At 45.4% G+C, this 117,468-nt stretch overlaps 7 protein-coding genes and 2 pseudogenes across 26 annotated transcripts; 1 reads left to right on the top strand and 8 right to left on the bottom strand.

Annotated features, from left to right (window-relative positions):
* Positions 1–5,296: 5,296 nt before the first annotated feature.
* C8h3orf62 (similar to human chromosome 3 open reading frame 62) lies at positions 5,297–11,018 on the bottom strand. 2 transcript variants are annotated; one of them, NM_001109113.2, is made up of 4 exons: positions 9,845–9,870; positions 9,072–9,473; positions 7,434–7,525; positions 5,297–5,737 (listed from the first exon to the last, which is right to left on the bottom strand). In NM_001109113.2, exons 2-4 carry the CDS (start codon positions 9,467–9,469, stop codon positions 5,472–5,474), a joined length of 756 nt encoding a protein of 251 aa, NP_001102583.1. In that variant the 5' UTR covers positions 9,470–9,473; positions 9,845–9,870; the 3' UTR covers positions 5,297–5,471. The 2 variants fall into 2 exon arrangements, with proteins under 2 accessions (NP_001102583.1, XP_087419394.1); XM_087563268.1 differs by having other exon boundaries at positions 9,072–11,018.
* On the bottom strand, positions 10,518–54,024 carry Usp4 (ubiquitin specific peptidase 4). 2 transcript variants are annotated; one of them, NM_001135012.3, is given in 22 exon segments: positions 10,518–11,111; positions 11,674–11,762; positions 14,359–14,462; positions 17,085–17,234; positions 17,571–17,689; positions 17,918–17,988; positions 21,254–21,475; positions 23,196–23,284; positions 23,949–24,140; positions 28,879–28,973; positions 29,494–29,577; positions 30,407–30,631; positions 32,231–32,389; positions 35,011–35,184; positions 36,183–36,300; positions 37,137–37,277; positions 40,009–40,070; positions 40,196–40,341; positions 41,286–41,412; positions 43,601–43,731; positions 50,704–50,831; positions 53,895–54,019. In NM_001135012.3, coding segments are annotated over 22 exon segments (2,886 nt in total). In that variant the 5' UTR covers positions 53,996–54,019; the 3' UTR covers positions 10,518–10,952.
* A 7,922-nt stretch (positions 54,025–61,946) lies between these two features.
* Gpx1 (glutathione peroxidase 1) lies at positions 61,947–63,073 on the bottom strand. The gene is made up of 2 exons (NM_030826.4): positions 62,735–63,073; positions 61,947–62,517 (listed from the first exon to the last, which is right to left on the bottom strand). Exons 1-2 carry the CDS (start codon positions 62,978–62,980, stop codon positions 62,158–62,160), a joined length of 606 nt encoding a protein of 201 aa, NP_110453.3. The 5' UTR covers positions 62,981–63,073; the 3' UTR covers positions 61,947–62,157.
* Positions 63,074–64,231: 1,158 nt separating this feature from the next.
* Rhoa (ras homolog family member A) lies at positions 64,232–98,078 on the bottom strand. 14 transcript variants are annotated; one of them, XM_087560175.1, is made up of 7 exons: positions 97,920–98,078; positions 87,614–87,946; positions 86,529–86,612; positions 73,730–73,887; positions 70,772–70,892; positions 66,415–66,545; positions 64,232–65,483 (listed from the first exon to the last, which is right to left on the bottom strand). In XM_087560175.1, exons 4-7 carry the CDS (start codon positions 73,883–73,885, stop codon positions 65,310–65,312), a joined length of 582 nt encoding a protein of 193 aa, XP_087416301.1. In that variant the 5' UTR covers positions 73,886–73,887; positions 86,529–86,612; positions 87,614–87,946; positions 97,920–98,078; the 3' UTR covers positions 64,232–65,309.
* Rps15a-ps7 (ribosomal protein S15a, pseudogene 7) lies at positions 70,009–70,596 on the bottom strand (annotated as a pseudogene).
* Positions 88,479–97,361, bottom strand: LOC134479964 (U6 snRNA-associated Sm-like protein LSm3; annotated as a pseudogene).
* Positions 98,079–98,496: 418 nt separating the features above from the next.
* Positions 98,497–101,457, top strand: Tcta (T-cell leukemia translocation altered). Of its 2 annotated transcripts, none has more exons than NM_001014005.2 (3): positions 98,497–98,750; positions 99,078–99,132; positions 100,182–101,457. In NM_001014005.2, the coding sequence occupies exons 1-3, from the start codon at positions 98,528–98,530 to the stop codon at positions 100,222–100,224; spliced, it is 321 nt and encodes a 106-aa protein (NP_001014027.1). In that variant the 5' UTR covers positions 98,497–98,527; the 3' UTR covers positions 100,225–101,457. The 2 variants fall into 2 exon arrangements, with proteins under 2 accessions (NP_001014027.1, NP_001388163.1); NM_001401234.1 differs by having other exon boundaries at positions 99,030–99,132.
* Positions 101,458–101,917: 460 nt separating this feature from the next.
* Positions 101,918–109,371, bottom strand: Amt (aminomethyltransferase). Of its 3 annotated transcripts, none has more exons than XM_087561624.1 (9): positions 108,777–109,371; positions 107,625–107,792; positions 107,110–107,190; positions 105,924–106,055; positions 104,423–104,501; positions 104,008–104,153; positions 103,424–103,604; positions 102,914–103,069; positions 101,918–102,815 (listed from the first exon to the last, which is right to left on the bottom strand). In XM_087561624.1, exons 2-9 carry the CDS (start codon positions 107,736–107,738, stop codon positions 102,637–102,639), a joined length of 1,068 nt encoding a protein of 355 aa, XP_087417750.1. In that variant the 5' UTR covers positions 107,739–107,792; positions 108,777–109,371; the 3' UTR covers positions 101,918–102,636.
* Nicn1 (nicolin 1, tubulin polyglutamylase complex subunit) lies at positions 108,430–113,597 on the bottom strand. Of its 2 annotated transcripts, XM_087563558.1 has the most exons (7): positions 113,383–113,597; positions 111,488–111,664; positions 110,941–111,054; positions 110,464–110,535; positions 109,957–110,061; positions 109,845–109,882; positions 108,430–109,010 (listed from the first exon to the last, which is right to left on the bottom strand). In XM_087563558.1, exons 1-7 carry the CDS (start codon positions 113,512–113,514, stop codon positions 108,983–108,985), a joined length of 666 nt encoding a protein of 221 aa, XP_087419684.1. In that variant the 5' UTR covers positions 113,515–113,597; the 3' UTR covers positions 108,430–108,982. The 2 variants fall into 2 exon arrangements, with proteins under 2 accessions (XP_087419684.1, NP_001030171.1); NM_001034999.1 differs by having other exon boundaries at positions 108,432–109,882; positions 113,383–113,589.
* Positions 113,598–117,468: the final 3,871 nt, after the last annotated feature.

Below are 117,468 nucleotides of genomic sequence, written 5' to 3'. Positions count from 1 at the left end.
CTGGGTAGGGCATTCAATTACAGGGCCTTGAAATTGATGTAGGTAGCCAGGGTGGCAGCATGCTTGGGAGTGTGGGGAACACTCATGCATTTGGCCTGAGGGCAGTGCCGATTTCAAGCTCTTGACAGCAGTTGCTCTGCCCTTGCCTGGTCTACCTTCCCACTGCTATTTAACTCTCTCTGCAGCAGCCCTTCCTAAGTCTCCTTCAGCCACACAGTCTTCTGTTCTAGAAACATCTGTAGGTTATCTCTTGCCTTCTTGTCTCAGTCAACCAGTCTCCGTGTAAAGCTTTGAATTTAGTGCAGAGGGAGAATGCAGCGTTGAACCTGAAATCACAGGGGCGGATGGGCCCAGCTCCTCATCTGCCGTGTGCTGTGATCTGAATCTGCAGTTTGCAGCCAGCAGGTTCCACTGTGCCTACTTATTCTTGAATTTGCCTTGTTTCTATTTTGATCCCGGTAATCCAAATTGCACTCTGGTGTTTCCACGGAAACAATTCAGTGATTGTTTGGTGTGCCAGGATGAACTGCGGGGGAGGGAAGCTGAATGACGTCAAACGTTTTCAAGTTTTCTAGACGTGACCAGGGTCAACTGTCATACATCATGAGTGCTTTGGACTCTTGAAAACCTTTAGTCGTATTAAATACTATGTTCTAGGATTCTATATTCTCTTCAGCAAATTCCTGAAAAACCATTCCTCTTCCTCCCCACTGAGCAGATGACAAAGGCAGGAAGGGACTTAGAGGCCCACTAGTGAGCTAGGGGATGTAAATCGGTGAGGAGGAGGTCCTAGGCCCACTTAAGTAATCTGGGGCTGCTGTGTCTGAGACTTAATACTCACTAACTTTGCCAAGAATCTGTTTCCACGGTGAGGAGAAATATTCCCCATTTGAATGATATTTAAAATGAATTCCTGGGGCTGGGGATTTAGCTCAGTGGTAGAGCGCTTACCTAGAAAGCGCAAGGTCCTGGGTTCAGTCCCCAGCTCCAGAAAAAAAAAAAAAAAAAAAAAAAAAAAGAAGAACAACATAAAATGAATTCCTTATTACCTAAATCTAGTTTTCATATAAAGCCTTTACTAAAGGAAAACTTACCTTCTGGCAAGAGGGAGCCTGGATTACCTTCCTTAATTTGCATTGGGCCCACATTCCCCAGGGCCAGTAACTCCACCATAAACAAAAACAAAACCTGTCCCTTCAAAAGGTTCCATGGTTAGGGTTCTGTCTTCATCCTTCAAAGCCTTGACGGAGGCTAGACCTTGACTCATGAACTCAACTAGGACTTGGTTTTGTGAGACCTTCGACATCCAGCCTGAGGACGTCCTGCAGGCATCTTGTGTGGACAGTTGATGGCGGATAGGAACCTAGTGACAGTGTCCATGGGTGACTGATGGTGATGAGGATTAGGGTTGGGGTGAAGCTCAGTGAGAAGTGCTCGCCAGGCCTGAGCTCTGGGACTGACCTGCAGACACACACGACTTTATACTGAAATGAGGTATGTCTAGTGTAGATAAAAATAGAAAATATTCGAAAGGCCCTGGGTTCGGTCCCCAGCTCCAAAAAAAATAGAAAAAAAAATAGAAAATATTTTTTTAAACCACTGTAATTTCCTTTGATGCTATCCTACAAATATTTCACTTAAATTTTTAATAGGTGGGAATTGATTGCATTTTTAAATGTTAAGTTTTGGAATAACTTTAGAATTATAGAAAACTTAAACTATAGTGAGCAGGAGTATACTCTGCCTGGCTTTTTCTTTTTCCTCCAGAAGCCAGCAGTGCAGCTATGGTGGACCAGAAAAGACCTGTTCCCCAGAGGTAGGAGCAGGGAAGGGAGACAGAAACTGAGATACCCTAAGCCCCAGAAAACAAAAAAACCAGGAGAGAGATCATGAAGTTTAGAAACCCACAATATCACAGAGATAGATTCACAGCGCTAGAGAAACAGAAGCTTCCAGTACCCTAGAGACAGTGGCCTAAGAGACAGAGACAGAAAACTAAAAGTCTCATGATGGCATAGAAACTGCAAAGGTAAGGGATAGGACAGAATGTGGACAGGGAAGACACCCTGGCTCCTACCAGGAACTCTGGGGCCGTGATGTGGACCTGGGCAGGGCACAGCCTCGTCTGCCTGGCTTCTTCAGTGTGGACGTAAACTGGTATATTTGTCAAAACCAGGAAACTGTCACTACAGTAACCAGCCTCCACGTAGGTCTCACTCATTGTACTGATACCCTTCACCATTTTAGCTGCACTTCAGGATACAAGTGCTGTGCTGTTGTCTTCCTAGTCCCTGGAGGCCGGCAGTTTTGAATTTTTTCCATGACCTTGGAAAATCCTGAAGTTCTAAAAATCCTAGAATGTCCTCTTGTCTGGGTTTGTCTAACATTTGCCTCATGGTTCTAGACTGAGGACTGTGGGTTTTGTAGGCATATCACAGGTAAGCAGCATTCTTTCTCAGCTTTGTCCTGTACACTGTGGTTCCTAAGCTTCCCAGCGCTATGACCCTCTAATACAGTTCGTGTTGTGCTGACCCCTGCCGTAGCATTTCCATTACGTCATAACTGGTTTGTTTGAAATGGAAATGTCGGGACTGGAGAGATGGCTCAGTGGTTAGAGCACTGACTGCTCTTCCAAAGGTCCTGAGTTCAATTCCCAGCACCCACATGGTGGCTCACAGCCATCTGTGATGGGATCCAGCGCCCTCTTCTGGTGCGTCTGAGGAGAGCATCAGTGCACTCACATAAAGTCTTTAAAAAAACGAAATGGGAATGACTGATAAGCAGGATACCTGGTATGTGAACCCGTAAGAGGCTCTTTCAACTCCAAGGGAATCAAGACCCAGAGAGTGAGACCCACACACGATGATGTAGTCAAGGATGATTGTGGACTCCTTAGCGCTTAATCTCCCCAGTGCTGGAATTCGAGGCATTTAGCCACCATACCTACATCCTTTAGGATTTTTTTTTAATTTGATTTGTCCCGGTCTGTCCTCTCCATACCTGATGTGACTGGTCTCTGTGTTCCTGTCCTGGAACTCATTCTGTATATCAGGTTGGTATTGAACTCAGATCTGTCTGCCTCTGACTGCTGGGATGCACCACCCCCACCCCAGTGAAATGCTTGTATCTGTTAGTGTGTCACATGTGTCACATGAATACAAGTGCTAGAGGAGACCAGGAGGCCTCTGGAGTCCCTGGGGTTGCAGTGGCAAATACTCTTAGCTGCTCGGACATCTTGCCAGCCCTCTTTTTTGAGAAAGGGCCTCACTACATAAACCATTCTGAACATGCTATTTTCCTGCCTTAGACTTCTATGATTACCAGTGTGCACCACACCAGTCTGCTTATTTGCTGACAGCTTCGTGACATCACTGGGGATAAGTTTCAGGATTGGTTGGGTCTTCTTTCCTTTAGTCTTTGGAGGAAGAGTAATCAGATCTAATTCAGTCTTCAGAGCAATGATGGGGTAAGAAGGGCAGGAATTCAACCTCCACACTGGCTAGTGTACACCTTTGGCAGGCCAAGGCAGATCGTCGTGAGTCCGAAGCCAGCCTAGAGAGTGCTAGGACACTCTCAAAAAACAAAAGCAAAACAAAGTCCACATCTACTTAAGCCAGGCAGTGGCTTATGAATATGAATCTCATGTAGGCTGACACCCCTCCATCTAGAACTGAAAAGAAAATTATACGAATTCTAGGTTTAAAAATATAAAATTAAAAGAGTTAGCCCCAAAAGCCACAAACTCAGGGCTAAGCCCTGCCGCCAGGAATAGCAGGCCATAAAGATAAAGAAAAGGAATGCAAAAACCAGCTCAGGCTATCGAGGACTGAGCCATAAACCATCCAAAGACATCCCCCCAGCTTACTCAGAGTCATACTTTAACCAGATGTCCTCCAGACCCTGATAAGCCCCTACTTGTGCTTTTCAGCCATTGTGTCCTACAGAGAGCACTCCAAGAAACCGGGCAGCCCAAGCCTAACCAGAGGTGTTTCAAATACAAATGCTCCATCAATTTTGACAAACTTTTAAAAATAATGAGGACCTGAAGACCCTACCCTTCTCCTGATTTAGTAGCTCTGTTCCAGGAACCAGGGGGCCATAAAACCTTCTGGCGTCCCCTTATCTCCTGGAGCCATAAAACAATCCTGTAACTTGTGGTGCATTCCCCTTTGACATCCCCCATCCCCTGGTGCTCACAGCCTCTGCCTTTAAATACTCTTTTTCCCAGCCTCTCGGGGCCGACACCTCTGTCTCCTGCGCGGGATACGTGTCGGCCTGGAGATCTCTGTAATAGGTCTCTGTAATAAACCTCGCCTTTGCTTATTACATCCAAAATGGTCTCTCTGTGTCTGGGGTCCGCGATTTCCCAAGACTTGAGTAAGGGTCTCTCTGCGTGGGATCTTTCAGAACAACCTGAGCAGAGCAGTCTAGGACGCTGTGAGCATTCAGTGCCACCTCTCACCCCACAGGCTGGGAGTGTTTGACTACGATACCTCCTGCAGGGATTAAATGGCAGTTAGTCAACAAAAGCCACTGGTTCCACTTGTCCTTTTCTCTTGCCTCAGGCAGGCAGTACCAATGAACATCTCTGGTTGGAATCTGGTTAGCACTCCCCTGGGAGGCTGGTCCATGTGACAAAGTGGCTACGTGTGCTGAGAGACTGCCAGGTGAGGGCGTGACTGCTGAAGTGGTAGCTGCCTCATCATGCGAGGACCACTGAGCCAAACTGCCGTTAAAAATAACTGCATGGGACACGCTGAGTCATCTCGCTACCACCACTTCTTTCTATGGTAACCTTGGGGCCATAACCTGGTTCTCCACACTCCTCTCGGCTCAGCAAAGTCAGTGCTGTAGAACTACTCATGGTGGGATGAGGTGGTCAAGTGTGAGGGAACAGGTAAACCTCTGCTTACCTGCCCCTTCCTGTCCCCCTCAGCTGGGCCCACATGTCTGGGGGATTGCTTAGGGACAGGCCTCATGGGACTGTCCTAAAGGAGGCAGCCTGGCTGGATCCTACCAGAACTGATCCCAGCAGACCTGTGCAGAGAGGCATTGCTCTGTGTAGGGTAGGGCTGGGGACTTGAGGCAAGCATGGGCACAAGCAGAAGACAGGGAACCATGTGTGCGGTGTGTGTAGAGAACAGGGCCCAAGTCAAACTTCGGTTTGAGCCTGGCTCTTGTGTGATGCTTACCTGTGATGGGTTAGTCCCAGGTAACAAACCCATCCTTTTTATGGTCCCTGTATTTTTCCAGGGTTTCATTTAAAAGAATACAAGGACAAAGGGCAGAGCAGAGGTAGAGCCTCTAACACACTTTAAAAAATGTCAAGTCCAAAACACTCCAAACATTTCAAAATAACAATATTAAAACCTGGGCTCTCAGCTCAAAATGGGATTCAGCAGAAATTAAGACAGGGGTGGCTTCAGGCTCTGCCAACCCCTTGTGAGAACCACTGTGGCTGCTGACTCTCCTCACTCTATTTGGTATTTGAAAGAGGTCATCAAGTTGTAGTCTTCCTCCAAGTCCAGAACAGTCTCCACAATGTTCTGATCATCCAAAGCCTGCTTGAGGCTACCGGGGTCAGAATCCAAAGCCTTCTGCGGACTCTCATCCACAAGCAGGGCCCAGGCTTCCTCCTTGAAGGGTGAATCCTGGCAGCGTCCACACACACGGTTCAACTCGTTTTCAAATTCTAGTTTTCCAGCCAGTTCTTCAATAGTTCGGATACTTGTATGGTCTTAAAACAACAAGGAGACAAGGACACACCGCTTTACCGGTCTACTTAGAAGTTTCTGAGGATATTCCAGACATAAAATAAAAACCACGTAACTCATGAAAGAACCTGTCTAGCCTGATACCCACAAGCTAGCGGGCACACACACACACCGTGAATAGAGAATGGCTGCCTGCCCTCTGTAACTGCAGACTGAGCACTCCTATCCCAGGGAGACAAGCACGCACCAGGGTAAGGTGGGCTGAGACCTCTTTACCCCGGAATTCATCTGCCCCAATTATTGGTATGAATTGAACACACAGGCTTGATTGCACAGAACTCCTGACCTATGGAGAGTGACAAGATGGTCTGAAAAGCAGGGTCCTTCAGGTAACACGAGTGTGGACTGGTGCTGGTGAGGTCTAAGGAGATTGTCGATCATCCAAAGTCACAAAGGTTCTGGGGTCTCCCTCTGGGCCCTTTCTAACCTGGTCATTTTTCCATGTGTGTAGCTTCTGGCAATGCCTGAGGGTCTGTAACCACCCCAGTACCACCATCAGGAGCTGCTGGTCCACTGTGTGACAGAGTCATTTAGAAACAGGGCACACAGGTACAGAGCACACAGATAACCAATGTTTGTAGAATAAATGTCCAACTGCTGGGTGTGGCAGTGCACACCGATAATCCCAATATTCAGAGGAATCAACAGGAAAATTTTAACTTAGCCTGGCTATGCAGCCAGGCCTGTTTGAAATAGAAAAGCTCAGCACAGCCTTAGGGAGCTCTGAACAAAACAGTGACAAAGAGTGAGGGTGGGGAACAGAGAGATGGCTCTCTGTGAAGAGGACTTGCTGTTCTTGCAGAAGACATGGGTTCAGTTCCCAGCACCCGCATTGGCTCACAACTCTGAAATTCTAGTCCCAGGGAATCCCAGCACCCCTTTTGGCCTCTATGGACACAGGCACGCCTTAGCTGTAAATACATACAAGCCGGCAAAATGCTCATATACATAAAATGATCTTCAAATCATGCCTAGATTAATAGTGAATTTTTTTTTTTTGGTTCTTTTTTTTTTTTCCGGAGCTGGGGACCGAACCCAGGGCCTTGCGCTTCCTAGGCAAGCGCTCTACCACTGAGCTAAATCCCCAGCCGATAGTGAATTTTTTAAAAGAGAAAACTGGGGCTCGAGAGACCTCATCAGCAAGTAACCCTTGCTGCTCTGCAAAGGACCTCGTTTATCCCCACCCATGCGTGGTGGCTCACGAGCCCCGGAAGGATGCAATAATTCCAGCCTCTGGGAACATCTACACTCACATGCACACACCCACACTTAAGACACATGGACATACAATTAAATATTAATAAAATTAACATTCAAAAACAGGACATAGAGTATGCTAACTGTCTACCTCTAAGGGAGATATGAAGTTTTATTTTTTTTCTAACAGTATCTCAGTCTGAAACCTTGGCTGATCTGAAACAATTTGGAGACCAGGCTGGCCTCAAATTCCTACAGATCTGTCTGCCTCTGCCTTCTGAGTGCTGGAATGAAAGGCAAGTGCCACTTCCCACAGCTACAAGGAAGGTTTCTTCCACAATTGTTTTACACCCCAGATAGGCCTATAGCCCACTTTTTTGCAGCTGTCAAGGACTAAAACCTGGAGGCTGCTCTTTGTTCCTTCAGGGACCCCACATCATTATGAGACAGGGTAATACTTACCAATCATGTCTAGCAGATCCTGTGTGACCTCTTGGCTAGAACTGCTGAGCGGCATATGTGGGTCAGCTTTTAACTCTCTCTCCATACCCTTCCTGCAGACCAGATCCGGGTCGGGGTTCGGGGGAGAAGATGGGGAATTAGATATTCTTTCAGGAAAATATTGAAAAACTTCAGAAAATCCAGACTACAACTGGTTTGTTTTTGAAACAAGGTCCTCACGTGTATGTAAGTTCTGGCTGGCCTGGAACTTACTGTGTTAAACCTGCCTCTGCCTCCTGAGTGCTTGGGATTCAAGACATTCGCTGTCATGTCAGCTAAGACTAAAAATGTACTGGTGACCACTATTCATGCTATGACAATATCAGAAACTGCTAACTAAGTCAGTGGAGAAACTGAGAACTACATCGTAATGACCCATCTCCATTACACTGTGTTCATCTTTATGAAACCCACACACATACTTGCAGTTAAATGGCTTCTCAATTCCTTCAGACATTTAAGTCATAGCACATGGTCAAGAGGCCTGGGATGAAGCAGTTTGTAGCTACTTAATAGGCCTAAAGGAGACAGTCCAAGGGCCAGGATTAAAGGTCTTTGCCACCACCACCCAGCTGCCAAAAAGTTAAGACAGGAGCGAAACAAAAACAAAGGTAAGTCCAGGAAGCAGGGCTTAGGCATGGCCTTAAGTGCGGCAAAGGCAGGCGGAGGCTAGTTAGTGCCCTGGCTCTCAACGTGTAAGACAGTGCACGCCATTTTTGTTTCTACAGCCTAAGTTGTTTTTGTGTTTAAATCAGGTTTCTGCAGGACTGATAGTTCACGCCTGCATTTCTTGCACTTGGGTTTTAGAGAAAAAGGTCACCTTCAGTTACACAGGAGCTGAAACCAGCTGGTCTACACGAGACTGTCTTAAAAAAGCAACATGTTGGCAAAATGACTCAGCGATGCCAGGGTGACAACCTGAGTTGGCTTCCTGAACCCACAGAACAGAGAGTCCACTCCTGCAAGGCTCCCTTTGACTTCTGTAAGCACACGGCGGCAGGCTGTGGCCGTGTGCATGCACACACACACACACACACACACACACACACACACACACACACACACACACACACGCACTAATCATGGCAGCTGCAGATGGCTGGCTCAGCGGTTGAGTGGTACCGGCTGCTCTTGTACATCTGAGGTGCCCACACGGCAGCTAACAAATGTCCTAACTCTAGTTCCAGGGGATGCCATAGCCTTCTGGCCTCTGCAGGTGAAACATCCTCATGTACAAAATACAAACATTAAAAAACTTAGGGAAAAATCCTCAAAGTATAAAACCAGACAAAACATGGCTAAGCCGTGGATCACTGGTACGGTGTTTGGCCTTTGATTCAATCCTTGGCACCACCCACAAATTTAAAAATAGTCAAACATCGATTACCCCTTAGTACAGTAGTCTCCAGGACAGGATAATAACCAGGCTTTCAGCCTAAACAAAAATTGTTTGCTGGCCCACATTCTAAAAAACATGAATTTCTTGTGTACACTCAGCACTCCCAAGAGGAGGCTAGCTTAGTCATGAATCAGTCTGGGATTTTCAACTTTGTTTTTAAACAAACGACTGTTTCAGGTAAGTTATCAAACGAGAATCACCTTAAACTCTCTTTTCTCCAGTTTTCCCCATCTCCCGCAGCTCTCCAAAACTGTCTTTCACGTGCCAGAATGGAGGAGTGCATCAAGACATTTTCTTTGCTGGTCAGAGGCTTTCTTTTGGGGTATAGAGGCTGGGGTTTTGCATTAACTGGAATATGGTGTGGCCCAAAGGCAGGGTTCTCATTCTCGGGAGCACATGAGGTGCCAGGGCATGGGGCAGCAGAGGGGCAAGCTGCCAGTGGGTTTCTGCAGAGGAGCCTGTGTACCGGTAGGGAGGTGAGCGACGGGACGTCCAGCCTCTGCTGGGCAGTGCACTCCTGAGAATGCCTGACTCCTTCAAAGGCTCGGTCTATGGCAGCAGTCAGCTCCTTTCTGCATCTTCGTAGTTTTTCAGACATTTCCCTAAAAGTGACCATGCCTTTTTTTATTAAGTAATAATTTCACATGCACGGAGCAACGTGAGAATGATGCTTCTATACAAGAGGCTGAGATCCAACCCCGATTTCGAGTTTCAGCTACAGTTATACAACATCATCCTTCGTTTTTTTCCTCTGAGAGGGGAGTATCACCCGCCATTCTCAGGGGACCCTAGGTCACGGGGGGGGGGGGGGGGGGGGAGGCGGGCGGGTCCGAGATGCCCCGCCTCGGCCCCAGAGCTTCCTTAGCCGGTTGGCCGCTAAGCCTTTCCCTCCGCCCATTTCTGCGCCCAGTTGCTGTCTGGATTCCCAAACTATGGCCAGCCTAGGCTGGAAGGGGCCCCGTTGAGTCCTCACCCAGCCGTTGCCGCACACGAGTGCCCAACGGTCACTGAGTCCACGTTCGAAGACCAGTGACTCCCAACCCCCACCTACTAGGTTAAAGGTCGGTCAAGGCTCACATGACCACAAAGGGAAACAAAGGCTCCAGGGCTGGCCTGTTAGTAGGCCAGCGAGTAAGGCGGAAGAGAATCCGGTCTTGAGGGGGTCTAAATATTTTCTTAAACCTCATTAACTAAAATGTCTGGAAATCTGAAAAACATCCATCGTGTTGTTCTGAAGCTAACATGGAGAAACAATCCACACACTGCACCCAGTTTTATGAATAAACTTTGAAGGGAGAGCTAATGAAAGTTCTACATAGAATCACTTTATCACGGGCAGTGGGGGACAGAACTTCTAGGGTTCTGTGAGAAACTGAAAACAATACCCCAATAGTAACTTCAATTCATAACCGGGAAGAAGGCTGGAAATTCTGAGAACAAGAGAATAGAAACGGTTTCAGTGACTGTTTAAAAAACTTTAAGCCCTGGGGTTGGGGATTTAGCTCAGTGGTAGAGCGCTTGCCTAGCAAGCACAAGGCCCTGGGTTCGGTCCCCAGCTCCGGGGGGGGGGGGGGGGGGGGGACAAACAAAAAAAAACCTGTAAGCCCATCTCAATGAACAGTAAAGAACTTGAGGACAACATCGAATTTACTGGAGGCTTGGTTTACTGTGGCCAGACTACTGGGGTGAGCAGTGTGGGCACCAGAATCCCAAACCCAGGAGTTCAGAGCAGCCCTGCAGGTGGGTCTTCATGGCTGCACTACTCCTCACAGGATGTTCCTCTCCAGTCTTTGTAGTCTGCGAGACATGCGCCACTGTGCACCAAATCCACCCCACATTTCAGCTCCACAGGTTTTTATCTCACCACCCGTTTAAAAGAAAAAAATAATTCAGCCTCTGAACCCTTCAGAGAAAGCAGGGTTGTTTTTTTTTTTTTTTGTTTGTTTGTTTTTTGTTTTTCCTTCCTCTTCTCATAAAAGAAGGTAATTTCTTCATCTGGTTTAGATTGATACGAGTGGTCTTCAGAGTGCCAAAGGTATTCTGGGGAGGACACTGGTGCTGTGGGGTGGCAGGTCACAGAGTCAGTTGGTGTCCATGGTGTAAGCCTCCTCTTCCCCCAAGTCCTGCTGTGAGCTGCTGAGCTTCGCCCCTCCATCAGAACCCGGGAAGCTGACAGGTGAGGAGGTGCTGGGACACTCATCATCCCGACGCTGGTAAAACAACACGTAGGCGGCCTTCGTCTAAAACACAAGGAATGGGGTCCATTCACTGATAATAAAACATTCCACCCTTTCCCCACAGCCTGTAATCCCAGCAAAGAGAGGGAGAGGCCAGTCTGGGCTTCAGAATGGCACCCTATCTCAGAAAACCAACCTTAAACTGAATGTGGTGATACACACCTGTAATACCAGCACCCAAGAAGCAGAGGCAGGAGAATTACCCTAAGTTTGAGCCTAAAAGAGATAGAGAGATACTATCTCGATAAGCAAGAGCCCTGACTGAGTGACGGAGTTGACAGTTGTCCTCTCAGGAATCTGCCACCTTGCCATGCAGATCCTGTCCAGGGGCAGCCCTAAAGACAGTTTATTAGCTGCCTCCTGATGCCACTGCCACAGCTGTGTGGAAATGCAGGTGCACTGTGGTACCTCAAGGAACACTGAGCTTCTGCACTGGAAGATCCAGAAGTCTACTCTCCTCCACTCAGATCCCTGGCACATGACGAGGTAAGGACCTGGCTTGAGGGAACCTTTGGTTTATTTGTTGAGGTACCAGGGAAGAGCAGGCGTCTGGGAAGGTACTCACCACTATCTGATCCTCAGAGGCCAGGGACACGCTGCTATCATCAAAGTAATACCATTTCCCATTCAGTCTGTTCTTCGCATATGCAGTATCTGCCAAGGCACAAACAATGCTCTAAAGGCCATCGAAAACAATGAATCTGGTTACTTTACTAGGCTAGCACTAAATACATGCACATGTTCATACCCCAAATATTAACACTACAATTAAGAATAATGTGTAACCAGTGTGTATCTACTCAGGAAGCAGACAGGAGCGCTGCCTCCAAGTTCAAGGCCATCCTGGCCAAGTCTGGGTAGGGTTGCACAGTGAAACCATGTCAGAAACAGAAAACCACCACCACCAAATTATAGAACTAATTTAAAAAATATGCACATACATATAAGTAACTATAATTTAGTTCTTTTTATTTCCTCCCTGGAGATTAGGGCACCAAACGCAGGGCCTTGTGCTTGCTTGGCAAGAGCTCAACGACCGAGCTAAATAAACCCTCAGCCCCTGCGGCTCATGGTTTTGTGTTGTTTTTGTTTTTTTTCAAAACACAGTTTCTCTGTGTACCCTTGGCTGTCCCGGAACTCAGAGATCCTCCTGCCTCTGCCCCCCACTGGGATTAAAGGCGTATGCCACAACAGCCCAGTGGAAATAATTCATCATTTTTCCCACCTGAATCTTTCGGAAAAGCTTGAAAGGTAAGCGCAGCGCAGTCAGAGACCAAGGTCGCCTATAATTTTGGGACACTAATCAACAAAACAGACCTACTTAGTGTTAATTTTTAAAGCTGTGTGTGTACACACATGTGCCATGACATTTGTGTGTGGGCGTCAGAGGTTAACTCTGTGGGGTCAGTTCTCTACTTTTTTAGGGTTCTTGGACTTGAACTCGGGTCACCAGGCTTGTGTGCCAGTGTCTTTGCCTGCTGAGGCACCTTGTTACCCTAGTGTATATTTCTGAAACTCACTCTGTGGCCAGGACTGGTCTTGAACTCAGATCTATCTGCTTCTGCCTCCCAAGTGCTAACAAGGTGTGCCACCACACTTAGTTTTGTCTATTTTTTTTTTTTCTTTTTTTTCGGAGCTGGGGACCGAACCCAGGGCCTTGCGCTCGCTAGGCAAGCGCTCTACCGCTGAGCTAAATCCCCAACCCCAGTTTTGTCTATTTTTAAATAAAAATTTATTATTTGATTACATGGAGGGACCCACAGATGCCACAGGTGGTGGTAGACCCCTGCAGCTCGAGGTACAGGCACCTGTGAGCCACCTGACATGGGTCCTGGGACTTAACTCAGGTCCTCTGAGTTCTCCACTACTGAGCTATCTCCCCAGCTGCCCTGGTGTCCACTCGACAGCTGTGACAGGGCTGGAGACACAATACAGTGCTAGGGCATTTGCCTGAGATTTTCACCAGTACCCCATACAAAGAAATATGGCCACGAATATAATTCAGAGCCCCAGAAGGGCTTAGAGAAAAAGCTGATGCTGCTAAGATTTAAAAAAAACAAAACAGGAGCAGATGGCTGTGCCACCTTCAGCAGAGCACTGCGCCTCTGGAGCCAGCAGGGGGCTTTGCTTAGGAAACAGTGCTCACTGGGTCAGCAGAGCAGGGATGTGCACGAGTGGGTACACTAGTGGCTTTAAATGCTCTTCTCTGTGGCTGAAACTCTGGGGTGGGTGGGCTGCAGACGAAGCTTGGCCCAGCACTACTTATCTAGGACTCAAAAGGCTCCAAATTTCATCCCAGCACTGGGGTGAAACAATTCCCTCTTAAAGCAGGTTCAGTTGTAACTAAAACACAGTCTTAGTGAACCTAAGTGTTATAGAAATTCTGGGAAATAGAGCAAAAGAAAAAAAGTACTATTTTGCCAGGTTTGGTGATGCGGGCCTGTATCTTAGCACTTAAGTGTCTAGGGTGAAAAGAACATGAGTTAGAGGCCATCAAGGCCTACCTGGCAAGTTACAAGCCAGCCTGGCCTGGATGGTGAGATCCTGTCTCAAAACCAAACCAAAAATAAACTCATTTTGGCATCTCTCCTTCAGGGCTCTGCATCATTGCATTTTCTCCACGTTTTGGTTTTGTAGGGCTGAGATACTTCGGTAATTACAGGCACTAATTTTGTGTAGATTTTTTTTTTCTTCTTTTTTTCGGAGCTGAGGACTGAACTCAGGGCCTTGCGGTTGCTAGGCAAGCGCTCTACCACTGAGCCAAATCCCCAACCCCTTGTAGATGTTTTAAATTATTAGGGACACTTCTCTGTAATAACTTTATTTGGAAATGGCTAAGAATTCTTTGATCATGCACCTAAACCACAGTGTTCTGCTCTGAAACACAGAGTTAGTTCCATGACACCTAGGGCTACACAAAGAAACTCTAACTTGAAAAACTAAAATGAACAAAGAGTTCAATGTTTTGTCACGCCCTTCCTTAGCAGAGCTCCCTGAGTAGTCACAGCGTGGTGGTGCACATCTGTGATTTCCTCCAAGGAAGCCAAGGCTATCCTGGCTGAGCTCCACGATGAGCCCGGGGCCAGCACAGTAACAGTTAAATGCATGGGAATCTACAATGGAGGAGATGGGGGGCAGGGAGGACAGAGTGGCTGGGAGACTAAAAACCAAGCCAGGAGCTTCTAGGAAGAGTCTGAGGACACTCGTGGGCCTTTCCGTACCTCAGAAGGAAGCGGATGCCAATACTTACAGTGACCGACCCCCATAGCGCCATAGTGATTGGACACAGCAATCAGGTCATAGACATAAGGCCTTGCTGCCCGGTCACACACAAACTCGGACATGTTCAGAGCTCTGCGTAAAGACATAACAGCCCGTAAATATGGCAAACTCGAAGTCAGTGTAACCCAGCAACCCTCTCACCCACACAACACTCAAAGTCTGCACCAAGGCAGGGTGACTGTCTGTCAGAGCAGAAACTAGAAACTAGGAGACGGTCATGGCGCTATCATACCCCATGGGGTTGCAACAGGGGAAGGAGATGCCAAAGAGCCTGCGTGAGGAGACTGTGACTGACTAAGGCGCACAAGGCCGCAGTGAGTGAAATGTCAGAGGCTGTGGGCTGTGGGAAGTGCTGTTGGGTGTTGAAATTTTCTGTTATTATTGTGTATTTAAGTTTGAGGGAAGCCGCTGACAGGACTGGAGCCTGTTAACTTGTCATAGTCAATGAGGGCCTCTAGGCCCCTTCAGTCCCTTCTCAAGGTCTCATTTACCCTGGAAATCCCATGGCAGTCTGAGGTAAACTTTGCCTTTCTCACCACAGATGTCTATCCTGGCCTCTTTATTGAGTCTATTTTTAGGATCAGTGAGGTTTCTAGCCTCCCTATGGACCTTATCTATGATTCAAAGTCTTATATAGAGCTTCAATTAAAAAACTGTAATTTTTTAAGGCTCAAACTAAACAGGGATAAAGCTGTAAAGTCCTAACCTTATATAAGCTAACTGTAAATAATTAAGACATGCAAGTTAATGGTCAGTCACCTTATAAATGATCAAATTCTTTAATGTGTTCAGAAACATAATCATACTAAGTACTGATATAATAAATACCAGAAATAAGCTTCCAGCATATGTTTTCAAAGTTAAGCAGAATACAAGTAACTAGAGACAAGCAGAATTTGTTTAGATACAGTTAATTGATGGTCCTCTAACACTTCAGAGATCTGCAACAAAAGATGGTATTTAAAATGTCTAATAAAAATGTTTTCATGACAGAGAGACCAGTCAGCTCCTAGCAGCATCTAATCTCCTCCCAAGAAGATGGCGGGCACATAAGACCACCACCCGGGTGGCTTTAAATGCAGCAATGTGGGCCACTGGGTTAAACACTTCACTTTACCTTTACTGTTCATAGTACGCATCCCAAATTGTGGAAAAGCAGGTCCTGGGGAGTTGATTGCCCCTCTTTGCCAAGCCGAGGCAGGCCGGTCCCCCTAAGTTCCTACCCCACATGGTAGTCAGTCTGTCAGATCTAATAAGCCTGGCGGCTAAAAACTCATGATGCCCTCCACCGATCATGGAGGAACCTAGGGTGACAGTCCACATAGCCTGGACCTCTGTCGTTTTTAAATAGATTTGGATGCAGCTTGGTCTGCACTTCCTGCTTACTCAGAAATTCACCATCTCAGGTCTCCAGCACTGACCACTAGGTGGCTTGATCAGTGTTAACAGCAGAAGCCAAGGATTCAGCCACATCTCAGTTCTCTTCTAAAAATGAGGCCTCAGGCCTTACTCCCTAAGCCTCTAGTTGAGAAAGTCAGTTTACCTTGCTACCATACTCTAAAAAGAATAGGTTTCACCTAAGCTTTTACTATCCTATTATTAAATAGGATAATAAATCCTATAATAATAATATAATAAATAATATCCTATCCTATTATGTAAAGAAACCTGCTTTAGAGTGACAGCTGTCAGTGACCAATCACCCGTGGTTCAAAGTTATCAGGTAAAAAGAGTCATTTCGGGGTTCTCAAACTTTTACTATGACTCAAGTGTGAACCTACCGCTCTTCCTACCATGTGGATTCAGTACAGAGTCCAACACTGGCAACATTAACATCTCCGTTCATAAACTTAAAAAGATCATTCTTGGACGCTTCAGGCAATTGACACGGAATTGCACACTGCAGGAAGAGCTAGGACAAATTTTAGGCGTTGATTCTCTCCCTCTACCCTGAGTCTGGGAACAAATCCAGGTCAGCAGTCTTGTGTGTCAAGAATTCTCACTCAATGAGCTGTCTAATCTCACCAGCCCATTATGAAATTTTAAAAAATACAGAAAAAGTAAAAAATAAAAAAGCCAGGCACTGCAGCACAGGTTTCAATCCCAGCACTCAGGAGGCAAAGAATGAATTTCAGGACAGCCAGGGCTGCGAAGAGAAACTCTGTCTCGAAAAACCAAAACACCAAAACACAAAACAAAAAAAAAGGGTAAATAAATTTTTTTTTTTTTTTTGGTTCTTTTTTTCGGAGCTGGGGATCGAACCCAGGGCCTTGCGCTTCCTAGGTAAGCGCTCTACCACTGAGCTAAATCCCCAGCCCCATAAATTTTTAACTGCAGCAGTGGCCTTGAGCTCAATCAATGATCCTCCTGCCTCAGCAAGGGATTACAAGCATTGGAAACCACAGCCAGCATTAGTTCCCTTGGGTAGGCTAATGAGAAACAGGACAGCCTGTGCTGCCCTGGCTGAAGCCAGGTTCCCTGACAGGAACAATGGACCAGAAAAGCTGGCCAGACTGGTGTGAGAGGCTCCAAGCGGATCCGCAGGGACGCAGTCAGCAGGACTCTTCTAGGAGTGATTTTTTCCTACTAGTAGGGGAGGGCAGGATTTCTCCGTAAGTCAACCTCCCAGAGCCAAGTAATATACAACCTAATTCAATATCCTCTCGCCTTATCAGCACCCGTGTAGACACCCACCTTACTGGGAATTCCACAACTGTGTCCAGTTTATCCCGCCAGTATCTGTTATAGGAGAAACGTTTGAGATGAACCACCAGGATCTTGGGCAAAGACCACAAATCAAACTTTTTTGTTGCCTGTTGGTGCTTCTTACAGGTGGGACAGTACCTAAAAACAAAAGAGGCTGACTCAGCCAGGGCAGCAGGAAGCCACCTGGGTACCTGTTTGGGGACATAGTCCAGACAGGACTCAGCACCAGTACTTATGAACAAAACCCCTGCTTTCTCATCAGAGCAGTGGCTTTTTTTTCAGTCCAGTAAACAGCCTTGACACACACAAAATATATTACAGCCTTCATACCCACAAATACTTATTACAGGTCCGGCTAAGAAAAAGATGACCTGTCCAGGTACAGTAAGAGGTTTCTGTGCACACAGATGGTCCCAGCAAACCTTAGACCCTGGGGTCCACAGCCCCCTGCTCAGAGCCTAGGGACTTGCATACCAGGGGTCATGCTCCCCAAGGGTCTCCATGGTAGTAAAGAGCTCGATGCACTCCCGCAGGGCTATTGCAGCCTTCTTCTTCTTCTGAGGCTGGGACATGCTCGTGTGCTTCTCACAGGCCTATGGGAAAGAAGCATTGAGTCCTGGCAGAGAGGTGCAGAGGCTCTCAGCCTGGAATAGACCACGTTTCCTACAGTCTCTGGACATAAAGCAACAGTCTTAGGAGCTTCTCATTTCAAGTCATAAGGAAAATTTGTTTAACTGTTGTCCAATCAATGAGAGGAATATCAATATATTTCCACAGCAGAAACCAGAACAGAGCACTGACCACAAACCCAGATGACATACCTCAGATTCTTGCTCATCAAAGTAAAGGCTTCGGGTCTCACTGTCCCAGTCAATGGCCAGTGTGGATCGAGCTGTGGAGGGACCATAGTGTCACTCATTATGGAATGATCAACACCAAGAGAGGCTCTCCAAGTGACCAGAGTGAGGACGGTCACACTCAGGCAGCAGTGCCACACCTGCTCACCCACCACCAGCCACTGAGGAGAGCAATGCTACAACTTGGGGGTAGCCTTTCTGAATCTCAACCTCCCAAAGCTTCAAGGTCTCCCATAATACTACAGATAAACCCCAACCCCCAGAATCTGGCAGGCCAAACAGAGTCACGATGAAGTACCCGGGAGCAGATTCAGCCTCTCGCCTGAACCCCAAGAACATCTGACCCAATGGATAAAGTAGCTGTTTTCAAACACTGGACAGACACCAAGCAGGACAACAATGAAATCCCTGAAAGATGAAGTTTGCTACCGGCAAGCGTCCTATGGCACTGAGTGGTAGACAAAGGAGCAAGGGAGACTGGATTAAGGAAGCAAAGTTAAAATTGAGAGCATGGTGAGGTGGTTTATGCTTGTGATCTCAGTGTTTAGGAAGTAGAAGTACAACCAGGAGTTCAGGACCAGCAATACAGTATCATACAAGACCAGTCAGTATGGACCACATAAAACCCAGTCTCCAAAACCCAAAGGAACTGGGAACAGTGGCATACACTTTTAGTCTCAGTGCTTGGGAGGCAGGGGCAAGCAGAGCTCTGTGGGTTTGAGGCTAGCCTTGTCTACAGACTGAGTTACAGGACATCCAGGGCTGTTACACTGAATAATTTTTGTCTGGAAAAACAAAACAAAACCACCACCCCCACCCTCCCAACAGAGCCGAACCGTAAAGGTGGATGGTTTGCTGGTCCAGGGCCTGCTACGCAAGCCTAAGAACTCAAGTTCAATCTGAGCAAAAGAAGCCGGAGAGGGAGACAGAGGTAGATCTCTGCAGATGGCGGATCAGCCAGTGCCCCATTTGGTGAGTCCCAGGCCTGGGGAAAACCTTGTCTGAAAACTGAGGACTCAGGAGACCGCTCAGCAGCTGCTGCACTTCCAGAGGATCTGAGGTCAGATCCCTATACCCATGTCTGGTAGCTCACAACTGCCTGTAATTCTTGGCTCTAGGGGTCAGGTACACACGGTGCAGCCCCCCCCCCCCCCCCACTAAGTTGTTGGGTCATTTAACAGGATAACCTCTGTGAAAACAGAAAAGCCCACATGCTTGGGAGCAGAGGAAAGATACCACGGCTGACCTCTGGAGGACAAAGCACACAAATGCTACATTTGAAGAGCTCACAAGAATTGAACAGACCCTAAACTAAAAAGAAGGAACTCTCAAAACAATGCTGTGGCTGGACAGATTTATTTATTTATTTATTTATTTATTTATTTATTTATTTATTTATTTATTTATTCTTTTCTATTTTTCGGAGCTGGGGACCGAACCCAGGGCCTTGCACTTCCTAGGCAAGCGCTCTACCACTGAGCTAAATCCCCAACCCCGGCTGGACAGATTTATATAAACTATCTCGACTATGCTGTTATTAAAAGCATGTAACGGGAGTCTAGACACGGCTCAGGGATTGAGCGCTCCTTCTGCTCTTGTAGAGGACCCAGGTTCAGCTCCCGACACCCACACAGTGGCTCACAATAGTCTGTAACTCTAGTTTCTGGGGCTCTGACAGCTCTTCTGGCCTGTGTGAACACAAGGCATGCATGTAGTAAGCACACAGAGAGGCGGGCAGCGAAAGCCCAGAAACGACTGACTGTGGAAGGGAAGAGGAGGATAGGGAGGTGCAGTGCAGGGCTAGAACCTCTGCCTCTCACGTACGAGTCCCCCAGGTTAGTCCCTAGTACTGGGACATAAATATGTGACACATGTGAAAGGCTGAAGGAGGCTGGAAGGGCTTAACAGCTAAGTGCCCTGTCTGTCTGTCTGTCTGCTCTCCCTGAAGACCCAGATTCTATAGCAGCACCCAGTGGCTCTCGACTGCGAAATTCCAGTCCCAGGGGATCTGATTCCCTTTTCTGGCCTTTGCAGGAACTCGCACGGTGCATGGTAAAACATACAGGTAAAACACCCATTCACATACAAGTTTTCTGGAAAGGGTTGGGAGGAGCTGGAAAGGTGGCTCAGTGGTTAAGATCATTCACAAGCTCGCTTCGGGCACACACAACTGGAGCAACACACAGATCACGTGGTCCCTAAGCAAAGATGGCATGCAAATTCATGAAGCCTTCCAGATTTTTAAAAGACTATGTGATAACCCCCCCAAAAAAGATCATTTACTACTCTTATAGAATACTGGGGTTCAGTCCCTAACACCCAAATTGGGAGGCTCATATCATCTTACAGCTCCAGTTCCTCTGCAAGCCCCAGGCACACACATAGCACACATACGTACATGCAGGAAAACACTCAAACACATAGAATACATTTTAAAATTAAAGCTGGGCAGCAGTGAGAAGCGCCTCTGATCCCAGCACTTAGAGAGCAGAGGCAGGGGGATCTCAGTGAATTTGAGGCCAGGGCTACAGAGAAACCCTGACTTGAAAAAAAAACAAAACAACAACAAAAAAATTTTTTTAATTAAAATGGAGGGAAGGAGGGAAGGAGAGAGGGTAGCCGAGAGAGAAAGAGAGCGTAGAATGGTTGTTAACCAGTAATTTCTTTCCTAACAGCAATGCTCCTAACGTGACCATAGGATCACTGAGGCAAAGGAAAGCTCTTGCAGAGCAATGGAAGCCTGTTTGCCTCTGAGGTCATGATATCAAGGATTAGGGTGACAGCGGGGCATGGTGGCACATGCCTGAAATCTAAGGACTCAAGAGATATATAGGAAGACCAGAAGTTCAAGGCCAGCATCAGCTACATAACAGGTCTGAGGCCAGCTGACATTTAGGGTTAGGATCTCCTGGGGTTAGAGATGGTGAAGAACACTTGGTGCTCTTGTAGAGTTCAGGTCCCAGCATCCACTGGGTGGTTCACAGTGGTAATTTCCATTGTAGGAGATTCAGTGTTATCTTCCGGTCTCCATGGAGCGAGAATTACAAGTAGGTAAAATGTCAACACATAAAAATGAGAGAGAGAGAAGGCTTGTCTTAAACTTGCCACTCCACTACCAAAGGGAACAGGGTAAAAATCCTTTGAAAGATGTGTGTGTCCTCAGTCATTCTCCAAGGACTCTAATGTTTAGTCCTAGAGCTACACAAAGAGTTAACACCTGATATAGTTAATACCAAGTAACGTGATTTTGAAGCCATCTTACGTGCCCGAGTCTAGCTGGAAGGCAGAGCTAGCACTTACAGTTGAGCTTGAGGAGTTTTCCGTCAGTGGCCAGCGAGTTGATATCAGCAGTTCCACAGGAGTTCACGAGGCTGAAGGTGAAAAGCCTCTTGTGGCGGGGCGGGCCTTTCGCCTTTTGGGTGGTCTCAGTAGGGTCCCCTCCCTGACTGTCCTCACCACTTTCTTCCACTTCAGAAAGCTGTTCTTTCCCTTCCTCTTGATGATCCATTTCTTCTTCATCTCCTGATACACATGAAAAGTGATCTGTGTAAGCCCCATATTTAAATGTGAGGAATCTTTAGCCGGGAATGGTGATAGCTATCTATAACCCGAGCACTCAGGAGGCTGAGGCAGGACGTGAGTTCAAGGCCAGCCACAACCACATGACAAGTTTGTGGCTGGCCTGGGCTACAGGAGATCCTATGTCAAAGCGACATAACCCACAAAGAAATCATAAAACATTTATTTAATTCTAAAGTGCATTATTATTTCCTTATAGATTTTGTTTTATATATTAGAGTGTATTCACCCCTATACATCTCTACAGTTATTAGTTACCTGATTTAACACGTGACTGACCCCAAGGGGCAGACAAGGCATCTAATTCCATGATGAGGAAACAGACACTCAGAGAATAAATGCAATTATTTATTTTGTTTTATCAAGTGTATGTGTATGTGTGTGCTGTGTTTGTGTGTATGTTGTGTGTGTGGTGTGTGTGTGTGTGTGTGTGTGTGTGTATGTCTGTGTATGTGTGTGTGTCTCTGTGATCAGCCTGTCTCTGCCTCCCAGTGCCTTGACTGAGAATCTGAGTGAGTCTTTTGGCAGGAGCTCCTCATATCACATGGTCCTGCTCTTGACGTCACCATTAGCTTCACAGAGAGAAATGCACTAAAATGAAACACTCAATATCCAAGAGCAGTTTTTCAAGAAAGAGAATTTTAAAATCAAATTTAAAATCTTGCAATCCTAGTACTTGGGAGGACTGGGAAATAAAGGTAGACATAATCTACAGAGTGAGTTCTAGCCCAGCCGGGGATAGAGGGGATGCCAGTGGATACAGGCATGTGCTGCATGAGTGTGGTGATCTGAGTTTGCTCCCCAGAACCTGCATAAAGGCAGATGGAGAGCACTAACTCCAAAACGTAATCCTCAGCCTCCACACATACCCACGCATAGACAAGGCACATGGATACAAGAATAATAAATCCTCAGCCTCCACACATACCCACGCATAGACAAGGCACATGGATACAAGAATAATACATAAAAAAATTAAAAAACTCAAAGAACTTAGAGACCATTTATGGATTCACAGGAATAAGGGCACACGATCACCTACACTTCCAAAAAGAGTAACAACTACAGCACAGATCAGGCACTCCGGTGTGAAGATGGCGTCTTCGGCGCCTGGCCACAGTAAGGGAAGGAAGCCTTGGGGCTTGCAATGAACACACTGCACTGTTTTCAACCGTGACTTTCTTCTCTCCTACGACCTAAAGTCAGTTATTTCCTAGGAAGATACTCAGCCTCAGCCTTCTGATTAGCTAGCCAGGAAACGAAACCTGTCCCTTAGGGGCAGTAAAGGCTCACCAGCCATGCTAGACGGTGTGTACAAGTTCATGCTAGGAAAGTAAATGCTAAGAGATGAGAAATAAATTCCGACTCTGGAAGCCTGGGAGAAGAGCACAGTGGTCAGTGATCATGCAAGACTCTGGCCTTTATCCCTAGCTGTAAAACCAAACCAACCTTGGCCGTGCTTCCTAACTTTAGTAACCAGTCCTTCCAGGCTCATGTGTATCAGCAGGAATCTTAGACAACTCTGTAAGGTCCAAAGGTTGACGGTGACTGAGACCCCCACCCTCAACCAGTCCAGACAAATACACCCTGGTGTTTAGCGCCTTCCCAGAAGATGACAATCAGGAGCAACGAGGCATCACCGCCCCACAGCAGGAATGCTCACCTTCATAGCTACCCCTAGAGCCATTGCAGGCCCCAGGCTCTAAGGGAGAGCTGAGAAACTCCTCAGGCAAAGGCTGCTTTATATAGCGGCTTAAAAGGAAACAGAAGATTATTAGTATTAGCATTAACTCTTCTACTCTACAGCCATGAAGCAGTGCATAATTCACAGACTCAGTTATCCACAAGCACAATGCAATGGCTCAAGAAATTAAGAAGAACCTAAGAGATCACATGTTAACTTACTAAGTCAATAAAGATATCAAGAAGGGCTAGTCTCAGGTCTTCTAGGAATGTCAAGAGCATTATTTGATTTGATTGCAAACAGGGTGGCCTCAAATTTGCTATATACCTAAAGATAACTTTCTGCTCCTGCCCCACCTGCCCCCGCATCTCAAGTACGAAGGTTACAGGTGTGCACTGTGACCACGCCTGGTTTACAGGGCTGTGGAGACTGAACACGGGGCTTTGTGCGTGCTGGGCAAGCCCTCTTTTCTTCCAACTAAATGCCATCCAGTACTTTCCATCCTAGATAAGATTCTAGGAATCAGCGCTTGAACAAATCCTGGCTCATGTTATTTAGTGTGCCAGCCACTCCAGCCCATTAGCTCCCCCGACCCTCCCTCCCAGCAGAAGCTGGCACAGTTCCTTGTTTTCACAGAAGTGAGACCCTGGGATCTACAGAAAAACTACAGCGACTCAAGCTGCTGGACCCATTAATCTCAGATAACAATCAAATTACATTTCCGGTACCAACCTGATACGTTCACAAACAGCCTGGTATAAGGACTCGAGGGTTAGTCTGTGCTTAGGGACAGAAACAAGAAGTGGCTGTCCATAGAGCACGGCCCCAGAGGAAGTACTCGATGGCCTGGACTTCTTTTCTCTGAAGTAGACTGGGAGAGTGATATATTCTGAGCCATCCATGGGAGTGGTGCAGATCTCATACCTGCATGAGTCACAGAGAGGGAACCTTTAGCAGTAGGTCCCTGTCAGCAAAACAGATATAAGCTGCAAGCTGGTGAGGTTGTGATGATAAAAGATAGAGTAACTTTTAGAAGAAAAGGAAGATTAGCCATTTCCTAGGTGAGTACAGGCTGAGTGAATAATCTCACCGAGGATCACTGTCAACGCGTGTGACCTACAGAACTCAAAGACACTGGGCTACATTAGTCCCCAAAGACGGAAACCACAGGCAATTCTCTGATCATCAAAGGAAATGAGGGCCAGCAACGGTGCCATCACAGAAAATTCACCTTCCAACTTCACTTTTCCTCACCAAAAAGCTCAACTTTTAAAAATTACTATTTTAGCCTCTGTCTCTGTTCCTCTTTCCTTCCATATCCCAGGCAAGCCTCAAACACACTACATAACTGAGGAGGACCTTAAACCTCTAATCCTTCCACCTCTGCCTTCCAAGTGCTGGGATTACAGACGAGCGGGTTTATCTGAGTTAGGGATGAAACCCAGTGCTCTGTATACACAAGCGAGCACCCAGGAGCTGCATTCACAGGCTCCCTCCCCGCAGGCTTGTTTCTGAGAGTTCTACAGAGTATGTAGCCCAAGCTGGCCTTGAACTCACAGAAAACTTTCTGCTTAACCTCCCAAACACTGGCATTATATTGTTTAGCATAGCTGTGGACCTCACAGGTTCAGCTGGTCAGCTGTCTTGCCTTAGTCCTCAGGTTTAAAAACTGGCAATCTGACACCAGGCCTTGCCAAGAGCTCAACTGCTGTGTGCTGCTGTCGGTGTTCTTTTCATTCCCTTTTTGCTTTTTCAAGACAGAGCTTTTTGTGTAGTCATAGCTGTGCTGGAACTCACTTTATAGGCCAGGCTGGCCCTGAACTCACAGAAATCTATCCACCTGCCTCTGCCTCCTGATGCTGGGACTAAAGGTGTTCGATACTACTGCCCAGCTAAAAGCTCAACTTTTTTTTTTTTTTTTTTCCCCAGAGCTGGGGACCTAACCCAAGGCCTTGCGCTTCCTAGGCAAGCGCTCTACCACTGAGCTAAATCCCCAACCCCTAAAAGCTCAACTTTTAAAACTGTGTTCTTAGTGCCCTGCTGTGGAATAAAGCCAAATGTAACACAGGAATATACACTGAGACTACCAGCCAAAGACTTACCAAGTGGGGAAACTAAAAACCAGTTACCGTCAATGTTCAAAATCACTGAGGCAAAAAGAGTATAATTATACCCTCCCCACTTCTTAGTTTTAAAAAAGTTTACTATGTAGTCCGGGCTTGTCAGGAACTCGTTATGTTGGCCAGGGTGGTGTAAAACTCACCACAAATCCACCTGTCTCTGCCTCCCCAATGCTGGACAGAGACACACACCAGCACATCCAATCACATCCAATTTTATAAAAATCCAGAGAAAGCCAAGCAAACTACCAAATACAAATAAATTATTTTGAAATCTGGTCTACAGTGAACAAACAGTGCCAGCCTTACATGGTCAGGGAGGAGGACATTCCCTGTAGGGAACACTGTTATTCTGGAGATGTTACTAAAATTATTGACAACTGACTGCAGTCTTCCCCTCTCCCAATAAACGCACACGCAAGCTCACTGAGTCCGGTTCTGAAAAGTGCACACCAGCCCTCTTCCCCAAGGCCTGGCCAACAGTCCTCATTAGGAGTTATGCAGGGAAAACAAAAATCCCTTAAAGATTCACTTTTATTGACATTTGTGTATATGCCTTCACGGGTCATATGTACCATACACATGCACATGATGCTGTCAAAAGGCTGAAGACATGAGATTCCCTGAAACTGCTGTCGAAGCTACCTGATAGGTGCTAGACGCTGGTGCAAGCTCCAGAAGTTTTTTCTGAAAAATAGTTTATGTGGGTGCGTGTGTGTGTGTGTGTGTGTGTGTGTGTGTGTGTGTGTGTATGCGCACGTACATGTCATGTATGGCACAGGTAGGGAGATCAGAAGACAACTAGAGTGGAGCTGATTCTCTTCTTTCCTGTGGATTGGAGGGATTAAATTCTAGCAGTTAGGATTGTCAGCCAGTAGCCATTCCTACTGAACGGCCTTGCTGGCTGGTGCAGCAGGGAGTTTTAGAAACAATGCTCTAACTTGTCATCGTGAAGGAAGACCGAAGTTAGTCATGGTCAGCAGCTGGGCTTGAGTGAGGCTGCTCCAAGTTCCAGGTTCACCGTGTCTTTCTCAGGTTGGAGTGACCCAGTGAAACACTCTAACTTCAGGTCTGTGTACTTAGTAGCATTACTCACCTACCAGGGTTGTGGTGAGCATGTGACATAGCTAAAAATACTATCTGTTCCCAGAGGTAAAGTCTCACATCTACATCCAGCACTCAGGAGGCAGAAGAACATGATTCACTGAGTTTGAGGCCAGTCTGGTCTACATGGTAAGCTCCAAGACAACCCTGTCTCAAAACAAAAATCAATGTACCAACCAACCAAGACAAAACACTATGCCACTATTCTCATGTTCTCATGTTGTGTGTGTATGGTGTGTGTGTGTATGTTGTATGTGTATGGTGATGTGGTATGTAGAGGTCAGAGGTCAACACTGGCCTTTTCTGCAGTCAATTATTTTCCGAGTCAGTGTCTCTCACTGAAGCTGGCACTCACCATTTCAGATAAGCCCCTTGGCTAGCAAGATCACCTCAACTTCACAGCACCGGGGATACAGGCAGGGACCGCCATGTCTAGCTTTACACACGTGCTGGAAATATGAGCTCAAGCCCGTGTGTGTGTGTGTGTGTGTATGTGTGTGTGTGTGTATGTGTGTGTATGTGTGTGCGCGTGCGCGCGCGTGGGTGTTATATGTGTGGAGATCAGTTCTCTCCTTTCACTATGTGGATTGGAGTGGCCAAACTCAGGTCTCCGGCCTTGGGCAGGAAGCACTTTCCCTACTAAGCTATCCCACTGGTGTCTCTTGGCACCCTTCCCACGGCTCTCTGAAATCAACTCACTTTTAAAGTAATTTTAATTTCCCAAAGATTGGTCCAAGTCCTGTATACCTTCTCAGCTCATGGTAGTTTGCAGGAACTGTTAGGGAGGTGCTTTACCGCTCCTCAGTTAGGCATGTGTGCACACTAGTTTGCACAATGGAGAAAGCCCATGTTCAGGGATTAGGGTTAAAACACAGGGAACAGGGGTTGGGGATTTAGCTCAGTGGTAAAGCGCTTGCCTAGCAAGCGCAAGGCCCTGGGTTCGGTCCCCAGCTCCGAAAAAAAAGAAAATACAAAAAACAAACAAACAAAAACAAACAAAAAAAAAAAAAAAAAAAAAACCACAGGGAACATGGCAGCACATATCTGCAATTTCAGCGGTCAGGCGACGGGCGGTGTGACGCACACCTTTGGTCCCAGTGATCTGGAGGCAGGGGCAGGTGAAACCGAGCTCTCGGGCTGCCAGGGCTGTTACTCAGAGAAAACTGCCTCAAAAAAAAAAATAAAGAAAGAAAGAAATAGATAAAAGAAAGAGGAGGTGGGAGATAGCTGAGTGTGTAAAGGCCATCTGTTGACCAGCCTGATGACCTGAGGTCTCTCCCAGGACTTGTACGGTTGGCAGCAGGGAACGAACTCCCTTATCTTGTCCTCAGACCTCAGCTGTGGCACCTGTACAATTTCTGTCTTCTGTCACCCACATTCTCATACATGGAAAGACAAATGTGTTCAAAGCAAAACAAAACAAAAAAGAATGAATGAAAGAAAGAAAAGGGAAAAAAAAAAGTTTTGTTTTGATTGTTGTTGCCCTGTACTGGAACTTGCTCTGTAGACCAGGCTGGCCTTGAACATGGAGTTCTCCCTGCCTCTTCCTCCTAAGTGCTGGGATTAAAGGTGTGAGCCAACACCTCATGGTGAGAAAAGAGATTATTAAAGTCATCTGGGAGGTTGGGAGATGGCTCAGCAGTTAAGAGCACTGGCTATTCTTCTAGCCTAGACTGGTCTCAAGTTCAGAGAGATCTGATCTGCCTGGCTCTGCTGAGACTACACAACTGAACAAACCAACTGCCTGTCTTTCTGAGTGAGAAGTAAGAAGAGCGTAAGTAAGAAGCTGCAGTTCTGCACCTAGGAGGACACACCATTATTTCCCAAAGAGTTGCCACAAAGCAGCACTTCGTAGTGTTCCCTTGGGAGTGAGAAACTTCAAAAGCTGAATCTCAGAACTTTGCAGAATGCCTGAGATGCCCATGGCTACTCATTTCTGAAATAAGAGTGTGTCACCATGGCACCTGGGGCACAGAAACCCCAAATTCCTCTATACAACAGCCCTTTGATTGCCCTGGCCTTTCTTACAGCTGTGACTCTGTTTTGTCCAAGACAGGGTTTCTCTGTGTAGTCCTGGAACTCACACTGTAGACCAGGTTGGCCTAGAACTCAAGAGATCTTCCTGCCTCTGCCTCCTGAGGGCTAGGATCAAAGGTGTGTGCAACCGTCGACTGGCCAGCTGTGACTCTTAATGAGCAAAAAACCTTTGACAGCAGAACTGCTAAATTAGTCCTCTTAGCAAACAGAATCTATTGACCAGAACTGTGTTTGTGCAGGGCTGTGTGCGGCCAAAAGGTTCTTGATACTAAGAGAGGCCAAGTTTCCTGAACATGCATCTCTGGTGGCCAGGCACCAGGATATACACACATGAGCACCTAGGTCAGAGCAGTCTCCACAGTGCTCCTCTGCTCGTGTATCAGAAACTGCTAAGTACTTACACAAAAATGTCATCTCGAGGCGTGATGTGGCTTAAACCTTCATCCATTTGGAAAATTTTGTGGAAGCGGTGATTATACACATCAGTGACCACCATCTGAGAATCAAGAGTACAAGAAGATGACAGGATGACTCACAGAGCTCTGCTCACTGACTAAAACCCAGAAACAACGGACAGAAATGCCTTGCTCAAGTGTTGCCTACAGAGAACCACCAAAGCTGCGACCAGGACGGGAAGGGAGCAGCACGGCTGTCAGTCAGCATGGCTCTTTGATGACGTCTGCCCTCAAGTAGGAGGACTAGTGAGAAGTGAGTGCTGAGCAGACACTGGTCAGGGCCTAGAAACCTCAGTGGCTTTCCAGAGCCAGTCTCCACACCCACACCATGATGAAGGTGAGCCCTACTCTTGTCCTTCTGACAATGGGTGGCCCCATCACAGTGGAAGAAAGACAGTGCTTCCCTGTACTGGAAGGGATCATGAGCAAGGTCGGGAGGTATGAGGTATCCAAGACATTTGTGCTGTCCAGTAACAACAACCTCCCAAAAGTTTGAGAGTAAATTCAAAGGACCATAAAGTGACTTAACGGTGATAAGGGCTACTAATGACTCCCTCTTACATTTTCTGCAGCAATGCCAGACAGCTTGGAGAGTGCTTCACACAGGTCAGAAATGGCCCCCATTAATGGCACAGTCACACGGTACTGCAAAGGAGAAACAGTCAAGGTGACAGGAGACAGGAAATGACCTGAGGGGGAACATGCATCCTGGGGACATGGGATTCTTCCAGAGGCAGTGCATGGCCCAGATGAGTCACACAGCCAGCTGACAGAGCCAAGCCTCTGGTGTTAGCATAGCTACAACATTCAGGCAGTGCCTCCTTCCTGCCTAGACACTGTTCTATCCTTTACCTTTGGACTGGGTCAGTGCTTCCTTTGAGAAGCACTAAGAGCATATGAACTGCCATTTGATATGTGTATCACCTTTCTCCTCTCCCGCCCCCCTTTTTGTTTTTTGGAGATAGAGCCTCACTCTGTAGCTTTGGATGGCCTGGAAGTCATTACAAACACCAAGCTGGCTTCAACTTCAGATGTGCTCTAGCTGCTTTTGCCTCCCTTGAGCACCAGGAGAAAAGGTGTGCACAATCACACCCAGCAGATATCACCTTGCCCCTTGCCACTAGCAGAATTACACATGAAGACCCACTGACCATACCTCTCATCTGGCTTGCTCTCCTACCTGATTTGAAGACAAACTTAAGGAAACTCTACTGCATCCCCCCCCAACATTCAAGAACCGTTAGCCGGAAGAACAGCTACAGGAATTTACATGGTGGGAGAGTGACAGAGGACCCAATATCTATTCCAAGGATCTTTGCAACAGGTCCTACATAATGCTCACACAGAGGTCTGAGAGAGGCCAGGGCGCACACAGACGAAGCCCAGTGGGACCCATGCAACAGACAGAGAGTAGCCCCACCTGGGACCAGAGTCCAAACAGTGAGGGGTGCTATGAAGGTGAGGATTCTGTTACCTGGATAGGTCTGCAATGAGGGTCAGCAGGAACCAGGAAGACCTCCATAATTCGATCTTTCTTCAAAGGCAGTGGGAGAGTTAGATAGCAAAATGGGTCAAAGGTCACAGAAACTTTAGCACATTCTGGGCAAACCAAAGTAGATTTGAAAAGGCCATGGAAAGTATCCACAATCACAGAGTCATTCCTCAGCCTGTGATTTTCCCAGGCTTCCTTTGCTACCACCTAGATGAAAGAACAAGGATTCAGTAGGAGATTCTCAACAGCTGTCCTTCCCCTGGAATCCAAAACGCCAGGAGACAAGGAACAGCCGAGAGCATTCAGTGCACCATGGTCTCACCACAGGCTAGCTCTATACATACATTTACTCTATAACTACATTTACTAAGACATCAACAAAGAATCTGTGGAGAATAAGGGATCCTGAGAGCACTGTAGGCACATAGGTCCCATGGGGGATAGACCAATCCTTTTGTGTTTAATGATCTAAAGCCCTTAGGGGATATTATGGTTTTGGGTTTCTTGAGACAGGGTTTCTCTGTATAGCCCTGGTTGTTCTGGAAGCTGCTCTATAGACCAAGCTGGCTTGGAACTCAGAAATCCACTTGGTTCTGCCTCCAAAATGCTGGGATTAAAGGCATGGAATGTCACTGCCTAGCCTTAGGAGAGATTGATTGAGTATTTATTTATCTATTATATATAGGTACACTGTAGCTGTCTTCAGACACACCAGAAGAGGGCATCAGATCTCATTACAGATGGTTGTGAGCCACCAGGTGGTTGCTGGGAATTGAACGCAGGACCTCTGGAAGCTAACTGTTGTTTAAGATTTAAAAGCTACCTTAAAGCATTCATGTCAATTATTTCAATGCAACAAGGTACCGAAAATAAATTCCATTATCAAGTCCTAGAAAAATCAAGGCATCCAGTATATATATCTTAAATTTCCCTTTTTTTTTTTTTTTTGGTTCTTTTTTTCGGAGCTGGGGACCGAACCCAGGGCCTTGCGCTTCCTAGGCAAGCGCTCTACCACTGAGCTAAATCCCCAACCCCTTAAATTTCCTTTTAACTAGATATTTTACTAATCAAGGGAAGAAGAGGGTACAAAAGATTCAAAATTTCTAGGAACTCTCAAATATATAGTCAGATGCAAGCCCAGACTACTAATGAGATCCTGTCTCACAAAAAAATGGGCCTGTAACCCTGGCTACTTGGGAGTTGAGGCAGAAAGACGCCAATTTCAAGGTCTTCCTGGACTAGAGACTGAGGTCAAGACCATTCTGAACAATTAGTAAGACTGCATTTCAAACTAAACAATACAAGGAGGTCATAACAACAGCCCAATGGTACAGCACTTGCCCAATAGGAAGGAGGTTGGAGGTTTTATGGCCAGTACCACAAATAAACACCAATGAACTGGAGAGAGCAGTAAGAGCGCTGAGAAGACCCTGTCAGCATGTTGAAGTCTTCAGTGCTCACTCGTTCCTGGCTTGCCAATGCAATACTAAACAAACTGACTCACTTGAAGAAACCTGAAAAAGTACTAGGAGTAACTACAGTTGGCCTGGGATGGAGCTCACAGGTGGCGTGACTGTCTAATATTCAAAAGGCTCTGGGAGTTCGATCTGGAACACTGTGGGGTGAGTGGGGGGACGGCAACTATAGTTATCCTCCTTTCTGACTAGGAACAAATGCATCCATGTCACTGATAACACTGAGAGGCAACGGGGCCCTCGCACTAACCCCAACACCAGAAGACTGTTCCCATGCTGCCAACAGAAGGAAGTCTCTTTGGACACTGTGCAGACAGCTTCAATATCATACCGCATCTGGTCGCCCATTGGCATCCTTTGGCTCCAGGTAAGGCTTCTTCTTTACTCGGTTCAGGTCTTCATGCAATCCATCTAGAATAAAGGCTAACAGCTCTTGAGAGTCTTGTTGTTGGTAGCCAGAAAACTGAGGGGCGAAACGTCCCACTTGCGTCTACAACAAAAGCAACTCCATTAGGAGACGTAATAAAGTAGTAGAGGAGAAAAAAAGCAAACAAGTCAGTCAGGGGCAGGGCCCACAACAGCAGCTTAACAGCCAGGTGGGACACGAGAAACCTCACCTGAGCAACAGACAGTCCCACTAACCCCTTACAAGTCATACTGAGGCCAATGAGACCACCAGAGAAATGGCTCAGGTCAGAGATGCAAGTAAAACACAGGCCTGACTAACCTAACTAACTCTCAGCTGATAGATCCAAGTAGTGATGTGAACCCCACTCCAATGTCTTTTTGTGGTTCACAGAGTTAAATTATAGAGCCTTAGAAATGATACCTACATCAAATCCAGAGTCATACATGAAACAGCCCTAATGCTCCAGATCTGCGTGTCCAGTGATGCCCTTGAGGGCAGTCTCCAGTCAGCAACAACAGCACACTCTAAAGCACCACTCAGACTCAACCAGAAACTCCAGGGACAGCCCACAGTCTCTTGTAATATGCCTCCCTGAGACTATGATGCAGCCTAAGACTGAACAAGCAGTGTTCTACATCTGTGTTGTATATTATCTTAGTTCCTAATTGAGAGATTGTTTATATTTAAGTTGAGAAGAAAGAAAAGAGGTGGATGGGGTAGAGCCCACCCCCTTTTTCTAAGCACAAAGCCTTGAGCTAAATCCCTAACAGCAAGGATTTCTTTCTTTTTTTGCCATCTGCCTCTATGGTACTCATGAAAGGCAGAATATGAATGTGGATTTCCTGGGACTGGACTTATACACGATTGTGAACCACCATGTGGGTGCTGGGAATGAAATCTGGATCCTCTAGAAGGATAGCCAGTTCTCTTCTTAACTTGAGCCATCTCTCCAACCCTTCCAGCCCCCAGTTCAGACTCTTGGTCACATTAACCACATTACAAGTGTTCAGTAGCACCTAGGCTAATGGATACCACAAGACAGAGCTAACTCAGCTAACAACTGGGTCCATCAGAATACCACTCCAAAATGCTATCTGTAAGTTGTTTACACTGGAGCCAAACCAGGGTGCTGCCGTCCAATCCTAGTATTTTTTATGATTTAGAGTTCTCAGTATTAAACAACCACATGAGATTTTTTTTTTTCACTGAGAGAAAAGACCTAAGTAAGGATGGAGGTACCTTTCACACACCTTTAATCCCAGCACTCACAAGACAGAGGCAGGTGGATCTCTGAACTGGAGGCCAGGACTTAGAGCCAAGGCTATGCAGAAAAACCCTGTCTTAAAAAAACCAAAAAGGGGCTGGGGATTTGGCTCAGTGGTTAAGAGCACTGATTGCTCTTCCTAAGGTCCTGAGTTCAAATCCCAGCAACCACATGGTGGCTCGCAACCATCTGTAATGGGATCTGATGCCCTCTTCTGGTGTGTCTGAAGACAGTGACAGTGTACTCATATAATAAATAAATAAATCTTATTTAAAAAAAAAAAAAAAAAAAAAACCAAAAAGGGGTTGGGGATTTGGCTCAGTGGCAGAGCGCTTGCCTAGGAAGCGCAAGGCCCTGGGTTCAGTCCCCAGCTCCGAAAAAAAGAACCAAAAAAAAACAAAAAACAAAAAAAAAAAACCGGGCTGGAGAGATGGCTCAGTGGTTAAGAGCACCGACTGCTCTTCCAGAGGTCCTGAGTTCAATTCCCAACAACCACATGGTGGCTCACAACCATCTGTAATGGGGTCTGATGCCCTCTTCTGGTGTGTCTGATGGCAGCTACAGTGTACTTATATAGAATAAATCTTAAAAAAAAAAAAAAAAAAAAAAAAAAAAAACCAAAAAAAAAAAAAAAAAAACAAAACAAAACAAAAAAAAAAACAAGAATTGCTTTTCACATCACCTTCTGAGAGTGGTGTGAGTCTATCCCTACCTTCTGAGGTCCTGACTGAGAGCACAGGGACACAGGGACAACACTCACATCACTCTAGTTTAAAACATAGGGGCCATGTAGTGCTAGCACATACCTTTGATTCCAGTACTTGGGAGGCAAAGGCAGCTGAGTCTGTCTGAGTCTGAGGCCAGCCTGGTCTAGAGAGTGGGCTACATAGTGAGTCCTATGTAGTCAGTGCTACACACAAAAAAACAAAAACAACCAAAAAAACTCCTACACCACCAAAACAACAACAACAACAAAAACCCAAAGCAAAACAAAGCAAAAATCACCCCTCCCCCCAGAAAAATCAAGTTCCCCAGCACTGAAAGGAATAGGAAGGTCGGAAGACATCAACCTAAGTCTTAAATTAGACCTTTTAAAAAAAAAAAACCAACAAAATAAAACAAAACAGTCTGAGTTCTGAGTGCCACTGTACAGAACAAGACAAGAGGTCAGAGAATAACTGTAGATTATTTCATTCCGCCTTAACATGGGTTCTGGGGACTGCGCTCGGGCCAGTAGGCTTGCCTTTACCCACTGAGCCATCTTGCTGGCCCCTCAGTCTACCTTCACCTTAGGCCAAAATGCAAGCAAAGGGATGCCTTAGTACAATATGAAGCCACTCCCCTCTAAAACAAATATGAGTGACTGCACATGAGTGTGCACACACACAAACATAAATGTAAAACAATCTTTTCTTTTCAGAAAGACTTCTCAACCTACTTTGAACATCCGTGGTGCTACGTGGGTGTCCCTTCCAGACCACATCTGCTTGATGAGCTCTGCATAGGCCTCTGCAATCTCCCCTTTCATCCCCAGAGGGTTGTCTCTGTTGATCTCGGCCTCATACTCATCTTTGAGAAAGTACTCAGTCAGTGGACCAGTGTTGCTCAGGCACTGAAACAGAACAGAACCAGAGTTTGCAACCCTTCCAGACAGCATGAAAACAAGAAATACAAACCAAGTTCTTTTGTCTGGCACACTTATAAACTAGGCTGGTTTCAAACTCTTGGCCACCCTCTTACCACAGCTGTCCAACCCTGGGATTGCAGATATATATAACCGTCCTAGAGTTCTGCATTTGGAACCTCCTGGACACTCGATTTGCACTTTCTTTTGACTAACCTTATCTGTATCCTTTCCTTATCATGAATTAAGTATGATAGCTTTAAGTAAATCCTAAATCCTTCTAGCAACTTACCAAAATTGAGAGTGCTCTTAGGAAACCCTGAACTTCAAAAGCGAGGATATTTTTAGAGACGATGACCTCGTAATTTTGGAGCTGGACTCTTAACTCCTTGCAGCCATGTCTATCATGATGTTATTACATAGTATCTACCCAATAAATACCTGATGAATGAATAAAGAGATTTCTACGGTAAGATCTCCCTCTGTAGCCTAGACCATGATCCTTGAACTTAAGATCTTCCTAACTCCCATCCTGAGATTTTAGTCAGGAAGTACCATGTTAACACTGGTTTTTGTTTGGTTTTGTAGCACTAGTACTGGGAATTGAATCCACTGAGAATGCCTGACATGCTTGAGAAAGGCAAGACCTCTATCACCCCTGAGTCTTTCTCGCCCCCCCCCCTTTTTTTTTATTTTTTTCGGCAAGTGCTCTACCACTGAGCTAAATCCCCAACCCCCTTTCTTGCCTTTTGAAGAGAAAGCAAGAGTCTGTGTCTCAAAAAATATCAACCAACTAAGCAAACAACAGATGTTCTAGGACCACAAACACAGATGATGCTGTTCTGAACTAGCCAGTAGGAGACACCCTGGCAGAGACTTCTGAAACACTAAAGGGAGGTGAAGTGGGGTGGGGGGACCCCAAGACTAATTTTTCAATTAATGAACTCCAACCACAGTTTTATTTCGTTAGCAACTCTCCCGTCTACCTGCAAAGCAGAATTCATAAAACAGGTGTTTCCCAGGTTTCCGAGTCCACAGAGGCCAGGCTGGATATGAGGTGATGGGGGCTCCTGGCAATTATACGAGGCAGAGAAGCCAGCTCCACTGAAAGACACAATGCACATCAGCGATAAAACCAAGTGCTGCACATGTTCCCTCAGGGAGGCTTGCCGAGCTCTGCGTCAGCATCTAGAGTTTGTGGCTGGTTGTCTCATCTCATAATGTACATGACCCCTACCATTTCTGGTCCTCTACCTTTACCTGACACGTCAGCAGATATAAGTATAGCCTTAAAGAGAGAAATGCTATTTGAATTTTCTCCTTTTAGACTTTGGCGACTGATTTGATATCATTCTAGGCTAACTATCAGGTGATAACAGGAAAGAATATTTTAGGTACCAAGGTCAAGAGCTGATGTGTGCCACCATCCACAAGGCCACAATACCCTTGACTGGACCTGAGTGTTCGTCTATTCTTTCTCTGCTCACTCTCTTCCATCTCGTCTATGCCTCGAGGCAGACACTCCTAATATTCATGAAGAAAGAAACACAGCTACTAAGAGGAGAAACAGGGTTCTACCAGAACTGAGAACTGTCCCCTTACAGCTGCCATCTGACCAGCCCATCCCTTCACAAAGTTGTGATCTCCCTACACCAGCTACTCTGCCCTCAAGATTATCAATGGCTTAGACTGGAAAAAACACCAGACAGCAAAAGGACAAGTGACCAGAGTCAGAGCGAGGAGGCAGGAACAGTTAGGAAATGGAGTGAGAAGGAAGCCACATGCAGCATGCTCTCGCCACGTGCAGCATGCTCTTGCCGCTGCGGCATGCTCTCATGGGCAACTCTAACCCCACAAGCTTGATCTCAGGCACAGACGAGCTGCCCAGGTACTCCTGAGAAAGCGCGCAGAGGAAGGAGCAGTTAAAGGCCTGTTCTTACCCCCTGCTGACACCGGAGTTGTGCATCCCAGAGCTGTTAGTGCTATCACCATTTGCAATGAGAGAGGCAGACATTGAGGAATAGGGACTTGCGGATGGTTTTGAAGAGGTAGTAAAATTTCTGCTAGGTGCAGTGCTTGATCTGGAAGAGGGAAGCAAAAACAATACCACTGACTTTTTTAAAAGTACAGGCCCCATTCATTGCTTTAGGTCTTCTCAATAAACATTCCTAAGTTTATACGAGGCTCATGCTTGAATCCCCAGAACTCAGAAGGCTTGAGGTCAATCTGGTCTACATAGAAAGACGAGGAAGAGGGAAGAAACATTCTCCATTCTCAGGTCCTTAAACTGCAAAAGCACTGCCTTCACACTTAGCAGGAGCTATGAAGTAGAAAGGAGAGACCTTCTGAAGTTTGTGGGCCAGGCTCTGGTCACTTGGGTTGGACTAGGCAGCAGCAAACAAGAGAGAGATCCCCATCTAGGTGGACGGCAAGGACTGACATTTGAAGTCAACCTCTGACTCCACAAGCATACTTTGGCAAGTATGTGTCTACATTTACACACATAAACACACATATTCATTCATTCATTCATTCATTCATTCATTCACTCTGTGTGTGTGTGTGTGTGTGTGTGTGTGTGTGTATCCCGTGTGATGGCTCAGCAGGTTAAATCCTTCCCATTCTAAATCCTAGAGCTTGATAATTCTCTCCCTCAATTTTGTCTATACTGCTTATAAATCAGAGGGCACAAGTGCTTTTCTTATCGATCTTTCCTGACCCAACAACCTGTTTACTTTATGGCTGTATCCTCATGCACCACAGTATCTGACACTGCACCGGCCTGAGGAATTCTACTCCATGTTCACTCTTGATTCCTCTCCCAAGAGACTCTAGCCTTCATGGAGTCTCAAGGGGGCACTGCAACTTTTCCAAAAGCTGTCTCCCATAGTAAAAATTCTTAGGTTTCAGAGTGTGGGGCAGACAGGGAGAAGGAAAGCCAAGAAGACAGAGGTCCAAGGCCAGGACAGCCAACCTGCCTCTGCCCTCCCTGAGTTACCACCTCACAGGCTACAAGCCAACCACCCAATGTGTTCCCTAGAGCAGTGGTCCTCGACATTCCCAATGCTGACACTCTGTAGCATAGTTTCTCAGGTTGTACAGATCCCCAACCATAAAATTATTTTCACTGTACTTCATAGCTGTAATTTTGCTACTGTTATGAATCATAATGTAAATGCCTGTGTTTTCTGACGTCATAGGTGATGTTCGCAGTTTGGGGTTACTGTCTGTGTTTTGTGCACATCTGGTTAGGAAGGGAGCAGTCCAGTCTGTACTTTACTATTTGTTTCCCTACTGCTGTGGTCACAAGGTCCTACTTACTCAGGGGCTTCAAGACAACACAAAGGAATTACCATAAATTACTGATGCAAAAGTCTGAAGGAGGGGTTGGAGAGAAGGCTCACAGGACCAAGAACACTTGTTGCTTTTGCAGAGGACTCAGGTTCTCAGCATCCATACGTTTACACCTGTACTCCAGTCCAGGGAATCCAGTACCCTTTTCTAGTATACACAGGCACTAAGCACACACGCAATGCTCAGACAGACAGACATACAAGCAAAACACCCACACATTAAAGAAAAAATATAAAGAAGTTCTGAGTTCAAGTCAAGATGTCCCCAGTTACAGTCCTCAGTCGAGTCCCTAGATTCCTGTAGCAGTGCTGGTCCCCGTCTTGGCTCCGCTTTCCTCACATTTCACTGCTTTGCCTGTGTTTCCGATTTCACACCCACAATGACTCTCCAGCACCCCCTCCCCCCAGGGAGCCTTGTAACTACGAAGGGCCCACCTGAAGGGTCTCCTGGTTTCAACATAGTCAATCACACCTGCAAAGCAGTCGTAAGTTCTGTGATAAGGAGACCAACATTTGTGCAACAGTGTGGTTTTTATTAAACTTTTGTTTTGCCCATGCATGGATGTGGGAACCGTGTATGTGTGCATACATACATGTGGAAGCTGAGGTTCATGTTAGTGTCTTCCCTCACTGCTCTTCACCCTATACCAAGGCAGCTCTCTCACTGAATGCAGAGTGAGACCATTTCTGCTAGACTGGCTGGACAGCTCAGAGACTCCCTGCCTCCATCTCCTGTGCTCTGTGACTAGGATTACGGCAGGCTACCACACTCACCCTACACAGCTGAGCGCTGAGACTGAAGGCATCTTAACCCCGGAGCCATCACCCGGCCAGCACAAGTTTGCTTTTGTTTGTTTTGCAGATGTGGACTTCTATAGAAGACCAGGCTAGCCTAAAATTAACTGTGTACCTGAAGATGGCCTTGAGCTCGCCCTCCTTCTACCTACAACGCACACGTGTGCCACAACAGCTGGATCTGTTTGTCATCAGGTCAGGAAATACTTATATTTCCCTGCACTATGTCCTAGAGAAAAGCCATCACTTCCTACTGCAATCTTCTAAGGGTGCACAGTTCCACAAGTCACAGGAATATCTCCAGTAGCTGAGCAGTAATCCGAAGAGGCCACGGGAGAGCTGAGTAGGATCAAGGATCACCCTGAAGTCGTACAAGGCCTCACCCTAACCCTCCCCTCTCTTTTTCAAAGCCTCTAAACTACAAGCAGAAAAATAACAGAGCTTAACAAACAAACAAAAGCCACTTTGGCAAAGCGGCAATATCAGATCCAACCCCTTTTCTTCCTCGATGTCTCCGACATGAACGTAAAGGAAGCTGCTAAGGTTGGTGCTTCAAACACTATGCAATTGGGATGAGACACTGATTCCCATCTAATTCAGAACAACCCTCTTCCCCTTTCTCTGTACTTGTGAACCAGGTACACAAGGGAGAAGATTCACTTACTTTGATTGCAGGGTCTGCCTGGGCCATGTGCCGTCTTCATTTTGGGGCTCAATTACTAGCACCTGAGTGAAAGGGGAAACCAGATGAGCACAGTGCAACACACCCTACTTCTGACATGCTTACTGCCAGAAGACTTCTTGACACACAGTCAGAGCTGCCTGTCTGGGCATGGCTTGGGCCCTCCTACCTGACCCTGGTACAGCCCAGCATCCTGGATAGTGTTGTCTAGCTTGCTCAACTGCTCATAGGTGTTGCTCATGTATTTGTTCCAAAGTCGTGTTTCACGCTCTGCAGGGATGTTGAAGAGCTTCCTCATCTCCTTCTCAATAGTTGCTAAAAACAGGAAAAAACATCAGTTAGGATTGTCTCCAGAAATAAAGTTAAAGATAACCAAGGCAAGCCGGGCAGTGGTGGCACAGGCCTTTAATCCCAGCACACAGGAGGCAGAGGCAGGCGGATCTCTGAGTCTGAGACCAGCCTGGTCTACAGTGTGAACTGCAGAACAGTGAGGCTTGTGTCTTGAATCTCACAGACAAGAAACAGCTGAGGCAGACCAATCTTCACCCTGCCTTTACCAATGCTCATGGAAGGTCTAGAACAGACATGTTCAAAGACCTTAACTTGTCTGTACTTCCCAGGCCTCCCTGTAAGCAGCAGTTCACTATGCTTCTGATAACCCAGGGCTCATGCACAACAGCGGTGCAGCGGCTTCTGTTTGTAACACCAGCACTCAGGAAGCTGAGGTGAAGGGCGCCAACAAGGCTACTAGAATGTATATAAAGCAGGCACTTAGGGGGTGGAGACAGGAGAATCAGGAGCACAGGGCTATGCATGGCTATGCACTCAGTTCAAGTCTGCTTGCGCTACTTTGCTGGCCATTTTGCTTGCCCAAGTCCTGTTCTCTAGAACACAGTTCCCAGGTCTGGTTCTTCATAAAAATTCCCTTAGGAAGACTTCCAAATCAGGACTGACAGCCACAGTTGAGTAACAAGAGTTAAGAGACCAGGCTGGGGAGATGGCTCAGTGGTTAAGAGCACTGGCTGCTCTTCCAGAGGTCCTGAGTTCAAATCCCAGCAACCACATGGTGGCTCACGACCATCTGTAATGGGATCTGATTCCCTCTTCTGGTGTGTCTGAAGACAGCAACAGTGTACTTATATGAATAAAATAAATACATCTTTTAAAAAAAAGTTAAAAGACCAACAGAGCTTCCCTCTCATCAACTACAATACCCTACTTTCTTTCACCAGACACCCAGAACCCTGCCAGTTGCTTACCAATGGTATCTGCTTTGCTAAAATGGCAACTTAGCACATTGGTGGGGTCACTGTTCTCACAGAGCTTCAACTCCAGCAAATACACTTCCACTTTGCAGTGCTTGACAAACAGGCCATGCTCCACAACCTGTAAGCAAAGGAGGGTTAGGGGGGGTGACGGAGCCATGGTGGACACCTGGGCAGTCCGGGAGGCGACATGGCTCAGCCACAGAAGGCTAAGGCCTCTCAGGAAAATCTTTTGTCAGGAATTGTTTGTTTTTGAGACAATGATTCATTGTGTATACTGGCTTGGAACTCACTATGTAGACTAAGCTGGTCTTGAAATCAAAGAACTCTGCCTCTTGGGAGAGCTAGAATTAAAGAAAATGCACCCCCACATTTGATCTATGAAGAACTAATTTTTATTTATTTTTATAAAACATAGACTTAATTCATTAGTATATATCTCAGGAGTTACAATTTTTTCTGCTATAATGAAGAATCAAGTCTATCTTAGGGAATCAGAAAGAGATCTGTGTGGATATCACCAGGTCCTGTAAGGCAGATCTCAGAAGGTCAGCAAGGTCAGCATTGAACAGAAAACTCTTGTTCTGGTCCTTGTAGAGTCTGTCAGACCTCAGCAGAATGCTTACATGACTACACTGACAGCATCTGTAGACCTCTGAAGAAGGCTGTATGCCTGTGACGTTTGTTCCCTAACACTCCCACAGGTTTCAAACTGGAAAAAAAAGTTCTGAAGCCTTGCATGGCAACACAAGACTAATTTCACTCAAGGGATATTGAGGCAGAGGGATAAAGAGTTCAAGGTCAGCCTGAGCTACACAGTAAGTCTGAAGCCATCCTAGACTACATGAAACAGTTTTTAGAAAGGGAGGAGTAAGTTGGTAGTGGTGGTGGCTCTGATTTGAAATAAAGACTCCTTAAGAATGCAGCTCTTATCAGACAGTGGTGCCCCGACCTTTAGTCCCAGCACTCAGGAGGCAGGGCAGGAGGATCCTGAGTTTGAGGCCAGCCTGGTTTATACATTGAACTCCAGGACAGTCAGGACTATACAGAGAAACTCTGTCTTGAAATACAAACAAAACAAGAAATGGGGCAGGGAAGGTGGGAGGGAGACACAGGGATGACACTCTGTCCTATAAGGAGAGCATACACTCAAGGAACATGAAAAATTATGTCTTGTCTATGTATTAGCAGGCATGAATGGGCTTTTATGATTCCTTTCTAGTAAGAAAAGCTAGTAACTGAGAGACAAGGCAGTGATCTCATGAGTTCTGTCCACCAAAGGCACTAGGCTGGGTTTCTCAGAGAGTGTGTCTACAGTGTGGGAACTTGAAAATTCTTCTATGCATATAAACCCCTCCTTTTGTACTCAGCAGAACAATCAGTCTCATGAACAGAGGGGAAATGGCTTTAGAATAAAGTTGTTAGGTAAGCATGGTGGCTCACACTAGTTATCTCAACATCCAGAAGCCTCAATGAAAAGGCTCAACTGTGGGGTTGGGGATTTAGCTCAGTGGTAGAGCGCTTGCCTAGGAAGCGCAAGGCCCTGGGTTCGGTCCCCAGCTCCGAAAAAAAGAACCAAAAAAAAAAAAAAAAAAAAAAAGAAAAGGCTCAACTGCGACAGTTCTAGCCCTAAACTATAAGTGAGTTCAAATTTAGCCTGGTTAAGATACCATCTCAAAGAAAAAAGAGGGCTGGAGATACAGTTCAGTGCTAGAACACTTAGCATATATGTGGCCCTAGGATCACTCCCAGTCCTGGGAAAAAGGGAATGGTGCAACGCATTAGTTTCTGTCCACACAGCCCAACCGAAGTACTGGGCTTCCAAGATGGACATCCCAAACTACCAGGCAGCTCTTGTATTTGGAGCTTACTTAGGAACATCCTGAGTTACTCATAAACATTTCATTTCCTAGAGAGAACTAGAAATAGTCTCTCGGGTCAGAATTCCAGCACTCAAGAAGCCACAGATGATCAGTACAAGACCAGCCTAGGCTACTAGATATCCTGTCTCAGGAAACATAAACAAGGTCTCAGTTCTGACATAGTGGGACATCTTTAATCTTAGTACTTGGAGACAAGAGGCACGGGTTTCTCTGAGTTTGAGAATAGTCTGTTCTACATAGAAAGTTCCAGAATAGTAAGGAATACACAGAAAAACCCTGTCTCAAAAACAAAACAAAACTAAGTTTCAACTCCTTATTTTCAACCACTTAACTACAGTCATTCTTCCAGGAAATAAAGAGAAGTTGGTGTACCCAAGGAGAACTTACATACACACACCTAGCAGATAGAACAACTTGTGAACTCACTTTTCTGACAATAGGCTGCTGGCCTTCCACACAGCCATACCAATTTAGCAATTTATTCCAGGCTTCAGTTGGAACCAACACATAGTCCAGCTCATCGATTAAGTGTTCCTTCAAGGTCTGACTCTCAGGATCTGAAAAAGGAAATTAATACATATCTCATTTTTCTTTTCCTCAGAAGTTTTTTGTTTTATTGAAACAAGATTCTTGCATATTTTTCATAAGAAAAGATTCAACAGGGGTTGGGGATTTAGCTCAGTGGTAGAGCGCTTGCCTAGCAAGCGCAAGGCCCTGGGTTCGGTCCCCAGCTCCGGAAAAAAAAAGAAAAGAAAAGAAAAGAAAAGAAAAGATACAACAGGAACAAGTACAGCACTGCCCCTCCCTGGCCATACAAAGCAGACCTGCCCGCTCGATCCTGAGTCCTGTTCTACTAAGGAACGTGTATATCTTCTACAATTAGAAAGAAAGTGAGCTGGAGTCTGTGGTTCCTCCTTACACCCAGGAGGCTGAGGAAAGTTTAAAGTCAGCTTGGACAACACAACCAGACTCCATCTCAAAAAGAATAAGGAGGAAGATGGAGAGGAAAAGACCTCTGTTTGTTATTCTTTTGAAGTCAAATTTATTGAAGGTGGACATGGTGGTGCACCCCTTTAATCTAAGTACTTAGGAGGCAGAGGCAGGTGGATTTTTGTGAATTTGGGGTCAGCCTGGTCTATGTAGAAGCTCCAAGACAACCAAGGCTACATAGTGAGAATCTTTCGGGTGGGGAGGGGGAGTAATTCTAAAATAAAATTTATCAAGCTATATTTTAGCCATATTCTTTGCCCTTCCCCAACTCCTCCCAGAACGCCCACCCTACTAGCCCACTTCTAATTTTTGTTGTCTGTTTTTAGGAGAGTCACATGCAGTACCACGAGACCTTGATTTCTACACAGCCAAAAATGACCTTTAATCTCTGTCTTCCTCCCTCCACTTCCTCAAGTGCTGAGATGACAGGAAGGAGACAGTGGCAACAAGGGGAGAAAATGGACTGGGGAAATGGCTCAGCAGGTAAAGGTACTTGCTGCCAAATCCATGAACTTGAGTTCAGCAAGAATAGGTGTTTGTTTGGCTTTGTTTTTTGAGACAGGGCTTCTGTGTAGCCCTGGCTGTCCTGGAACTTGCTCAGTAGACCAGGCTGACCTCGAGCTTAAGAGGTCCCCTTGTCTCTTCTTCAGGCATGCTGGGATTAAAGGTGTTTGCCCATTGCTTTTCTAGTAAGAAAACTTAATTTACATTTTATAAATGCTTCTAGGCTCTACAATGAACATAAAATGGCTAATTAAAAACTTGGACTGGGGGGGCTGGGGATTTAGCTCAGTGGTAGAGCGCTTACCTAGGTAGAGCGCAAGGCCCTGGGTTCGGTCCCCAGCTCCAAAAAGAAAAAAAAAAAAAAAAAACTTGGACTGGTATTTGAGATGGGGGAGGGGAGAAAGAGAGAGAGGGAGTGAGGAGGGAGAAAGAGAAGAAGAGAGGGAGAGAGACATAGAGAGGGACAAAGAGAGGGAGAGAGGGAGAGGGAGAATGAGAGGGAGGGGCAAGAGAGGAAGAGAGAGAGGGTGAGAACACTGTAAGCTATGCGGGGTAGCACAGCCCTTTAGTCCCAGCACTTGGGAGGCAGAAGCAAGTGAATCTCTATGAGTTTGAGTCACTCTGGTCCACCAATAGAGTTCCAGGACAGACAAACAGCCAAATTAGAGAGAGAAACCCTGTCTCAAGAAACAAAGAAAACAAAACAAAACAAAAAAGCAAAGAAACAAAAACCACATTGCAGGAATTAAACAAGAGTTTAGAAACAATTAGTAAACATGGAGACAGAAGCGAATGCAGGCGCAGGCTGGGGCTATAGCTCACTAGCAAAGCAAGGCTCTAGTTCAACCCTCAAGTCCCTCCCCAAGAAAAAAGAAAACCAAAAGTCAGGCATCCCAGCATTCAGGCAGGTTGAAACCATCCTGAGCTACATATAGAATTCAAAGGGCTGGGGAGATGGCTCAGCAGTTAAGAGCACCGACTGCTCTTCCAGAGGTCCTGAGTTCAATTCCCAGCAACCACATGGTGGCCCACAACCATCTATAATGGGCTCTGATGCCCCCCTCTGGTGTGTCTGAAGACAGCTACAGTAAATGCATATTAAATAAATAAATAAGTAAATGTTTAAAAAAAAAAAAAGAATTCAAAGCCACTCTAGGCTACATAGGAAGACTGTGTCAGAGACAGACAGAGAGGGTTAATAATTATGAATACTTACATTATCCATCCTATTGATAGTGCTTAATCTCAAACCCCATGTACACATAAAACATTTACTAAGAAGGCAGATGACTGAGGTCCTGAGGGTTGAAGAGTATTTTCTTACTGGGGACAGGAATCAGCAGCCTCCACAGCACAAGCTTGTTGGACTAGGAGTCACTCAGCATTCTGACTTTGGGCGTCTCTGCTATTGTTGCTGGATTATTTTTTCAGAGACTGGGAATAAACCTAGGAGAGGAAGCATGCCCAGGCAAACGATCTGCCGTTGTTCTATATCCTGATGGCCTCGGTCAACAACACACTTAGTCTTTTCATATTTAGGGGGTTGGTTAAACTCTACTCATTGTTTCTACAGAGGATGGGAGAATTGCTCGTCCCACAGGGCACAGGTGGAAGTCAGAGGGACAACTCTCAGGGCAGCGCTCGCCTCCCTCCTTCATGTGGGCTCCTGGTGTTGAATTTGGGTTGTCGGACCTATATGCCAATGCCCACCCACTGGGTTATCTCACACTACGGTGTTCTGAAATAAGGTCTCTCTGCAACCCAGGTTGGCCTGAAATAAACAGTGCACAGCCCAGGCAGTCTGAACTTAGGACAGTTCTCCGGCCCCATCCTCTCAGATGCTGGTCAAAGGTGCACACGCCTACCCAGCAGCATCCTTAGTTAACGGTCTGCAGCCAGATGGATCACGCCCAAGGCCTGCACTCTCTGGGCAAGCACTCCGTCTCTGAGCAGCAGTGGCGGCCCTGCTTATCTGATCGCTTTTTGTATGTATCAGACTCAAAGCTATGCATGTCAGTCCAAGTACCCCACACTAGGTTGCACACCGTAACACCCAACCACTCTTCGTACTAAGCATTCCCAGTCGGCGTTCTCATGGACACTGTGTGGAATGGAGAGTAAGTACATAACATGTTAAACATCCATTTTATACCAATCATAGAGGTATATGAAACACACTCAGAGGAAAACCCAAGAAGACCCATCACCGCCAGCCACAAAGTATACTCCGTGCTAAGCCTGTTTATCAACACCCACTCTAAAGACGGCAGAAGTCACTGTTCTCAGACCAGAGTAGCCAGGAAAGTACCCATGAAGGTGCAACTCAGCTATAACCCAAGGCCGGTGATTTTTTTTTAAATAGGAGTTGGGTGTGAGAGCAGGCGCCCTTGATCCCAGCACTCAGGAGGAGGTAGAAGCAGGTGGATTACTGCTGAGCTCCACACCAGCCAGGCCTACAGAATAGCATCTCATCTCAAGAAGAAAAAGGGAAAAACAGGAGCCAGGCATGGTGATAACGCACACTTGTTAACCCTGTACCTTGCAGATGCGTCAGGAGGACCAGTGCTGCTAGGGTGGTCAGCCACAGAAGGAGTTCGAAGATGGCAAAAGTTCAACACATAATTGGAAGTGAGGAGGTCAGAGGTCACTCCACTGATGTGCCATCTCCCCTGACACTGTTTCCATGACAGTCAGTACAGAGATGCCTTTGGTGCATCTACAATCTGTTCCACATCACAGGTATCCTGCCTAGACTATGTGAAAGTCTTCAAAGCAAAACGATAAAAACTGTCTGTCTCAGTAGACAGGTGGAAATAAGAAGGGCTGCTCTGCAGGTGACAGCCGGTTCCCTGCTGAAGACATCTGTCGGGCAGTCGTTCCCACATCATGATGCTCAGACCTATCATCCCACAGGCTCTGGGAGGCTGGAATAGGACTGGTCGGTTCTAAGGGTGGCACAGGCAACATAGAGAGACTCAAACACCACCACCTCCTCCTTCTCCTCTGCCATCCTGTCACTGACACCATGAAACAACAAACAAGAAGACAGACATTATGGTACACATCTGCAATCCCAACACTCAGAGTTAGGAAGACTGTAAGTTCAAGACTTAACTGGGATACATATGCGGTTCTGAACCAGGCTGAACTACAAAGTTGCTATGTATCCGAGTTGTATTCCAAGACCCTACCTCAAAATAAGTAAGTTAATAAGTAGAATTATCTTCCTGAGCATTTGGGAGGTAGATTCAAGAAGTACATAAGTTCAAGGTCAACCTCAGCAACATTGTTTAAGGCCAGCCTGAACTATACAAGATCACACCTCAAAAGTAAACAAATAAAAACTCCAAACAAATAAAAATTAAATAAACAAAAGTAAACAGGTCAGGTATGGTAGAGGACGGGTACAGCTTTAACCTCAGCACTGAGGAGGCAAAGGTAGGAGGACCTCTGTGAGCCAAAGGTCTCTACACACTGAGACCATATCTAAAATAAATTTAAAACCATCAGGGACTACCCATGCCTGGCAGTAGACCCCTGGAATCCTAGCATTTGAAACAAAGAACATCACAAAACTGAGGCCAACCTCATATCCTTAATGAAGATCCTGTGTTGAAAAGAAATTTAGGGCTGGTGAGACAGTTCAGCAGGTGATGACACTTACCACCAAGCATAACCACCTGAGTTTGATCCTCAGAACCCACACTGTAGAAGACGTCCGTAAATACACACCCTGTACCATGCCATGCACACACTCACCCTGTCTCACACACAAACATACACATTTTTAACCAAAAAGAATATAAAACTAGGGGTTGGGGATTTAGCTCAGTGGTAGAGCGCTTGCCTAGCAAGCGCAAGGCCCTGGGTTCGGTCCCCAGCTCCGGAAAAAAAGAAAAGGGAAAAAAAAAAATAAATAAAAAAGAATATAAAACTAATTAAAAACCCGAAAGCTAGACGCAATGGCACAAGACTTTAATTTCATAACTTGGGAAGCTAAGGCCAGAAGGTGGTGATTTTGAGGTCAGCCTTGGCTACATACCAAGTTTTAAGCCAGCCAAGAAACACAGCAAAACTCTGTCTGTAAAACAAAACAAGAATACAGGTGTAGGGGCCACTCCTGTACCTGTAGTGCAAAGGAGGCGACTGCAGGACTAACTCAGTGCAAGGCCAGCCAGGGCAGCACAGGCAGACAGAGCCTGAGCAAAAGGAAACAGCATCTAGGCCAAGCCTGAGGACATGAGGTGGTCCCAGGATGGTAGGTCCGCATGGAGAGAGGAGAGAACCACCTTCCATAGCCGCACTCTAACCCACACACACACCACAAATACACCAGAGAACACTCATGAGTACACTCGTGCGCACACCCCCCCACAGACAAGCACACAGGAATATATGAAGGGTACGAATAGATTGCCTGCCTGCCAGCCAGCCAGCCTACAGATTCTAGACTCAGGTGAAAGCAATTCTCTGGAAAAGCTAGCCGCGCCATCTCCACACAGCCACAGGAATAGAGTACCAGCACTTCCCGGGCAAACCCTTTAACTGGGAAGTGCGGAGGTCAGAAGTCACACTCCACGGACCTTCTACCTTTCCTTACACTGTTTCTAGGATAAACACAGTCAGTTCAGAGATGTTAGGTGACTTTTAATATACATACAATTTGTCCTACTTTGCAGGTATCAAAAATTTGTGGGCACAGCTAAGTATAGTAGCACACGCCTTTAATCCCAGCACTGGGGAGGCAGAGGCAGGCAGATCTCTGTGTGTTCAAGGCCACCCTGGTCTATATAATCAATTTTAGGATAACCAGGACTATGTAGAGAGATCTTCTTCTCATAAACAAAACAAAACAAAACAAAACAAAACAAAACAAAAAAACAGAAAAAAACATCCACACCCAGATCAACTACTGGATATTACTTGCTTAACATACTGAATTTGATCCACAGCAATGAAAGAAAAGGGGGGAGGTGGGGAGTGATTCCCAATTTTCAGATTATAGGTGCAATTTAAAATGACTTTTCTTCTTTCATGTTTACATATAAATCCAAAACCTAAAAAAGAAAAAGAGAACTAAGGGCTAGAGAGGTGGTCCAGCAGTGAAGCACACTACTGCCCTTGCAGAGGACCAAGTTCCGTTCCCAGCACCATCTCTGGGCAGCTCACAAGCTACTGTAATTCAGGGGACCCAAACTTCTCTTCTAGGTCCTTGGAACTACATTCACATGCATAGCTCACTCACAGACAGATACACGTGCACACACACAATTAAAAAAGTCAAAGGGGAAATGTTACAATGTGGACAGGTAAGATGTCTTCTGAGAACCAACTGCATAGAGCTGTACTTTGACATTAACACGCACAGTGTCTCACTGGCACACATACAACGTGCACATATGCAGTAAAAATAAAAATGCGAAAAAAACACTAGTATGCTACAAAATGTTGCAGTTTGAATGAGAGCAGGCCAAGTAAGCTCCCGTTTGAATCTTTGGCCCCCAGTGGTAGTACTGTTTGGGAAGGATGAGGAGGCGGCCTTGCTGACGGAGGTGTGCCACTGAGGGGTGGTCTTGAGGTTTCAAAAGCCCTCACCTAGCCCAGTCTCTCGGCCTCCCCGTCTTGTCTCTCTCCTTCACCCCCCCATGCAAAGCTCTCAGCTACTTCTTATTCCCACACCCACGTGCTGGGTGCCATAGTCCCTCCACCATAAGGACCCTGAACTAACTCACTGAAACTGGAAGCCAGCCCCCAATTAAATGGCTCCTTTTATAAGCTGCCTTGGTCACAGTGTCTCTTCACAGCAACAGAACAGAAACACAAAAACCAAAGCAAGCTCTTGTCACAGTAGTTATTTAGGGCAAAATAACTACCTGGCTTCTCCCTAATGATCTGCCAAGGCGTCTACTACATCTGATGCAGACGGATGCTTCTATGTCTCCACATTATGGAATTACATGCTCATCATGACCATGGTGGAGATGCACACAACTCTGGCCCACGAGAACTACAACAGAAAGCTGAGGATACTCCACCTGAGAAGAGCCCAGAGTTGTCAATCGGTCCAGGAAAGAGATTGTGCTCCCCCACGTTGTACATGTCCCAGCTGTCAAAGCCGACGTACTTCTTCCACTGCTTGAACCACCGGCTGTCGATCAGATACCTGGGGAGAAACAGTCTCCTATGAAATACAGTTACACAGATAAACACTTTCCTACAAAGCCAACGGTCTACGTTTTGCAGCTCTCCTTTCATTTTTTTTCACCAGACACCGACCTTAAGCTTCTCCTGGGTCTTCTCGCCAAGGTAATATGCAATTCTCACTAAAATCACATCTTTGGGGAAGGGGGCTCTTCAAGACAGGTTTTCTCTGTGTAGCCCTGACTATAGCTTGCTCTGTAGACCATGTTAACCTCAAACTCAAAGATCTGTCTGCCTCTGCCTCCGGAGTGCTGGGATTAAAGGCGTGCACTACTACCACCACGGTCCAGCTAAAATCACAGTCTTAACATTAAGAACTGAAGTCAGCCCCACATGGCAGAGAGGGCCTAATCTAGGCCAGGTATTCACTAGGAGAAATGACTGGTAAGAGAATAAGTAAAGGAAGCTTTTGGGTGCCCATATCTGTGATTCCAGCATTTGGGAGGTCTGGGCAAAGAGGTCAGTCTCCACTGCACGATGAGTTTGAGGTCAGCTTGGGCTACAAGAGACCATATCTGTAAAAGACAAAACAAAGCTACACATGCTGACACATGCCTTTAGATCCCAGCACTTAGGAGGCATAGACACTTGGATCTCTAAGAGTTCCAGTCCAGCTTGGTCTACACAGGGAATTTCAGACCACCCAAGGTTACCTAATAAGACCCTGTCTGAAAAAAATAAACAAGGGACTGGAAAGAGAATTCAGAAGTTAAGAGAGGGGCTGGAGAGATGGCTCAGTGGTTAAGAACTCCGACCGCTCTTCCAGAGGTCCTGAGTTCAATTCCCGGCAACCACATGGTGGCTCACAACCATCTGTAATGGGATCTGATGCCCTCTTCTGGGGTGTCTGAAGGTAGCTACAGTGTACTTATATGAATAACATAATAAATCTTAAAAAAAAGAGAGAGAGAGAGAGAGAGAGAGAGAAGTTGAGAGTTTGGCGCTCTTCCCAGCACCCATGAATGGTATGCACAACTCTATTCTGCACAGGTACATGAATGTCATGAATGTCATACATATACTCAGACAGACAGACAGACACACACACACACACCATAAAGCTGGCTGTGCCGTCACTTATCTGTAATCCAAGTACACAAGAAGCAGATGCAGAAGGGTCTGCAAGTTTAAGGCCAGCCTGGCATACATTTCTAGTTCCAAACCAGCAGGGGCTCACAGGGAGACCTTGTCTCGGAAACAAACAAACAAACAAAACACCAAGCAAACAAAAACATAAACGATTTCTAAAAGAATTTTAAAATTTAATTACATTTGGGAGGGGGGGGTCACAGTATGTAGCCCAGGATAGCCTTGAACTCAAAGAGATCCACCTGTGTATGCCTCCCAGATGCTGGGATTAAAGTTGTGTGACACTATGCATAGTTAGGATTTTATTTACTTTGGTTTTTCAAGACATGGTTTCTCTGACTGTCCTGGACTAACTCAGTAGACCGGGCTGACCTCAAACTCGGAGATCTACCTGCCTCTGCCTCCCAAGCGCTGGGACTAAAAATGTGCGCCACCACTCCTGGGCTAGGATTTTATTTTTAACTATGCACTTTATTAGTTATGCACATAAGTATGAGTATAAATGCAAGTGCCCTTAGAGGTCGGGGCGTGGATATCCCTGGAGCTTGAGTTATACATGACTGAGAGATACCCAACATGAGCGCTGGGCCTCAAACTCACATTCCGCAAGCCCATTATAAGTTCTTAACTGCTGAGCAGTCTCTCCAGCCCATGAGCACTCATGTAAAATGGACGCTTTCTAGAAGTAAAATGTTTACTAAGTTATTAATTGCATTGCCCAAACCTTGGCAGCAATACCTCTCTCCAGGCCTTAAGACTACAGGTACGCTCATCCATACCAAGCTGAGTATTCTTTATGTGTCATCCCTTTGCAGAATAATTTCTAAAGTAGCTCTCTCAATTTGTCTGGCCTTTCATTGGCTCAATTTAAACAGCATAAAACTATACCTAAACCACACCCCCCAAACACATAATTTCTATTCTCCTTTCCAGTCCCTATATTGGTAATATTCTTTTTTTTTTTTTTTTTTTTTTTTTTTGAGCTGGGAACCAAACCCAGGGCCTTGCGCTTGCTAGGCAAACGCTCTACCACTGAGCTAAATCCCCAACCCCATATTGGTAATATTCAATGGGAAACCTACGCTAGTATTTGACTCCTACACAGTAGCACCACCCAGCCATTTCTCCACTACTGAGGAGTACTATCCCTTCTAGTTAACAATCTACTGAGACGCCTCATATTTGAATCTGCTCAAATAAACCTGGAATATTTTTTTTTTTGGAGGACTCATGCTCACTGTATAAGAGACCAGCCCTGAAACTACAGCAACCTTCCAGTCTGCGCCTGCAAAACAACAGTAAAGCATATGCCACCACGCCTGGCAAAATCTTGCAACTTCCGATCTTCTATTTTGCTCCCCTCCCCTCCCACTCTTAGATCTAACTACTGCTACAATTGTTCCTGACCAGCTGACAATCTGAGTTCTTAGACATTTATTCAGTGTCTGGCCTTGAATTCTGTTCCGCAGTTTACAAGTTACAAAGTATCTGCTTCTGATAGTCTCTCAACCTCCTGAGCGTCATAAGCCACAAATTGCTACCCAGTTTTAATTGTTAAGGAGCCGAGGTCTAGAAGATGTGGACGCTTCCCCCACCAAGGTCAGCATCAAGTCTTCGATGGTTAAGTGCTTTCCCACCTTCCTGCTCCCGCCGACCGGAGCACTCCCCCATTTCTATATTCTACACCCCTTATCCCCTCCGGCCCAAGACTCTTGTGAATACGAATGGACCAAGACAAACCCCAGATCTGTCAACGCTGTACCCTAGCTGATCTCGGGGTTTCTTTCATCAGCGGCTGCTGTCAAGCCACTCTTTCAGAGACTCCAGGCACCGCCCCCGGCCCGCCTCTACCTAAAACTAAGGAAAGGGGTCCGGCCTGAGGGCCAGCGAGCCGGCCTGACGCTCTGCGCGGTGGGAGGGCAGAGCGGACGCTCACCACTGAGCCCCACGCTGGAGCGTGGTCCCCATCAAGGCTCCGAGCTCCGTCTTCTGGGTCTCCACATCCGGTCGCTCATGGGTGCCCCGGCCTTCCGCCATCTCGTCCGCCGCCCGGGCCCAGCCGGCCCGGACATCCGCCTAGCGCACGGCGTGCTAAGGACCGCGCCCACGCACGCACGTAACCACGCACGTGCGCGCGCCCGGCACCGTCGGCTTCCGCCTCTCCTCCCCGCCCCCACGCGCTGTGCCCTGGAGCAGAAGCGGACGGAAGAGGCTGGACACCCTGAGGCGTTGGCCCCACCATCCTGGTCTGCGGGGTTATGCTGATGCTATACCGGTGCAGGAGAAGACTGCTGCTTGCTTTTCTTGTTTCCACTCCGCTCCATTCTGCTTTCAGCTTGACTGCCTAAATGTGAGATTGAATTTACTGCCTCGACAGCCCCTGTAGCCAGGTGCGGTGCACACAGACACATTGGAATCTGGACTGTCCGGTGTGGTCCAGCCATTAACAATTGTCTGAACAAGGTCCAGCGAGATGGTTCCGTGGGTGACAACTGGGTCTGATGCCCAGAACCCATGTAAAGGTGCCAGAAGAAAACTGACTCCTTAAACTTGTCCTTTGTTCCCGACATACCCAATAGTGAAATCTGTTGTTTGAGACAGAGTCTTCTAGCTGGCTGTCCTGGAGCTGCTTACGTAAACTAGGCTGGTCTCGAACTTAGACCCGTCTGCCCTTTTTTCTCCAGAGTGCTGGGATTTAAGGCATACAACACCACACCTGCAAAAAATAAAAATAAACAGTCATAAATAGACTCAAAAAACAAAGTTTGTCTTAAACAACTGAATCCTGTTAGCCTTCCAGGTCAAAGCGAGAGAGGCAACCACCAAAGTCGACTGTGATAGGAATGAGGTCCAGGCATTTTTTTTTCCCTTGGAACAATGATTGCGTGTTCTGCCGGGCGGTGACGACGCACGCTTTTAATCCAGCACTCAGGAAGCAGAGGTAGGCAGATCTCTGAATTCGAGGCCAGCCTGGTCTACAGAGAGAATTCTAGGACAACCAAGGCTACACTTCCCTTGAAAAAAAAAGAAAGAGACTCTCAAGCAGGTTTAAAGCACGGTTCTTCTGAAGGGAAAAATCCATCTATGGAGGTGCCCAGGCAACTGGTGTGTTTTTACTTTTCAGGCAAATCCTGTTCGTAACAGTCAGGCAAGTAAAACAGCTTCTTTTTTTTTTTTTTTCTTTTTGGAGCTGGGGACCGAACCCAGGGCCTTGTGCTTGCTAGGCAAGCGCTCTACCACTGAGCTAAATCCCCAACCCCGAGTAAGACAGCTTCTTGCAGGATACCCAAGCATGTGCAAACCCTTGGTTTCTAGCTGCCCTTCAAAAAACTAAAAACAAACGAGCAAAACCCCAATTTCCACACCTTCCTACCGTGTATTATAGTACAGATCTTTTTTTTTTCCGGAGCTGAGGACCGAACCCAGGGCCTTGCGCTTGCTAGGCAAGCGCTCTACCACTGAGCTAAATCCTCAACCCCAGTACAGATCTTTTTTAAAGATACATTTATTTTGTGTGTGTGTGTGTGTGTGTGTGTGTGTGTGTGTGTGTGTGTGTGTGTATGCCCTGCATAAAGTGTATATGCAACACCAACACGTGTATGCAGGTACCCTCAAGGCCAGAGGACAGCAGTTCTCAACCTTCCTTCTGCTGTGACCCTTTAATACCTTTCCTCAGGTTGTAGTAAACCCCTTACTATAAAATCATCTTGTTGCTACTTCATTACTGTAGTTTTTGCTAGTTACAAATTGTAATGTAAACACCTGATAGACAGGATGTCTGAACTTTGACACCTGTGGCCCACAGGTTGAGAATGTGTTCCCTAGACCTGCGGTGACAGGCGACTGTGAGCTGCCTAAGGAGTGCTGGAGCCATCCTCAGTCCTCTGCATGAACAGTGTACTGTTAGCCAAAGCCATCTTTTTGGTAACTTTGCTCTACTCTGATTTGTCTTGAAATTGCTCCCCATGGTACAGTCAAGGATCCTACTTTACCTCAGTGGCATTTTCCAGAGAAAGAGAACTCCTCAAGCCCCATTTTCTTGGGGACTGTTTTCCCGTCCTGCTGATTAGACCTTGTCTCAAAACAAGGGATGGAAAGATGGCTCAGGATAAAGAAAGGTTTGCCCTTCTAGAGGACCCTGATTCCCAGCACCCAAGTCAGACATCTCACAACGACCTCTCTAGCTCTAGAGAGTCTGATGTCCCCTTCTGGCTTCCATAGGCACCTAACAGGGGTGACAGACACGCATGAATGAAAAATAAATCCTAGAGGAGAAAAATAAGTTAACAAAGCAAAACAAAACAAAAAAGGTTTTTCATCCTCTCGTAACCCACACCTGTGGGAGGCTGTGGTAGAAGTCATTAAAGAGCGTAAGCCAAGGCCGGAGGCCTGCCAGACGGTGTGAAAAGAGGATGCTGACCTAAGCAGCTTTTCAGTATGGTCCTGAAGAAACTGTGGGAAGGAAAAAGCATAAATCCGAAGGGATGAAGGAATTTTTCTGTAATATTCAATTCACGGGCAGAGTGGGGATTAAACCAAAGAGATGAGCTCCGACTGTTCAAAGAGCTTCAGGACGTCTAAAGCTAGAAGGGAAGCCGGTGGGACCACTAGTTTAATGGCAGGCAGTCACTGGAGGTTTGGGACAGAGAAATGCCTGAGGGTGTTTTACAGCACAGAGATGCATCCAAGACATAGATCCATTAGAAACGAATTACTGTAGCTTTAGGGGAAGAAACAAATTAGTGCTGCCCTGGTAGACTGGGAACTGTCCAATGAAGGTAAGGTAGGCCATTTGAGAAGACTATTTATGTTGTCTTTTTAGATAATTGACATAATTTAGTCTCTGTGGGACATCTGTCTTAAAGTGATAGAGACATTGGGAAGAGTTAAATGAGTTCTTAAAACAGCCTTGAAGTTAAGAGTGCTACCCCATGTCAGTCCCTGAGCCCACCTACCCTAGGGAAGTAGAGGCTAGGGGATCTCAAATTCCAGACCAGTGATCTCATTGTAAGGCTTTGGAAAAGAAAAAGAAAGAGAAAAAGAAAAGGATGGTGGCTCATCTGCTGTCAAGCTTGGTGTCCTGGTCCATTGATTCATCCTGGGGGTTCGTTAGGTAGGAGAGGGCTGACTCCAAAGAGAGTTGCCCTCTGACCTACACACACACACACACACACACACACACACACCATGAATACATTTAAAAGCAGTTTAAGGGGAGGAGCAATGAGATAGTTCAGCAAGTAAAGCCCACAAGGTGGAGAGAACTGCCTCTTGCCCGCTCACCTTCACATACACAAGAGATGAACAAAATGTAACTACAAAATGAAAGAAAAGATAGACAATGTAGCTTGTAAGGTCACTGTTGATGACGTGGAGGCAGGAGCGGCAGGAGTTAAAGGTACAAGTCATCCATTCTCAACAAAAGCAAAGGGGTTGGGGATTTAGCTCAGTGGTAGAGTGCTTGCCTAGCAAGGGCAAGGCCCTGGGTTCAGTCCCCAGCTCCGGAAAAAAAAAAAAGCAAAGTGCTTTGACAATTCTGTACTGTATCTGGGAGGATAACCCTGATACTTTCTTGTATAAAAGCTCTCGGGGGGGGGGGGGGGGGGCTGGAGAGATGGCTCAGCGGTTAAGAGCACTGACTGCTCTTCCAGAGGTCCTGAGTACAATTCCCAGCAACCACATGGTGGCCCACAACCATCTGTAATGGGATCTGATTCCCTCTTCTGGTGTCTGAAGAGAGTGAGGGTGTACTCACATACATAAAATAAATAAATCTTGGGGCTGGGGATTTAGCTCAGTGGTAGAGCGCTTACCTAGGAAGCGCAAGGCCCTGGGTTCGGTCCCCAGCTCTGAAAAAAAAAAAGAAAAAAAAAAAGTTCTCTGAGGGAGAGCAGCTGGAGAGGTGGCTCAGCAGTTAAGAGCACTTGTTTCTGAGAATGACTTTGGTTTGACCCCAGCACCACTCATATGAAGGTTCACAACTGTGCATAACTATACTTCCAAGGGATCCAGAACTGTCTTCTGACCTCCATAGATACCAGGTATGTTCATACATTCCGGCAAAATACTCATATACATTAAAAAAAGAAGAAAGAAAAATAAATCTCATACACATAAAAATTAGTTTTTTTCAAGACAATGTTTCTCTGTGTAGCCCTGGCTGTCCTGGTACTTGTTCTGTAGACCACGCTGGCCTCAAACTCAGACAGCTGCCTGCCCCTGCCTCCTGAGTGCTAGGATTAAAAGTGTGCACAACCACAACTGACAATAGTCCCTACTTCAAAATAAAAATACAGTGCTTTGTGAATGTTAGAACTGAGCCCATGATAACTCACACACAGAAAGCTAGTTCAAGGTCAGGCTGTGCTACAGAGTCCATTCAAGGACCAACTAAGCAATTAATAAGATCCTATCTCAAAAATATCTGAAGCTGTACTTCGCTGGTACAAAACCAACTATGCTGAAAGCCCTGGATTCAATCCCCAGCCAGCCTCTCTCTCTCTCTCTCTCTCTCTCTCTCTCTCTCTCTCTCTCTCTCTCTTTCTCACACACATACACACACACACACACACACACACACACACACACACACACACACACACACAGGAGTAAAATGAATCTGAGTGTGGTGACATGGTGATAAACGCCCACAATGCAGTTACCTGGAAAGCTAGGCAGAGGAATTGCCAGTTCAAATTCATCCTGAGCTACATTAAGGCTACTCTGTGCTACATAATGAGTCCATTTTTTAAAGAACAAAAATAAAAAAAGAGCCTGGGTTTTAGCTCTGTGGTAGAGCACTTGCCTAGTATGCCTAAGGTCCTGGGCTCCATCTCTGGTACCACAGAATGAAAGACTTTAAAGATGTTATGAATTACAAACCATTACCATTAATCTTGTTTTTTATGGAAGAAGAAAGCCGTTGCTGACACTGGCTCAGAATCTACATCAGAGGGCGGCAGCTTCCTCTTCTTTTTTTTAGTGGTTTCATCTACACCATTTATGGTAGTTTTAAGGAAGTAGGGCATGTCCTCAGAACCAACAGAAAATGGGGAAGCTAATTTTTACCAAAGTGATAAATTGTTGTTTGAGGAACTCTCTTAGGAGAGAATGAAGCAATTTGATCAAAGGTTAATTGCACCAAAGTATCTGACCTTATTTTACAATCATTTCAACAAGTAAACAAAAATGGCACTTTTGCTAGAATTGCTAAAATGGAGGTTTTTGAACCTAGTTAAGTAACCAAAGAGCACATTGGCTTCTCAGGTCTGTGACCTAATGCAAGTTTCCAAGGCAAACAGTACCCCACAGTTGATCAGAGGTCAGGCTCTCGAAGAGCTCAATAGGATTCTAGACTCACTTATTTGAACTGCTGAATCAGGAGGTTTGGTGGGCACAGTGCAGAGCCAGAAGCAGTTACAAGGCTTTCTGTGGATTTTATTTAGTGTGTGTGTGTGTGTGTGTGTGTGTGTGTATGTATGTGTGTGTATGTGTGTGTATGTGTGTGTATGTATGTGTATGTGTGTATGTGTGTATGTGTATGTATGTGTATGTGTGTGTATCTGTGTATGTGTGTGTATGTATGTGTGTGTATATGTGTGTATGTATGTGTGTATGTGTGTGTATGTGTGTGTATGTATGTGTATGTGTGTATGTATGTGTGTGTATGTGTGTGTATGTGTGTGTATATGTGTGTATGTATGTGTGTGTATGTGTGTATGTATGTGTGTGTATGTGTGTGTATGTGTGTGTATGTGTGTATGTATGTGTATGTGTGTGTATGTATGTGTGTATGTATGTGTGTGTATGTGTGTGTATGTATGTGTGTGTATGTGTGTGTGTATGTGTGTGTATGTGTGTGTATGTATGTGTGTGTGTATGTGTGTGTGTATGTGTGTGTGTGTGTGTGTGTGTGTATGTGTGTGTGTTGGTTGGTTGGTTGGTGGGGTGATATTTGAAATCTTGGGAAAATACTAGACTGGAATGGGTATCATTCTGAGTGTTTCTGAAGACAGGATTGGAAGTTTCCTTTGAGTGAGGCTGCAGCCTGGAGTATGAGGCGGACTGCTCCCCACCCAGAGCAGCCTTGTTAGGAGCTTAGAACTTTCCAGTCCTGGCAGCCTTAGCTCAGATGGAAAAACAGTGGGTGAGAGAGGGTGAGTCACCACACAGCCTGAGGGAAGAGGCTGAAGCCTGCAAGGTCCTGGGTTCCCAGCCCTAACCGGAGACTGGCTCAGCACACAGATCTTGTCTGTGCTTGGAGAGAGCCTGAGTAGAAAGCCTCTCCCCTGGTCTGGCCAAGAGGCCACTAAGTGCAGACTCCCCAGTTAAGTAGCTTTGGAGGGCTGTAGAACAGAAGTTAAAAACATACTAAGCATACTAAAAAAATTAGAACATGTTAAAAAAATTTTGTTTTGAAAACTTTCCCTTGGGCTGGAGAGATGGCTCAGCGGTTAAGAGCACTGACTGCTCTTCCAGAGGTCCTGAGTTCAATTCCCGGCAACCACATGGTGGCTCACAACCATCTGTAATGGGATCCGATGTCCTCTTCTGGTGTGTCTGAAGACAGCTACAGTGTACTCATATAATTAAATAAATAAATCTTTAAAATGATCATTTAAAAAAAAAGAAAAGAAAACTTTCCCTTAATCTTAGCACTTAGGAGGCAGAGGCAGAGGAAGGCAGAACTGTTAGTTCAAGGCCAGACTGATCCTTACAGGGAATTCTAGGCCAGTCAGGACTACATAATGAAACTGTCTCCAGAAAAAAAAAAAAAAGAAAACTGTGTATGTTTTTGTGCATACATGTGGTTCATCTCCATAATTCCAGCACTGAGGACATGGGCAGGCAGGTGGGTTAGGAGTCTGAGCTCAGACCTAGTCTCCAACAGGAACTGGAGTAAACAGTACCAGCTGGCTCTCACCTGTGATCCCAGCAATTGGTGGGGGCAGGAGGATGTTATCACAGGCCAGCCAGGCATGGGGGCAGTCAGTAATCTTAGCATCAGGAGACACAGCCAGGATTGCTGGAGTTAGGGGTCACCTTGGGCTACAATCTTAAACCAACAAAAAGGGCTGTGGCTATGGTTCCATGGTAAAAACCTTACATGGTATCTGGGAGGAGGTAAACTTCCTCCTGACCTAACTATACGCACACATATACTCTTGTTTAGAACCAGGGGGTATGTTTCTGAGTTGGTTCCAGTGTAAGAGGCCGTCAACGTCACCCATTAGGCACACAGGCTAGACTGGCAATTAGCCATTCTAGATTGCTTCATACTACCCACAAGTCTCTGGGTTCACGTTCCTAAGTAAACAACTGAACCTAGTTACCGCAGGAGGCTGGGATGAGAAGCAGCTCCAGGTGTGCCGTGAGATATTTAAGGGGTGGGGCCCAAGCCGCAGCAGCTGGGCTTTAAGATATGCCCTGTTCCAGGCCCGAAGGTGCAATGGCATTCCAGTTAAAATTGAATGCTGCCAATTATTTTTCTGCCTCAAATAGGTCCATGCTGGTCTCAAACCCTCCAGACCCCACTGCCACACACTGTAGGCCTGCCTACCACCTTTCCACTCGGAATCTGCCAACACCCGGCAGATTTTAAGGCACTGGATAGCAGTGTGGGTTTCTGTAGCAAAGCAAGTAGAGGCTGGCAACATTGTCTAAGGCTGCTGCTGCAGCTGTGCAAAACAGACCTAGATTCTCGAGTCCTGTGTGAGCAGAGGCACACTGTCACTTCCTCTTCCAGCAAAAAACTCAGAAAGGAGAAGTTCACGCTTGGGGTTAGGGTGGCCTTAACTGTCAGCCCTTGTCTACTGTCTTCCTCTTTCTGGAGTAAGGGTTCTGTTGTAACAGCGACTCGGGACTACCCTTAAGCATGTCCCGAGACAGGGAGATATGGGTAAGGTGCCGTCCAAAGGGAAGTTTAGACTCGGGGACTAAGTTCCTTATCCCTGACAGTGCGGTGACATTGAGACGGGACACACAAACAGTTCTTTGACATTCAGCACTTTATTCTTAGTGGTGAAACCGCCTTTCTTTAGGCGTAAAGGCATCGGGAATGGACGAGACCAGCGCCCATCTGAGGGGATTTTTCTGGAAATCAGGTGTTTCTCCATGTAAATTTAGAGGAAACACCGTCATGGAAAAACCTCCCCCCGGAGGGCAGCCAGCCATCACCAAGCCCAGATACCAGGAATGCCTTAGGGGTTGCTAGGCTGCTTGGACAGCAGGGCTTCTATATCGGGTTCGATGTCGATGGTGCGAAAGCGCCTGCTGTATCTGCGCACTGGAACACCGTCTGGACCTACCAGGAACTTCTCAAAGTTCCAGGAAATGTCGTTGCGGCACACCGGGGACCAAATGATGTACTTGGGGTCGGTCATGAGCGCAGTGGGATCGTCACTGGGTGCTGGCAAGGCATTCCGCAGGAAGGTAAAGAGCGGGTGAGCCTTCTCACCATTCACCTCGCACTTCTCAAACAATGTAAAGTTGGGCTCGAACCCACCACCGGGTCGGACATACTTGAGGGAATTCAGAATCTCTTCATTCTTGCCATTCTCCTAGGGAAAGCAAAGACATTTATGAGCTAGGATTTCGGGGGAAAATATGGACTTTCTAAACTGCGAACAAAAAGATTCCCGATGAGTCACCAGGAAGTCGCCCTCCTTGTATACTCGAGGACAGGCCTGAATTCCAGCTGTAGTACCAGAGGGAAAGTAAGCGGTGTCCCGCCCCTGGAAGCCTGGAGCCCAAGGCTACCCATCCCGTCTCACATACCTGATGTCCGAACTGATTGCACGGGAAACCGAGCACCACCAGGCCACGAGGCCCCAGACGCTTCTGCAGATCATTCATTTCGGTGTAGTCCCGGGTCGTGGTGCCTCAGAGGGACGCGACATTCTCAATGAGCAGCACCTTGCCCCGCAGGGAGCCCAGGCTCACGGGCTCCCCGCCCGCCAGCGGGCGCGCGGAGAAGGCATACACGGTGGACTGTGCCACCGCGGAGAGCCGAGCAGCAGACATACTGTAGAAGATATTGGACTCAAAAATCCGCTGTAGCGCAGTCAGAGCCCAGCACCTCCTTTTAACTGGATGGGGCTGAGATCACGTGGCTTCAACTTTCCGGCCTCACCGCCAGCTCTAAATCTCAGGGTCCCGCCTTATCCGGCTTCTACCCTCCCCCATCTAGGGACTAGCAAGAGGGTGCGGCCAGGCTAAAGCGCCAGGAGGTGCCTGGGGCCGGTCTGGTCTAGCTAGCCCAGGCACAGTAGCACTGGACTGGAAGCTGCTTGCTTAGGCTCTCGCCAAAGCTGGGATCCTCCAGCTCTGGCTTACTCAACGGTTTCTTAATTAGTCTAGAGTCCCGCCTAGGAAGCTGGCCGCTGGCAACAACAAAGCCTAAGGCAGCTCACGCACAGCTAGCTCCCTTATATTGTGAAACTTAACTCACACGTTCCTAGTCATAAGGTTATAGGGTCTTTAAAAAGTTTAATTACGCTTATTGTTTAATTAAATCGTAGGAGCATGCGCGTTGAGGTCAGAGTTGGTTCTCTCCTAATGCTGGGTGATAATTTGGAAACTGAACTCAGGCAGGGATGACATCACATCAGGTGGGCACTGCTTTGTTTCTGAGACAAGTTCGCTGCAGAGCCCTGGCTCACCTGGAACTCGCCTCCTCCAAGTGCAGTGTTTTTTGCTTGGGGGAGGGGGAATGTCTGTCTCAAACAGGGTTTCTGTATGAAGACCAGGCTGGCCTAGAACTCGAGATCTGCCTTTCTCTCTGCCTTCAACCTGAATGCTGGGGGTAAAGGCACTAAAGTCATGTCCAACTCTGTTTTTAGTAGCACTGAAAACAGCACTGCAGAGGGCATTTTCTCTTGGCTGTTTTTGTAAGGGTGGACAGCGGTGGAGGGCTCCCAGCCCCAGACCCCAAGCTAGCCCCTCTTAGAACTCTGCACCAAAGCACACTAACATCAGTGTTTCTAGTGGTCCTATTCTGTCCCAGTGAAGCTTGGTCTTAATTCAGAAAATCCAGCCCCTTCATCTCACTACAGGGCATTCCACTCCACTTTTTAGATTCGAGTGTGTCACAGGATAATCACTTCCGTGTTCTTAGGAGGAGATGGGTTAGTCCAGTTGAGTGGGGGAGTGGGAAGAGCTGGTACCATTCAAGAAGGAACCCTTCCAGGGAGAGGTTAGAAAGAGAGGCCGAGTCTTCATGTCTCCCAGCCCCTAGCCCTGCTGAAAACAAAACACACACCAGGATACAGGAAGTTTAGAAAACTGCCTTTATTCTATTAGTTGGAAAAATTAACTGGTACAGAAAAAAGTTTAGTCAGCTGGAGAGAGGAGACCCCCCACCCACCCACCCATTGCCACCCATAAGAACTGGTGGCTCCTCTGGGAGGCGACTTGGATAACAGTGTGGAGAAAGGAGCACTGTGACTTAGAGCCAGGCCCTGCAGTCCAGGTGAGAAAGGCTATGCCACCTCCAAAGTCTAACAGCCTCAGGCATGAAACCAATTCCTATTTCCTCAGTCCAGTCTGGAAAGGGGCACTGGAATGATATATAGGGCTAAATAGGGGAGATATGGCCATATTTTATCAGAGAAAGTGACAAAATGGGAATTTTAAAAATGAATTTTCCATCTGACTTTATTTCCAAATACTTTCTTAAAAAAAAAAAAAAGCAATACACTTTCTGTGGGAATGACAAATATCAGAATTAGGAAATCCAATTATACAAAAAATACTACATCTAGTCTGGGGTAGATATATTTATTTTTGGTAACATACATTAAGTGGCACTAATTACACAGTAACTATAAGGTAACTAACATGAGACCACAGAACTGTAACTCTGCCACAGCTGCGTGGACTTGGGCCTTTCTGGCTGATCAAGTTTCCAAACACTGGGTGCCCACCCCAGAGCTCTGCCAATGGAATCTGTTAAGGAGTAAAGCTCTGAAGTAGTGACTCACCAGAGTTCCTCGCAGCTGACAGAAAATAGGCAGGACATGTTAGTTATAAAGTAGTTACAGCCTAATTCACAAAAGTTACCAACTGTTTCTCTTTCTAGAAAGAAGCAGGAAGTTAAGAAATTCTTTGAATGAGCGCCTGGTGTCAGGTGGAGTGCAGAGAGGGCGTTAGAGCAGTGTCAGAAGGACCCTGGCTGGTCAGACAGGCTGGACATCATTAATAATCATGGTTGGCTTCTAAATACTGGTAGCAAGATGACTTCTGATTTGTAATCTTAGGTAAATTATAGATAAATGAAAAGGCCAGTAATCATACACTAAGATTAATAAACAGCACTTCAAATTAACCGCATGAGGCTGCGTGTCACAAGGCTTCACAAGATGAGGCACCCCGACTTTTTCTTCCCGCGTCTAGCTTGCAGAGCAGCTCTCGTGGCCATCTCAAAAACCTCTCTCACTCCGTCTTTGGTCTTTGCTGAACACTCCATGTACCCAAAAGCGCCAATCCTGTTTGCCATATCTCTGCCTTCTTCAGGTTTTACCGGCTCCTAGTTAAAAAAAGAAAAAGAAAAAGAAAAAAGAAGAATAGAGTGCTTCAGCTAAGTCTTGCCTTTTTTGTTTATTTTTCTAAACAGTTTCTCTGTATAGCCCTAGCTATCCTGCTGGCCTGGAACTCAAGAATGCTGGGATTAAAGGCATGTGCTACCAGTCAGCTGAGTCTTCCTTATGCAGATGTAGAACACTCTTTTCCAATTGTTTTGATTGAGACAGGCCTAAGTCTCTGAGGATAACCACCTAGTGATTCTCCTGCCTTAAGCTCTGAAACCACTGAGACTACAGGGATGTGCCACCACTCTTGGTTTAAAAGACTTATACAAACCCACATTTAGCCCATAATTGAGAATTATGAAATTCTCAAACTTATATGAATACTCTGAAGCTAAGCTAATATGTCTATTAAACCTGCTCTTTTTTGCATGTAGAAAGAAGAGATCATACAAACTCTAGGAGATTAAGCAAGGAATCCAGAGCAGCCTATTTGTTATAATGGTGTTGATGTGTGTGTGCGCGCGTGCGTGCGTGTGTGTGTGTGTGTGTGTGTGTGAGATCCATCCATCCATCTATCCATCCATTCTCCATCCTCACTGGTGCTAGGCAAGCAACTGAACTGGATTCCCAGTCTAAGAATAGCTTATTGAGTGCTGCACAGGGGCAAGGGAACAACAGTTAGGCAAGAGTACTCCTACCTGTATCTAGCTTTACAGAGGACTCATCTGTGAATGGCAACATGCCTGCCCACCCTTGACACTAAGTACGGGGAAACTTGAGATTCTTTGTTAAAGACCTCACCTCCTCCTTTACATAAGAAGCCCCAACATTAGAGCACCTGGTATTTCAGGACAGCCAAGGCTGTCTAACCTCTATGTGTATGTGTGTGTATATATGTAAAACAGAACTCTTCCTGCCACCACACCGTACCTGCTTCATTTTGGCTAACTCCCGCCTTGTGTGCTCATCATTCCGAAGATCCTTCTTGTTCCCAACTAGGATGATGGGCACATTTGGACAGAAATGCTTGACTTCTGGAGTCCATTTTTCTGGGATGTTTTCTGAAAGAAAAAAATGCAGAGGGGGCTGGGGATTTAGCTCAGTGGTAGAGCGCTTACCTAGGAAGCGCAAGGCCCTGGGTTCGGTCCCCAGCTCCGAAAAAAAGAACCAAAAAAAAAAAAAAAAAAAAAAAAAATGCAGAGAATTTGAGGATACATTCTAATCCCACTTTGTATCTCTCTAAGAAGCTTAGTTAAACTGCAGGGCACTTCCTTTTCCACCCTTATATCAAAGGCACATTGGGGACAAGCAGAATAGCTCAGCAGATAAAGGTGCTTGAGTTTGAACGTGAGGACCTGGGTTTGAGCACTGGGACCCACGTGGTAGAAGAGAACTGTCTGTCTCCTGCTTGGTCTCTTCTGACCCTCATGTGTGCCATGGCCTGTGCACGTGTGTGTGTGTGTTTGTGTGTGTGTGTGCGCGTGTGCACACACACAACCCCCTTTAAAAAACCATTTGGGCCCTATTTTAAAAAAAGCATTGGGGGTTGGGGATTTAGCTCAGTGGTAGAGCGCTTGCCTAGCAAGCACAAGGCCCTGGGTTCGGTCCCCAGCTCCGAAAAAAAGAAAAGAAAAAACAAACAAACAAACAAACAAAAAAAGCATTGATTTCAAAATCATAGAAAAATGCACAATCAACTGGGCAGTGGTAGAGCACACCTCTACTTCCAGCACTTGGGAGGCACAGGCAGGTAGATCTCTGGGTTTGAGGCCAGCCTGGTTAACAGCAAGTTCTAGGACAGTCAGGGTTACACAATGAAACCCTGTCTTCAAAAAAACAAAACAAAAACTCCAAAACCCAAGGGAAAAAAAAAAGGCAAAATCTAATTTCCACTCTACAAGAACTGAAGGGCACCAGCCCCTCTCAATCCCATCAAAAGTGTTGTTGAGCTCAAGGGTGGGAGCTCAAGTAAGAGCTCTGGACTCTCTTCCAGAGAGAAAGCTCATCCTGGGCCATGCCTGTTACTGGTGGTAGAAAGGTCATAGCTGACCCCTATCTTGCTCTTGGCTTCACAGCATAATCTCTTGCCCAAAGCTTCCAAAACCTCTTGCTTTGTGTAAAAGAGAGAGTCTCAAAGTCTAGTCTTGTCTCAAACTCCAGATCCATCTGACTCTAGAGACTTGCTAAGAGCTGGCTAGGATCAGAAGCAATGCCCACCACAGCTCACTGAATGCTTTAGGGGCTGCGGTCTTGATTCTTACTTCAGGATTGCCTTAAACTCAAAAGTGTCGACACCAAGTTCTAGTCCTGTGTTACTAACTCCTGGCTCCATGTTACTCTCTTTTCATTAGCTTAAAAGAATTTTGCAATAGGACATTGTAATAAAGGCCAATAACTTGTATGTAGCACAGGCTGGACTTATACTCGTGGAGATCCTCCTATCTCAGCCTCCTGAATATTTGGATTATATGCATGGGCCATACCAGCTTACAGGCTACTTTTGTTTTGCTTTTTGAAACAGGGTCTTACTATGTGGCTCTAGTTGGCTTGGAACTCAACCATGTAGATCAAGTTGGTCTCAAGAGATCCACCTGCTTCTGCCTCCCATGAACAGGGTCTAAAGAGTGAGCCATCATTCCCAGCTTTTTGTTTTTAAGAGTCTTGTTACATAGTTCAAGCTGGCCTGGCTTACCGTGTAGCCAGAGTGGTGTTACACTACCAGCAATCTTCCTGCCTCTGCTTTCCCCATGCTGGGGTTATAAATGTATGTCACCATGCCCAGTTTAAAGTCTTTACAGCTTTACCAAAAGAGCAACAAAATCAGCAGCCCTCATATTTTGGTGGCTACCATGTTTACAGGTCAGTTGTTGGCATTAGGCATTATCCTCAATGACTGTTTACCATGAGTTCTCACTGAATTGGAGCTCACCAATTGTGCTGGTGGTTAGGCTTGAAGATCTGTCTGCCTGTCTCCATCTTCCCAGCTGATTCCAGGTGCAGGCTGCCTGCGGTCTGACTCGATTTTTAACATGGGAGGCAGGAACGCAAACTCAGGTCCTCATGTTTGTATACCAAGTAGTTTACTGACTGAACTCTCTCTTAAGTCTTTCTATGGGTGCTTGAAATGAGTAGATATGTTCGGCAAAACACTAGCTTGGCATTTGTAAGGTCCCAAGTTCAATTCTGAGCATCATCAAATAATAGTTTTCTTTTTTTTTTTAAAGATTTATTTGTTTGTTTTATGTAAGTTCACGGTACACTGAAAGATCGGGTTGCATCACAGATGGTCATGAGCCACCATGTGGTTGCCGGGAATTGAACTCAGCACCTTTGGAAGAGCAGTCAGGGCTCTTAACCGCTGAGCCATCTCTCCAGCCCAAATAATAGTTTTCTAACCCTAGGCACTCTCAACAATGTTGAGACAATATTCCAGACCAGGTATGAGTGAGACAGCAGAGGGTCCACAAAGCAATCTTGATTGTCATAAGTCAGCCAGCAATGGGACTGAAATGTACAAAGATTCCAATGTTTCAAGATAGAAATGTAGCTCCATCGTAGAACAACATGGCCTAGAGCTTGTAAGGATCTGGGTTCAAAATCAACAGATCATTCCTGTTTCTTCTTCTTCCTTTTTTAAAAAAGATTTATTTATTTAGTTTTATATATAAGTACACTGTAGCTGTCCTCAGACACACCAGAAGAGGGCATAGGATCTCTTTACAGATGGTTGTGAGCCACCATGTGGTTGCTGGGATTTGAACTCAGGACCTCTGGAAGAGCAGTCAGTGCTCTTAACAACTGAGCCATCTCTCCAGCCCCACAAAATTCTAATGTGAGGACCAATCGGTTATAGAATACACAAACTCAAGGCCAGGGTATTAAACACCCAACCAGACTGAAAAAAGTGGAGCTCACCTTTGTGATGAAATTAGCTTTCCTTTTTAGATTTTTGAGAAAGGATCTTATCATGTAGTCCTGGCTATCCCAAAAAATTACTGTATAGACGAGGCTGGCCTCAAACAATTCTGCCTCTGCCTCCCAAATGCTGGGGTTATTGGCATGCAGAGCCCCATACAGTTAACCTTGAGTTAATTTTTGTTTGTCTTTCAATACAAGGTTTGTATGTGTAGCCTCGGCTGTCCTGAAACTAGCTCTGTAGATCTGTAGAGGCTGGCCTCTAGCTCAGAGATTCTCCTGCCTGCCCAGATGGCAGAGCGCCTTTTAAGCCCTAAGATTTAATTCTACCAGTGTGAAAACACTCTCTAAAAACAAACGAACAAACAAACGAACAAAAAAACCTATCACATTTATTCACTCATTTATTAGTGTGCACACATATGGGCACACACATGCTACAGTATATCCATGGAGGTCAGAGAACAACCTGGAAGAGTTACTTCTCTCCTATCATGTAGGTCCTGGGGACCACATTTACATCATCATCATGTGAACATTTAAAAGAATTAACACTCCCAACACACTCAAGTCCCGAGAGACTTAGCCCATGTTCTAAAGTCAGGCTCCAGAACTCCAAGTAACACGATTCCTTTCCTTTTCTGTTTCTTTCTTTCTTCTGCCTCAGCCCCCTCCCCTGACAGCCTGGGGAGGCATTTTATGTTTTACATCTCTGGAAAAAGGGCCCCAGGATTTCCTCTCCTGTATGTTTTCATCTTGCTTCTCCATGGTCCATGACACCAGCTGAGGTTGGCAGCAAAATGAGACCTAACTGACGGAAGGGAGCACACAGTGTTCTGCCATGCTTCTAGGTCTTTGAATTGCACATCAAATCTAGGGCTCTGTACTTTTCTACCTGCCTGTGAGAGTCACATCGATTTTCCCAGGTCTACGATCACCAATGACCTCAAATTCACCGGTGTAACCATGCTTCACCATCACAGTTAGGAACTGAATGATAACCTGAGGTAGACCTGATGAGGACCTAGAGTTTGCCCTCTTCTCAGCATTGTTGGCGCCCTTCAGAGCAGCTGTGAAGACATTCATGTGCACCATAGTGACAGTGCAGGAAGATGGTGTGAAAACTTTGTTTATTTTTCAAGACAGGGTTTCTTTGTGAAGCCCTGGCTGCCCTGAACTCACACAGAGCTACCTACCTCGGCCTCCCAGTGCTGAGATTACAGGTGTGCCCCACCATTGCCCAGGATGACTCATTTTCTAAAGGAATGTCAGAGTATCTGCATTTGAACCACTTGATACCCAGAAAGGACCCAAAATACTAGATGTTTTTCCATGTGAACAGCGACAAACAACCGCCTGTAAGGCTACTCACCTAAACTATCAGGGCTGTCGATGGAAAAACACATCAGTATAACATCAGTGTCTGGGTAGGAGAGAGGCCTCAGACGGTCATAATCTTCCTGTCCAGCTGTGTCCCATAAAGCCAACTCTACCTGTGACAGGAAAAACCACCACCGAAGTACAATGTTAATATGACCACCCATTTTCCACAAAGGCTCACTCACCATATACATTCAAACTGCAGACTATCCAAAATAGTAAACAGAGCTATTCATTTTTATGAGAATCAAATCCAAATACAAAATGTTTAAAATTTTTATCAAAACAGCAAATTTAGAAACAGAACAAAATGCTACAATTAAAAATGTCCAGTTAATAAGACACTATAGTTTATAAAACCATTTTACTTGAACTAAGGGCAACTCCAGCTGAGAGCTGGAGAAACAGTCTTTCCCAGAAAAGAGTGTACCAACTAGTACCAGCTCCCAACAGTAAAAGCTCAACACAGACTCACAGGTTGAACTTATATATTTGGAAACAAACACACACACACACAGGAAAAAAGAGGTCATGAATTTGAAGAGCAAAAAGGAGAATAAGCAGTGGCTTTCTTTTTTCTTTTTTTTTTTCTTTTTTCTTTTTTTTCCGGAGCTGGGGACCAAACGCAGGGCCTTGCGCTCGCTAGGCAAGCGCTCTACCGCTGAGCTAAATCCCCAACCCCAGCAGTGGCTTTCAACCTATAAGATACAACCCTTTTAGCAGTCAAATGAGCAAGTTCCTTTCCCAGAAATCATATATCAAATATTCTGCATATCAGATATTTATATTGCAATTCTTGAATAATAACAAAATCACAGTTACAAAGTAGCAATGAAAATGGGTTGTAGCATTAGGACAGCTGAGAACCACTATTTTATAGCGAGTTGCAAGGACAAATAAGGTTAATTATATATTAATTTCAAAAAATAATGGAAATCATTTAATGAAAGTATTTATTAGATTAACATGTTATGAGAAAAAAAGACCACCCGAGAAAGAGAATCAGACGAAAATGACTTTTCTCCTTCAGTGGCTCCTGAATTGCTGAGTACTTAGGGATGGGATGCTCTTTTCATCTCAAACTCCCTTATTTCAGATCTCTTTTTAAATGAAGGACAATCTTTGCTGGGTAGGTTATGTTCAAGAATAACAGTACAGGAAAAATAACTACAGGGATTATTACTCAAAAGGCTTTAGTAACTGTGCTATTTATTTTCCTTTTTTAGACATGGTTGCAGGAAAACTAGGTTTTCCCCAATTTCACGACTCTGTAGGCATCTGTCTCCCATGTCTAGTTTTTGTGAAATGCTAGAAGAGAATATAGAGGGCCTCGTGCATGCTAGGCAAACTCTACCAACTGAGCTACATTCCTGGTCTTGTCAATAAATTCCTATAGGCAAGACCCTGGTTTATCCAAGATACCCAGGCTCAGAAACTATGTCAAAGAGGAAGTACTGTTGGCTCCCAAAACCTAGGAAATTATAGTTATAGATATTCTAATTTTAAACAAGAAGGCAATCATGACAACAGTCAAGGGTCAAAAAGACCTCAGGAAATTTCTACCTATGATTTATCAGATCCACAGAAACAGATAAAGTGTCTGAGCATTTATGCAAAGACTGAGACCAAGGTAGCAATAAACTTAAAGGTAGGTCACCTTCAAAGGACATGCAGGTTCCCAATGTCCCCAGCCCAGCTGTGGACTAAATACAGGACCTCAGGCATGTCAGACAAGTGCTTTATCACTGAACTACATAACCAATCCAGTGTGTGTGTCTGTGTGGATATGCACTTAATTCCGAGATATTTCATGAAGTTGTTTGTCAGGCTGACCTTGGACTTGCGATCTCTCTGCTCCAGCTTTCTAAGTCGCTATAATTACAGGCCTTTATCATCACACCACTGTTCTTTTATTCTCTGAGGCAGGGTTTACAAAGCACCCTACCTTAGCCTCTGACTTGCAGTCTACCTGCCTCTGCCTGCCAAGTGCTGGGATTATGTATGTAAGCTACTATGCCATGTGCTAGGTTGGACTACCTCATGTTACTCCGGGCTGGCTTCAAACTTGTTATGTAGGCGAGAAGCTGAGAAGAACCTTAAATTTCTGATTTTCCTGTCTCTAGCTGCAATTACTAGGATTAGAAACATGTGACACCATATCGGTTTATGTGGCGCTGGAGACTGAACAGAGGCGTTCAATCTACAAATTATGTCCTGAGGTCCATTTACATTACATATATGTGTGTGTGTGTGTGTGTGTGTGTGTGTGTGTGTGTGTGTGTGTGTGTATTTATTTGTTTAATGGACAATCTTACTCTCTAGCTCAGGCTGATCAGGAACATAAAAAGATTTATTTGTATATTATATGTATAAATGTTTTGTCTGATGACCACAGGGTGATCATAGGTGATACAAGGATGTTGGATTCCCTGGACAGAAGTTTCAGACAGATACTAGCTACCATATAGACACTAGGAATTGAACTCAGGTCCTCTGAAAGAGAACTTAAACTGTAGGATTTCAGACTTGAATTACCACAGCCAGCTTGTATTCCCCACACTATTTGTATTCTTGGTCCAAAAAAAAGTGCTCTATAATGAGAAACTCTGGAATTCAGAGCAGCTAGTCTAACCCACTACACTGGCTGGGCACTATTACACCTGCAGTTATCCCATGTAGTAAGCTGTGGAAGAGAAATCCTGAATATATGAAACCCTTATTCAGAAATAAACAAGATGGAGCCCAGAAAATCATGGGTTCAAAGCTAGCCTTGGTTCAGCAGTGATATAAACAATCAACAATTAGTCCAAATCCCCCCCCCCCCAAAAAGGAGGTAGAAGGAAAATTATTTTGTTTCTAACATTTCTGTCACACTGTGTACAAAACGCCTAACTACTTTCAACAGTTCCCAGCATACCCTAGCACCAGCTATCACGGAACTTGTACTCACCTGCTTCCCGTCCACTTCAATATCTGCCACATAGTTTTCAAACACCGTGGGCACATAAACCTCTGGGAACTGGTCCTTGCTGAAGACTATGAGCAAGCATGTCTTACCACAAGCTCCATCACCAACAATCACCAGTTTCTTCCTGATGGCAGCCATCACTTAAACATAAACCAGAAAGTATTATTTTGAACGTGTAAGAATCCATAAGCAGTCTCAGATTATAACACATTTTAGTGGCCATGGGGGTAGAACAGAGGCACTATTAATGCTCCCAAATTAAAAATTCTAGAACAACGTTCTATTAGGCACCAGAAGCTAAACACCAAAAGCTCTATTTAATGGTGAAGGATTAAAAGCCAATAGGTAAGGCTATTTAAGAAATCCACTGGGGAAAAATAAGAGCCTGGCATGGCGGCTCTGCAGCAGCACAGTCACTGCGAATGTGTCCTGGGCAGCAGCATGAGACTGTCTCAACTAAAACCAACACATATAAATGATCAGAGCAGGTAATGTAATAGTGTGGGATGCCCATTGAGCAGAGTAGCATGCAGATCTAGGGAAGTTTGAGGCCAGTCTGGTGTGCACAGTAAGTTCTAGTCCAGCCAGAGCTACACAGTGAGACCCAAAAACAAACAAACAAACAAACAAACAACAACAAAAAATCAATAAATCAGTCAAAAAGGCTGGCTTAGTAAAGGGCTTGCTGCTTAGGGTAAATGATCTGAATTCAGATCACCAGTATAGGAAATCTGTCAAAAGATAGCAACTGTATTTTTATACAGTAACAATGAGTACTTTTACAGCCTGGCATGGTGGCCCTGCCTGTCATCCCAGTCCTTAGAAGGCCCAGGCAGAAGGCTAACACTTCCAGCAGGGGCTACCTAGTCTATTCCAGGCTAGTATAAGCTAACCTGGAATATGTTAGCTAAATATGTTAGCCTGGTATGTTAGCTAAAAAAAATAAAGGCAAAAATAAATTTTGCAAAGTGTGGTTGGGCATGATTTTAAACCTGGACTACACTGTACATTCAAGGACTGGAGATGTAGCTCAGTGGTAGAACATTTGACTTTTTTCAAACATTTGAGTTTAATCCCTAGACCTCAAAATCATACAAAACCAAAAGACAAAAAGAGAAACAAAAATAAAATAAAATAAAAAAGGCTGAGCAGTGGTGGTGCAAGCCTAAGCCTTTAATCGCAGCACTCTGGAGGTAACAGGTAGCTCTCAAAGTTCAAGGCCAGCATGGTCTACAGAGTGAGTTCTGGACCACCTAGGAAGACATATTGAGACCTGTCTTTTTAACAACCACCACCACCACCACAACCACCACCACCACCATTAATGATAATGATAATAATAAAACCAGGGAGCTCATATTTAGTATAGTTTACACAGCCTAGGCTCAGATAGCCTAGCTCATCCTAGGCTTTGCTAGTACAAAGTTTGATTGGCAGGACTTAATTCCAGCCACATGACCTTAATTAACAGACTTCTTCCTTTACTGAAGGGTCAAAGTGCTCTTTACTGATGCCTCAGGAGCTCTCTGTTCTGTTAATTATTGCAATAGTTAACACTTTAGAATAAAAGTCACATAAAAAGCAGTCAGATAATAAAACTAGAAGAATTACTTAGGAGATTCGAGTTCACAGATGATTTAGAAGACAGGAAAATTAATCCAAAGTAAATAAGCATCCTCTTTTGAGTGGTGCCGACTGAGAGATTAACTAGGTAATTAGACAGTGCATGTGAGAAGGTAGTCCAGACCCTATATGACACACTAATAGTATGAAATATTCAAAATACAACAATAAAATACTTGTGTAGCATGGTAGTGAATGTCTGTTAACTTCAGCCCTGAGAAACTGAGGCAGGAAGGTGTGAGTTCAAAGACAGCCAGCTTTATGTGATTGCCAGACTAGCCGGGGTTATACAGCAAGACTGTCTGCGCTTAACCCCACCCCGACACTGAGATCATGTCTAAAAACAAAAAAATAAACAGAGCCAGGCAGTGGTGGCACATAACCTTTATCCCAGTGCGGCAGGGGCAGGGGCAGGGGCAGGGGCAGGGAGGGGGAGGGGCAGGTAAATCTTTTGTGAGTTCCAGGCCAGCCTGGTCTACAGAGGAAGTTCTGGGACAGCCAGGCTATAAAGAAAAACCTTTTCTGGGGCTGGAGAGATGGCTCAGTGGTTAAGAGCACTGGCTGCTCTTCCAGAGGTCCTGAGTTCAATTCCCAGCAACCACATGGTGGCTCACAACCATCTGTAATGGGGATCTGATGCCCTCTTCTGGGGTGTCTGAAGACAGCTACAGTGTCCTTATATAAATAAAATAAGTAAAAAACAAAAAACAAGCAGAGAGAGACAGAGAAAGAGAGAGAATAATATATGTGTGAACTGGGAATTCACATCAGTGGTAGAGAACACGCATAAAGCCTATGTTCAAACCACAAAACCTCGAGTTGGATTGGTATAGGCCTACATGTCCCAGACACTCTGGGCTACCCAAAATTCTCCTACTCAAAGCTCAGCAGGATGATCTGTGGGTAGAGGTGCCTACTGCCAAGCCTAAAGGAAGATCTCAGTTTAACTCTTGAACTCAAATGGCAGAAGGAGAAAACCAACTTCCACTAGTTGTCCTCTTACCTCTGAGGGAGCCAGAGATGGCTCAGTGGTTAAGAGCACTTGTTCTTGCAGAGGAAGGGTTCAGTTCTCAGCACCCACATGATGGCTCACAACCATCTGCAACTCCAATTCCAGGGATCTGATGAGGACACCAGACACACAGGTGGTGCACATACATACACGAAAGCCAAATACTTACATATAAGATAAATTAATTAAATAAATTTTAGGTGGGAGCAGGGATGGAGAGGTGGCTCAGCAGTTAAGATGGGATAAAGATGGGGCTGGAGAGATGGCTCAGCGGTTAAGAGCACCCGACTGCTCCTCCAGAGGTCATGAGTTCAATTCCCAGCAACCACATGGTGGCTCACAACCATCTGTAATGGGATCCGAAACCTTCTTCTGGTGTCTGAAGACAGCTGCAGTGGACTTATATATAATAAATGAATAAATCTTTAAAAAAAAAAAAAAAAGATGGGATAAAGATACCAACATCTGTAACACCGCTTACAAATGTCTCTAATTCTAGCTCAGCTCAAAGGGATCTAATACACCTCCAACATCCACGGTCACCTGCATACACTCAAATAAAGAAAAATAAATCTTACATTGTCTGTTTGAGACAGGGTATCACTATAGATCCCCAATGATCCAGAACTTGGTGTATAGACTAGACTGGCCTTCAACTCAATTCGCCTCTGCCTTCCATGTGCCAATTGGTAATAAAATTGGTAATAAAAAGGGGTGGGGGGTGGGATATGCACAAGCACATGCCTATAACCCTATCACTTTAGGAGAACCTAAGTTTGAAGCAAGCTTGAGCTGTACTGTGAGATCCTATCACAAATGGATTTCGGGGATAGGCTCAGTGGTAAAACATTTGCTCAGTATGTAGGAGACCCCAATCTTTAGTACTGGAGAGGAGAAGAAAAAAAAGGAAATAATAAAAATAAGAACTAATACCAAGAGAAGCAATGGGGCTGGAAAAAAATGGCTCAGCATTTTAGAACATTGGGTACTCTTCCAGAGGGCCCAGATTCAAGTCCCAGAATCTATACAGCAGCTCTCAACTGTCTGAAACTTCAGGCCCAGAAGATACAACACCCTCTTCTGGCCTCTAAGGTAACAAAGAATGCAAATAGTAACAGACACACATGCAGGCAAACACCCAAACACATAAACAGATAAACAAATGAATAGCGGTGAAATCGCAGCTACTTTGGCAGAGTACTTGCCCATCAAGCATAATGTTCTGGCTTTGCTCTCCAGCAATACATTACTGAGTGTAGATACACGTGTCATCCTAGCACTCTGGAGTTAGAGACAGGAGGATCAGGAGCTGAAGGACAGCCTTGACTATATAGTGAGTTCAAAACTAGCATAAAATCTAAGAGATTATGTTTTGAAAAACAAGAGATTTACAAGGTAAGAACCCAGACTACATAACTAACAAGAGTATCAACAGTTTCCAGCAACCAGAGGAACCTCTTTCAGTCTGCCATGAAGAGAGAACTGAGAAGAGTGGCGATGTAAAACCTTGAGATGGATGGATGCTGTAAAATGTTCTTTCAAAGTATCAGAAATGGTTGCTTAAGGTCTGACATGCTGTAAGACTAGAGATGACAGCTTTGAAGTAAGGTTTTTTTTTTGTTGTTTTTTTGTTTTTTTGGTGGTGATGGTTGTACTGGCTGGTTCTATGTCAACTTTAAACACACTAGACGCATTTTAAAGGAGGGAACTTCAACTGAGAAAAATGCCTCCTGATGGTCCAGCTGCAGGGCATTTTCCTAATTAGTGATTGGTGAGAAGGATCCAGCACATTGTGGGCAATGCCCTTCCTGGGCTGGTGGTCCTGAATTCTGAAAGAATGCAGGCTGAGCAAGTGATGTTGAGTGAGTCAGTAAACAGCACCCCTCCATGGTCTATGCATCAGCTCCTGCTTTCAAGTTCTTACTCTGTTTGAGTTCCTGGCCTGACTTCTTTCAGTGATGAACTATGATGCTGAAGTGTAAGCCAAATAAATCTTTTCCTTCTCAACCTGCATTTGGTCAGGATACCACAGCAACAGCAACGTTAACCATGACAGTGGGCCATGACAGCCAGAGTAAACATTTGGGAGGTGAAGCTAGGAGCATCAGAAGTTCATCCTCGGGGCTGGAGAGATGGCTCAGCGGTTAAGAGCACTGACTGCTCTTCCAGAGGTCATGAGTTCAAATCCCAGCAACCACATGGTGGCTCACAACCATCTGTAAAGAGATCCGATGCCCTCTTCTGGTGTGTCTGAAGATAGCTACAGTGTACTTATATATAATAAATGAATAAATCTTATTAAAAAAAAAAAAGGGAGGTGTGGGAAGCTAGGGTATGTGTATGTTGGAGCAATGGCTTAGCCATTAAGACCAGGATTTAGTTGGAAGCACCCACATGGTTACTCACAGCTGTTTATAACTCCAATTCCAGGTGATCTAAAGTCCCCTTTTGTCCTCTGTGAGTACCAGGCAGGTACATATATGGTGCACACATTCATGCAGGCAAAACACCTACAAGCACTAAGTAAGTAAGTAAGAAGGTAAGTAAGTAACAGGATAGTGGCTCCCATCTATAATCTCCTCACTTAGGAAACAAAAGCAAAATTCAAGGTCTGCCCAGACTACATACATAGCTGCTGGTAATAAAGACTACCATTGGGGTTGGGGATTTAGCTCAGTGGTAGAGCGCTTGCCTAGCAAGCGCAAGGCTCTGGGTTCGGTCCCCAGCTCTGAAAGAAAACAAAAAGAAAAAAAAAAAAAAAGAAAAGAAAAGAAAAGAAAGACTACCATTTCCCGGCATGCACCCTAGGATCATTAAAGTCTAGCTAATGGGCCTTACTGAGAGGAAAAAAACAGGACGGAAATGCTAGAACAAGTTTTGAGGTTAGAGGAAATGGGACTTAGCATACAAATGGGAAAGTATAAAACAATGGACTTCAGGGATTGTCCTTCCAGAGACGAGGCTGAGCACTACAGCCAAAGGTGAGGCACAAGCAGAGCTAACTCTCCTGCTGCCTCCATTCTCCTTCTGTTCTCTTCTCTTTTCCTTTGAGTTGGCATTTCATGGATCCTATGCTAACAGAGTTTGATGAAACTGTTACGGAGACAGGCATGTACCACCTTTATTTTTGTGGTGTTAGGGAATCAAATATAGGGCTTGCGACAATCACAACTAGCGGATCTCTGTATGTTTGAGAGTAGCCTCGTCTACGGAGAGTTCCAGGACAGTGAGAACTACATAGTGATCCTATCTCAAAAAGGCAAAAAAGAAAAGAAAAAGGAAAAATCTGTATAGGACTTTGCATGGCACGCTATCAACTGAGTTATTATATCCCTGGCCCTCGTTTCCTCAAAAATTTAAGTAACAGTTGACAGGGATGCTAGGAAAGGAAATAGGTTTGCACATAAAACGAACTTTTATGAGTATGAGAAGTTCCACTGTTCTAAAACACTAAGCAATTTTAGAACTGCTAAGCAGGAAAAAGTGTCACCCTTGAAGTCAAGAATATTAGTCCAAAATGAGACCAGTTAATATAGTTTTTTTGGCACCCAGTTCCAGGTACAGAATAAGTGAAGCATTGTACTTAACCATAAATAGAAATGATAGATGCATATATAGATATAGAAAATCTAGATAAAAAAGGAGAGATGTAGCTTACCAAGCAGAGAATCTGTTCAATCCTCAAAGAAACCTCTGTCTCAAAGAGAGAGAGGAGTGGAGGGGGATGGAGGATAGCTTACTTTGCCTTGTTCTTAAAAATCGACTACTGATGTCACTTCCAGTATCTTCAATTCTTTGATCAACTGCTCTGTCCCAAGGCTAATATAATAGCCCTAAACAGGTCCAATTCCTGATCCCCTGCTGTTGCCATTAGTACTGAATTACTGGTACAGTCTTCATGCAGAAACAAAAGCACAGCACACAATGTCTTTACAAAGAGTGGAGTGTGTGTGGTTTGTTATCACAGCATTCTGCAGACGAACCTAGGATTTCAGACTGACATCTACTGGGGAATTTCTGTCCAGCAGAAGCAGCACACCCAGTGAACCGATGCAGGAGGGAGTTTATGGAGTAAGGACCTGCAGCAGCTTTATCACTGACTTTATAAGTATACTGCTGGTTAATACAGAGGGTATAGCGTGAAAAGGGCCAGGAAGGGGAGTTCAGGTGCCTTCCAAAGCTTGAGACCCAGCGACCCCTGCCTAAGAGGCTCTCTCTTTCTCTACAGCTGATTGGAAAGAAGCTGCAGGAGAGGGGGCCGGAGAGATGGCTCAGTGGTTAAGAGCACCGACTGCTCTTCCAGAGGTCCTGAGTTCAAATCCCAGCAACCACATGATAGCTCACAACCATCTGTAACGAGATCTGATGCTCTCTTCTGGTGTGTCTGAAGACAGCTACAGTGTACTTCTATATAATAAATAAATCTTAAAAAAAAAAAAGCTGCAGGAGAGGGTAGAGAAGTATCAACAGCTGCAGAAGGGCTTGAGTAAATCCATGTCAGCTTTAATTCCATGTAGCCTCCCAAGGTGCTGACTCGTTCTGTTATTTATTTATGAAACGTGACTCTCTATGGTCCTGACTGTCCTGGAGCTTCATATGTAGCTCAAACTGGCCTCGAACTCACAGAGATTCTCCTGCTTCTGTCTCCCAAGTGCTGGGATTTATCTCTACCACACTTAGCCCTTCCTCTAGTGTGAGTGTGTATCATGTATTTGGTTTATTTTTTTTTTTCAAGACAGGCTAGCCTGAAACTACTATTGACCAGGATGGCCACAAATTCAGATCCAATCAATCGCCTCTGCCTCCCTAGAGTGCTGGGATTAAAAACATGTGTCATCACAACCCATCTGCCTTTTTTTTAACCTGACACAAACTAGAGTTACCTGGGAAGAAGGACCCTCAATTGAAGAAGTGCATCCATCAGATTACGTTGTAGCCAAGTCCCAGAGGACATTTTTTAAATGATTAATGTGAGAGGGCCCAATCCACTGTCATCAATGCTACAATAGAGCAGGCTGAGCAAGCCAACAGGGAGTAAGCACTCTTTCCTCCATAGTCTGTCTCTTGCTTCAGTTCCTGCCTCCAGCTCCTACTGTGGCTTCTCTTGATGATGTGTATCTATATATGGCCTGTAAGCTGAACTAAAACTCTTTCTCTCTAAGTTACTTTTGGTCATAATGTTTACCACAGCAACAGAAAGCAAACAACACCAGTCTAACCAACACTTGGTCACACTGGTCAATCACTACAAGGAAATTAAAACAAGATTAACTATATTCAAGTCAACAGCTAAATTTCACAAAAAAAAGTTACTCAAATAGGGTATTTTTCTTAAAAGAAAACTTCTCAAAGAAATCTTTTTCCCTATAGCATTTCTCTCTTGTATTGCAGGAAGCAAAAGAGAAAAGGGCCAGAAATCATGCTCCTGTTCCTACAGCTGATCTTGTCATAATCATGAAACTGACTTGGAGGAAGATGGAATCCTATCCACTCTACTACAGATCCAGCCTAGATCAGTTAGCACATTCTAGAAAGAGGTCCAGGTAGACTCTGCTCCATTGTCACCATCCAAATCTATACGCTACTCTACTGACCAGACATTTCATTTAGATTTCAAATTCTGAGATGTGTTCCACAAGAACACAACATCTACTACAGACTGTTCAATAAAACTGAACATCATTGCATCACCAGGTAAGTTGTCTATAAATCAGAAACTGAGTTCAGTTATGAACACTAAGACGGTAGGAGACTGGAATGCCCGTCACTTGCAGCCCTGGTCCATCAGTTCCACCAAATGAAGAGTAAACCCCCGCTTCCTCACTTGCTTCAGCGCCAGTTTCCTTCCTTTGTCAGATGATGGTAACAGAAACACTGCAGAAACAGCCAGTGAGACGGTTCAAGGGAGTAAAGGCTGGCCTTGACCTACTGACTCTCCCACCTCTACCCCACCCCCCAATATTGGCATACATCACACCTGTCTCTTCCACAACATATATTCCTAAACTGGGTAATTTTGATGACTTTTTAGAGACTACACAGGTCATAACACTTTCTTTTTTTCTCTTTCTTTTTGTTTTTTGTTTGTTTTTCAAGACAGGGTTTCATTGTGTAATAACCCCAACTGTCCTGGAACTTGCTTATGTAGGCCAGGCTAGCCTCAAATTCACAGAAGTCACCCTGCCTTTGCCTCCTGCATTCTGGGACTAATACTTTCTAACACTGACAGTGTATATCTATCATCAATAATTCTTAACTTACTTTTGACATACCGGAAGCCAACAAAGACATCTGAGGTAATGCTACTAGTTAGTAATGAGTGCATTAAAGACACTTATTAGCCAAACATTAATTATCAGGCGGCACAAAATAGTCCTCCAACCAAGAAGCAGAAGTGGAAACAATCTGAATTACTATGCCTCTGCAGATCAAGATGTAATATTTTAGAAAGATAATGAATAAATTTCCATGCAGATAAAGTAAACACAGCTTTAAAAATGACTAATTCAGTATACTTAAGATAATTATAATTTTACCTCATGCATCTTCAAAAGGCTAATTATGCTGAAGAAACAGTGCTGATTATAGCAGGCTTTCTACCATTTCTAGGTACTTGGAACTAAATGCACAATAACCTCAGTCTGTCAAGGGCTGGACGATGGGTGGGCGTAGTTCAGCAGCAGAGCACTCCTCCTGCTTATGTGCAAAGACTTAGGTTTGAGGCTTAGAATTTCAAAATTATGAAGCAAATCCTTTAATATAGAGGATATAACATTTAAACATTGAGGCTATAACATCCTATTGACATTATTTTGAATATACAATTCTGAGACTTTATCTCAAACATTTATGCTGAAATTTATACATCTTGGGTTTTTCTCTCAATTGAAATATGTATGATGCTGATGACTATTAGAAGAGCAAAAGCTACCTAAGCCTTCTAGGAGGTAAAGCTAAACATTTTAATAGAAAAATTAACAGCAATAACAACAAAAGAAAAAATCATGTGATTCAGCCAGGTATGGTGGAACATACCATTGATCCCAGCATTCAGGAGGCTGAGACAGACAGAACTGTCAGTTTGAGGTCAACCTGGTCTACAGAGTCCCAGGACAGCCAGGGCTATACAGAAAGACCCTGGTCTCAGAATGGGGAAAAAAAAAAAAAAAAAGAGAGAGAGAGAGAGAGCTTGGTATATATAAATACTCTTTTCAAACATAGGTTTTTTTTTTTCTTTTCTTTTTTTTTCGGAGCTGGGGACCGAACCCAGGGCCTTGCGCTTCCTAGGCAAGCGCTCTACCATGAGCTAAATCCCCAACCCCTCAAACATAGGTTTTATTAAGTGTTAATTTCTATTAAAAATTTATTAATTTTTATTTTATGCATTTAGGTATTTTGCCTGTATGTGTCTATATAACACTTTGCATGTCTGGTGCCCACACAGGCCAGAAGAGGGCACTGGAACCCTGGAACTGGAGTTAACTGAAAGTTCTGAGCCTCAAGTGGGCCCCAGAAACTGAATTTGGTTCCTCTAGGACAGCAGCAGTTCTTGATCAGTGGGTCATGACCCACTGGGGGGGTGGGAGGAGTTTCGCTGGATACAGAGGACATAACGCCAATGTTAAATCTTTTTTTTAATTTATTTATTCATTTTATATATGATGAGTACACTGTTGCTGTCTTCAGACACCAGAAGAGGGCATTGGGTCCCATTACAGATGGTTGTGAGCCACCATGTGGTTGCTGGGATTTGAACTCAGGACCTCTGGAAGAGCAGTCAGCGCTCTTAACCGCTGAGCCAGCTCTCCAGCCCTCCAATGTTAAATCTTAAAGAATCTTTTTGTTTTCTCTGTAGCAGTGCTTTCCCTTTGTGCCTTAATGGAAGCAGTATAAAAACAAAACAAAACAACAACAAAAATCACCTTGGTTGAATTCTGGGTAGAGTACTGTATTATAGATAAGAAAATAACCGAAATTTCTGGAGACATTAGTTTTTGAAATTCTAAAACCCAAAGCTGGTAACTCCTCTTTGTCAAAGCAATAAAACAGCCTTCCCCCCCCCCCCCCCCCCCCCGAGCTGGGGACTGAACCCAGGGCCTTGCGCTCGCTAGGCAAGCGCTCTACCACTGAGCTAAATCCCCAACCCCAAAACAGCCATTTTTTAAAGCTAATATATGGCTCAGGGTTCCACCTGTATTTCAAGGGCATCCCTCAGCCCTCAACTTAGATCAGGCCATCAGTGCTTCCTTACAGCACCTCACACTTCTCTCAGCCTCACACATCATGTTCCTCCAAGGTTCCCTCTTTCCAAAATCCACTAACATAATTAGCATTATCTGTTGCCCCTTGGTGGTGGCATATGCCTTTAATCCCAGCACTTTGAAGGCAGAGGCAGGCGGATCTTTGTGAGTTCCTGGCTAGCATCATGGTCTACAGAGCTAGTTCTAGACAGTCAGGGCTACACAAAGAAACCTTGTCTTGGAAAACAAAAAACAACAACAAAAAACATTACCTGCCATAGTCATCGTCATTGACAAGTACATAACAGGTAGTGCTCAAATCAACCAACCAAATCTGTGTGTAACTGTGTGGGGTGCAGGTGGATGCCTTCCTCCTCCACTCTCGCTCTCTACCTTAGTGCCTTAAGTCTGTGATTCAAGCAAAAGCTCAGTTTTGGGTGGGTTGGCTGGCAGAAGAGCTCCTGTGATCCACCTCAGCATCTGCTCCCTTACCCCTTACTAGGGATACAGGATATCACAGTCACGCCTAGGGTTTTTTTATGGCACAACAAGCACTCTTTACCCACTGAACCATCCATCTCTCAAGCCATTAACAGTTTTAGAAGCAAACAATCCTTATATAGCCAACTGTGATAAAACAGATTTTTTAAAATTTATTTACAAGTCAGTGAAATATACAAAAGTAAATTATGTAAGGAAATGTTTATTTTGCTGGGTGTAGTTGTGCAATCCCTTAATCCCTGCACCTGGGAGGCAGAGGAACATAGTTCTCTGAGAGTGTGAGGCCAACTTTTGTATGTATATATGTATTTTTTCATGTATGAAAGTGCACACATGGAGGCCAGAGGTGATCTCAATTGACTTCCTCAGGAGTCTTACAACTTGGTTTTTAAATCAGGATCTCTTCCTGGGTCCTGGAGCACATCCATTTGGAAAAACTGACCGGTCAGAGGCCCAGTGAACAACTGCCTCCCCAGTGCTGGATTACAAATGTAGGCAGCCATTTTCATTTTGTTATGTGAACACTGGAGATTGAAGTAAGGCCTTCCTGTGCAGCAAGCACTTTACTGAGCAAGCTATCTCCCAAGTCCCATGGCATGCACATTTTAAAAAGATAAGGGCCCCAGGGAGGAACACTCCTGTAATTTTACAATGAGGAGGTTCATAAAGACTCAGAGTTTGAGGTCAGCCTAGGACACACAGTAAGACACTTTAAAGAGGTTGGAAAAAAATACCTCAGTTGTTAAGAGCAGTGGTTGCTCAAGAAGACCCAGATATGATTCCTAGCACATCCACGTGGCAGCCTACAGCAAACTCCAGTTTTGGGTTATTTGATGCCCTCTTCTGGCATCCACAGGCACTACACAAAGGGCCAAGACATACATACAGGCAAAACACCAATACCCACATTTTCAAAGATACTGCAAAAATAAATGAAAGGAGAAGAAAGGGGAAAAAAAGGGAAGAAGGGGACTGCCAACATTTTTGAGTAAGAAAGGTAGCCAGTGACCAAAAACTGAGGAGACATGTCGGATGTGGTGGCTCGCACCTGTAATACTGATACTAGAGGGCAAGAGGACTGCTGCTAGCTCCAGGCTAATCTGAACCAGAGTGGCTCTAGGCCAGCCTGAGTTACTATGTGGGACCCAGTCTTTAAGACACAAGTGGGAGACAAGAAAGCTTGTAAAAGTCAGAATGAAAAAGTAAAGACAATGTTGGTAAGCAGCTCAGTAGGGCCAGCCACCAGACTAGAGTTTGTTCAGGAGAACCCCTGTGGCAGAAGGAGGAAATTAACTCCCACAAATTTTCCTCTGCGAGTTCCTGGATAGCCAGAGTTACACAAAGAGATCATTTCTTAAAAATTAAAAAAAAAAAAAAAAATTTGCTCTGTGGAGATAACACACACCTTTAATCCCAGCACTCAGGAGGTAGAGGCGGACAGTCTGGTCTACAGTGAGTTCCAGAACAACCAAGGCTACACAGTGAAACCCTGTTTTGAAAAACAAAGGGAAAAAAAAAAAAGGAATGGAGTGGGTAAAGAAGAAATAAAAAACTAAGATGAGGGTTGGGGATTTAGCTCAGTGGTAGAGCGCTTGCCTAGCAAGTGCAAGGCCCTGGGTTCGGTCCCCAGCTCCGAAAAAAAGAAAAAGAAAAAAAAAAAAAAAAAAAAAAAAAAAACTAAGATGAGAGTTGTTTTTAGGGGCTGTAGGATGGTTCGGTTGGTAAAACCACAGCCTGTGCCGTAATCAGCTGGACAGGAGGGTCCCAGGAGGCTTCGGGCCAGCAGTGAGGGCAAATGGAACGCTCCAATAACTAAGGCAGGGCCCAAGGTGGAGCACAGCAGAGCAGAGAGTCTCCCTCTGTAAACTGGAAGCCAGCCTGTGATCTACACAGTGGGTTCAAGGTCAGCAGGTCTATTAAGTGAGACTCTGTCTTTAAAAAAAGAAAAGAAAAGGAAAGAAAAGAAAAAACAAAGAGAAAAAACCCCTAAGGACTGAGATTTCATGAACAGGATAGCCTATTTTCTTCAAATGTACCAGCTAATGCTGGCATACCGTAGTTCAGTAACCATTTTATAAAATACGTAAGGACAAACCCACAAACCACCTTACATCCCTCTTACCATAACAAAGAATTCAAAGTTAACCAAAACAAGATACATTCACTGCTAGGCAGCCGAAGCATGAGTTCAGGATCAGCTTAACCTACACAAGACCTTGTATTAAAAAAAAAAAAAAAAAAAAAAAAAAAAAAAAAAAAAAGGCAAGCAAGCAATCAACAGGGCCAGTGAGCTCTCTGTAGGTTCGGTCCCCAGCTGGGGTGGGGGGTGGGGGGGAGGCTGCTATCAGGGCTGACCACCCTATTTAGATCCCAGAACCCACATGATGGAAGGACAGAACCAACTCTTCCATATTGTCCTCTGACTACCACGTTCCTCCCCTAAACACATCAACAAATGTAAAAGAAAATGAGGCTGGCAAGATGGCTCACCAGATAAAGATCTTTGCTGCCAAGCACCATGGCCTTCACTCAATCCCTGGTACCCACATGATAGAGAACTGACTTGCACAGCTGTCCTCTAATCTCCACAGCATGTGTACATACATGCACACACAAAACAAATAATAGGAAAAAAAAAATCAGAGACTTCACGATTAGAGAACAAGAGAATCAATTATTTCCACAGATTTTCTATTAACGATCTCTCAGTATGAGGAAAAGGAAATGCAGGAAGAAATACTTACATACCTTATGAAGGTGCTGAAGAAACTCAGCTTCTGGGATGCAGTTGTACAAAGTACCTGGGACTTCTTAGATGCAAGGCTATAAAAATAAGAAATGTAAATTGATTATATTAGGATAAAAACAGAATGTAAGTGTCAATCCGATAGGAAAATGTTTAGCAGTATTTAACTGCATTTGAAATATGCTTCGATTACATCCTTAACCTGAGATTCTTTGCCATAATTCTTAACCACTACACAACTACAGCCTACCATTCAACACTTTATGGCACTGATTTTCAATCTCCCTAAAGCTTCAACCCTTTAATACAGTTCATTCCTCATGCTATGGTGACTCCAGCATTAAATTGCTTTAGTTGGCACTTTAAAAAAAAAAAAAAAAAAAAGGAAACATCAAATCTAAAGAAAAACATCCTGAAAGTAATAACTACAAGAACAATGGGCAAACCAACTCCTAAAAAAAGCAAGGTAGTCACACTGACTGGAGGGCTGGAAAAAGGGGCAGGTCATTTAGCTGGAGAGGCTGTGAGTTACTTGTAAATGACTTCTTTGCGGGTAGAGGGATCCTCCGGTCATTCCTGACTATCAGAATGCATGTGAGCTTCTCTCTCTGGGAGTGTCCTGGACATCTCAAGAGGCAAAGTCTTCACTTTCCTACACAGGATCCATTTTTTGTCTCAACCAATTCTCATTTACAGATGGTTGTGAGCCACCATGTGGTTGCTGGGATTTGAACTCAGGGCCTCTGGAAGAGCAGTCGGTGCTCTTAACCACTGAGCCATCTCTCCAGCCCTTAACCAACTTTTTAATGGAGGGGCAACTAGAACACCGTCTCCCGGGACAAAGAGCATGGGGATGTTTCATTTTGTGGAGTTATCTTTCTCTTCATACGTCTCCTCATCAATCTATCATCAGCACAGTTTCTTCTACATCTCCCAAGATCATATTTAAATGTTGATCATAAGTATGTAATCTGCCTTGAAGCTCTTGGCCATTTCTCATTTTCACATAAATTCGCTCATCCAGGCTGAGCCTGTTAAGATCCAGGGGCTCCTCAACGGTACTGGTGGTCTGTTGCTGATCTATATCCTAAACACTGCCTCGCTGCTACTTTCTAACTGTATTCTTGCTACTGTCAGGAATTGGAATCTAATGTAAATATTTTTGGAGACAAGTCTGTCAATGGGGCTGTGACCCGCAGGTTGAGACCTGCTGTTTTATGGATTGTGTTCACTCCCAAGCATGTCAATTTTGCAGAAATCTACTTATTTCACCAATTTGTTTTCTGTCACTGTTATCAACCTAGAGTTGACTTGGTGCTCAACACCAAACCACTTCCACCACACACTCAATCACAAACACAGACTCATCACAAGTAGATGCAAGTACAAAGAAAAGATTGCCTTGGTAACTTCATGATTTCCACATGAGGGTAGTCCTTAGTGCCTCTTGCGAAGCAGTATTAAGGTCATTATACTCTAAGAGCAACACTTTCCTTGGCTGTGGTGGTGTGATGAAGCCAAATATTGAATACACTGGAGCTTTCTGCTCAACTTAGTGGTATCAAGGTATAAGCTACTATTAACATCAGAAAAATTTACCATTTATACCATCCATAACCTTCTGTAAAATAATAATTCTAGCCAGGCGTGGTGGCACATGTCTTTAATCCCAGCAGAGGTGGGAGGATCTCTGTGATTTTGCAGCTAGCCTGGTCTACAGAGTGAATTCCTAGACCACCTGGCTACACAGAGAAACTCTGTCTTGAAACCTCCCCACAAAAAATATGTATTTATATGTGTGTGCATATGTATGACCCTAATATACATATATGTAAGTATACGCACACTTTTTTTTAAATTGAAGGCATGGCACAATGGCATACATCTAAAATCTCTGTGAGACTCAGGAAGCACAGGGAGGGAGGTCTCTTTTGAGTTCCAGGCTAACTTGGTCTCACATTGTGAATTCCAGATCAGCCAGAGCTACATAGAGAACCTGTCTCAAAACAACAACAAACAGATACACATCCCTCCTCCCTTCCACTGTAGAAATATATAAATATAACCACTCTGCAACGGACAACCAGTAATGGAAACTAAGTATTCTTTATCTGCCTGTAGTTCTGAGTGTGAGTCCATAAAACTTCTCCCGTCCACTTCAGCATGTCCACTGATTTAGTCATTGCTTTCTTCACATAATAAAAATGTACACAAATAATCTTACTTTTCAAATATAATAAATTCTGTCCTCTAAAAGTAAAACAGATGAATTCTACATACATATTTCCCCAATGAAGAAAAAAAACGTTACCTTTAATTATTTTGTGTGGTGAGAGGAGTTGGGACAACTTGGGGGAGTCTGTTCCCTCCTTGTTATCTCCTGAGTCTCAGGCTCATGCAGCAGCAAGGACCTTGAGTACTGAGATACCTCAACCAGCCTGGAAGCTCTGCTTTCTTTTCGGAAACAGGGTCTCATTGCATAGCCCTGGTTGGCCTAGAAACTCACTACATTTATAAGAAAAACCTTGAACTCGGGCTCCTTTGCCTTCCAAGTGTTGGAGTAGAAGGAGTGAACTACCATATTCGACACCAAAATTTTATTACAGTATATTTTTCTTTTTGCCCCATTTATTCATTTGTATATGTGCACACATATAGAGAAGCATATGTGCAGAAGCAAATAGAGTGGACATGTAGAGGTCAGAAAGTGGAATATAGGAATTGATTCTCTTAAATACCAACATGTGGGTCCTAGGGATAGAACAATAGTGGTCAGGTTTGGTGGTATAGACCCCCCTTAAGGTATATTAGTGCTTTTCCTGAAATTATATATGTGTATTTCATGTGTATTTGGTGTCCTTGGAGGTCAAAAGAGGGCACCAGATCTCCACGAACTGGAGATTATTTGTGAACCACCATGTAGGTGCTGGGAACTGAACCCAGGTCCACCTCAAAAACAGTATGTGCTCTTAACCACTGAGCATCTCTCCATTCCCCTATTATGTAAATCTTTAATCATCTAAAGTTAGAAGACTTTTATAGTAATTGTAATATCTTACTTCCTAGACTACTTAACATTTTAATGACTGTCTTTATCAAATAGCATTTCCTTTTTTTAAAGTTTTATTTATTAATACTGAGGTGCTGAAGTCCAATTCAGGGCCCCATACCCAATAAGCAAGGGCTTTACAAGCATCCTGTGCTGGCTAGTTTTATGTCAACTTGACACAGTATAGAGTCATCAAAGAGCAGGAAGCCTCATTTGAGAAAATGCTTCCAGAAGATTCAGCTACAGGCAAGCTTGAACTTTTTTTTTTTTTTTTTTTTTTGTGGTTCTTTTTTTTCGGAGCTGGGGACCGAACCCAGGGCCTTGCGCTTCCTAGGCAAGCGCTCTACCACTGAGCTAAATCCCCAGCCCCAAGCTTGAACATTTTAATTGATGAGGCAAGGTATAATCCAGCTCGGGTCCTGGATTCTATAAGAAAGCAGGTCCAGCAAGCCAGTAAACAGAACTTCTCCATGGCCTCTGCATCAGCTTCTGCCTCTATGTTCCTGCCCTGTTTGAGTTCCTGACTTGGTTTCCCGCAATGGACTGGGATGTTCAAGCAAAATAAAATAAACCCTTTCCTCCAAGTTGCTTTTGATTCCCTTGTTTCATCACAGCAATAGAAACCCTACGATAGGCCAGACAAGCCCTACTATTTACTTTTTTGTTTGTTTTTTAAGATTTATTTAATTATATATAAGTACACCATAACTGTCTGCAGACACACCAGAAGAGGGCATCAGATCTCATTACAGATGGTTGTGAGTCACCATGCAGTTGCTGGAAACTGAACTCAGGACCTCTGGAAGAGCAGTCAGTGCTCTTAACCACTGAGCCGTCTCTCCAGCCCTACTATTTACTTTTTTTTTTTTTGAAGATTTATTTATTTATTATATATAAGTACACTGTAGCTGTCTTCAGATACACCAGAAGAGGGCATCAGATCTCTTTACAGATGGTTGTGAGCCACCATGTGGTTGCTGGGAATTGAACTCAGGACCTCTGGAAGAGCATTCGGGTGCTCTTAACCGCTGAGCCATCTCTCCAGCCCTACTATTTACTTTTTAATACAGAGTTAACAAGGAAATTAAAATCAGAAAAGCAGGTGCTTGTTTAAAAACTCCTTAAATTGGTGATAGCTCATTTGGTAAAAGGCTTGCCTTGTAAGTTTGAGGACCTGAGTTCAGCTCTGCATCACACTTGTAAAACTTGGGCATGGTGGCATCAGTACACCTGTAACCTCGGCACTGGAAAGAGTGACTCAGGAGGATCCCTGGAACTTCCTGGCCAGACCGTCTAGCTCAATTTTGAGCTGCATGTTTAGTATTTTAAAAACTAAGGTAGGGGCTGGGGATTTAGCTCAGTGGTTAGAGTGCTTACCTAGGAAGCGCAAGGCCCTGGGTTCGGTCCCCAGCTCCGAAAAAAAGAACCAAAAAAAAAAAAAAAAAAAACAAACAAAACTAAGGTGGAAAGCAATGAAGAAAGAGACCTGATGTCAACCTGGACTCCACAATGATGCCCACATCCACATGCACAGCATGAACTTACACATACACATGAAGACTTGGGCAAAAGAAATGGCTCAGTGGCCTTGAACTTGAAATCCTAACCCTTCTGCCATCACTTCCCAAGAGCTCCAATTATAGGTATGCAGCAAGTTTGGATCACTTGGTTTTTTTCTGCTAGCTTTGGTTTTCTCTGTATCTAGCTGAAGCTGGCCTCAAACTTGAAAAAACATCCTCCTGCCTCTGCCATTCCAAAATCTGGAATCACAGGCATGCAGTAAAACCAGTCAGGCTAGTAAGACTTCTGTTGTTTTAATGTATATAGTTATTTTGCCTACATGTATATCTGTATACCACTTGCATGCTTGGTGCCCAAGGAAGCCAAAAGGTGTCAGATATCCTAGAATTGGGAGTTACAGATGACAGGGAGGTACCATGTGTGTATGCTGGGTTCTCTGCTTTAATAGCTGAGCTATCAATGCTCCAGACTGCCCAAGTTTCCTTCTATATTAAAAAACAGGGTTGGGGATTTAGCTCAGTGGTAGAGCGCTTGCCTAGCAAACGCAAGACCCTGGGTTCGGTCCCCAGCTCCGAAAAAAGGAAAAAGAAAAACAAACAAACAAACAAACAAAAAACAAAACACAAGGGGTTGGGGATTTAGCTCAGTGGTAGAGTGCTTGCCTAAGAAGCGCAAGGCCCTGGGTTCGATCCCCAGCTCCGAAAAAAAGAACCAAAAAAAAAAAAACACCAAAACACAAAAACCAAAACAAAAAAACCCCACAATAACAAAAAGGGGTTGCAACTGTAACCTCAGGAGATTCAGGAGACAAGAGGCAGGAGGATCACAAGGTTCTAAGCCAGACTCACAAAAAGCCAAGAATTGTTACACTCACACCTGTAATGCCTGAACCAGGGAAGTAAAGGCAGGAGGATCAAGAAGTTAAAGGTCATTCTTTACTATATAGGTAGTTTTAGGTCAACCCAAATTCCGTAAGACCCTGTCTCTCGAAAAAATTCTTCAGATCATATTATTCCCTAATTTCAAAACAAAACAATAAATATAACGACAGATAGGCATCCTACCACAGAACAACCAAAGCCAGGCCAGGCTTGGTGGCTCATGACACCCTAACGCTCAGGAGCTAAAAGAGGACTGCCAGGAGTTAAGAGGCCAGCCTAAATTACCCAATGAGTCCTAGGCCAGCATAAGCTTCAGTGTAAGGGCTCCAAATAAAAAAGACCAAACCTGATGGGCATGGTGCCACACTCCCTAATCCCAGTACTTGGGAGGCAGAGGCAAGTGGATCTCGGTGAGTTAGAAGCCAGTCAGTCTACTCTACAGAACAACTTTCCAGACAGACAGGGCTACGAAGAGAAATTCTGTCTCAAAAATAAAGTGAAAACCCAAAAGAATATAAAACAAACAAACAAAATAATAAAAAACAAACACAAAAAGAACAAGCCCAAAGGAATTTCTCATATCTTAAACACAGTACACGATTTGGCCTCTGCCCATCTCTCTCTCAACTCATTTTACCTCCCACTCTTTCATTAGTTGCTTGTTCTCCTCTCATCTGCATTTGAATTTTAAGATTCTATCATAAATAAACCTGACTATATTTCCTCTATCTACCATGTCAGATGTGTGATGTCAGATGCTAGTAGTATGGGCACTGGGAGGTGGAGCAAACAACTGGGATGAGTTGAGCTTAAGCTCAACCTAGCTCTGTTAGCAAAAACTTTTTGCAAAAGATACTCCAACCCCTCTCCTCAAGTCAAGTTCAGTTCAGTATGAACTGCAGTTTAGTTACAACTTAACAGTCCTGTGTTTCTTACTTTGATCACTTAGTATCAAAAAGGCACAGTCAAAAGGAAAGTTAAGTACACTCAGCTTCTTTTGAGACACCAACACCCAGAATAAGCAGCCTTATTGCCTAGCTTGTTTTCAGTCACATGGTCTACATAATTATGAACATACAAACCTTCACTTAAAATACTACAGCACCATCCATACGTTAGAAACGAGTCTGGGATGGTGGCTCACACCTGTGCTTCCTGCACTAGACACTGAAGCAGGACCACCTCAATGGTGAGGTCAGCCAGGACTACAAAGCTCCAAGCCAGACAGAGCTTGTCTCAGAAATCAAACAAGAAGTCACCTGAAATAGGGATTTTTTTTACAATAATTAACTTCAAATCACTTTCAAAACTTATTGTCACAAATATCTAATGTCACCAAAAACACTAACAGTAAGTAAGATTCATACTTAAATATTATAAGCTTGGTATGGTGGCTCTTACCTGCAACCCTAAGCTAAGGGAAACTGCTACAAGTTCAAGACTAATTAGGCCACAATCTAAGTTTCCAAGCTAGCCTCATGTAGAGTGTAATTGTCTCTAAAATAAGTAAGTAAATAAATAAATGAAACTCAGTTATAGTTGGGACTGACAGTATAGGCCTATAAACCCAGTTACTGGGGAGACTGAGGAAGGTTCAAAGTTCAAGACCAGGCTAGGCTGCAGATGATCATACCCTGACAATGTAATAAAACTATCTCAGAAGTAAAATCAGAGTTCGGGACATACTTCAGCAGCACAGCCCTTGCCAAGCACATGTAATGATAGGGTTAAAGCCTCAGGCTGAAAAGTAATCAACCAGTTAAAATTTAGAGGCTAATAATATAGCTACAAATCAAAGTTAGGTTTAATTCCCAGTACCAAAGACAGATAAGTAACACAGTTAATTATTAATGCATTGGTATAGCAATTGAGTTCCACTGGACAGGAGCATTAAGAGGAAAGGACAATATTAGGAACTTTTTTTTTTTGGAGACAGGATTTTGTTACATAGCCTAGACTGGCCTCAAATCTGCAATCCTCCTACCTCCTGGGAATGTTTCATTACAGGTTTGTCACCTCATCTACTTCCGATTTTTAAATTCAACATTTATGCACAATTTGTCATCATTACTAGTAGCTATAATACAACAGAACTAAATGTACTGTCTACAAAAACCCATTGATCTTAAATTAGTCTTCTAATGAAGTTAACTCATCTTTTGGCTCTAGTCAAAAGACTATTTTGGCTTTTTCTACTCAACCTCTTCTTACTTCAAATCCACCTGATAGGCTAAGAGGCACCTGAAAATCTGTTCTTTTAATAACTTACACCCCTAATAGCCAAGCTGGACTTTTAAAGGAGTTAATGGCAAACAGAGAAAGTATAAGGACTATAAAAATACTCCCAACAAAACCACTCTCACACGTGTACAAACCATGGTGCACTTAATACAAGCAGATTCTCACCAATTCCACTTAAAATTGAGTCAAAGGGCCTACAGTGGCCTGAGAACATTCTAGCTGGACCTCATTATTTTGTCTTTGCTAACAGTAAACTCCCAAAAACCGGGTCTTAAGAAAACTAACGGGGGCTGGGGATTTAGCTCAGTGGTAGAGCACTTACCTAGGAAGCGCAAGGCCCTGGGTTCGGTCCCCACCTCCGAAAAAAAGAACCAAAAAAAAAAAAAGAAAAGAAAACTAACACACTCAAATACAAGGCCTAGCCAAAAAGGAACTATTTACAAAAACAAAAACATAAAATTTGTATGGTAAATGGACTGACCAGATCCTCCCCAAATATGCACAATCTGCATGGTAAAGAACTGAAAGTAACCTAGAACCCCTGATTTAACTGACAATACATGGAAAATAACAGAAAAAATAGTTCTAGTCTAACCTTCAAACATTTTAACTCTCACCAGGAATGGTGGCACACACCCAGTGATCCCAGCAATGTTCAGGAGGCAGAACTAAGAGCACTGTGAAAATTAGAGGCCAGCTTCATCTACAAATTAAGTTCCAGGTCTCAGGTCACACCCAGTGTCCATTTTTTAAAGTCTTAGGTCAATGGTTCTATTATCACACCCAATGTTCTCTCTGCAGAGTAGTAAGCCTTTTGAAAGACAGACAGACAGAAAAGGAAAGAGAAAAATTTCCTAAGCTCAGTCCCATACCTACACATGGAATAGTTTTTTTTCCCCCAAGTCTAAAATACTACACTAGGGGGAAAAAAAGCAGTAAAGTGGATATGTTCCTATTTTCCCCTTCCAGATTTTTGAGTAGAGGTCATGTAAGTTGAGCACTAGACTTTGATCCAAAGTTAGTTGTAGGGCTGGAATGAAGCTCAGTGGTATAGCACCTGTTCACTATGCCCCAAGCCTTGAGTTTAATTTCAAACACCAAAGAGGAAAATAAAATAGGAAAAAAACAAGCTCCAGATATTTTATGTCTCTACGAAACGTCGCTATTCCAGAGAAATCAAATCCTCCAAACTTCTCAGAGTCTTCAACATTAAAACCTAGCCTTGTATTTTTAATTTAATAATACTTAGTGTCAAATGCTCAAACTAGCCATGTGAAAGGTGAAGAAACATTCCACATGGTACATACACATTTGGGCATGTGACACTTAGTGGCTAAAAATTCTCACCACATACAGCATCCTAAAGTATGAGTTTTCCCCCTTCCAGATTTGCATGGGGAGTGTATATTATATATGTATTATATATTATACATGTCTAATATATATATAACATGCAATAAACACATTTCAAAAGAATGTCAAAAGACAGAACCAAATAAATAACCAACAGGTCAAAAATTAATGAGAACTATTAGAAAATACAATTAGAACCAATTCTGGGGCAAAAAAAAAAAAATAGTGTCAAATTTTCCACTATAAACTACTAAACATGAACTGTTTCTTAAAAAAAAAAACACTTAGGAGCAAAAATGCAATTTTATGAAACCGACCTGAAAGGGAAACCCATCAGTGATTATTAATTGAATTATTAACTTTAAGTAGAAATGCATCTATTTTGATGCGACCTCGCCAAATTAAGTGGTTTTTTCGACTGGAAAATACCTTCCCCCATACAGTCATAACCGCTAAGATTTCAAAACAATCTTTTACTTACACAACTTCCAATAATACGGCAAAGAAAACAGAAAATCCACCCAAAGCCTCACTGTCTTCACACGGTATAAAACGGTGATTAATGATCCTCGTTCAATGTAAAAGGCAAAATGGAGTTGTACAAGAGTTTCTTGCCTATTTCAACTCCCGACAGCCACACGCGCTTCGCAGTGGTAGGCTACCCCAGCGCGGTCGCGGGCCGGCCGGGAGCCCCCGCCCAGCCCGGCGCAGCCCTGAGAGGAAGCGACGGGGAGGGCGGGCGGCTAGGGCTCCACCAGGCCCGGCCGGGCGGGGGAAGGGGGACTGGAGGCGGCGGGGCGCGCTTCCGGGGACTGCGCGGGCGGGGCCGCCGCCTCGGGCGCGGGGCCCCAGGTCAGGGGCCGGGGCGAGGGGCTGCCCAGCTGAGAGCAGCAGGTGGGGCGCGACCGCGGTCAGTCGACGGGCCGGAGGCCGGAAAAGTGCCGGCCGGTCAGCGGGCCAGCGGGGCCCGGAGCCGAGGCGGCTGGAGGGAATGCTCCTGCTCACCTCAAGACGACGACTCCGAATCCGGCCTCTTCGCGCTGAGGACGCCTGTCCGCGAGTCCGCGAGCTCCGAGACAAGGGCGAGCAGCTCCGTGGGAGACGGCGGGCTAAGGAGAGAACCGACGGAGGACCGCGGGCGGCGGGCGGGGAGCGCGAGCGAACGAGGGCGGGCGGTGGCGGGAGGGCGGGGAGCGACGTGCGCGCCCCCGAGCGCCCTGCGGGCTCGAGCTGGCGCCAGTCGCGGCCCCGCGCACGCGCGCACACTCCCTGTTCAGCCACGATTGCTCAAGAGTGCATCCACGCCCTAAAAGCCAGACGCTTAACCAATCACGGCAGTCGCGTGGAGCATCACGGGAACTCCGGGGCTATAAAAGACCGAGTTGCTATTTTATACTCACCGAATCACTCATCCTCTAAGTAAGCAGGGTGGGGCTGGGTGCGCCTGCGCGGTTTTAAAACCCCGCCCCAAACTGCCAACACTTCGCGCAAGCGAAGTAGATCTTCCTTGCTTTATATTACGCGTGCGCACTGACAGGCCTAACCCCGGAAGACCATACGCTTGCGCAGTGGAGACTACAGTGACAGTACACCCGGTGGGGCGCTGGCCAGTCATGGCGGAGCCTTGGGCTGGGCAGTTTCTGCAAGCTTTGCCCGCCACGGTGCTCGGAGCGCTGGGCACCCTGGGCAGCGAGTTTCTGCGGGAGTGGGAGACACAAGATATGCGAGTGACTCTCTTCAAGCTTCTCCTGCTTTGGTTGGTGTTAAGTCTCCTGGGCATCCAGCTGGCGTGGGGGTTCTACGGGAACACAGTGACCGGGTTGTATCACCGTCCAGGTGAGGCTCCCTACGAACCTCCTTGGCCCGGCTGTCCCTACCACCACCAGACTGTACCATTGGGTTCTTCTGTGTCCACATAGACTACCACAGCCTCATTGTACCCAGATTTACATCCCTTACCATTTTACACCAGAAGTCCCTCCTGTCCATCATCACGTTGTAACTGTTTCTCAAAACCCTTACTGGGCAATACCACTAGTCCCTAGTATCCCAGCCTCAATCTCTATTGAACTATACCAGTGGCCCCTGACCCGACCCAGGCTAATGCCTGCTCAGATTCCCACCCTCAGCCTCCTGCAGCTCTGGGTGTGTTCCTGCCTCCAGGTCTGGGTGGCCAGAATGGATCCACACCTGATGGCTCCACACATTTCCCTTCATGGTGAGTAAATTTCTGTCTATCCCAACCCCATGCTTGACAGACAGAGAACACTGGAGTGCTGGTAACAGGGAAGAGAACTCTCAGGATGTGAGTGCACCAGCTTAGTGGCCTTTGGGAGAATCCTCCGAGTCTAAAGGTAGAGCTCAGGATTCCAAATGGGGGTTCCCAGTGCCTTTAGAGCCTCTCATCAGCATATTCAGTGGGGATGGATGGTAGTGTTACCATAATTTCAGAAAGATGAAGTGACAGGTCTGTTGGAAACAATTCCCTTGGTTGGGAAGTCCTTCGTTAGGAAAGCAAGAACATCTATTCTAGGCAAGTACTGAACACAGCTATAACCTCCAGCCTACCAGTCTCTATTCTTAGCATAGGACCTCATCAAGTCAGCCTCCTAATCTCTAAAAACAACAGCTTACTTATCAGGACATTTCATTCAGCTAATCTCTGAGCTTCTACCGGATGGCAGAGGTCACAGTAGGCCTGAAAACAAGGACAACTCAGATTCTACTCACTCAGACTCAGGGGAAGCAAGAGATTTATAAGAGAAAGAAGTTCAAATGCAAAGGCCCCAGGGCGCCCTCTTCACCTCTTAATACCTCAGCTGAGACCAAAGAGAAAAAAAGCAGCACAGAATACTGCATAAGAAAAAAAAAAATGAGAAAAACAAGGCCCAGTAGCAAGGGGAAATGTAACTTTAGGATTCTAGATCAGGCTGTGATTGTGAACTCTGAACAACTGAGGGGCTGATTCAGCAAGTCAGTAGCCTAATCTAATTTGCTTTTATAACTTCCTTCTTATGGCAAGTAGACAAAGGGCTTCAAGAGTGAAAGCAAGACGTGGTTTAGGAAGGTCGCCACTGTCTTAGCTAAGCACTATAAGGTAGGAAAATGGTAGACCCAGCAAAGACCATGAGAGATCAGTAGAGAAGTCTAGATTCTACCGTAAGCTGTACTGAGCCCAGCTTAGCGAAGAAGGGGCTACAGAAGAACCAATGTCAGGGGCTATTCTGCTATCAATGAAATAACCTTGCTTCTCTCTATTACTTTCAGGGAAATGGCAGCAAATGAAGCTCTCAAAACTCACAGAGAATAAAGGAAGGCAGCAGGAGAAGGGTCTCCAGAGATATCGCTGGGTCTGCTGGCTCCTGTGCTGTACCTTGCTGCTATCCAGACCCCTTAGGCAACTGCAGAGGGCTTGGGGTTGGGGGACTGGAGTACCATGATGCTCCCAGGGTGAGCCTCCACTGCCCTCAGCCTTGCCTCCAACAGCGTCAGGTACTGGGCAGGTGAAGTTTGTCTCCAACAAACGGAAAGCCTTCTTGTCAAGGTCATAGCTGAGAAACATTTTGGTTGAGGAGGTCAGTAGTCCCTTTTCTCACCTTGGCTTTTTCCTGACTTACTCATCCCCTTGGGGATGTGATCTTAAGAGTAGTTTGTCTTTGTAAGAGAAATCTTGAGGTTAGCCAGTTCTGAGATTTAGAAGGAAAGTCCATTCTCCCATGGGCCCTGATTTCCTTGACCTCGCTTTGTAGGCAGAAAGCCAGCTAATCCTGGCCTGGATGAGGGCACCAAACCTGTCCCTCCCTGGCCCATCTAGAATTGTCCAGGTCTGAGGCAGGCGAGGAAGTTATCACTTCCCAACGGACTTATTTCTGTTCTTTTTGAGGACAAGTTGAGTCCCTGAGACATCTCACTAAGAGCCCCTGGCATTGGCTAGCTTCTCCACTGTTTCAGTACCCACAGGCTTCTTTGGTCTGTACTCGCCCCCGCCTAGGGAGGTACTAAGCAGTTAGTGCAGTGACTTCATTGTGCCCTGCTGCCTTATTACTTCCCATCTTGAGAAGGGCCTCGCCCTGAGAGTCCACCAGCATCATTTTAGCCCCTAGGACTATCAGTAAGAGTGAGCTGCAAGCCAGATAGTTGTGGACCCTCCCCCAAGGGGGTGGGTGGCCAATGTCCCCATGAAAACACCACATCCTGAGAGCACTATGGTTCCTAAGAGCATTGTGGTCTTGGATCTGCCTCCTCTAATGGTTGTACTCCTGTCTCTGCTGGGCTACTAGCTACCTCAGGTGTCCACTGTCTTTGTTAGATGTCACATAGCCACCTGGCAGCCATTGCCTACAGGGACTTTGTAGCAGGTGTACTGTGGGTGAAACTATGGAGCTCCTCGTGCACATGTACCTACTCCAGAGATGTCATCTGTGTGGCAGAAAGATGTTCTTCACAGCCTCATGCCCACCCACTGACATCACTACAAGAGTCAAGGTCTCACATTCCACCCCAGGAGCAACTGAAGATGTGACTTATTAAACACAGAAGTGCATCAGTGGTGTGGTTATTCAAACAGGACAAATGTTGTGTACTTATGGGCAACTGGTAAGGATCTTGGGTCTGTTGCCCTTAGATCCAGCATACAGCAATTTGCAGAGGTGAAGAAGTGGCACCAGCTCACTAGAGCGGTGGTGAGGTGCCCAGCAGGGGCAGTATCCCCATTAGGTTTTTGGGCACTTGGGAGTAGGAGAGATTGGGGAGCTGAGTTAGTGTTTCATGTTTTCCAAGCCGGCTTTCAATTCAATATATAGCTAAAGATGAACCTGAGCTCCCCATACTCTCATCTCCAACTCACACGTGCTAGGATTACAGGGATATACCAGCACACCACTCATATACTCATATACCTGGCCCCTTTCAAGGAGATCCTACTCAGAGTCTGTCTTGGGAGCTAAGAAGATACCCCAGAAATCCAGTGACCAGACAACAAAAAAGCTAGAGACCATGGCAAATAAGAAGGAAAGAAACTTTAATTTTCAAGAGTTAGTAAAGGGGGTTGGGGATTTAGCCCTAGGTTTGGTCCCCAGCTCCGGAAAAAAAAAAAGAGTTAGTAAAGTATAATTACTGACAACAGCCGACCGAGGTCAGTGCAAGTACTAACCCTGCCATGTCTTGACTGCACAGTAGGCTGGGTTGACTTGGGAATGTGGAAGGGTGAGTCCCATGTTTGCTTAGCCATCCCTGTGTTTGCACACAGGAACAGCCTCAGCCAACACAGAGTCAGGAGTCATTTCTATCTAAGAAAAGGCTTCAGTGTACATTCATGGAAAGCAAAGTGGAGAAGGTGCCTAAGCCCACACTGCCCACAGTAATAGTCCTTTGAAATTAGGGAAGCCATAGTGAGGTAGGTGGGACAGGTGTTATCCTCCACACAGAGCAAACCTTTGTTCCATAGCCAGCACCAGGCAGATGAAGGTTAGTGGGATTGTGGACTTAAAATAGGACAAACATTAAGTATGGTGATTCATCATTGAAAAATTGGGCCCTAAAATTGGAGTGGCTCGTAAGGGAGAGTCTAGATGGGATTCTCTCCCCCACCCCTAAGCAGACCCAGCAAACCTCATTCAGCTTCCACGCCGGGGAGGGGGTGCTACTCCACTGATCTGACTAAGCACTATGGAAAGCCCTCTAGAGAAACACTGCGGGAGGACGGGCTTTTCCATGGGCTGTTTCACTTGAGAGTATAGTACTTCGTGGGCACAAAGGGCATTTTGCTAACCACCGTCATTTGCTGCTTCCGCCGAACTTCCACCAGCAGCTGTGTCCCTGGCCGACTGTACTTGAAGGCCACATAACCCATCGCCACATTCTTCTTCAGGCTGGGTGAAGGGCAGCCACTGGTCACTGTACCTGTCCAGGCATAGGCCATAGGTTAACACCACTCTGCCAGCTCAATAACCCTATCCAAGACACCCGGCCAGCCAGTGTCCCCATCCTGGACCACTTACCAATCACTGCGCCTTCTGTGTTCAAAATAGGACTGTGTGCTCTCATTGGAGCCCCTTCGCATATCAACCCCACACGTCGCCTCTGCACCTCACCCTTCAGCTGGGGGATGATGATTTTGGCTCCTGGGAAGTCCATAGCAACTCGGCGGCGCTTTCCTGGAACATAACACACCAGATTATAAGCCGTAGTCCACCAGAGCCCTAAGCACAGGAAGTCTTCACTACTACTAAGACCCCAAGTGGCAGCCATCAAACATCACTTGGACTCTTGGGCTCTATTCTTCCCCCAAATTAGTCAGCCAACCAACCATCACCCACCCTCTGGAAGCCATATGTAGGATCCTCAGTTTATAATAGGCAAAGCCACAGTAGCCCCTTCAGGGAATGAAGGTGCAGCAAGGCTGAGTCACCCCTTCCAGCCTATACAACCTCAGGAACAGTCATGGGCCAGCTGGTTTTACTAAAGGATATTCTAGCTCTCAGGACCCCTTGAAGGCCAGCCCAGCTCACCCAGTGTCCAGCTGAGGCTGCCCTCCACAGGTGTGGTATGTTCATCGATGTCATTCCCATACAGACAGAGGCCAGCCTCCAGGCGCAGGCTATCTCGGGCTGCTAGTCCTGCCAGCTTTACCTCTGGGTTTTTCAGCAGAGCAGTGGCCAAGTGGACTGCTCCTGCCGCTGGCACTGATATCTGCACGAAGGAACAGAGAGCAGATGGGCAGTGTCTTGAATCCTGTCACTCCTTTTACCACTTTTGGTCACATAGGAGTAAAACTCTCTGCCCCTGCAGTCTATCCCCCATTTCCCCCACTCCTATGCCTCTTTCTGAGACAGTTAGCCAAGCTTGGCCTATAATTTATGATTCTAGTGTTTCTATTCCCCGGGTTCTGGGAATATAGGCATGTACTATCTGATCAAGGCTTTACAACTATACTTGTCTTAGGATTTTGTTTTGGCTTTGTTTCCTTTGAGCTAGGCTCTCACTATGTAGTCTTGGTTAGCCTGGAATTCACCATGGAAACCTAGCCATCTTGAATTAAGATGTTCCTGCTCAGGGATGTGATACCATGTAGAATAACTACTTCTTGACGCACCTCAACACCATCCTCTCCTGTGTAGCCACAGCGGGTCACACGACAGCCAGACACACCGAACACCTCCATCACAGCACTGGTCATGAAGGGCAGTTTCCTCATATCATCTGTCACCCCAGCCTGTAAGACCTGTGCTGCAGTGGGTCCTAGCCCAAAGAGAACAACCAAAGAAGTCGGGCCCAACACCCCCTGGACTACAGCCCTTATTTAGGAAGCAGAACAGGTCCCAAGCAAGTCCAATTCTGCAAGCGGAGGGAGAATGCCCTTGTCCCTACAGCCTTGCAGGAGGTGAAGGGAGAAGCAATGCTTAACTCTGGAGTTGTGGTGTAAAACATCACACCATCCATACCCTCCTCTATAGCTTCCATGCAAATAAAGCCAGGCAGGCAGAGTAGGTCCACCCCGGCACCCTCACCTTGCAGAGCTAACAGGGCATTATCTACCACCTCCAGGCCTACATCAAGGCCCCTGTTCTGGAACTCCTTGACCTTGTCCTGAAACATAAAACAGAAACACATCAGTGTCTGTTGTTGTAAAACTATAAAAAATAAAAAAAGTATTCTAGTCTTTTACCTCGCTAGGTCTGGCACCTCAGTGCCCCAAGATATCTGTTAGATACCTTGGCAGAAACACATCCCAACTCCATGGTGGCCCAGACCAGCCGCCCCACACTCCATTACACTTAAATCTACACATGAAAGACCACACAACACAATAATCTTTGACCCAATTGGTAAGATATAATTGCCCACCTAAACATACAAAGCCCAGTACCATCCATCCCTTAAGAACATTTGTAACAACCTGTAAAGGTACAGTGTGGAGTCTTAACGTCACCCGCCATATTGTCCTGCCACAGCTTCTCTCTCCTCCCTCTCCTCTCCTCCTTTCTCCTCTCCGTTCCAGTCTCCTCCTCTTCCTTCAAACTTTTCTCCCACCCATCCTTCCTTTTCCTCCAATGACAGGCCTCCTTCTATCCTGTACCTGCCCCTCACCTGTATTTTACAAATTCAATGGGGAGAAGGTTCTGATGAAGTCACCTTATTCCCCAGTGAGTGACTAGGCAGCTATCCTTGGGGCAGTGGAATTAGCATCAAAATACAGATAACTCCCGGGCAAACCACAAGTGTCTGCGACCATTATTGAGCTCCCACTATAGACTGGACATTGCAGACCCTTCCCCTCAACAGAAGATGCTCATTTCAGGGTGAGCTTTATCTCTCCACCTCTAGTTCCCATCTCCAAACTCTGGTGTGTACCAGAGAGGGCCTACTCTTCAGTCTATTGACTGTTCCTTTATTCAGAGTCATTTTCTTTCTTTTTTAAAAAAGATTTATATATTATATATAAGTACACTGTAAATGTCTTCAGACATACCAGAAGAGGGCATCAGATCTCATTACAGATGGTTGTGAGCCACCATGTGGTTACTGGGACCTCTGGAGGAGCAGTCAGTGCTCTTTTTTTTTTTTTTTGGTTCTTTTTTTCGAAGCTGGGGACCGAACCCAGGGCCTTGCGCTTCCTAGGTAAGCGCTCTACCACTGAGCTAAATCCCCAGCCCCGCAGTCAGTGCTCTTAACCACTGAACTATCTATCTCTCCAGCCCCAGAGTCATTTTCTGAGCCCCTATCTACACTGAACTTCTTTATAAACAAATAACACAAAGTACCTAGAATAAAGCACAGCAGCGGGGCTGGAGAGATGGCTCAGTGGTTAAGAGCACTGACTGCTCTTCCAGAGGTCCTGAGTTCAAATCCCAGCAACCACATGGTGGCTCACAGCCATCTGTAATAAGATCTGATGCCTTCTTCTGGTGTGTCTGAAGATAGCTACAATGTACTTATATAGAATAAATAAATCTTAAACAAAAACAAAACAAAACATTAAAAAAAAAAAATAAAGCACAGCAGCTATACCTGCATGAGAGCCAAGTCCTTGTCCCGGCAGCCAGCATTGGATACTACATACAGGTGCCCCTCAGAAGTATTGGTCACAATCAAGTCGTCTAGGATGCCTCCAGCTTCATTAGTAAACAGAGACAGCGTTCCCTATGAGTAAAGCAGAGTATCCTTTGTCTCCATGTCCAGGAAGTCAAAGACAAGCGTGAGCCAGAAACATACTTAAATCCATTCAGCTACCACAAACTCATGAACACAGCCCTGGGTGAAAGGTATAAGGCTAGGGCCTTCGGTCTTCATCTGTCAAGTAAATCCTCACCCCTCCCATTTTAGGGGGAAGTCTCCCCAGACTAGTGGGACCTTCAGCTCCCTCACTACTCGGTTCTGACTCTATGAGACCTAGGAACTACTGCTTCTCCCTACCCAGTAACTCCACCCATATGCCAACTTCTGTGGCTTCAAAAACCACCTTCATGATATCACAGGCTCCCACCACATCCTTCAGCAACGGTTAAAAAAAAACAACACGGGGCTGGGGATTTAGCTCAGTGGTAGAGCGCTTACCTAGGAAGCGCAAGGCCCTGGGTTCGGTCCCCAGCTCCGAAAAAAAAAAAAGAACCAAAAAAACAACACATGTGGGGCCGGAGAGATGGCTCAGAGGTTAGGAGCACTGACTGCTCTTCCAGAGGTCCTGAGTTCAGATCCCAACAACCACATGGTGGCTCACAACCATCTGTAATGGGATCTTCTGGTATGTCTGAAAACAGCTACAGTGTACTCATATAAATATAATAAATACATCTTTAAAAAAAAACACATCGTAAGTTGGCTACTGGATGGACAAAATCTGAGACTGATAGATCACATGAACCACTTAGGGATCTTGGTAAAACCAAGGTTCTGGTTCAGCAGGTCCAGAGCAGTGCCTTAGTATATATATGCCTAGAAGATGGAGAGGCTCCCACTTTATTAATTAGCAAAGATATAGGCAGCATGAGAGGTCAGGGAATATAAACGGTGGTCTCTGGCCTCCCAGTGGAGTAAGGCTGGGATAGTGCTTCTCCAAAGCTGTCTGAATATCCGAAAATGACCCAAAGACCCATCAAGGCCTGTCTCTGTGCCTCTTACACTTGAGGCAAAGACTTAAGCTGTTTACTGGCTCATGACGAGAAACACCCATTGAGAAGAAATAAAATGGGCCTACCTGGTTAGGCCTTAGTTCCGCAATGTCTCCAACCACTATATTCTCCATCAGCCTCACTCGGTCACAGCCAAATATCTTGGTCTAGGGGAAATAGGGGAAGCCCCAGGCCACTGCAATATCTGGAATCTAAAAAGCTGCAAGGCAAGCATCCTCTGGCCTCCCACAACACAGACCGCCCAGAAGCGACTGATTAGTCTTTTGGTTCTGGATGGGGCAGAGGTCCTACCTTCTCAATTCCTCTATCCCTCCCAGCAAGGTCTAGGAATTCAAGAGGCCCTACCACCTTACTGAGATACCCAACCAATTTCCAAACCAACCACTCTATGTCTGCTCTAACAAGCCCCAGGGCATTAAAACACACCGCAGGAGCAGGCAGGAGAGATCAAAGATATATCATCATCGGATCTCCCGAGTTAGCTCTCTACAGTCCCTAAGACTTGTCTAAGATATCCTCAAACGGAGCTGCAGAGTGCAGTGCTGTAGGCGGGAAGAAGGCCCAATCCTCCCAGACTCACCTGTAGCATGTGGGACACATCAAAGAGAGAGCAGTGACGGCGTGTGTGCAGGTGTGAATCAACATGACTGTCCCGGTATTGCACAGGCAGACTCCACCCTGCAAACGCCACCATTTTCCCTCCATGGGCTAGGTGGAAGTCATAGAGTGGAGTCCTGCGGAGTCCATCCTGTGGACAGCCAGACTTAATGCCACCAGGGCCCCATTCACCATCAGTTTCCTTCCCCCACTCTCCAAGACCAGTAACAAACTCCAGCACCCTTTATCCCACCTGTACAGAACTGAATGGACGACTCTGGACCAAGGGTTGTGCCTGAAGGCGAAAACCCAGAGGGGCTACCACCCTGACTGTCCGCTGCATTGTCACCCGCAACTGGTGCAGCCGGCACACTGAGGCCACTTCTCTGCCAGGCACGCTGGGAGATGTAGTCCAAACCTCAGCTTGGACAGGTCTTTCTAGTCTGAAGGGGATGGGAAAGGGGCGGGAAGCCCATAGGGCAGGCTGGGATTTAAAACTGAGGCGGACTCTGGATGGCCTCAGGCTCTTCCTCAAGCTAATCAAAGGCGGTTCGAAGCAGAATAGACTGCCTAGAACCAGAATTGGGGGTTAGAACTCCCTGCCTCCAGAAGGTTAAAGTTCTCCAAACAGCGGAAAAGCCTGAATTACACATTCAGGTCAAATAGCAGTGGGAGGTGGAGCGATCACTAGAGGGTGAAGCCCTCTGGGCCAGCACCATACCCTAGCGGCCTAGTCTTTTATAATGGTCTCTAGCTCTCCCCATAGGCACAAGCAGCCAACACAGCCATGTATTCCACAAGTGTTTATTGATCTTGCTGCACTCTAGCTCCTGCTCTGGGAACTTAGGGACACAGCTGCGCATTATGCACAGTCCCTGCCACCTCAGGACCCTCTTTACTCATTCCTTCTGAAGACCATTGACTCCCTGAACACAGGACGGTGTTAATTATCCTTTCAGAAAAGAAAAAACAAACAAACAAACAAAAGACCCAAAAAACAAAAAACAAAAAAAAACTGAGTGGGGCTTAAACTACCGTCCTGTAGCTGAAGACAGGACCTTTAAGAGGGCTGACTGCAAGAATGCAGGGTAGCTATCAAAAGGTGGACAGACTTTCCCAGAACTGCTGCACTTACTCATGTGCAGTTTTCCAGTTCTGAGACACCTTGCAGCATAGCTTAAGAATAGTTCCCAGGAAGAACTAGAGGGAAGCGGTTTGATCACGGGAAAGAGCAGCAGTCGTCTTCATTTAGTGGTTGCTCTGGGGTAATGGAGAGCCTCAGCCTCAGTGAATATCAGTGAGACGTTTGTTTGGACGCACTCCCCCAGGGTTGCTTTCTCGTCACTCTGGGCAGGATGGGCAGAAGCAACTGAGAGAAGGGAAGAGGAACACGGAAGTGCTTCATGCTGAGTCTGATGACAAACAGGCCGGAGGGAGGGAGGACTCGTTCTCCGCCCCCGGCTGTGCCAACAGCACCTGCCCAGAACTGACACAGGACACTTTTCAGGAGCCAGCCTAGGGACATAAGCATTCAAGCTCCCAGGAATCTCATCTTCACACCCTAGGCTGGTAGCAGACAATTTCAAAGGGGGCTATTTTCTTTCTTCTTTCCTTTCTTTCTCTTTTTCTTCCTTCCTTCCTTCCTTTTCTTTCTTTTTTAATATGAAGTATCACTATGTAGCCCTAATTGGCCTGGGATTCACTGTGTAGACTAGGCTGTTCTTGAACTCACAAAACGCTAAGATGAAATGACAAAGGCTATTAGCAAAAGGGAGGCTGGGGGTGAGGTGGGAATAGAAGGTGTGTCTTCCCCAAGCTTCCCAGGTCAGGAGTGTCAAAACAGCAGTGTCTTCCTCAGCTACATATGACAGGTTTATCTCGGCAATGGGGGAAGGGGTAGAGGACTGGGGTGTGCATATTGACAGGACAATCCAGAGGAGCTCAAGGATTCAAGGATTCTAATTCGAACCGGTGAATTCTGAGAGGAAGAGACTGGATTTACATGTCGGACAGTCAAAGGCAGAAAGTGCCCCCCACGAGGAATTCATGCTAAAACAACTGGATGGATGTCAAGAATTCCTAATCTGTAGATTTTGCCCAGATAGAACTTGGATGCACAGGGAACGTGCTTCGGCCTCTGGTGGCCAAACCCCACCTAGATGGGCACAGAAGGCCAATGTCTCCAGTAGAAGCTGCTGCTTACGTGTAGGAGAGTAAATTCAGATCATAACAGCCGTCCACCTGCAACAGAAGAGACCATCAGTGCTGAGCTGCTCAAAGCAACGTAAGCCAGGCAGAGGAACGCCATCACTCACGTCAAAGCGGCCGATCCTTGTGGAAGTATGATTAGCCCGGATCATCTCTGTCAATGCCCACATCTGCTGCACCTCAGAGGAGACTCTGCTGGGGTCTGGGAGACCCTGCTCCAGAAGAAAGGAATAGTGATCATGAATCTCTCCCCAGAAGTGCCCTCAGAGGTATAAACATGGAACACTCCAGATGAAACCAGTAACAGTCCCAGATAACTTGCAGAACACTGATGGCCTGATATTCCTTAAACAAGAACCATGCTTAAACTAGGGATGAGGGAATGACTCAAAGACCACAGAGCACCCAAGAAGACATTGAGCATGGGTCGTGGGTGTAGTCTCAAATGTCTGTGGTGTTGGGAACCAAACCCAGGACTTTGTGCCTGCCTGTTAAGTATTCTACCACTGAGCTACATCTCCAGGCAGCCCCGGGATAGCCAGAGGGCCACTTGTTTGTGCTCTGAACATTCGAACCATGTCTATATGGTTAATACCCAGTGTTAGAGAGCTTACCTCAAGGCGGGGAGCAGGCTGCTCATTGGACACTGGGTGGGAAAGCCACTTGGGGAAAGCCAAGGAGGGGCTCTGCAAAGCAAAGGCACACAGACCTGAATGAGGCGGAATCTAAGAGCTCTGGCACCTGAGAGCAAAGAAAAGGACCCTTGAGTCTCAGACTCTGGGAAATCCATGTTCAGAACCATCAAAGGGACCCTCAAATTACTAAACTCTTCTGATATGCAGAAGGAGAACCCAGGAACATAAGTCCATCCCAGTTCCTACAAGTAGTGAGTGGTCTCAAAGGTCAGGGGATGCTGACACAGAACCTCACCTTTGATCATGAACTCCTGCATTCACACTCCAGCCTCCATGAAGGCTTCCTTCGGAGTCTCACCAACCTTGCCTGTGACCCACCCTAGAGCCCCATCTCTAGCCAGAGCTAGAAGCTTTTAAGGTAAAGGGTTAGCCAGTAAGTTTCTGAGAGCCACTTGCCTTTGGTCCTTGCTGGTAGATTTGCAGTTCCTCCACGGAGAAAGACAGCCACAGTGGTGACGGCTGCCGCAGAATCAGACGCAGCTCCAGTATTCTGTTCATGTCACACAGCATCTGACACACATACAGAAGGACTCACTGAGCAGGGTGTGGTGATGCGTGCTTTTAATCCTAGCACTGGGGAGGCAGAAACAAGCAGTTCCTTTCTCTGAGTTCAAGGCCAGTCTGGTCTACAAAGCAAGTTCCAGGATAGCCAGGGATACACACAGAAACCCTAATCTCAAAAAGACAAAGCAAAATAAAAATCTTTTCAAAAAACAAATACATTAAAAAAAAAAAAAAAGACCCGGTTCCTTTACCAAGAACCTCCCAATCTACAGTAAAACCAAATGCTTCTCAAAGCCTTTATGAAGGACAGAACAAAGCAACTGCCTGAAAGCCATAGTCCAGCCCAGTTTTGCCCCACTCTTCCCTCCTGCTTTTCTGCCCAATCCAAGGGCAGGATTCCTTATCTAAGATTCCCTGGCCATGCTGAAGCCCAGCTGACCTGGTGCTTGAACAGTGACACATACTCCTGGGCTCCCTCCTCACTGTGTGGGTCAGGCATCAAACAGTAGTCCCGCAGACAAGTTACCCACTTGGCTGGTGTGTGCATCAGGGTCTGCTGACGAACGCGGATGCTCAAAAAAGCTGTGTAGTAATTCTTAAACGTGATCTCCTGCAGCTAGAATACACACAGCCCACCGTTAAGACAGGAGGCCCAGTGATACCATCTCCTCCTTTTAGAATGTATACTTTTGCTAACCAATTCAACAACTACTGGGGCCCAAACACAACCTTGCATTCCTAAAAAGTGCTCACAGATCTGTAAGTCATGCAAACAAACCATCCCCAACATATCCGAGATGGTATCAGAGGTCAGAACCTTAACCCTGAAGGAAGCACAAGAGGGACATGGGAAACCCCATGAGGGCGAGCTCGCTAAGTGGACCAGTGAAGGGAGGTGAGGTAATATCCTGGGCTGAGGGTGTGGCTCCGTTGGTGCAGTGCTAGCCTTGTCTAGCACGTTTGAAGTTCCAGGCTAGACCGCACAGGACTGCATAAATTGGGCGTGTAATGGATACCTGTAATCTCAGTGCTTGGGAGGTAAAGGCAGGAGGATCAGAAGTTCATGATAAGCCTCAGCTATTCTTAGCCACTCTGGGATTTCTTTTTTTTTTTTTTTTTTTTTTTTTTTTTTTGGTTCTTTTTTTCGGAGCTGGGGACCAGCCACTCTGGGATTTCAACGGTTCCCTACCACTCCCAAGAGTAGCATCTTTGTAAAAAGTACCACAGTGAGAGAACCTGTCATTCAGCCTGGCAATAGTAGAGATTCTTCCCCCCCCACACACACCTCTCTCTCAGAATAGCCAGCTTAGACCAGAATAAGAATAATAGTAGGATAGTGCACTGTAGGGGCATGGGGAGCCAGGAGGCTAGGTAGCCTACAGTATCGACTGCCATAACAGTAGTTTTCATCACTGGATGCACACCAGAGTCACCTATGGAGCTCAAAACGAAAGAAAACAAACAAAACACAGAGATCAGGATTTGGTTCCCAGCACCTACATGGCACTTTACAGTTCCAGGGGATTACTCCAGTTTCAGGGGATTCAGAACCTTCTTCCGGCCTCTACTTCTACTGGGCATGCACAAGGTATATAAGCATACATGCAAACGCAACACACATAAATTTAAAATAAACCTTCCAAAATAAAATTATTAAATAAGTAAATAAAAATATAGATGTCAAAGATCCACCTCAAACACACTAACTCGGATTTTCCAAGGTCAGATGAATTAACTAGGTCTCCCCAGTCCATGGTAAGCAACATCTTGGGAGAGAATGACATATTGTAACACAAAGCATATAGGGCCAAGAAGGTGGGTGAAGAAAGAATCCTACTCATTAGAGGTAGGCTTTGTCTGTGCTGAGGTCATGCAAGGCCCTGGCACTGTCAGCTGAGATGGAAGCGCAACTAGGGATTGGAAACAAGTCACTAGGAGGACCTAGATGAAGGCTAGGTTGCACCTGACCTGTAGCAGGAGCCATCAGAATGGGTACGTTTGCATCATTAATGATCCCAGCTATGGCCAAAACCAAATATCCTCTCACTTGTACTGAGGTTCAAATTATATTTCCAGTAACATCCTGGACACCGGGTAGAGACGCTGAAGAGGATAGAACGGAAAACACTAGTCTATTTAATAAAATCTATTAATAAAGACTGTAAATGCTTCTAAATAGGGCCAATTCGCAAAAGCAAGAGGCACGTTAGAGGCAGTGTAAACGCCTAGGAAACGCCCAAGTTACTAGGTATTCCCCGCCCAGAAGCCTTGACCGCATCTATGTGGGGCGGGGGCGGGGGTGGGGGTGGGTGGGGGGTGGTAGGGATTGCTCACCTCGAAAGGCGCGACGTTGGGAAAAGTGACATCGACGACTAGCACGCCAGGCCGACCTTGGGAGGTCCTCATGTCGCCCACTTGCAGGGCGACAGTGCTTTTCACATGACAGGGCACCACTACACGGGACATGATTTGGGAGGCTACAATCAAGCGAAATCACCGCTAACAGTCTCCATCCAACCACTAGCCCTTATTGGCGTCGCCTATCAACCAAAAGAACTACAACTCCCAGGCGACATAACGCTTGTAACAGTCTAGCCAATCCCGATGGTCAGGGCAGGTCGAGAGTCGGAAATACCAGCGGAAGTTCTTCTTCAACCAATCACACGTCTGTAAGCCCCTCCCAGGCTGCTCTGGGCAACCGTCGAGCCGTTCTTTATCAAAGAGATCCAGAATGCTTTGGGCTGGCTTAAACCTCCCTTAAATTCGGCTACTTTATTAGGTTAAAATGTATAAAACAATTAGGCGGTTGATGGCGCTTGCTTTTAGTCCCGCATTTGGGAGGCAGAGGTAGGCGGGATTCTGACTTCGAGGCCAGCCTGGTCTACAGAGAGAGTTTCAGGACAGCCAAGGTTGTTACACAAAGAAACTGTCTCTCCGTAGCATACACAAAATCCATCTGGGTACAGCTATCTGCAATTCCAGACCTAAGGAATTTGTCACCCACTTCTGGCCTTGGAACAATTGTTTCTTTGGTTCTTTTTTTTTTTTTTTCCTTCGGAGCTGGGGACCGAACCCAGGGCCTTGCGCTTCCTAGGCAAGCGCTCTACCACTGAGCTAAATCCCCAACCCCCAATTGTTTCTTAAAAATACAAACAAGATAAGGTATGTTGGTGCAAGCCTTTAATCCCAACATTGAGGAGGCAGAGTCAGAAGCAGGTAAATAAATCACTGGGAGTTTGAGACCAATCTGAGCTACAGAAAGAGGTCCAAATCAGGGGCTGGGGATTTAGCTCAGTGGTAGAGCGCTTACCTGGGAAGCGCAAGGCCCTGGGTTCGGTCCCCAGCTCCGAAAAAAAGAACCAAAAAAAAAAAAAAAAAAGTTCCAAATCAGTCCTGTCTCAAAAAGGGGAAAAAAAAAAAAAAGTGGAGGCACAAGGTGCGTTGATTCACTCCTGTAACCCCAGCTAAATCTAGTCCAAAAAATAAAAGGCCAGGCATTAGTGACGCTTTAGTTAACCCAGCACTTGGAAGGTAGAAGCAGAATCTAGAAGATCGGACGTTCAAGGCTGGTCTTCAGTAGGTTTCAGGCTAGGTAGCAGATTTCAGGCTAGCTTAGGCTATGTGAGGCTAAAAAAGGAAGAAAGCATAACAGCCCAATTAAATTGGTTGACTGGGGAGGAGGCAAATACTCGGTTTGGGATTTGTTTATCTTTTTTTCCAGACAAGATGTCACTACAGATGTAAATGAGGCTGCTCCCAAATTCACAGAGATCCACCTGCCTCTGCCTCCTTCATTCTGGGATTAAAGGTGTGTGTCACCATGCCAACCTACCCAGTTTTCTTTTTACGTTTTATATTGAGGCATTTGGGAAGATTAACAGATCTGAGGTATATGGTCAGGAATTTCAGCCCATGCAGCGGGAGAGATAGCTTTGCAGTTAAAAAGCCCTTGCTGCTTTTCCAGAGGACTAAGTTTAGTTCCCCAAACTCCCTGCAGGTTCCCGTGAATGCCTGTAATTCCATGCTGTCTTCTGACCTCTGAGGGGAGCTTGAACTTATGTGTACATACCCACACAGACACATGTGATGTGTATACTCATAATTTAAAACTAAGCCTGACAGTGGTGGTGCACACCTTTAATCCCAGCACTCAGGAGGCAGAGGCAGGTGGATCTCTGTGAAGTTCTAGGACAGCCAATACTACACAGAGGAACCCCGTATGTGCGCATGTGCAGTGGGGAATGGGACTCCTGCGCAATGATCCAGTGAGTGAATACACTTGCTATGCAAGCTTGAAGACCTGAGTTCAAGTCTCCAGAACCCATGTTGGAAATAAAAGAAAACTGTGCATGTCTGTAATCCTAGCATTTGGCAGAGTGGAAACAAGAGGATTCTGGGAGCTCAATGGCCAGCCAGCCTAGCCAAATAGGGAGATTCTGGTTCAATGAGAGACTGCATGAAAGGAGTAAGGCAGACAGGCATAGAGGAAGACACCCAGATCCTTCCCTGAACTCCAAATATTAGAGCACAGGCATGTGTACCAACACATACACATCGTACCAAACACAACATAATGCACAAAAAACATTTTAATTAATTTTTATTGATGTGGGTACACTATAGCTGTCTTCATACGTACCAGAAGAGGACATTGGATCTCATTACAGATGGTTGTGAGCCACTATGTGGTTGCTTGGAATTGAACTCAGGTCCTCTGGTCCAGCAGTCAGTGCTCTTAACCACTGAGCCATCTCTCCAGCCCCCACAAAATACTTTTTAATTAAACTTTAAACAATAATTTTTTAATTAAGCGAGTTCCTGAGAAATATCAGCATGATAGATATATGCCAAATTTGTCCTCTTGTTAAAGGAGAAATTATAGAAAGCCATAGTTTCTGGGTTAAGCTCCTACACCATGTTCTGACAGTCTAGCTAAAAATAAAAAGGGAGTCACTCGTACTAATGGTCCATGTCACCAAAATGAAATTAAACTGTTTATCTGAATTTCCAAGAAATCGGGATTAGAAAAATAACAGCCAGTTATCTCAAACAGACCAGTTTGAATTGGCACAATAGTGTCCCATCTGCCTAAAGCCAAACACAAAAATGGTAACATGATGTTAACTGTTGCTTCCCTGTATCTGCTTTACACAGAAAATAACTTTGAAATGACTAACCTGCTTTTTGTTTCGGATTCTACTCTCTTTAGTCCTTTTCTGACTATGAAGCCATTCTCTTAAGCTAGGTTTTGGGTTTTGTTATACTTTGTTTCAATTTTGAATTTTCTTATATAGCTTTTAAACTCACCATCCTGGGAGAGATCTGTGCCACCACACAGAAATCTGTTGTATTGTGCAATAATGTTGCTGCCCCAGCTTTCTTTTGATAATTATTTGTATGGAACAGATTTCTTATCTTTTTTTTTTTTCCAGAGCTGGGGACCAAACTGCAAGCGCACTACCACTGAGCTAAATCCCCAACCCTCTTATCCTTTTTCATGTAACCGCTTTGTATACTTACATCTAAGGTCATCTTTCTTGCTAAGCATGGGGTATATAGCTGTAATTCCAGAACTCAGGAAGTTGAAGGCAAGAGTATTTCCTTGAGTTCAAGGCCAGCCTGCTACACTTAGTGCATTCCAGGACCATCCTGTTTCAGGTTAGAGGAGAGAGTTCAGAGGTTAAAAAGCTTCTGTCACCATGCCTCAAACTCACCAAACTCACCTCAAAGGTGAGGAGAGAGCAGATTCCTGCAAGTTGTCTTCTGGTCTAAGCTCGTACACTAGACATAATGAATAAATAAACACACATAAACAAATATGTAAATTAAAAAGAATGATCTAAACAAATACACTGGGACTGGGGGGATGGCTCAGTTGGTACAACGTTTTTGGTTTTTGGTTTTTCCAGACAGGATTTCTCTGTGTAACCCTGGCTGTCCTGGAGCTCACTCTGTAGATCAGGCTGTTGTTGAACTCAGAGATTAAGCTTCTACCTCCCAGTGTTGGGATTAGAGGAGTTGAATACCACCCAGCTCAGGTGACCCAGAGGGAGGTGGCAGGGACAGTTGGATCTCTAAGTTTGAGGTTAACCTCGTCTACAGAGCAAACCGTGGCTGTATAGTGAAATGAAACCTTTCAAATGAATAAATAGGGTCTGGAGAGATGGCTCAGAGGTTAAGAGCACTGTTTGCTCACCCAGAGGTCGTGAGTTCAATTCCCAGCAACCACATGCTTGCTCACAACCATCTGTAATGAGATCTGGTGCCCTCTTCTGGCCTGCATATGTACATGCAGATGCAACGCTGTATACATAATAAATAAATCTTTAAAATAAATAAATAAATGGAGTAGTGCTGTGGGTCTATAATCCCAGTGGTACAGGAGGATCCTGAGTTCAAGACCAACCTCAGATACATAGC

The sequence above is a fragment of the Rattus norvegicus genome, chromosome 8 (genome assembly GCF_021556685.1).
Source record: "Rattus norvegicus strain SHRSP/BbbUtx chromosome 8, alternate assembly SHRSP_T2T, whole genome shotgun sequence".
Classification (NCBI taxonomy): Eukaryota; Metazoa; Chordata; class Mammalia; order Rodentia; family Muridae; genus Rattus; species Rattus norvegicus.
Note: the sequence above shows the minus strand (reverse complement) of the source record. Positions and strands in the feature narration are given on the sequence as shown.

Excerpts from the sequence above, each read along its gene's own strand:
- C8h3orf62 (XM_087563268.1), bottom strand. The coding sequence starts at position 9,487 with ATGGTCACTTTTAGGGAAATGTCTGAAAAACTACGAAGATGCAGAAAG. Across the intron at positions 7,526-9,071 it reads TGGAGAAAAGAGAGTTTAAG|GAAGGGTATGGAGAGAGAGT; the intron begins GTGATTCTCGTT and ends TCTGGTCTGCAG. Across the intron at positions 5,738-7,433 it reads GGATCTGCTAGACATGATTG|ACCATACAAGTATCCGAACT; the intron begins GTAAGTATTACC and ends TGTTGTTTTAAG.
- Usp4 (XM_087560702.1), bottom strand. The coding sequence starts at position 53,995 with ATGGCGGAAGGCCGGGGCACCCATGAGCGACCGGATGTGGAGACCCAG. Across the intron at positions 40,342-41,285 it reads TAGCAAAGCAGATACCATTG|CAACTATTGAGAAGGAGATG; the intron begins GTAAGCAACTGG and ends TCCTGTTTTTAG. Across the intron at positions 32,390-35,010 it reads TAGCACCACGGATGTTCAAA|ACGCAAGTGGGACGTTTCGC; the intron begins GTAGGTTGAGAA and ends CTTTTGTTGTAG.
- Rhoa (XM_087560175.1), bottom strand. The coding sequence starts at position 73,885 with ATGGCTGCCATCAGGAAGAAACTGGTGATTGTTGGTGATGGAGCTTGT. Across the intron at positions 70,893-73,729 it reads TTGAAGTGGACGGGAAGCAG|GTAGAGTTGGCTTTATGGGA; the intron begins GTGAGTACAAGT and ends TTCCTGTCACAG. Across the intron at positions 65,484-66,414 it reads AGTTAGCCAAAATGAAGCAG|GAGCCGGTAAAACCTGAAGA; the intron begins GTACGGTGTGGT and ends TTTTTTAACTAG.
- Tcta (NM_001401234.1), top strand. The coding sequence starts at position 98,528 with ATGGCGGAGCCTTGGGCTGGGCAGTTTCTGCAAGCTTTGCCCGCCACG. Across the intron at positions 98,751-99,029 it reads CGGGTTGTATCACCGTCCAG|ATTCCCACCCTCAGCCTCCT; the intron begins GTGAGGCTCCCT and ends ATGCCTGCTCAG. Across the intron at positions 99,133-100,181 it reads TCCACACATTTCCCTTCATG|GGAAATGGCAGCAAATGAAG; the intron begins GTGAGTAAATTT and ends TATTACTTTCAG.
- Amt (XM_087561623.1), bottom strand. The coding sequence starts at position 107,984 with ATGCAGCGGACAGTCAGGGTGGTAGCCCCTCTGGGTTTTCGCCTTCAG. Across the intron at positions 107,808-107,894 it reads GTCCATTCAGTTCTGTACAG|TCTGGCTGTCCACAGGATGG; the intron begins GTGGGATAAAGG and ends GGTGGCATTAAG. Across the intron at positions 104,154-104,422 it reads TGCCCTGTTAGCTCTGCAAG|GACCCACTGCAGCACAGGTC; the intron begins GTGAGGGTGCCG and ends TCTTTGGGCTAG.
- Nicn1 (XM_087563558.1), bottom strand. The coding sequence starts at position 113,514 with ATGTCCCGTGTAGTGGTGCCCTGTCATGTGAAAAGCACTGTCGCCCTG. Across the intron at positions 111,665-113,382 it reads CCAACGTCGCGCCTTTCGAG|CTGCAGGAGATCACGTTTAA; the intron begins GTGAGCAATCCC and ends TGTGTATTCTAG. Across the intron at positions 110,062-110,463 it reads AGCCTGCTCCCCGCCTTGAG|GGTCTCCCAGACCCCAGCAG; the intron begins GTAAGCTCTCTA and ends CTTCTGGAGCAG.